Genomic DNA, 119,234 nt, shown 5'->3' with positions numbered 1-119,234 from the left:
TTGTGCACCGGTTATTGTTTGCACACTTGTATAGTTACGCGCACTTAATTTTGTATTCACCCTATTATGTGATAACAGATTTTGATAACAATTGTTACTATTTCGATTTTAATGAAGAATCTATTGTATTCCCAAACAGTTTTAGCTAAATAACCATGCATGAATATTTTGGGTTCAGTCCATAGTTTTCTTTATTCACAGAATTCTTAGGGTGGAACATAACATTTCTATTGCTTGGAGAATTGTCTGTGTGGTATACATTCAGGAAATTGTAAGAATGGCAATGTCTTGCCGCTGGAGCTTTGCGCCAATAACCAACGCCATCTAGGTGGCGTTGAAATTACTCACTACTTTTCCCAACGAGTTTAATTTGGCAATGTTAAATCTGCGCTTGCAAAGAGTTTCAGAAGTTGGCGAAGTACACGTGCGAGACGTGCATTACCACTGTGTTATTTAGTTGTGTATATCGACCATATGCTTAAAATGGCTTTGGCGTTTAGTGTTGTCAGTCACTCTTGTGTGTCGAACATTGTGTCAGCTGTGAACGTGTCTCTGTTGGAGTCTGTCAGTTCATTGTTTGATTATAAAGAAATGAATAATAAACTTCTGTCAAACAGAACACACTTATAGTGATTTATTCATACGATTATTGATTTCACCGGATGGAGTTAATTTTTCGTGCCGTCTAGTGTCTTATTATTGGTCGTATGGCATAAATGATGTAATATTTTGCACTTATAATATTTAGGTAGTTAGCCATGGCTACAAGACGCTGTAGGATAAAAGCAGTTGCTAATGTGTCGGTTTCAAGGGGACGTTGTGGCGAAAAGCCCCGAGAAAACGAAAAAACAGATGAGAAAACTTCGAGTAAATCCTCAGCCACGCCAGATTATCATGAAGTTAGCCCGAGAGAAACAATATTACCCGAAAGTGCAAGCGAGTTTACTGTAGTTGGGAAGCTGCATAATGACAGTTCATTAAACGAAACGTTAGAAAACGCTCCAGTTTGCCACTTAGTACAAAATCCTGAAAACGTCAGTGAGTCGACCTGTTTGGAAGGAAGTGGCAGTAGCTGTTCTAGTCCTATGGATGCACCAAATGTAGTTAGCTCTAAATTGATACAACAGGGATATGTTGACAGTGTACAAACAGGTAATTGTGATGGCAAAGAGGTATCTCTGTGTAATAGACCAGATGAACGTATTACAGATTCAGCTGGAGAACACAGTTTTAAAACTGAGGACATTAGTGATTCAGTAAGGCCAGGTGATTCCTGTGTTACAGGCGCTCAGAAAATTGACATAACAGAAAAGAAGATACCGTCAGCACCTTTAAGACTATCGCGAAAACGTATGAAACCAACAGTTTCCCTTTCCGTAGTAAACAGGAAACCGAAAGAAAATTCTACACTAGAAATAACAGATCAATGTAGTTCGTTAAAAGAGACGTTAGAAAACACTTCGGTTGGTCACTTAGATCAAAATTCTAGAAATTTTAATGAGCTGACCCATTTGGAAGCAAATAGCAGTGATCGTTCTACTCATGAGGATACCTTAAGTATAGTTGACTGTCATTTGGCACAACACACTGGATATGCTGATGTTCAACATTCAGATAATTCTGATAGCAATGATGTATCTTTTTGTAATAGAACAGATGAGAAAATTGCAGCTTCAACTGATGAACATAGCTTTAAAATTGAAGAGAGTATTAATTCTGTGGGGTCGGGGGAGTCCGGTGCCAAAAGTGTTCATGAAACTGACACAATGGAAGTCAAGACCTCAACTGCACCCACAAGACTATCACGAAAACGTATGAAACCAACAGTTTCTCTTTCTTTATTAAGTAAGAAAGCAAAAGAGGACCCGACAGTAGAAAACTCTCCAGTTTGTAACATAGTTGAAAATGCTGCACATGTCAGTGAGACAACCTGTTGGGAAGCAAGTGGTGGTGGTACTAATCCTGTGGATGCACAAAGTGTAGTTGACTGTCACTTGACACAACACACTGGATATGCTGACATTCAGCAATCTGATAACTGTGCTAGTGAAGATGTGTCACTTTGTAAAAGAACAGAGGAGGGTGGTACAGCTCCAACCAATGAACACAATTTAAGAACTCAAGAGAGTATAGATTGTGCAAGGGTGGGGGATTCCTGTGCAAGTGCTCAGAAAATAGATGTAACAGAAACCAAGATATCGTCTGCACCATTAAGACTACCACGAAAACGTGTGAAACCAACAGTTTCTCTTTCCTCAGTAAACAAGAAAGCAAAAGACAATCCTCTAATAGAGAATGCGTCAGTTCATCACTTTGTTGAAAATTTGGCAAATGTGAGCGAGCAGACCTGTTCAGAAGCAAACAGTGGTGGTTTTTCTACTCCTTTGGATGCTCAGAGTGTAGTTGACTGCCACTTGACACAACATCAGTCTGTCAATAGTGCTAACAAAGATGCATCTCTTTGTGAAAGAACAGATGAGGATGTTACGACTTCAGCTGATGAACACCATTTAAAGACGCAAAAGAGTATTGATTGTGAAGGGTTGAGGGATTCCAGTGCCGCAAGTGCTCAGGAAATAGATGTGAAAGAGAGCAAGGTATCGTCTGCACCTGTAAGACTACAACGAAAACGTATGAAACCAACAGTTTCTCTTTCCTTAGTAAACAGGAAAGCTAAAGAAGATTCTATACTAGAAATAACTCAGCAGTGTGATCCAGTAAGTGTGACATTAGAAAACACTTCAGTTGGTCATTTAGTCCAAAATTCTGCAAGTGTCAGTGAGGCGACCTATTTGGAAGCAAATGGCAGCGATCGTTCCACTCCTGAGGGTATGCCAAGTATAGTTGACTGCCATTTGGCACAACACCCTGGATATGCTGATGCTCAGCATTCAGATAATTGTGATAGCAATGATGTATCTCTTTGTAATAGAACAGATGAAAAAATTACAGCTTCAACTGACAAACACAGTTTCAAAAGTGAAGAGAGTACAAATTCTGTGAGGTCAGGAGAATCGTGCGCCACAAGTGTTCATAAAGCTGACACATTGGAAGTTCAGAAATCATCTGCACTCACAAGACTACCACGTAAACGTATGAAACCAGTAGTTTCCCTTTCCTTAGTAAACAAGAAAGTGAAAGAGAATCATACAGCAGAAGTAATTCAACATTGTAGTGCCAGTAAAGCTGATGATCATTCTACTGCTCAGGCTCCTAAAAAGTTGCAGACCTTTGTCACAAGCTCTAATCTGCACCAGGATGTAGAAGCAGGTGGTTCTGGGAGAACTATTCCAGCTGTTGGCTGTGAAACTGGAAGTTCTAGTGTATCACACGAAGTTAATAGAAAAATTAGTCCTGAATTTCTTTCACAGGCCTCTGTATGTAACACAGAAAGAAAAAATAAAGTTGCACCTGATGTTGTATCTGTGGACACACCTGTTGGAGAACAGCGTACTAGTGCTGTTGTTAACACATCCACTTATGAAAGTCCTCCAGTGAGTGATTCTGCATCAGCAGAAAAGGACAAAGGGACTTCATCTTCAGTAAAATGTTCTGTTAGTCAGTCAGGAAAAGATTGTAGTCAGTTGAATTCATTTAGGTCGAGGTTTATCAGGCCAAAGCCACTCCTTGAATCAGCAGCAAGGCGCAACAGAACTGGTAGTATTGGAAGTGCTAGTGAATCAGACAGTGAAAAGAAATCTTTGTCATCAGCAACGACTGTAAGTCCTCCATGGAAACCAAGAATTAAAACATCTAGAACTAAGTTAACCCATGTGCAATCCAGGAAGAATGACAAGCTGGCTAATGCTTCAGGTGTGAGTACTGATGAGTCGGAGGATGAACATAGTTCAATTTCTAGGGCAGCAACAATATCACCACCAAAGAAAATAGCAAGATTAGATAGGTATGTCAATTTTGTGTGTTCCAAAGTGGGAGTAGATAGAATACATTTTTAGTATTCATGTGCGAAAATAATCTGAAGTATATGTAATAACATCCATTTTTTGTTTAAGTTACAGTGGAAGTGATACTTCACATAGTGAATTTTCTCAAGAGGTATCAGAGGAAAGTTCATCGCCCATAAAGAAACCTTATGCTAAGGCAGAGCGGGTAACCAAAAGGAAAGAATACCTGAGACGTATCATAGAGATAAAAAAAGAGATTTCACATAAAGTGAGTGATGGCAAAGTGAATAGGAGTCGCCTCACAATGTTTGATCTAATTTATTACAATCCAGTCACAAATCCAATGAAGTAAGTAGTCACATATGAAATACATTTTATGTTATGTTCAGTGGTATTAACATTTTTTGTCTGCATACTTTTATGTCCTGAAGTTCTTCGGACTGATTTGGCTAAAAATAACACAATATTAACAAGGGAAAAGTTCGATACCATGCCAAGAATTTATTAAATGCAAAAGACAGTCATTATTTTTTCACTTAAAGAAGTGTAAAATTGTGTTCTTTCAAGGGTGCCAGAGTAAACTATGGTGTGGGACTAGCATTTAAAATCCGATTAATGCAAATGTCAGACAGCACTAGATCAACCAGTCAAGGTTGGGGTAACACAGCATGACCAGATCTGAGGAGCTCTCTCTGTATTTGTATTAAAGTAATTAGCCTACAGTATAATTATTAGGATTTCAAACTCTTGTGCACTGAATACCACCCCGTTGTCGTCATCAGTTTGTCACCTATTGGTGCAGGGAAGTTTGTGATTATACATATTCCATTGGTCTTTTGAAATATTAGAAAATCTGGAAATGCACAGTACCAGCAGTTGAATTTTACCCGTGATGCAATCATGATGGCAGGTAACACTGTTCCATCCTAATGCAAAATGGAGGGCGTAACATCACACATTCGTGAAGTGAACAGATGAAGACAATCTCGTTATACAAAATATAATCAAAGTAATTCATTACCTGTTTTAACAAAACAATGTAACAAAGTTTTAAAGATATAATGGTGCACAAGTTACCCATGCCTGGTTTTTCATGTCCCTCATCTAGTATTTACCGTAGCTATAATGAGTCAGAACCTGTAGCATGTAACTAAATTATTTCCTTATATGACCATCCTGCCGAAAGATTTCTGTAAGCTAGTTTCTTTTCTAGGAAATACTTTATTCCTTCCTTGACGAAGGACACAGTGCATTACTTTCAACTCTGCTCTTGTGTCATTTTGTAGGTTGACTCCTCATGGTGTGACAACATTTTAGGCTCTTTTATCCACATTTATTTCTTTTAATAGTGTGAGTGAGTGAGTGAGTGAGAGGGAGAGAGAGAGAGAGAGAGAGAGAGAGAGAGAGACCGAGAGAGAGAGAGAGAGCTCTCTTCTGTTCTCAATATCTCTCTCGAGCCCTGCTGATAATTTCTCCTTCCTTTCCTGTGAAAGCGGCTTCCCATGTTTAGGGACTCTAGGGGTCCAAGACACTACCACAGCATAAAATTTGAAACGATCTACCTCAAAATCAGAGATCCTAGCCGAATCCAATGAGATGATCTTCTTGGTAAGCCTATTGTTGTTCATTCGTTGTAGGTGCCCAATATGATAATGTTTGTCTTTTGTTATTGTTATATTGACTCATTTCAAAATTCCTGAAAGTTGTTCTTTTTGATGGTATATATAAAACACATAACAATTGAAAGTGTCATCTGTGGATTAATAACTATTATTGCTGATATTTTATATTAATTTTTAGGTCCCATGCATCAGTGTAGATAATTTGGTTAATACAGTATGAAACCTTCCAATGGGCTGATAAACATTTTTACAATCTCTCGTCAGTTACTGTTGTCATTCAGGTTCTCACTGCAATGATTGATCCACAATGCAATAGCTTTCATTTATTTACTTTCCTTCATTAGTTTCAAAAGAGGGTGGTTGTACCATTATTTTGTTGCTATTAAGCTATTATCGGCCATTTTCTCTTGCTGATACTGCTCGGTGACATTTGCGCTGAAGATGAGCTGTTAACCCTTTCTAGTGGTTTTACTAAATATTAGCCATAGGACTATGTTAGAATATTTTGGTATAACGTGTTGTTTACCAGCTACAAATGATTTGTGAACCGGGTGTTTCATCGTGGTCAGAAGAATGTGAAGCACACATTTCTTGTCAGTTTCAGCTGTTGGTAATGAGTAGTTTCAGCAGATAAGCTGTAATGAAATAGAGGAGTAGTAAATTGTTGAAATTATACTAAAGAGATTTATGTAATTGAGTTCTGATGAAACCAGCTATAGTTAAAGTATGCAATCGTCCTTAATCTTTCTTTGTGAATATAAAGACGATTTTCACAAGATGTGTGTGCATTTATTTCTTAAGTCATTTTTAATGAAGTTTGTGCCTGACCTAATACTGAACTGTAATAAGTGCTATTTTACAAAGTAGCAAATGACACACTCCAGGCTGATGGCATCATCAACGTAGTGAAAATATAGTCACAGGAATTCACCAATGGATCATGTCACCAACAAAATGAGACATTAACATAACAAAAATTGGCAAACTAAAGGGAGCTCCCAGAAAAAACACACACACACACACACACACAGAAATAAGATACATAAATAGAAAATGAATGAAAAACACTTTCAGAAATCAACAAAAAGATTTTATATGTATTTCTGTTGCCACTAAATCTATATGGATAGAGTTAACAACACGGTCCAAGTTAATGAATCACTGCCCTCATTTGATGTCTGTAGGATGATCCAAGCATTCTGCCCCCCTCAGTAACCTTCCTCTGAATCTGTTTCTAGAGTAGTGGCATGAGGAAATGTGTGACAGCCTAGTATAAAAATAAGAGAAGTCGTATGTATACTGTAAAAATGACTCCCTGCTAAGCTACAGGAGTGACAAGCACACATGGGCAGTCAACTGGTCACACTGTTGATGCCCTAGTTTGTCCCTGTATCTGGGCTCCTACATTGATTATTAATTTTAGTCCATGCATTATTTTCAGTGTTAACTAAATATAATGATCCAACACCTTAAGTATAAATGGCACCAGATCACCACACAATGCCCATCCACTTTTACTACTGCTACAGAAAATTCGGGTGGGTACCATTTGCCAGGTCTTCACATGTCAATCTAAGTGTCATATTGCATACTGTCATACATTTCTCGGTGAAACCTTTTTCCAGTGCTCCGCAGACCAATTGTTTGTACCACTCCAAATGTGACCATCAGTATGGTGTACTGATCAGTGACTTCTGGGTTTCAGGAAGCTCTTGGAAACACAAATAGGCCCAATTGCCTCTCAGTATATACCTCTGTTATTAACCTCAGTGCTAGAGGCAAATGAACAGATTGAGAAAGATTTCTTCCTAGTCATTAAGACTGTACACTTAGAGGTCAATAACCCCATCATTCATTTTCTTGAGACCATTATAGTGATGACTGACATTTCTTTACAGAAGACTGTTAACTAAAAACTAAAACTAAACTCTATCAGGCCCTGGTGATACACAATGTTAATAGTGGACTTAATGTAATTCCTACAGCTGTGTCCTGTTCATACTCTCATAATTTTCTCTGTTACTTTTTCTGATAGGAAAGAAAAGTGTGTACAGTGTGACAAAATTTCAATTGTATGTAGCCAATGTGATGATAGTTTTAGGTAACCACAGAGAAGTAAAGAAAGAACGATGTATTTTGGGTGCAGAAAATGAAAAATTTAATATAAATTCTCACACCCTAGGGCCATGGCACAGCAACTGTGATATATTTTCAGTAGGAAAAATATGGTCTATTTTACAAAAACAGCAATAAGCTTTACTGATGTGCTACACCTTTCTGAGGCATCTTCAGAAGTTGTATAGGAACTGTGAGCAACACATTAGTTATAAGTAGTCAAAATTTTGGTGTGCACCTTCAACAAAGACATGCATCTATGCTTAGATAGGTGAGCACTGTCATAGTTCTTCTCGTAAAGATTAATATATTTTATATTTGCCATATGGGAATTTTTGTACATTTTGTCTGTTTGTAAACAAGCTCTTATGTCCATGTATTTCTTACAGACTTTGTGTCCTTACATTTGACACTGAGAGAGTGCCATGTTTTAGATACTTTATCTCTTTTTTAATGTTTTTACATCTCTTTTACATTAATCACCTGTGTTAAATCTATTTTTCATTTGTATGGATGTTAATTGTCACTAAATGTTCCGTTTCATTCTTGGTTATTATATTTTCAAACTTGTGACCACCATCTAGCAGAGCTTCTATGTGCTGTGTCAGCAGTGTCGTGTTTGCCAGTTTCATATATAGCGTGCACACATGCAGTGATGTATTCATGGCCACTGCCATTTGTACATCAATATTTGTGTCAAGATGGAAGTATGGCCTATCTAAGCATAGCTGTATGTGCACACCAAAATTTCGACTACTTATGCCTAATCCATTACCTGCAGTTCCTATACAAGTTCTGAAGACGTCTCAGAAAGGTGAAACACATCAATAAAGCTTACATCATTTTTGCAACATAGAGCATATTTTTCCTATTGACATTATATCACAGTTGCTGTGCCATGGCCTTAGAGTGGGGGGATTTATATAACCAATTGCCTCCTCGGGCTTATGAAGATATTTATGAACAGTAATTTCAACAGTCAGTGTATTACTGAAAATCTTGTCCCTGTATACTTACATAAATTTCTTAAAATTCATAAGTACCAACCTGTGGACAAATCACTGCTGAAATGTGCCAGATTTCTTAAGAATAACAAACTCGGGCATTTTCACAGTGAGAAAGAGGTGGCCTATGATGTTTACATGTCTCTCACTATCTTTCTCAGCCACTCAGAATTAGACAATTTTATGATAGAGTTGAACTACATGGTTTGGGAGAGCAGTCACCCAGTTATTCTAAGGCATTACTCTAAGATCAAAAAATTGCAATAAGTCTTCTGGAAAACCATTTGCAGGACTAATCATAGTAAGAGTAATTTGCTTCCATTTGGTGAATGCATGGTCAACTTAACATCTATTTCCTTTATTGTTCAGCAAGAGGTTTATAAACAAAGTTCTTAAACATAACCTGCAACCCCGATTAGATGATAAAATGGTTCCTAACCTTGTAGCTCACTTGAGATTGGCATTTGATAACATGGATGACAGTACAATGGATAAAGTAAAGTTGACTTGTAAAGCCAGTGACAGTATAGAGAATGCAGTTCAAACTGAGACGCCAAATAGAGATCTTAAGCAATTTTGATTCCATAGGAACCATTGTGCACAGTGACTGTAGACTAGAAGGAAGGAGAGGCACACAACAGTAAGTCCCAATAGCATTAGTTTTTATTATTTTTGCAAATCTAGATTTCAGCTCTAAATAACCAAATTTTCTTACAAGTGTATCTGTAAGAATGTACAGCATGACATGAACTGCTTTGATTCTGTTGAATTGTAACACAAATGCACTGGACATGGTATTTATAGCCAAAATCTAGATTTACAAGAATAATAAAAACCAATGGGATTGCAACTGATTGATATGTGCCTCTCCTTCCAATAAAGATCTGTCTGTGATGGAGTCACTTAACAAAAAACTTAAAGATACCGAAGCTTTGTCAGGGTAGACAAGGGTAGCACAGCTGTTGTCATCTATAACGCAAATTGATCAGATCTGACTAACACTTACATTAGGGACCTTAGCACATCTCTTCTTGAGTGTAGCCGTATTCTCAGTCCTGAGAATTTGTACAGAACAAAAGTAATAAGCCCTAGAGCACGAGCACTTTGCACACAGATTAAGACCCATGAACAGGACCTTCCAGTCGGCCCAGTGATGTTTTTGCTGAAAATATACAGAGTGTTCATTTACAGAACAGGGTTTTTCTATTTCAAATAGGAAAGAATTAATCCAAAAACTGCAAGGAAAGGTTTTTACATCATCCTGTTGTCTAGCTTCTCTTGATATAAAGAATTTGTAGGCTAACATTCCTATTTATGAGATGATCGATATTATCCAAACAAACCTGTCTCGTAACAGTCAATTTAGTACTGAAAAGATTCGAGAACTAACTTTAAGTCTTAAATTGGTAACATCCCATAATTACTTTTCTTTCAGGTAATTGTATGTACAAGAAAGCTGATGAACTGCCGTGGGCAGTTGTCTTGCTGGCTGGCTGGCAGATATTTCTGTGACCAGTCTAGAATGTAAATACTTTCAGCAATCTTCTGATCTTTGCATCCGAGCAGGGTAGTGCAGTGCATAGCACACTGGACTTACATTCTGGAGGACGATGGTTCAAACCCACGTTTGTCCATCCTGATTTAGGTTTTCTGTGATTTCCCAAAATAATGTAAGATAAATGCCAGGATGGTTCCTTCGAAAAGGGCATGGCTGCTTTCCTTCTTCAGCCTTCTCTAATCTAAGCTTGTGCTCCATCTCTAATGAAATCTTTCTCAATGGGAAGTTAAACACTAATCTCCTCCTCTGATCCCTGCAAAAAATGAGTGTTTTATTGCTGTTATGTTGACATGTTCATTTTTTTATGGCTATATGGATGATATATCTTTAACAAAAGATGAATTTAACACTTTGCATTCTGAAATCTCAAAAAGAAGATCGACAGGAAGTGCAAAATGGCTAAGCAGGGATGGCTAGAGGACAAATCTAAGTATGTAGAGGCTTATCTCACGAGGGGTAAGATAGATACTACAGGAAAATTATAGAGACCTTTGGAGAAAAGAGAACCACTTGCATGAATATCAAGAGCTCAGATGGAAACCCAGTTCTAGGCAAAGAAGGGAAAGCAGAAAGGTGGAAGGAGTATATAGAAGGTCTATACAGGGGTGATGTTCTTGAGGACAATATTATGGAAATGGAAGAGGATGTAGATGAAGACGAAATGGGAGATAAGATACTGAGTGAAGAGTTTAACAGAGCACTGAAAGACCTGAGTCGAAACAAGGCCCCGGGAGTAGACAACATTCCATTACAACTACTGACGGCCTTGGGAGAGCCAGTCATGACAAAACTCTACCAGCTGGTGAGCAAGATGTATGAGACAGGCGAAATACCTTCAGACTTCAAGAAGAATATAATAATTCTAATTCCAAAGAAAGCAGGTGTTGACAGATGTGAAAATTACCGAACTATCAGTTTAATAATCCACAGCTGCAAAATACTAATGCGAATTCTGTACAGATGAAAGGAAAAACTGGTAGAAGTCGACCTCTGGGAAAATCAGTATGGATTCCGTAGAAATGTTGGAACATGTGAGGCAACACTGTCCTTACGACTTATCTTAGAAGAAAGATTAAGGAAAGGCAAACCTACATTTCTAGCATTTGTAGACTTAAAGAAAGCTTTTCACAATGTTGATTGGAATACTCTCTTTCAAATTCTAAAGGTGGCAGGGGTAAAATACAGGGAGCGAAAGGCTATTTACAATTTGTACAGAAAGCAGGTGCCAGTTATGAGTTTCGAGGGACATGAAAGGAAAGCAGTGGTTGGGAAGAGAGTGATACAGGGTTGTAGTCTCTCCCCGATGCTATTCAATCTTTATATTGAGCCAGCAGTAAAGGAAACAAAAGAAAAGTTTAGAGTAGGTATTAAAATCCATGGAGAATAAATGAAAACTTTGAGGTTCGCCGATGACATCGTAATTCTGTCAAAGACAGCAAAGGACTTAGAAGAGCAGTTGAACGGAATGGACAGTGTCTTGAAAGGAGGGTATAAGATGAACATCAACAAAAGCAAAATGAGGATAATGGAATGTAGTCGAATTAAGTTGGGTGATGCTGAGGGAATTAGATTAGGAAATGAAACACTTAAAGTAGTTTTCCTATTTGGGGAGCAAAATAACTGATGATGGTCAAAGTAGAGAGGATATAAAATGTAGACCGTCAATGGCAAGGAAAGTCTTTCTGAAGAAGAGACACTTGTTAACTTAGAGTATAGATTTAAGCATCAGGAAGTCGTTTCTGAAAGTATTTGTAAGGAATGTGGCTATGTATGGAAGTGAAACGTGGACGATAAATAGTTTAGATAAGAGGAGAATAGAAGCTTTCGAAATGTGGTGCTACAGAAGAATGCTGAAGATTAGATGGGTAGATCACTTAACTAATGAGGAGGTATTGAATAGAATTGGGGAGAAGAGGAGTTTGTGGCACAACTTGACAAGAAGAAGTGATCAGTTGGTAGGACATGTTCTGAGGCATCAAGGGATCAGCAATTTAGTACTGGAGGGCAGGGTGGAGGGTAAAAATCATAGAGGGAGACCAAGAGATAAATACACTAAGCAGATTCAGAAGGATGTAGGTTGCAGTAGGTACTGGGAGATGAAGAAGCTTGCACAGGATAGAGTAGCATGGAGAGCTGTGTCAAACCAGTCTCAGGACTGAAGACCACAACACACAACATTCTAAAATCTCTGTCACTTATGAAGTAAGGGGTCCAGACAAAGTGTTTGATTAATTGGATGTAAAACTTCCGCTCAGCAGTAATGGAATTAATTTTGAAACCTATCACAAGCCAATCACCAGCAACTCAATAATACGTGCATCATCATGGTATCCATATCAGTACAAAATGAATTTCTTCAGAGCCATGGTAGATCACCTATGTGAACTTCCTTTAACCCCAGCTACTGTTGATGGTGAACTAATCAATTTACAGGTAGTAGTTAGTAGCAATTGATGTGACCCGAACATTGTTGATAAGTTGTACAAATGAAAAGTAAAAGAAAGTGGTAGTTAAACAGATGATAATTTTGTAATTCCAAAAGCAAAAGCTATTGTCCTACTGGTCTTGGGTAGCTGTCAGCTCACTAGGCTGTTCAGGAGCTATAATGTTAAAGTAGCTTATTCCATTCATGATAAAATTCAGTATCCCTTTATATGTAATGAGCAGCTATGTATAGAAAGATTCTCTCATTCCAGCGGTTAAAACTTATGTGCTCAGTGTCCTATGTCTTACAAAGAGGCAGACTGGCCAGATGTTCAGAATAATATTTCAGGAGCATATGCTCACTAAAAAGGTACACTTAAAAATAATTCTTCAGTCACTGAGCGTTTAAATGCTAGTGAATATGCAGAACCTGTACTAGAATTGCTCCAGGCTTTGTATCGTGTGCCAAGAGTAAGAATTTGATTTTGCTGGAGGTTTTGGAGATTGTGGAACACTCTTATGTAGCTAAAAACGTAATCCTTTATGAACAACCAAGAATCAGACATTTTATGATTCGATGATGACAATTTTGCAAAGAGTATTACTGTGAATTGGCATAATTCTCTTCATGAAGATGTTAATTTATTTCTATATCCTACGTTTTATGCTCGACTTATGTAATTTTTTTATTTTCTGTAAACAAGCTGTTATGTCTATATATTTCTTAAGGAAGTCTTGTCCTTACATTTGACACCAACAGAAGGCGCTATCTTTTAAATACTTTATCTCTTATTTACACTGAGATGACAAAAGTCATGGAATACCACCTAATATTGTTTCTGACCTCCTTTTGCCCGACATAGTGCTGCAACTCGATGTGGCATGGACTCAACAAGTTGTTGGAAGTTACCTGCAGAAATATTGAACTGTGATGCCTCTGTAGCCATCCATAAGTGTGGAAGTGTTGCTGCTGGAGGATTTTGTCCACGAACTGACCTCTCAATTATGTTCCACAAACGTTTAGAGGGATGCATGTTGGATGATCTTGGTGGCCTCGCTCGAACTGTCTAGAATATTCTTCAGACAAATCACAAAAAATTGTGACATGGCGCTTTATCATCCATAAAAATTCCGTAGTTGTTTGGGAACATGAAGTCCATGAATGGCTGCAGTTGGTCTCAAAGTAGCTGTACATCCAGAGGGCCCAGTCCATTCCATGTAAACGCAGCCCACACCATTATGAAGCTGCCACCAGCTTGCGCCGTGCCCCGTTGAAGCTTCAGTCTATGGCTTTGTGAGCTATGTGCCACACTTGAACTGTACCATCAGATGTTACCAACTGAAATCGGGACTCATCTGGCCAGGTCATGGTTTTCCAGTCATCTCGGGTCCAACCAGTATGATCACAAGTGCAGGAGAGGTGCTGCAGATGGTGTCGAGCTGTTAGCAGAAGCAATCGCATTGGTCATCTGTTGTCATAGCCCATGAATACCAAATTTTGCTTTACTGTATTACATTTTATTTCCTACATTGATTTCTGCATTTATTTCATGCAGTGTTGCTTGTTTAATAGCACTGACAACACTATGCAAACACTACAGATCTCACTCTTCAAGCTTTCCTGGCAGAAATGTTGTAAATAGTCTTCGCGGGTTTGCTGATGGATCATGTTGTGTAAATTCCATAATATTTCCTCAGAGCAACTGGCGACATCTTCAGGTGGTTCAACCTTGCTGGTGGCTAGGTATGACTGACGGTATCTGCACGTTGACACCCCATATCTAGAACACGTACGCGAAGAATGTGCAGGAGTGGAAATGATTTGCAGATAGATGGTGCCATATTCAAACACCCTCTGCTGAAAATCGCACAGCAGCTCTCCTGCGTGTGCGCTGTACGCTGTGTTTACTAACGGTGCGGCCAGATGTTACTCCCAAAGACTGTGCTAGACCAATGTTATTTCAGATCTGTTATCGAAAATCTTGATTTTTCACTTCATGATTTAATAGCGGCCAATGCAAGGTTTCAAGCTGTGTTCAGTTAAAATCCCGCATCCCGGTTGATGAGAGTATTGGCTGTACAGATATGTATTGCTTCCATAATGACGCAATCCCAGAAAGATTATGCTGAGTATAAAACTTCGGTCTTTTCATAAACCGTGCGATGTCCTGTATCCAGACAGTGTTCAACAATTGCTGACTTTTCTGGTTGATGAAGGTGTGTACGATGCTGATGTTCTTCGCATTTGAAACTCAACGCATTTCATATGCAAAGTGTCCACCCCAATACTACCCATTCAAATCGGGGCTCTCCCCTTAGGCGTCAACCAGCCACAGGAAGGGCCACCTGAACACAGTGGCCATTGTTGCGAATTCCAATGCTCCTGAAAGACAAGCAACCACTCCTAGGTATACAATGGATGGTAGCAGTTCAGGTATCTGAGGCATCAACCCTTTGTCATCAGGGGGTTCAACCAAACGAGTACATAATGAATCCATCACACGGACTGGCTACTGTGTCTGGCTGTATAGCATTAAACGGCAATGGTGTCAAAGAAAGATAGAAGAGGTGCTGAGTCACATGGCGAATATGCATGGACACAGACATGGGAAGGAGGCAGCAGAGGAGGAGGAGTGAGGACAGACAGGGAGGGGAACGGGAAATGGGGGACGCTGCCTGGGATGGAAGAAATGGGCACAAAAGCTCAGAGACCCTTGTGTGCCACACCCCAACTCATGAAAGAGAGGTGAGCCTCTTGGGACGAGGGGGGGGGGGGGGGGAAGAGGTTTGTACCGTCCTTGTAATCTAGGTCCTTGTGACACACAACGTTTCACTGCTACCTTTTCTCGTGGTATCATATTCACTGACTTTGCCAACTAACAACCTAAAATACTTTTTTTTCTTTGTGTGTGTGTGTGTGTGTGTGTGTGTGTGTGTGTGTGTGTGTGTGTGTGTGTGTGTGTGTGTGTCAGCTGTAAGGATGGAAAATTTAACCAACATTTTATTAGCCAAAATAACCATGTACAAATTGTGAATAATGTTGCAAAAACAGCATAAGTTTTATTGATACATGCCTCTTTGAGTACTCGTCCAAATTCGTACAGGAACTGTTAGCAATGCATTAGTCATATGCAGTCAAAATTTGGTACTAACAGGGCAAAGCAGGTGGAACTTCTTAGAAGTTGGAGAAATTGGGTGACAATGACATAATTGTTGAGTTGCATAACTCCCTCATATTAAGCAAGGGTGTGGTCACATGCCATGATTTTATGAACGTAGCTATCCCAAAACTCAAACAAGAGTGGACAGCATGGAGATGGAAGATAGTGGATATGGAGTAAAGGACACAAAGGAATAATAGAGAAGTTGAGAATTCAATTCTCCAGCACTGCCTGAACACATTATGTAAGGATTCCTTTGATTTAAGGTTAGGCCTTACATTCCTAACCCTGTTAGGTGCTATAAATGCCAGTGATTTGGCCATACAATGCTGAGGTGTGGAGGTGAAGTGATCTGTGGAAGTGTGGAAAGGCAGCCCATGAATCTGAGACTGACTGCCCACCACCACCAGTAGGCATTAACTGCTCTGGGAGCCACCAAGTCTGGAACTGAGACTACCCTGTTTTTGTTGAGAATGCAAAATTCAGGAGACGGAAGTGACCGAGAAGATCCCCTATGCAGAAGCCAAAATAGAATATAAGGCAACAAAGACCTTATGTATTGCATTTCATATCTGTCCATGGTGCAGATACCTGTTATCAAGCTGGACACTTCGATGCAGATGACATCCAGCATGCCTTTATCCACCACCACCACCACCACCACCACCACCACCACCACCACCATCCAGGTCTGGGTGGATCACATTACAGCCATGATCCACAACGCCACTGATGCATCTAACACGAAGTCAGTGGTAACGTCTAGGAGGCAGCTTATCCGCTAGCGGAATGATGAATGTCATTCTGCAGTCAGGGACCAGAGGGCAGCTATGCAAAGATTCAATTGATGCCTTACAGATGTGAATCTTGGAACCTTTCGAATGATATGGGCAAAGACAAGAATAAGAAGAGGTCTTGGCAAGAGTTCCTGAACTACATCAACAGGTCCACATTTGAAAGTAATGTATGGGAAGCCATCGGGAGGATCTCATGATGTAACTTGTGACCACCAATAGCAGCTTTACGAGAGTAGGGGTATCTCCAAACATCACTGCGACACATTGCTCAAACAGTGGCTCAGTTGTACAAGACCATTACAACTGATCCTGTTCCGGATCCAGCTTTCGTTGTTATCGGGAGACACAGGAGAGGTTTGGTTATAATGGCCAACATTGAGGAATACAACAAGCCTTTCTCTTGGTGGGAGTTGGATTCTGTATTATCAGTAGCTTGGGATACTATGCCCAGTCATAATATGATAACGTACAACATGTTGAAACAGTTGGATCCACCATCAAATGTGGTCCTTCTTCAGTTTTTTAATGAAATTTGGATAACAGGAGACTTCATAACTGGTGGAAAGAACCTATTTAAATTCTGTTGCTTTTTTTTTAAATCACGGAAGAATCAGACTAACCTTGGTAGATTTCGTAGCATTAGTGTCATAAGTTGCATGGGAAAGACACTGGAGCATACACTGAAGAGCCAAAGGAAGTGGTACACCTACATCATGTAGGGCCCTCATGGGCACTCAGAAGTACCGCAACACGATGTGGCATGGACTCAATTAGTGTCTGAAGTAGTGCTGGAGGGAAATGATACCATGAATCCTGCAGGACTATCCATAAATCTGTAAGAGTATGAGAGTTTGGAGATCTTTTCTGAACACCACGTTGCAAGGCATATGAGATGTGCTCTATAATGTTCATGTCTGGGGAGTTTGGTGGCTAGTGGAAATGTTTAAACACAGAAGAGTGTTTCTGGAGCCACTCTAGCAATCCTGAATGTGTGGGGTGTCACATTGTCCTGCTGGAATTGCTGAAGTCCATTGGAAAGCACAATGGACATGAATCGATGTAGATGATCAGACAGGATGTTTACGTACATGTCACCTGTCGAAGACATGTCTAGATGTATCATTACAGAGCCTCCACCAGCTTGAACAACCCCTGCTGACATGCAGAGTCCACGGATTCATGAGGTTGTCTCCGTACCCGACACATTCATCCACTCAATACAATTTGAAACAAGACTCGTCCTCCTAGGCACGTGTTTCCAGTCATCAACAGTCCAATGGCGGTGTTGACTGGCCCAGGTGAGGCTTAAAGCTTTGTGTCGTGCAGTCATCAAGAGTACATGAGTCGGCCTTCGGCTGTGGAAGCACATATCAGTGATGTTTCATTGAATGGTTCGCATACTGACACTTGTTGATGATCCTGCATTGAAATCTGCAGCAAGTTGTGGAAGGGTGGCACTTCTGTCACGCTGAACGGTTCTCTTCAGTCATCATTGGTCCCATTCTTGCAGAATCTTTTTCCAGTCACAACGATGTCGGAGATCTGATGTTTTGCCGAATTCCTCATATTCACGGTACACTCATGAAATGGTCATAAGGAAAAATTCCCACTTCATTGCAATCTCGGAGATGCTGTGTCTCATCACTCATGTGCAGACTACAACACCACATTCAAACTCACTTAAATCTTGATAACCTGCCATTGTAGCAGCAGTAACCAATCTAACAACTGCGCCAAATACTTGTTGTCTTACATTCCTGACATGCCTGTACCAGTTCCTTTGGTGCATCAGTGTATTGTTAAGTGGCACCTAGTATGGGTCCTCCAAACCAGGTCCCTGCTAAGTCGCTCCCATCCCAATTTCAGGAGGTATCGCTCCACTGTCAGTAATCTGACCCTACTTGAAGCAACAATTTGACATAATTTTCTGCTTGAGCAACACCTTATTGGTGGCGTCTTCAATTTGGAAAGGGCATACACAATACTACCTGGAGGCATAATTTTTGTTGCAGCTCTATCAGTGGGTGTTCCTGGACGGCTACACACTGTCATACAGACCTGTGTCTCCCACAGGACCTGCCATCTATTTTAACTGATAATGAATCAAGTGTGGTTCGTGTTTTAAGATTTCGTGTGTTATGCAGAATTTTCCCAATTGGTTGTGAAAGTGGCATGATCACCCATTATTTTGAAGTAGTCATCCCTCATTTTGTCTTAATATTTTGCTGTGTTCCGTGTGACTTTTACTGAGGGCTTTTTTGACGCTCACAAAAAGACTCGTGTGTGTGTGTGTGTGTGTGTGTGTGTGTGTGTGTGTGTGTGTGTAAATGCAATATGGTTTTCCAATTTTATTATTTTTTAATAGATTTTCACCATACTCATCTGTATTCGATTCATGCAAGGGCGCAGATGACCTTGCTGTTTAGTGCCCTCACCCATGGATCATCAACATCATTGGAGCTTTTCTACAGTTGCTGATGTCATGAGAGAAAGCTTGACTAAAGTTACTGGGTGTTTCAAATAGTACTTTCATCTTTATATTAGCCCCATGAACAATGGACCTTTCTGTTGGTGGGGGTGGCATACATGCCTCAGCGATACAGATAGCCATACAGGTGCGGCCACAATGAAGGGGTATCTTTTGAGAGGCGAGACACATGAATGGTTCCTGAAGAGGGAGAGGAGCCTTTCCAGTAGTTGCAGGGGCAATAGTCTGGGTAGCAGACTGATCTGGCAGACTAATCTGGCTTTGTAACATCAGCCAAAATAGCCTTGCTGTGCTGGTACTGCAAATGGCTAACAGAAAGGGGAAACTGTAGCCATAATTTTTTCTACTGGGTGTGCATTTCTAAACTTAAATGATGACTGCCTCCTCTTGGGTAAAATATTCCAGAGGTAAAATAGTCCCCATTCAGATCTCCAGGTGGAGGCTGCTCAGGAAGATGATGTAATCAGGAGAAACAAAAGTGGCATTCTATGGACCAAAACATGGAATTCTAGGTCCCATGATTGGGCAGAATTGAGCAGGTGTGTTAGAAAATTTAAAGAGAGAAATGGATTTGTTGAAGTTAGATATAATGGGAATTAGTGAAGTTTAGTGGCATGAGGAACAGTATGTCTGTTCAGTTGAGTACAGGGGTATAAATACAAAATTAAGTAGGGATAATGGATGAATGGGTTTGATAATGAATAAGAATGCAGGTAAGCCACTATTTACAGCATAGTGAATGCATTATTGTAGCCAAAATAGCCATGAAGCCCATACCTAACACAGTAGTAAAAGTTTGTATGTCAACTAGCTCCACTGATCATTAAGAGATTGAAGAAATGTGAGAGGAGATAAAAGAAATTATTCAGAAATTTAAGGGAGACAAAAATTTAATTCCGATTGGTGACTGGAATTCGATAGTAGGAAAAGGGAGAGAAGGAAAAATAGTAAGTGAATATGGACTGTGGGAAAGGAATGAAAGAGGAAGCTGCCTGGTAGAATTTGGCACAGAGTATAATTTAATCATCACTACCACTTGGTTTAAGAATCATGAGAGGTTGTGTACTTGGATGAGACTTGGAGACACCACCCAGTTTCAGATGCTTATATAATAGTAAGACAGATTTCGGAGCCAGATTTTATATTGTAAGACATTTCCAGGAGCAGATGTGGACCCTGACCACAATTTATCGGTTATGAACTGTAGATTAAAACTGAATAAATTTGCAAAAAGGGAGGACCTGGATAGTTTGAACAAACCAGAAGTTGTTGAGAGTTTCAAAGGGAGCATTTGACAAAGATTGACTAGAACAGGAAAAAGGAATACAGAAGAAGAGTAGATAGCTGTGAGATATGAAATAGTGAAAGAAGCAGAGGATCAAAGAGGTAAGAAGACAAGACTTACTAGAAATCCTTGGAGACCAAAGGAGATATTGAATTTAATTTATGAAAGGAGAAAACATAAAAATGCAACAAACAAAGCAGGAGAAAGGGAATACAAATCTCTAAAAAATGAGACTGACAGGAACAAGCATTATTGTAGAAATGGAAGAGGACATTGATGTAGATGAGATTGGAGATATGATACTGTGTGAAGAATTTGACAGGGCAGTCTAAGTCAACACAAGTAGTGCACAACATTCTGTCAGAGCTGCTGACAGCCTTGGAAGAGCCAACCATCACAACACTCTTCCATGTGGGGTGCAAGATGTATGAGATGGGCCAAATACACTCACATTTAAATAAGAATGTCATAATTCAAATTCCAAAGAAAGCAGCTGCTGACAGGTGGAATTTTACCGAACTATCAGTTTAATAATACATGATTGCAAAATACTAACACAAATTCTTTACAGAAGGATGTAAAGACTGGTAGAAGCCGACCTTGGGGGGGATCAGTTTTAATTCCAGAAAAATGTAGAAACACATATCAGTCACATCTGACTGTATGACTGATCTTAGAAGATACGTTAAAGAAGGCAAAACATTTGTGAACTTGGAGAAAGCTTTTGACAGTGTTGAATGGAATACTCTCTTTGAAATTCTGAAGCGAAGGTAGCAGCGGTGAAATACGGGGAGTGAAAGGCTACTTGCAACTTGTACAGAAAGCAGATGACAATTATAAGGGTTGAGGGGCATGAAAGAAAAGCAGTGGTTGAGGAGGATGTGAGACAGGGTTGCAGTCTATCAACAGTGTTATGCAATCTGTACTTTGAGCCAGCAATAAATGAAACAAAAGACAAACTTCGAGTAGGAATTAAAGTTCAGGGCGAAGAAATAAAAACTTTGAGGCTTGACAATGACATTGCAGTTCTGTCAGAAACAGTACAGGACTCGGAAGAGCAGTTGAATGGGATAGACAGTGTCTTGAAAGGAGGATATAACATGAACATCAACAAAAAAAGAACAAGGATAATGGAAGGTAGTCAAATTAAATCAGGTGATGCTGAGGAAATTAGATTAGAAAATGACACTTAATAGTAGTTCATGGGTTTCCTATTGGGGCACAAAATAACTGATGATAGCCGAATTAGAGAGGATATAAAATGTAGACTGGCAGTGGTAAGAAAAGTCTTTCTGAAGAAAAGATTTTTTTTTCCAATTGAATATAGATTTGTGTGTTAGGGAGTCTTTTCTGAAAGAATTTGCATGAGTGTAGCCCTTTATGGAAGCAAAACATAGATAATAAACAGTATAGACAAGAAGAGAATAGAAGCTTTAGAAATGTGGTGTGACAGGAGAATGCTGAAGATTAGATGAGTGGATCAAATAACTAATGAGATAGTACTGAATAGAATGGGGGAGAAAAGAAATGTGTGGCATATCCTGACTACAAAAGGATATTGGTTTATAGGACACATTCTGAGATGTCAAGGGATCACTGATTTCATATTGGAAGGATGCGTAGGGCATAAAAATTGTAGTTGAGATAAAAAGGTGAAAACAGTAAGCAGATTCAGGAGGATGTGAATTGCTGAAGTTATTCAAAGATGAAGAGGGTTGCACAAGATAGAGTAGCAGGGAGAGTTGCATCAAACGAGTCTTTGGACTGAAGACAACAATTATAACAACAACAACAACAACAACAACAACAACAGGTGCCACAAAACTTCTTACTGCTGTTAGTATCTTGCAAACTTTTTAGGTTACAATTACTGGTTTGGGAATGCATTACACATTTAATGGTTATAATCAAGGCACTCCCTCTTGCATTCCTATTGTACCTCACTGTGAGCACAGCAAGCATTGCTCTGCAAATCACAAAAGGCAAGGCACTGTCCCTGTTATGGGCTTTTATTGAGACAAATTTACCACGTAATATAGTATATCTTGATACTTTGAAGACCGACCACTTAGAAGAATGTTGGGCCTAGAAAACAAGCCATTTATGCTATTATTTAAAGTGTTCCTGGCACATATGTAATTGATATATCTTCAAGAGCAATACATACTAAAAAGAGATCGGGCATCAAGATTTATTTTTCTTATTCACTTTAGTTCTTTGCTAGATTACAAGTTTTAGAATAACAATAACAGAAAATATAATTATCCTTCCAGAAAAAGTGTGAGGTGAATTATTGAGCAATTTCTTTTTCTTGAGCTTCTAAAATCTCTTGCTCACTCAACAGTGTGACATATTTGTAGTAAAATTATAGGAAACTGCAGAACCTAATGAGTACTCGCACAAAATTATGCAAACACAATCACGTATTGGCTCAGCCATTCATACCAACAGCTGTTTTGTTTACAAATGTTTTTTTTTAAAAAAGTAATTCTAGAAATTGATGACTGAGGGCAGCATATATCAAGGGACGGGTAGTGAGGTGTGTGTGAACATTGTTCTCATATGAAATGAGTCCAGTTTTTGAGCAATAAGTAGCTCGTGCATCGAGAAAATCACAGCCCGAGCTATACTTGGGCATTGTCTCTTGAACACAGAGTTGTAGTCTGAGCTATGCTCTGGCTTGATCACCAAGGTGTTAAGAAACGTGGCTGTCAAAATAAAAATACAACTTTATTCAACAGTATTCTTAAAGATAATCATGTACATTGAGCAAGTCTTATATGTATACATGATGAGACAATGAAATCCTCATTTTGTAATCGATTAATGATGATACAATGTTTAACTACTTATATAATCTACAGAGTGGCCCACAAGAAGTACTACATTTTCATTTGGTTATTATGATGTTTAGCATATATTTACAGCAATATAATGTACAGATAACTGTTATACACTTATTGCCATTATTGTAAAGCCAAACACAAGTTTGTTTCTTAAAAATAACAGCACACAAGTAGCTTCATAAAAATGACAACACACAGATAGCTTCTACCTTTGGTGATGCATTGCTGAAGCTCCTCACTACATTCTCAATCATTTCTTGCAGAATCAGTGGCCAATTTCCATACTGAACTAAACGACACACTTTGAGATTCTGATTAGACATAATAAATGGTGTGAGCACATCTTCATCTTGGCAGGGTTACAATTGAAAATATACTATTCACAAAAATTCTGCCACATTAATGCTGCTACAGGAACTATTATGTTTATGCTTATATTCCTGGTTGGAATTTAAAAATTCTGGAAAGCACATCTTTTACAAAACAATGTTAGTATGAGGAAAAAGTTCTAAATTAGGGATACTGTGGGTATAAAGACATTGAGGCGGCAAGATTTATTTTAAAATATTTCCATGTAATGATGGGAGTCAAATCATTTTGTGTGCTGCTTTTTTGTGGAAATAGTGAACTTGGCAACTAAAGTACAAGGAGGGAAAGAATTGCACACAGAGTGGTGAAGAGTAATAAACATGCAAGTGTGTAAGGACTAATGTCATAAGAGAAGTGGTAAACCATTCTAATGATGTAAGCCAAAGGCTTTGTCTGTGGGTTTGCTGTATTAAATGTTTTCGTTACACTTGTGTTGTTAATTCTGTATGAAGATCAGTTGCTTTCCTGATGGAGTCAATGGTTGAGATTGTCAAAATCTCTGATTGTCATAGAGAATTTATACAATACAGGCAGCAAGAAAATTTTGTCAATTCTAACGATTGATTACAAAAATAGGTGGTTTTTAACTGTACAGCCACGGGCAAATGGAAGTCGGGAAAGCTGCTACACATTTATGGCAGTATTTTGAGGAAATAAAGAAAACTTTTTTTATTTGTAATTATGAGGTTAAATATACGGAAATGTAGAGGCAGATGAAAGTGTTGCCATTATTTACAAACATCAGTAGAAAATTAATTAATAGACAATGTTGAATGTCCCACATCACTAGTGAGTCTACACAGGAAAGAAAGTGAAACAAAAATCTTGAACCTTTCAGAATGGCATACTTTCAGGGTAGCTGTTAATCAGAATAAATTGCTTGGAAACCATAGTGCTAGGAAAACTACTTATGAAAATTGATGTCACTTAATTGTCACAAAGAAATCTTTCACATTTTTATTAAAAAAAGCTTTATTTGGATTTAAGAAGTAAGGTACTGTGTGAGTGAAGTAATCTCACTACTGACTTCATCCAAATAAAAACTTTAGGAGATTTAATCTTTTCCCTGGATTTTAGTATGAGTGGGAAATAATTAGAGAAGAAGAGTTTTAATTTACACAATACTTGCACAGAAGGTGGTGAAGTGGGGACTGATTAAGGGTAAAAAGAATAGACCAGTATCTGTAACATTGGTTTCGTATAGAATTTTTTTACCTACTCTGAGTTTGAATTCAATTTCCTTGGACAGAAAAGCTTCTGTCCACAAATCAGCCTGGATTTTGAAAGAATCACTCATGTGAAACTCAGCTTTCTGTTTCCTCACATGATATCTTGCAAACCCTGGATATTGGGCAATGTGTAGATTCAGTGTTACTTGATTTTTGTAATGCGTTTGACACAGTGCCCCACTGCAGACTGTTAACAGAGATCTGAGGACATGGGATAAGTTTCAGATATGTGATTGGCTCAAAGACTTCTAAGTTATAGAACACAGTATGTTGTGATCGATGGAAAGTGTTCATCAGGGATAAGAGCAGCATCGGGAGTGCCTCAGGAAAGTGTGGTAGGACTGCTCTTACTCTCTGTATACAAAAGTGATCTGGTGCACAGGGTGAGTAGCAATTTGCAGCTGTTTTCTGATGAAACTGTGGTATGTGGAAAGGTGTTGTCACTAAGTAACTGTAGGAGGACACAAGACGACTTGGACAAAACTTCTAATTGGTTTGACAAATTGCAGCCTCCTTTAAATGGATAAAAATGTAAGTTAATGCAGATGAGGAGTAAAAACAAACCTGTAATGTTCAAACGCTACATAGTAGCGTGCTGCTTGACACAGTCACACTGATGAAATATTGAGGTGTAACGTTGCAAATCGATTCTGAATTGAACAAGCCTGAACAGATGGTAGTAGGGAAGGTGATTGGCTGACTTCCATATATTGGGAGAATATCCGAAAATTTAGCTCATCTATAATTGATACTGCATGTAGAACACTAGTGCAACCGGTTCTTGAGCACTGCATGAGAGTGTGGGAGCCCCACCAGGTCTGATTAAAGGAAGATATAAGCAGGTCATATGCGTGCTGATAGATATGTCACCAGTAGGTTTGATTGGCACACAAGTATTGTGGAGATGTATCATGAACTCAAATGTGAATCCCTGGAGGGAAGGCAACATTCTTTTTGCAAGGCACTCTTAAGAAAATTTAGAGAACCGGCATTTGCAGCTGATTGCAGACTGATTCCACTGCCACCAACAAGCATTTTGTGCAAGGACAGTGCAGGTAAGAGAAATTAGGGCTTTTACACAGGCATATAGACAGTTGTTTTTCCCTTGTTCCATTTGTGAGTAAAACAGGAAAGAAAATGACTAGTAGTGGTACAAGGTACCTTTACCATGTACCATGCTGCAGCATGCAGAGAGAGTGCATGTAGATGTAAAAGATGCCCCAGGCATAAGTTCTTCTGTGTTTAGTAGTAGTGTTAAAAGTGTGGAGTTGAATATATTGAAATTGTAGATGTGGCTTTAATTATCATATTGAAGTAGGAAAAAAGAAAATGGGGAAAGTAGATGAAAAGAAGCTGGAAGCATTACATATATAGTACCCTGTAAGATTTTAACAATGAACTGGAATAACAGAATATGAAAAAGTAGATATTGGATAAGACAGTGGTGTAAGAAAGATCTGGCAAAGTAAAACAAAGAAAAAGGCATTAGCTGAATAAGCACTAGACTTGGGACTGTGGGACATTATCAGAATATGACAAAATGTAGTTTCATAATTGATATGTTTGGAAATTTTATTATTTCATAATTAGTATGTTTGGAAATTTCATTGATGCTCACAGTTACATAACTAGAATAGAATATTTGAACAAAATATAACAACAAGAGGAGAAAGTAGGCAGAACTGTTCATCGTAATGCTCCTTGTACTTAGTACTCACTGCCTCACATTAGCAAAATGGAAAAGGAGACAACTTATCTACATTTTCCAATTCCCTTAAATAGAGTAAAGCTGTCCTCAGTACCAAAGTTCTTTATTACAGTGCAGTATTGTACACGAGTCTCCTGTAGGCAGTTGTATGCACTTGCTTTCTTCTGGCCTTTTAACTTAGTTTTACACAACTGTTTATTGGGAAACCTGCATTTTAACATGGACTCTGGATTGCAGTGTAACATGGTATTTTCATATTAACAAATCATTGTCAGTGCAAAAGAAACTGTGACAAATAATCCCAGGTTTGACTGGGTGTTGGATCATTAGACTTGTAATCTGGTGCTTATTCATTAAGCCACATCCAGTTTTCTTATATGTATTATTTCTCAGATCTGGACACTGTATTTTGGATTTTTATATTTTGGGTATGTTGCTAGTAGTTATGAACCTCACTGATTTGCTGACTTCTGCCTTTGTCTCTTCTTTCTATGATTAGATATTAGCACCACACACTCATTTTCTGTCATTTGCTGGAATTTTTGACCTGAGCAAGATGACACAACTGCTAATCCACTTGCTATGTGTTTAGGAGATTAATGGTCAGGTATCTGTCTTTTAATTGCAATTTAAGGCATTTGCAGTTTTGCTAAATAATATTAAGTGATTGAATGAGTCCTTAATCATGTTTACATCTATACTTCTGCAAATGAACTAGTGCTCCATCACTAGTTGCCTAAGTGGTGATGGTACGCTAAACTGGAAATTTCCTTCCTTAAATATTGTACAGCATTTGTTACTCCTAATAATTTGTCAAATTTATACAGCCTGTTTGTTGGTTGTGAATTCGTGAATTCATATGAAAGTTCGGCTGTGAATTACCTTTCTTAGAAGTGCAGATTGTTGATTTCTTTCTTTTACACATTTCTCAAAAGCATGCATAGAAACAGTGCGTATTTTAAAAGAACTTTTTTTACACATCCCTTGTTAATTTCCAATTCTTGTGCCTTTAGGATCCTCTGTCATCAGAAAACAGATACCAGAATGCAGTCCTTATAGAACTTGCTGGTGCTTAGGTCACTGTGACATTTGTCAGCATTTAAATGATGCAATAAGAGCCCTGTTAATTGTGTTAATTATGAGGAATAATGCCTCATTATATGATAGCTGTATGAACTTTGTGCTTACTGCCTTTCCATAAAACAAAATAGTGTAAATATTTAGTAGACTTTTCTGTTCTATCATGTTATATCACTGTGAAGTAACTCAGGTGTTTGGAAGTCTTATGCTGTCAAATGAAATTTTTTAGGTCTGTACAAGAACCAGATGTGAGAAATCCTGGACCTGCCCCAACAAATGCAACTGAAAAGTATGTATTTTGTTCTTGTTTAACATGTGTAATTCATTTTAATGCCTTGCAGTTTGCATGTTCCTTCTGTCTTGTTATTTGTAGTAGCAATCTTAAATATGAATAGTGAGCAGAGTTGCAATTCTTAATACTAGATAAGGTATAACTTAAGCGCTTCTGTTTATCTAGACATTCTCTGATGTAGTGAAATTTGGGAAAATAAAAATGTTAATAAAATTGATAGTATGAGACATTCTTAATTCAAACTACCTATGATATCATTAATTAATGACTTAAGATGATACTCTGTGTAAGGAATGCAATTTTATGACAAGTGGGGTCTTTTCTTCTTTTAGTGTTCAACCCTGAGGTTGGTTTGCAGCAGAGCGCCATTCCTCTCTTCTGTCTGCTTTCCTCTTCATTTCCACATATGTGCTACATCCAACGTCATTCATGATCTGTTGCATGTATGATATCCTTGGTCGCCCCCGCCGATTCCTTCCCTCAATAACTCCTTCTGCTATTGTTCCAATGATATTGTTGTGTCGTAGGATGTGCCCTACAAGTTTGTCTCTTCTTGTTTGGATGTGCCTCCACAGAGATCTGGTTTCCTGTACTCTTCTAAGCACCTCTTCATTTGTTACTTTGTCTGTCCAGCTGATCTTCATCATCCTTCTATAGCACCACATCTCCAGGGCCTCTAGCCGTCTTCTCTCTGCTCTTCCAACTGTCCAAGTTTCACATCCATATAGGGCCACACTCCAAACGAAACCTTTCATGATGCGTTTCCTTATTTTCAGACTGATGTTGTTGCTGGTGAGTAAGTTCCTTCTCCGATTAAATGCAATTTTGGCCTTTTGTATTCTGGTCGCAATTTCTTTCCGGCTTCTACCATCCCTTGTGATTTTGCTTCCCAGGTAAGTAAATTCCTGTATCACTTCCAGCTCCTCTCTTCCAATTCTAATTCTCGGAGGTTCATATTCTGCTCCTGTACTGCATACCATCACTTTAGTCTTTTTCTTGTTTATTCTCATTCCATACTGATTGTATAGAATTTTTTCCGTTGTTCTGAGGACTTCCTCTAGATCTTCTTCTGTCTCCGTGACTATAGCAATATCATCTGCATAACGTACCATGTCTATCTTCTGCCCATTAATTTTGATTCCCACCTCAGTAGTTTCTCGAACTTGGTCTATAGCTTCCTGGATGTAAGCATTGAATATAAGAGGAGAGAGAGCACATCCTTGTCTTACCCCTTTTCTAATATTCGCTTGTTGTTCCTGGTGACAGTTCCTAATCACTGCCACCTCATTCTTATAGAAACTGAGTATCACGCGGATGTCTTTGTACTTTATTCCAATTTTCCTCAGCACTCTGAACATCTCTTGCCAGATAACGTTATCAAATGCCTTTTCCATGTCTATAAAGGCAATATAAGTTGGTTTATTTTTCTGTAATTGCTTTTCGATAATGAGTCTTAGTGCCAGAATCGCCTCTCTTGTTCCCAATCCCCTTCTGAAACCAAACTGATCTTCACTCAGCATATCCTCCACCTCCTCTTCAATTCTCTTCAGAACTATTTTTATGAGAATTTTTGATGCATGTGATATTAGGCTAAGAGTTCGGTGCTGTTCACATTTTGTAGCTGCTGCCTTCTTTGGTATAGGAACAATGATACATTTCTGGAAGTCTGTCGGTATCTCTCCTGTGTTATAGATGGACCTAATAAGTTTAAGCAGCATCATTTTCATGCCATCACCAGCATTCTTTATTAGTTCTGCAGGGATGTCATCAATACCCGTTGCTTTGTTGTCCTGTAGTTCTTTTAGAGCTCTGTCAAATTCTTCTTGCAGAATGTCATCTCCCTTGTCATCTTCGTCTACTTCCTCTTCTCTTCCTATTACTTCCTCCGAAAGAGGTGTTCCAGCATACAACTCCTCTATGTATTCTTTCCATCTCTTCAGCATGTCTTCACCAAACAGCATTTTCCCCTCTTTATTTTCTATTGTGCCTGAGAGTACTGTTTTACGTTTGTTAAAAAAAAAAAAATTGATTTGCTGTTCTGTAGGCTAAATCAGTTCTTCCGTTTTGCGTATTTTCTTCTACTTTCCTGCACATTCCTCCAAGAAAATTTTCTTTTGCTTTCCTAGCTTCTCTATTAACTAAATTCCTTAGTCTTCTGTATTCAGCTTTTCCTTGTTCCTCAGTTGCATTTTTGTATAATCTTCTGTTTTCTATAAGCTCAATAATATCTGCTGTAATCCATTTCCTCTTGTTTTTGGGTTCAGTTCTTCCAACTATCTTTTCTGCTGCTTTGTATATACCAGATTTAATCTGATTCCAGTCTTCATTTACTCCACCATGTTGAAAATTTTTAATTAGGTTGTCTGTTTCGTGAGCATAGTGCTTTGCCAGTCCCTCAGTTTTCAGTTTTTCTAGTTCCCATTTAAGTTTTACTGGCTTCTTCTTCAAACGTTTGAATCTCAGTGAACTTTTCATCATGACCAGGTTATGATCACTGCCTATGTCTACAGATGGATAGCTCCTGCAATCTTTTATCTGGTTCCTAAAACGTGCTTTCACTAGAATGTAGTCAATCTGTTGTCTCCTCAGGTCTCAGGGGCCTTCCATGTATATCTTCTTCGTTTGTGGTGTTGGAAAAGTGTGTTTGCAACAACTAATTGGTGCTTTGAGCAGAACTCGATCAGTCGATCACCTCTTTCATTTCTTCTTCCAAGTCCATATTTGCCAACAATTCCTTCCTCCGGGTCTTCACCCACAATCGCGTTCCAGTCCCCCATGGCAATCAGGTTTTCATCTCCCTTAACATTTCTCATCGCATCACTTATTTCTTCGTATATTTTGTCAATGACTGCATCTTCTTCTTCTTTACCCCAAGTGGGTTAAGGTGTATAAATCTGACTCGCTAACGTGTCAGTTGGAGAACCAAAGCCTTATTTTGCAGCTGTAGTATTTTGGCAACATGTCTAGATATAGTGCATATTCAGTAATACTAATAACTGACTTGCTACGTACATAGAAGCGGTGGATTGTGGAATTATGCAATCTGCTACAGATGAGACAGGTAAATAAAAATTTAAAAAAATGTCCACACGTTTGACGTTTGTAAATTGTTGAGTGTAGGTATGTACAAGGTGTGCATAAAGTCTGGGAACACTTTCAATTATTTATTGCTCAAGAACCAAACATTGTACACATATCATACATATGTCATTTTGAAGAGAAACTCTGAAAGTTTTTTTTCATGTATACTGCCACAACATAGTTCGATAATTTGCCGATAGTCAGCACTAGTCGCAAACATTGCGAGTCCAGATGCGGAGAGAGCTTTCTGTGTGTTGGAGTTTGATGAAAATAAGTGTGCTACAGCTGTTCAACGGATGTTTCGAACCAAGTACGGTAAGAAGCCACCAACAAGGATGACCATTTACCACTGACACAACAAATTTGTTATGATGGGTTGCTTGTGCCCAGCAAAGAGAAGCGGACGTCCCAGTGTGAGTGAAGTGAATGTGGAGCGCGTACGAGACACATTCATAAGGAGTTCAAAGAAATTAGTGTATCATACATCTCGTGAACTCGAAATGGGTCCAATGATAGTGTGGGAAGTGGGAAGCAGAAGCTGTCTTATCAAACCATTCAAATTGGAGCTAGTGCAGAAGCTCAATGACAACGACAAAGACAAGAATTTTGAGTTTTGTTCACGGTTGCAACAATTGAATGAGGATGATGGGGATGGCATTGTTGATTGCTTAATTTTTAGCAACGAAACCATTTTTCAAACTAGTGGGAAAGTGAACCGGTGCATTGAATTTGAGTGTGATTTCCCAAAGGTGTGTGTGCGCAGGGGGGGGGGGGGGGGGGGGGGGGGAAGGATGACACATTAAATATCTGGTGTATGTACTGCCTCTACCACGTGATGTAGCAGAGCTCTGGGAGAGAATACGGGAAGCGACTGCCACAGTCGACGATGCCATGCTGGGATGGGTATGGCAAGAATTTGATTACTGTATTGACATCTGCTGGGTGACTCGTGGTTCACATACTGAATGTTTGTAAAAAATTCTTTCAAAGTTTCTGTTCAAAATGCAATATTTATGACATCTGTACAATGTTTAGTTCGTGTGCAATAAATAATTGAAAGTGTTCCTGGAATTTATGTACACTCTGTATTTGATGAATTTTGCTCTATCATATAAATGAAAAGTATTTCACATTCAACCATTTAGATTACATTCATCCATGTAATGCTTGACTGAATTTTAAGCACTAAATTCTTCATTGTCTGTTGTCATAGTAGGCATCGAGTCAAGGTGAATGTTTATGTCTTAAATGTTCTGTATCAGCACCTGGGGAAGAAGTACGTGTTTATCAAAATGTTTGTTGAAAGGTATGGATCCAGAAGTCCACGAATCATTGTGATCATTAGGGAATTAAATATACAGCTCAGTGCTTTGTGTGTGAAGTGCTACTCCAAATGATTCATGCCACTGTAGTGTAATGGTAGCAGAAACATAATGAAATGGTTTCAGATTGCATTCTCACTTGTTTGTCATAGCAAAACATTCTTCTAAGCTCATATCATTTATTTAATTTTCACGCAGTAGTTTTTATGTCTAACAGTTTTTGGTATTTGTGCTCAGGATGATGGTTGTGACTTGTTTTTCAAGTTATATGAAGTGTAATTGTAGCTTATCTGTTAAAAATTTGGTATGTGATGGATTAAGTGCCTCAAAAGATTAGTGTCGTCCAGTTTCACAATAATAAATACCACTGAGTCTTGAAAATGTGCTTGGCAACTTACACTCCACACCCAAAAAACTACCAATGTAGCATGATTAGTTACGGGTATGTAAGTTCTATTGTTTCTTTTAGCCACTGACCTTACTCGAGTTATTTTTCTTTCAATAACATTTTTGGAAGGTGACTATTAACAGCTGTCAAATAATGTACGAAATGCATGTCTGACCATTAGCTGCCTTTTTATTTAAAACCCAAATATCAACTGGCTTCAGGTACAGAGTACTGACCTGCTTGTTATTAGTATGTTTGCTCTAACAACTCCTGTATTGTATACTGGAATTCATGATATGCTCTGCACTTGAGACATTGCCATTATTTAAGTAATGATATATGTGATATGTTTTAACCCTAATCTGCAAATATGGTCTGTGACTGAAACTGCTCAATATTTGGGTTTTGAATATAAAAGCAGCTGACAGTCAAACATGCATTTTATACCCAACTTTCAGTGAAAGTAGGAACAGATTTGTATAGATACCAGTGCACTACTTATATGTATTTACTGTTTATAGTGTAGAGTTTAGTTTAGTTTTTTTGGAACCCTTTGTTGTACACCTACTTTTAATTTCCGGCCATTTTAGAGGCTGAGAAACATTATGTGCATGTAAATACCATGTAGCTTGAGGATCAGAACATTTCATAGTGAGTTCACTCTTTTAATTTCCCTTGCCACTCTGTTATAAGTCAATATCAATATTTATCATCCCTCCCTCCCTCTTCTCCCTCCCCCCCCCCCCCCCAATTTTCTTTTTCTCATTCTTTCTTGTGGAGTCATATTTATGCACTCAATATTTGCCATGCTAAGAGGCCTTTGAAACGTTCCATTCTATATAGATGCTTTCAGTTTATTATGTTAAAATTTCATAACTGTGGCTTCTTTGTCTTCTCTAAAACTCTACATGTTCGTGATGTAAGAGCTGTTTCATCATTTGAAGCATTCCTTCAGCAATATTGTTCAAGTACTACTGAAGGAAATGCATAGTTTTGGATATTTGATGTATCCTTTTTAGGATTTAATGAGAAATTGGGAGGAGTAGGAGGGTGCAGGCAAAACAATCACTGCTTTAACTCACACTGTAGTTTAGTGCACTTGGAGCTGTGATAATGGGGAGGTCCTGCCACTTCTCATATTCCTGAATTTTTTCTTAATTGTGATTGTTTCAATGTGAATTATTCTGTAATAGTTTTTTAATTGGAGGGGGGGGGGGACTAAAACCTGTTGGCACTTGTAATGAAATTTGTGGTGCATATCAATTAAATATGATCAATGGTTTTGTGTGTCAGTGAAATTATTTCTTTAACATTGAACTGTAGGTCCATTGTCCAGGGTTATTACATTACAGTATTCTGTGATACACTGCCTAGCAAACATAAAAATTGTTGCTAGTTCAAATACAACACATCTGAATAGCTGCCCTGTACCAAAGACTGTTCTATGTGATTTCTATCTTTTCATATATATGAAGAGGTGGCTTTATTCCCTGCACTTATCCTCTGTCAGAGTTTCCAGATACTCTCATGGGTGATTATGATCTTTGGTGACAGGATTTTATCCAGAGGTTATAAGGTATCTTGAACAGAGTGACCTTCTCCATACTGACCAGCACGGATTCCGAAAACATCGATCTTGTGAAACTCAACTTGTGCTTTCTTATATGACACACTGAATCAACAAAACCAGGTAGATGCAGTATTCCTTGACTTTCAAAAAGCATTAGACTTGGTACCACACTAATGATCATTCACAAAAGTATGATTACATTTAACAGATTTTATGACAGGGTTGAGGACTGCTTGGTAGGCAGGATGCAGCTTGTTATCTTGTATGGATAACCATTGATAGAACGGTCGCTGATAACCGCGCAGTTGAGCTCCCCAAAACGCAAACATCATCATCGTCACCATTGCAGAAGTGAATGCAGGTGTCACTCATGGAAGTATGTTGGGACCCTTGTTGTTCATGTTGTATTTTTAATGACTTGGCAGACAATATTAATAGCAAACTAATACTTTTAATAGATGGTGCAGTTATCCATAATGGAGTACTGTCTGAAAAAGCTGCAGAAATAGTCAGTTACATCTTGCTAAGATTTCAACACAGTTCAGAGATTGGCAGCTTGCCTTAAACATAGGAATATTGAGGTATTGAATGTGTACAAAGAAATGTAACAAAAATAGTCAGATTTGTTCCACTAATGGGAGAGTGCCTTGGAAATGTTGAAAAACATGACTTGGCAGACTCTTGAAAGCAAATGCAAATTATCCTATGAGACATTACTTAAATAATTTAAAGGATCCCTTATTAAGTGAAGAATATAAGGATATTCTTCATCCCCCTACATATCATTTCTGTAAGGACTGTGAAGACAAGGCTAGACAATGTTCATATTTGCCATGTTAACTAATTACAGAATGCTCAGAGGCATTTAAACAATCACTCTTCCCATGCTCCATATGTATTGGGGATGAGAAGAGATGCCAATATGAGGTACCGACTAGGTACCCTCTGCGATACACTTCAAAGTGGTTTGCAGAGAGTGTATGTATGTGCAATTAATTTGTCAGCAGATTTAAGAGCTTTGAGGTTATTTTCCAGATAGCTCTCTCTCTCTCTCTCTCTCTCTCTCTCTCTCTCTCTCTCTCTCTCTCTCTCTCTCTCTCTCTCTCTCTCTCTGGGCCACTTTCAAAGTTCTAGTAGATCACTTATGCACTAGTCATCCCTGTTACGAAATGATAGATAACTATCAAGAAATTGTGAGTTATGGTGAGGGCATCAAAATAGGATGGATGTTGATGGTAATATACAATCAATGTGGTTTTTAATTTTTATTTCCTTGAATATCATTGGTGCATTGGAATAATGCCACTAACATGACTGTCGTGTGAGTGGGAGAGGACGACAATCCTTGCAAAAGTGGTAGCATCACATACATTGCTGGCCTGATGCTGACGGCTTTCTGTCACTGTCTGCTAGGATACCAGTAGTCATTACCTTAGTTGATGCAAATGCCAATAAACTATTTTCAGATTTCAATTGAAATGACATTATCTCTTGCACGACTGCTCCTTGGCCAGTGTTGTAAAATGTTCCTGACATTAAGCTGTGACCAAAATTCCAAACATGAATTATTTTCTTTCGCTCAATATTTGATTTGAAAATTCAGTTTCAGACTTTCCCAAAGTAGTGACCAACATAAGTGCATATCCAGGAAAATTGTGAACGAAGATGACTAGAAACAACTTAGTGTAATGTAAGTTTCTCGTCTTGTTTCACCAGAGCAGAGATCTATTCAGTTCATTCAGGTGTCTCTCTAATGTAATGCACATGTACATTTCCCAATAACGTAAGAAACTTCGGAATCTTTTTGTTAATGTGTTGCATTGTGTAGTACTGATAGTTAATCTTAAAATAGAAGTATGTTTTTCATGAAGCTCTGTGGAGAACTGCTTCATATAAATGTATCTGTCACATGCATTAAAAAATTCTAGCATAGGTACTGAAGGAATTTGTTAGAAATAAACCTGTGTGATTTTTTTGTAACACTGATGTCGTGTAACGAATCCATCCATATCGCAAATGATTTTTCATCACATCTGATAGAACCCCTCCTTTCAGAGAGAATTTTAATGCAGTCGCGTCTTAGATTACATAATTGCTGTGGAAACTAAAGAACAAAGCCCTTCTGCCCATATAACTCCTGAATTGCATGAAACATCATCTCATTTTAATAACAGCCATTCCACTAGTAAACTTAAATATTTGTGGCATAGGGAGCTTTGATTATCCACTGCTTTCTCATATATGCTATTGTTTCGTCAGCTTGCTACAACCAAGTGGTTTATCTTTTTATTCAGTTGCAAATATTGATGAACTGAATAAATTTTCCAAGAAGGCATTCCCACTGCATGGATTATGCAAGAATATAAATTTCTTATGCCTAGGGTGAGACACTATTAAAAATGTAATTTGTGAGGTGAACACAGACCTATCCTCAGGTACACTTAGAATGTAGCTGTAATTTTTTAAATTCACAATGCACTTATTTTAGTCTGAAGAAACAGACAGACCAAACAACTCTTTACACTGGAGGAGCATCCTGAATTTGTATTCAAACAGGTTTATGAAATGACAAATAGTTGTACAGAATGGAAGTGTTAAGAACACATTGTGATGTCATTCAAATGATCAAATTTCTGATCCTACTTTTGACAGAAAGATACATTTTGTGAGTCAGCTTATTAAAGTGTGTCCCAATAGACCATTGACAGTAGGTAGCCAAGAGAAGAGCCATCTGTGATCAAATCTGTATTATCAGCTCAGATGTCAGTACTTTGTAAATTTCTCCATTAGGATAATAGCTAATGATGCTCTCCATTACCACAGCCAAATGATGGTCTCAACAAGACTGATACTAACACCTCACTCAACATCCTTTTGGACAACTTGTTGCTTAGCACATGGGAAAGAAAACTGTCATGTTTTATCCACAAATGTTTTGGCAGTTCCTTGGATACTAATTTTAAAAATAATTTCATTTTTGTGTATACCCAATAACAGTCATGTCTTACATTAAATTTCATTGTTCTGTTTAGCAGAGGATAGTACCATAATGAAACTACACATAACAACTTGCACTTTTTGGTAATAATATAGCTCGTGTCAAATGTAAAGTTAAGAAGTATTTTAAATAAAAAAGAACTGCTGTTTTTCTAGAAGAACAGGTGACACAGGTGGAACAATTGCTGATGCCCCTTGCTTAACTGAACGTCATCTGAGAACAACAGATATTAACCAGATGCGTTTTGGTAGTTACAGAATCTGTTTTTACTACTGTAGTACCAACTTAAGACATGGTGTGGTGGCAATTTACATGCACAGTACCCTTAGGTCACAAGTCATAGAAGTACTGTATTGAACAACATTTTGAATGCTATGCTGTCAGATTGGAACTGGAAACTCAGTCCCTCATAATAACAACAGTTTATGGGGCACATGTGAAAAGCATTCGAAAGTTCCTTTGTCAGCTACACTCAGTTCTTATAAAATTGTATAGGAATATCAGAAACATTATACACTAAAGAGCCAAAAAACAGGTACACCTGGCTAAATCATGTAGGGCCCCCCACGAGCATACAGAAGTGCTGCAACACCATGTGGCGTGGACTCGACTAATGCCTGAATTAGTGCTGGAGGGAACTGATTCCATGAATACTGTAGTGCTGTCCATAAATCCATAAGAGTACAAGAGGGTGGAGATCTCTTGTGAACAGCACATGGGAAGGCATCCCAGATATGCTCAGTAATGTTCACATCGGTGGAGTTTGGTGGCCAGCAGAAGGTTTAAACCCAGAAGAGTGTTTCTGGAGCCACTCTGTAGCAATTCTGGACGTGTGGAATGTCCCATTGTCCTGCTGGAATTGCTGAAATCTGTTGGAGTGCACAATTGACATGAATGGATGCAAGTGATCGGACAGGATGTTTACCCTCGTGTCACCTATCAGAGTTGTATCTATACGTACAAGGGTCCCATATCATTCCAACTACACACACCTCACACCATTACAGAGCCTCCACCAGCTTGAACAGTCCCCTGTTGACATGCAGGGTCCATGGATTGTTGAGGTTGTCTCCAATCCCATATACGTCCATCAGCTCGATACAATTAGAAACGAGACTCATCCATCCAGGCAATATGTTTCAAATCACCACCAGTCAATTGTCGGTGTTGACAGACCCAGATGAGGCGTAAAGCTTTGTGGCGTGCCGTCATCAAAGGCTCACAAGTGGGCCTTCGGCTGCAAAAACCCATATCAATCATGTTTCATTGAATGGTCCGCATGCTGACACTTGCTGATGACCCGACATTGAAATCTGTAGCATGTTGTGGGAGGGTGACACTTCTGGCACACTGAACGATTCTCTTCAGTCGTTGTTGGGCCCATTCTTCCAGAATCTTTTTCCTGCCACAGCAATGTTAGAGATTTGATGTTTTACCAGATTCCTGATGCTCACGGTACACTCTTGAAATGGTCGTATGGGAAAATCCCCACTTCATCAACACCTAAGAGATGCTGTGTCCCATCGCTCATGTGCTAACTACAACACCATGTTGTAACTCACTTAAATCTTGATAATCTGCCATTGTAGGAGCAATAACCAATCTAACATTTGCACCAGACACTTGCTGTCTTATATAACCATTGCCGAGCACAATGCCATATTCTGCCTGTTTACATATCTCTGTATTTGAATATGCATGTACTTCAGTGTACTATGTGCTGGTTTTAACATTAATTTTCTTTCAAATTATTACAGTTATAAACAGTTAGAATCATTATTGTGTACTTTCAAGGTACTCACTATCATCTCATTCCCAAAAAGAGTATATGGACATAGACTGAGCGAGGTTGCGCTGTGGTTAGCACAATGGACCGGCATTCAGGACGATGATGGTTCATAGCCGCACCCGGCCATCCAGACTTAGTTTTTCCGTGATTTCCCTAAATTAACTCCAAGCAGATGCTGGAATGGTTTGTTTGAAAGGACACAGCTAATCTCCTTCCCCATCCTTGACACAGTCTGATCTTGTGCTCCATCTCTGATGACCTCAATGTCAATAGGACGTTAAACCAAGTCCTCTTTCCTTCCTTCAGTATATGGACACAGCAAGACCATGATTCATAATCTGTTCCTGGACCCCATAAATTACAGTGAAGTAAAAAGTCTGGCTGCAGTAGATGGTCTGCTGATCATTATGGTTAAATGATAACCTTAAAATCAGAAAAACAGGATATGGTCACATCCAAGTTAACCATGTTAGAACAATAAATACTGAATATGCTAGCTTGTTTAGAAGTTGTTTTCATGATAAACAAAGTGAGGATGTACAGTGGGCACACACAGTAAATGAGAAATTCAGTTCATTCCTGGACTCTATTTCTCCCACATTTTAAAGCCTGCTTCTCCCCAAAGACATATTAAAATCAAACCAACCTATAGTGAAATGAAAGGTTGTTTAACAACTGGCATTGAAATATATGCTAAGAAGAGGGAGGTAATTTTCTGTGCATAATGAATGTGTTTGGCCTTCCTGATTACACAATTGGGAAGGCCAAACACATGAATTATGCCCAGAAAATTAGCAAGTCAGACAATAAAATAAGAACTATATCCCAATATAGAACCTCATACAAAATAAGACAAATAGGAACATAAAATCAGAACAAGGTGAGGTACCACAGTTCTCTGGTAATGGTACAAACAAGAATAATTGAACCATTGCAGTCTTAGAATTCAAGAAATTTTTTCTGACCATAGTGAAAACACGGGGACCATAATAAACAATCTCCGAAAGAAGCCATAGAGCTACTTAATCACATACAAATCACACCAAATGTGGCACTTCATTCAAAAGCACAACTCCTAAAGAAATTGAAAAAAAAAATTAAGTTACTTAAAAGCTCTGAGTTCTCTTGATATGATGGTGTATAAAGCAGGATTTTAAAATCATGTGCAGAATTTGTAAGTCAAATATTGTGCTATTGGTATATCCAATAACTGAAAACTGAGGTATTCGTGAATAGACTAAAACATGTTATAGTGATGCTAATCGACAACAGTGGAGTGAGGAATGTAATATCCACTATCATCCCATCTCTCTGCTACCTGTGTTCTCAAAGCTATTTAAGAGAATAGTATCTGAGAGGATTTATAGCCACACTATACACCAATGGCACACTGACACATAAACAGTTTGGCTTTTGTAAGGGTTTTTCCACACTGAGAGCAATGTTTTGCCTAACAGATGAAATTCTAAGTGAACTACATTTTAGGAGGTATCTTTTGTGTTCTTGCTAAGGCATTTGGCTTTGTAAATCGTATCATCTTGCTAAAAAAGGTTCCACACTATGGCATCAAAAACAAACCTTCGACCTGGTGAGAATCTCACTTATATAACATCAAACAAAGTTCTCTTTTAGAGCCAGTTGTAAAAGTAATTCCCCAGTTTAGACTGGGAAAATGTAAAATACAAAGTCTCCCAGGACTTGATCCTTGGGCCACTGATTTTCTTTGTTTGCATTAATGATCTACCAATTATAATTAATGACAGAGCAGAAATTATCATGTTTGATGATAATACAAGCATGCTGCGGGATATGGCTCTGACAATCACTAATGATATACACAAATAGTTCACAGACAATAACCTAACCATATTTTTTTTTAAACACTAATGTGATACAGTTTCAGACAGCAAATAAAAACACTTCAAGTTCCTGAACTGGATATTAACAACAAGAAAATTTATGAAACCACGCATATACAAGGATAATCCCATATACATTTTTTTATAAGTACATAGACCTGTTTATTTCTATAATGGTTTACATAAGTTTACAGCTTGAACACTCAGCTATTTTTCGACACAATCACCATTTCTGTTGATGCATTTTTGTAGACACTGTGGTAGTTTTTGTATGCCCATGTCATACCAGCTCGCAGCCATGCTGTTCAAATGTTATGAACCTCTTCCTTTACCTCGTCGTTGGAGCTGGATCACTGGGACCGCAATTAATGCTGACGGGTACTGTGATACTCTGAAAACACTCAAACGGGCAATTCAGAACTGGAGAAGAGGTATGTTGAGCAAGGGCGTACGTATTCTCCATGACAATGCTCGCCCACACATCACTCGGCAAACCCTTGCTCTCCTGCAACAGTTTCAGTGGAGCGTAATCACCCATCCTCCCTATAGTCCTGACTTGGTGCCCAGTGACTATCACCTGTTCCCTAGGTTAAAAGAACATTTGACTGGAAAGCGATTCAGCTCCAATGACAAGGTGAAAGAAGAGGTTCATAACTTTCCGAACAGCATGGCGGCAAGCTGGTATGACATGGGCAAACAAAAACTGCCACAGCGTCTACAAAAATGCATCGACAGAAATGTTGATTATGTAAAAAAATAGCTAAATGTTAAAGCTGTAAACCGATGTAAACCATTGTAGAAATAAACAAGTCTATCTACTTATAAAAAAATAGGAGACCTTACTTTCGGGCTTACCCTCGTAATTCCTAGGCATCGAGATAGTCAGCTAAGATAGAAAATCAAATTAATCATCTGGTCAAGAAATATAGTTCAGCGTGATTCACACTAAGAGCCATTTCTCACTTTCAGTCTCATTCAGTCCATTCTGTACTCTCCTATGATATAGTCTGCTGGGGAAATGCTGCCCTCTTTGTGATTGGGATTATTATATTCTTCTTGAAGTTTGAGGGTATTTCACCCGTTTCATACATCTCACTCACCAGATGGTAGTTTTGTCAGGGCTGGCTCTCCCAAGGCTATCAGTAGTTCTAATGGAATGTTGTCTACTCCTGGGGCCTTGTTTCAACTCAGGTCTTTCAGTGCTCTGTCAAACTTGTCACCCAGTATCCTATCTCCCATTTCATCTTCATCTACATCCTCTTCCAATTTCCATAATATTCCCCTGCATTACATCACCCTTTTACAGACTCTCTATATACTCCTTCCACCTCTGTGCTTTCTCTTCTTTGCTTAGACCTGGTTTTCCATCTGAGCTCTTGATATTCATACAATTGGTCCTCTTTTCTCCAAATGTCTCTTTAATTTTCCTGTAGGCAGTATCTATCTTACCCCCTAGTGATATATGCCTCTACATCCTTACATTTGCTTAGCCATTTTGCACTTCTGTTCATCTTATTTTTGAGGATTTTTACTAGCCCTCGTCTTTTTACCTACTGGTTCCTCTGCTGCCTCCACTATTTCATCTCTTAAAGCTACCCATTCTTCTTCTACTGTATTCCTTTCCCCTGTTCTTGTCAGTTCCTCCCTAACGCTCCCTCTGAAACTATCCAGAACCTCTGGTTCTTTCAGTTTATCCAGCTCCCATCCTAAATTTGTACCTTTTTGCAGTTTCTTCAGTTTTAATCTACAGTTCATAACCAATAAGTTGTGGTCAGAGTCCACATCTGCCCCTGGAAATGTCTTACAATTTAAAACCTGGTTCCTAAACTTCTGTTTTCCTTTATACAATCTATCTGAAACCTTCCAGAGTCTCCAGGCCTGTTCCACATATACAACCTTCTTTCATGATTCTTAATCCAAGTATTGGCTATGATTAAGTTAAGCTCTGTACAAAATTCTACCAGGCGGCTTCCGCTTTCATTCCTTACCCCCATTTCATATTAACCTACTACTTTCCCTTCTCATCCTTTTCATACTATCGAATTCCAGTCCCCGATGACTATTAAATTTTCGCCTCCCCTCACTATCTGAATGAATGTTTCCTTTTATCTCATTATATATTTCTTCAATCCCTTCATCGTCTGTGTCTGTGGAGCTACTTGGCATGTAAACTTGTACTACTGTGGTACGCATGGGCTTCTAGCCCTTCTTGGCTACAGTAATGCTTTCACTATGCTGATCGTAGTAGCTTACCCACACTCCTATTTTTTATTCATTATTAGACCCACTCCTGCATTACCCCTGTTTGATTTTGTATTTATAACCTTGTATTCACCTGATCAAAAGTCTTGTTCCTCCTGCCACCGAACTTCACTAATTCCCACTATATCTAACCTATCTATTTCCCTTTTTAAATTTTCTAACCTACCTGCCCGATTAAGGGATCTGACATTCCATGCTCCGATCCATAGAACACTAGTTTTGTTTCTCCTGATAACATCTTTCTGATAAGAGGACTTGTCAGCCCAGGTGTGTCAGCATGACCTGTTGAGAATCGATTTTTAGCAGTGGGACTATGGGCATGCACACATCTAGCCCATCTTCCACTAGAGCCACAGTGTCGATTTGCATGGCTCGACTGCCATCAGAGGATCACTTCAGAGATGGTATGGTTCAGCAGGGTCTTCAGCAATGAAAGCAGATTCTGCTTGCATGCAAGTTTACACACACAACGTAGGCCTGGTGAGTGCTGTCGCACAGAGTGCATTCATCCAAGGCACACTGGCCTCATCCAGGCCTTATGGTCTGGGATACAACAATAAGCTACAGCTCTGTCACCTTTGGTGTTTCTGCAGGGGATGCGAACCAGTGCTTGGTTTGCTCAGAATAGTGTTAGACCTATTCTTTTGCCATTCTTGCAACAGGAAGGTGCTGTGTTGTTCTAACAAGATGCTGCTCCCCCACACACTGCCTGTGAAACTCAGCATGCAGCAACTTCCTTGGGCAGCACGATCTCCAGACTCATCTCAAGCCAAGCACGTGTGGGATATGATGGGACAAAAAGTTACTCTGTGACTTATTGGTCAACAAGTCGTACAGAACTACGTGAACAGGTCGAGCAGGCATGACATAATGTACCCCAGAACAGTATTCCTCATCTATACAATTGGCTGGATGCCAGAGTCAGTGCCTGCACGGCCACTCATGGAGGCTACTCCACGTACTAATATGGGTTGATACATGGTACCTGAGAACTGCTCGTGATATTCATGTGAAAATGTTATCATATCATGTGCTCCATATGCACTGTTGCAACAGTGAATCTTGAGTGAATTGGAAACCTCTAAAGGGGTGTACTAATTTTTTTCTTCCAGCAATGTAAGTAAAATAGTATATGTGTTCTGGCGGTTTCCGGTGAGTAAGGTTGGCAGTTTGGTACTGGTGTGCAAGACTCACACTCCCCCTTTGCCTATCAAACTTAATTGGAGCTGCTTCACCAATCTTCTTTTCAGGATTGCCGGCTACTTTTAAAATAACTCTGTACACTTGAGAATACTTTGAACTCAATCTCACTGTATTTTCATTACACACAACAGTTTTCATACAACTAAAACATTTTTCGCAAGCTCGCCACCTTCCGGCCTGTCAGAAACTATCACATTTATTTTTCCATAAGTACAGTCTACAAATCTCTCGCAAGTTTAACAAGACAACTGTCCGGACTTTACAAAAGTAAGAAAATGAATGAATAAGTAATTGTCTCTTCTCTTTTATCAACAACATTCAAATGTTCACCCAGTAATGTTTAACATTGCATGGAGTACGGCACGTTTATTCCTTGAGCTGGACATGTAACTTCTTAGGCAGGCTCGCAACTACTTGCCTGTACTGGTCATCCGTTCGATACATGTCTATCCTGCACACACACACACACATTTGTGGTTCAGAAGACACAGTTCTACTTTATCACACTCGTCTCTAAAATAATGCGTTTTTGAGGTGGTGGAAATACAAGAGTCTCTAGAATTTACCTCGAAATTCTCGAGACACTACATATCCTTTCCCTTAGCTTGAACACACAATATTTTGTACATGGTCATTACGTACATCAATATTGTATTCATATAATATTACTTTACATTTCCATCAATTTATATAACCTTTTTCTAGCCATTGGTTACTTCATATATAGCTCTCTTTTCTTTTCCATATTAATACCATTATAATCATGGACCGTTTGATCAATGTAAACTGTGTTAGGACAAGAATCTTTCTGTTCCCTTTCCAATCATAAATTCCAAGTGTGCATTACCCAAGGGTATGCGGTTATTTGCCCTTACTTCGCGTACTACGTTTTCTAACTATGGATCTATTCAATACCTTTTACAATCTGGAGGAACTCTGGATAAATAAAGGTGTTCTTTTCAACACATGTAACTTCACCGAAACATAATAATTTGAGTAGAAATGAGAGTTCAAACTTACCAGAATAACCTCTACAAAATGTGTGACTTTTGTCGTGATATTCCTTTTAGGCACAGTACCTATACCTTACATAAGGGCTGATACTATGGAAGCACTTCCTCCTTCCATTTTGGTACACTGTGGTACAGGTCAAATCCCCTTCTTGGTGTCTCTGCCCGCACAGTATAGGTCAGCCTTTCTTGGGTGTGCCTACCTGCCTTTTTCCATCCAATCAATGCTGAGTGTGCCCTCCTCCTCCTTCCCAAGTAGGCTTCATAGTCCATTGCCCTAGCATACACCTTTATGTACCCTAGAATTCGAATACCTCGTAGAGAAATTAACATCTTACTTCACTCCTTAGACTCACTTCTCAATACTTTCTTTAACCCTTTAGAGTCCTCCATTACTCTTCCAGTTCTATATTCCCAATAGACTCCACACTTGGAAAGAATATAAACACACACACACACACACACACACACACACACACACACACCTACTTATACTCTGTTTATCCCATTATCCTACCATTCGTCAGAATAATTGTTAGACTGACTCCAGTTCTGTCCACTTAAGTATACGATGTAGCGTAACGATACACAATATTTTCCTCCTCCTCTCATGTACACATACTAGTGTAATACCATCATCATAACCATAAATACTCCTAGCTCTTACATATATAAATATATCCCTGTACATACCTTTATGTCATGTGGAACAGTCACCTCACATAACCAGGTGTGCATACCTATCACTATGTGCACAATTTTCTCCCTCCAACACATGATGGTTCCCATATTACCTTAAACTGTACTCTTCCTGTTTGTGTCTTTGTGTTTCATTGTGTGTATGTGTATGGGTAGTTGTGCAGCCCGATTCTTCGGCCAGCTTATGGAAAATAAGTTGAAGGTTATAGAAAACCACGGAAATTGAGGACGACTTCAGCAATAGAAGAGTATGTATATGAACTGAGGAAAAGGTAGACTGGTACTCAAAAGATAAGTAAGAAAGAAAAAAGTAGAAATAGTTGCTAAGATCAAAGAAGAGAAAGAAGATAGCCCCAAAGACAGGAACAACCCCCCCCCCCCCCCCCCCCCCCCGCCCCCTTCACAGGATCCCCACTTTGCTGGTACTTCAGAGAGAAGGTGGAGGAGGTATGATGTTACACGTCTCTTGTAGAATGGGCATTCTCACATTCACCTTTGAAGTCCCCGAAGAATGATCTTAACAACTCCTGTGGAATGGCAGTGGTGAAGAATCAGTCACACTTGACTGCGATGGTCATTTGAAAGGTGTGTGTGTGTGTGTGTGTGTGTGTGTGTGTGTGTGTGTGTGTGTGTCTGTGTCTGTGTCTGTGTCTGTGTCTGTATAGTGTTAGTGTCATGTTTGTACCTACACTACCCACCCCTTTGAAAATCGATACTAACCCTCCCCATTCATATGATATCTCACCAAAAGGTACAAAATATTCTATAAACATAGAAAATTATACACGATAATGAAATAGTTGTTCAGCTAGTCACTTCACACTATACCATTCTTAAATATACTACTGTTATTCATTTTATGTCATCGAGATAGCACTCTGCTTACCACCAGATTGTTATTCTATTTGATCCATATAATGTCTAGAGATCACTGGTTATTCATGATTCCCTAAATTAGTCATAATCCTGTAGTCATGTCCAGTCACTTAAATACTAATATGATAGGATAGTTTAAGAAGTTATGAATAGATTACAGAATAGTGGAAGATTTGAAGGGAATTTGGTGTAGGAAAACTAATGTGGAAGTAATAGTGAACCCAGCTCGAGAACCAACGGTTGCCACTCCGCCCATTGACACAGAATGTTAACATCCCTGGGGTATAATGTGACTCCGCCCGGATCCCATGGATCTACTCTTAACCTCACGTGAGCAAGTGTAGACCAGCACTTCTCATTACATTTTATGTGAAAATCTCCCCTCAACAAAACAGTTACCACTTTACTAGTCAACACTACACTCTGTGAACCTACCGCTTTCTCTGCCTTATTCTGGATGAGTTTAAACTCCTTCCACAAATCATCTATGCCTTTTTTAGTAACATTAGGTTCTGATGCTAAATGTGATGGAATGTTGTCTGTTTTCACCCTCTCAGCAGCTTTCTGGTCGATTAATTCCTCTACTGTTCCTCCAGACTGCTCATATTTATGGTATCGGAGGTTGTTAGCTTTTCATTAAAATTTCTCTCTACAACGTGTACATGAGTGCTGACCCCTGCAATTTTTGATTGGACAATGGGGATCAGTTTGTCCTTCCTTTCAATGATATCTTTTAAGGGATGTAATCTTTGTTTCACTGAGTCGAATGTAGTTACACACACACACTCTGAAACGACCCTAACTTCTCATTAAAATCAGATTCTATATTGTTACACTTATCCTCAATATCAAATTCTAATTTATGGGTCAACTTCTGAAATTAATCATCCTGCTTTTGGTTTAAGTCTGTTAACATTTGATTCATTTGTACAGTTAAAGAATTACTTAATTAATTCTTTAAATCTATTTGTAAATTTTCCACTTTATCATTTAACACCTCAAATTTAGGATTTAAAGCTTCACCCTGTGCTTCTAGTTTTTCACTTATTTTGTTCCTCAAAGAGGAAATTTGAGCAGTGGCAGCTACACTTTGCCCATCTATTTTTTTACTTAATGGAGCATTCTGAGCATCTTATTAGTCCTTTAATTAAATTAGCTACATCAGTCCAGTCTGGCGTGACCTTGCTCACTTTCATTGCCATAGCTGGTTCTACAGTTTCTGTAGGTCGTTGTTCCTTCTCCACAGTCCTAATTTTCTTTGATCTTGTGATCATTAAAAAAAATCGCCTCTGTGAATAATGACCAACCTAGTCTACATTCAAATAGTTACCATCTTGAGCTCACCCGGCATAGGTTTGTAGCCTGCGTCGGTGAGGTGTAGAAATGGCACCGGTGAACCGCACGGGCGCTGGCAGCGTCAAATGTTAAGACAAATTTTTTCGTCTTGTTGTTATATGTTGCTATGGCAACTCTCAACCTTTCTCATCTCAATCTTCTTCAAAAACTTCCTCCTTTTTGTGTGCTGCTCACTTCTGTCGCCACGTTCTGGTGGTTTCCAGTGAATAAGGGTGGCAATGTGGTGCTGGTGTGCAAGACTCACATTCCCCCTTTGGCTATTGAACTCACTTGGAGTTGCTTCGCCGATCTTCTTTTCAGGATCGCCGGCTGCGTAGAGGAATTTTTTATACTTTTAAAATAACTCCGTGCACTCAAGAATACTTTGAACTCAATCTCATTGTATTTTCATCAGACACAACAGTTTTCATACAACTAAAACATTTTTCGTAAGCACGACACCTTCTGGTTCATCAGAAACTATCACATTCATTTATCCATAAATACAGTCTACAAATCTCGTCAAGTTTAACAAGACAACTGTCCGGACCTTACGAAAGTAAGAGAATGAATGAATAATAATTGTCTCTTCTCTTCTTTCAACAACATTCAAATGTTCACCCAGTAATGTTTGACGTCACACGGAGTACGGCGCGTTTATTCCTTGAGCTGTAACTTCTTAGGGGGGCTCGGTGGCTACCTGCCCGTACTGATCATCTGTCCAATACACGTCCATCCTGTGCACACACAATTGTGGTGCAGTAGACACAGTTCTACTTTACCACACTCATCTCTAAAATAACGCGTGTTCGAGGCGATGGAAATATGAGAGCCTCTAGACTTTACCCCTAAATTCTTGAGGCAAAATGTAAGAAACAGGACCAAACAAAAAATCAAATCAAGTAATTGGCATCGAATAGAACAAGTTATGAATGATTGTACAATCAGATTTTCATAAAAATAAGGGACTATATACATTCATACAAAGATGGAAATCCTGGATGCAATACAAATAATAGAAGAAATAAAGGCAACAGCTCTCCATAAGTTTAGATATTGAACTTTCAATAAGCACATCAACAAAATTGCTGAGCATTTGGACCATGTCCTTCAGAGATACCTAATACAGAAAACAAGCATGTGTTTCCACACATGCGCATAGGCGCCCACACATGGCAGCTATATTTTTCAGGCTAACAACATTGGACCATCTCTGTGCAGCTCAGCTGGTATAAGGGTTTGTGTTGGATGAAATGAGTAAGAAGGAAAAAAATGTGAGGGGTTGGAGGGATGTGTGGCTGATAGCTTGGAGGGAGAGGCAGCAACAAAATGGGAAAGGAATGTGGTTCTGATGATCTTAGCATGTGAAGGTGTTGGGAGTTGCATATGGCACATAATGATGTGAAAGAGTGGAGATAGAACAGAGGAGGTGGAAGACTGTGGAAATGAGTGCAGGAGTGCAGGAGTGTAGAGTGAAAGAGTGAACATGGGTGCATGGGGAGAAAATGGGGGGATGAGTGTTGGGCGAGGGACATTGGGGATTGAGGCCTAGAGGATTGAGAGATTGGTGTGTATGTAGTAAGGCCAATTCTGTTCTATTCAATTATGAGATATCAGACTTCAGATGATAGCGGTTGTGAAGCAGCCATTTAAGTGATGCATATTGTGCTCAGCAGCATGTTCTGCTACTGGGTGGTTAGCTTTGGCCTTGCCATTCTGGGAGATGGTTGGTGATCATGCTCACAAACAGGGCAGTGTAAAAGTTTCAGCAAAGTAAGTGTATGATGTGGCTGCTTTCATAGGCAACTCTTCCCTTGATGTGTGAGGTTAGTATACAGAGGTCTTGCAGTTGGGTTTTCAACAGAGATGTGACCAATGTGGCAAGAAGTTGAAAATAGGTGTGGCAAAAGGATGGACCAGGGCATTTCGTAGATTGGGTGTGTGGCAAAATAACAGTTTGGGAGAGGTCAGAAGGATTATGGGTACATTGTTCCTCATTGATCACCACAAAGTATTAAGATCAGAGTTGACCAGCCTGACAGGCACTGTGCCATCTGGATTCCCCGTCCCAATCCATCTTCTCTACATCATGTAGTTAGGAATTTCCTTATAACACACATCAGTTCAGCTGTCCTTCTGGCCCCAATCTTCAATATTCCCTGTCTCACTTCCACCTTCATTGTGTTATCGTTTCCCTTATTTCACTCATTCTACACTCTAGAGGCAAAAATTGACACACATCTGAGATGGAAAGGTCTTTTACTGAAACTAAAGAGTGCAAAAACTTGCCAACAGATGACACTGCACAGTGAGGTGTTGCTTTTCAAACTGTCATTATGACGGTTGTGAGGTATGTTGATACATTACAGAATTGCATCATTTGTATCCTGGCTGGTAAACACCTGCTGGAAGCCATGACTTTTACGCAGGATGGCATTTCAGCCCATATTGCTAGAAGTTTAAAAGATCTCTTATGCACATCATTTAGTGAGGATCACAAGTTGAGCCGCCACTTCCATCATGCTTGACCTCCGAACGTCAATCTATGTGATTATTGTTTGTGGGGTTATCTGAAGTCACAAGGCTACTGTGATTGTCCGATCTCATTTGAGGTGCTAAAAGACATCATCTGATGCTAATTTCTTACTGTACCTACTGATATGCTGTACAGTGCTGTACACTGTCCCTCATCTACAGTATTATAAATGACGGTTGACAGATTGAGCATTTGCTATAAAGAACATTGTCTTGCAAAAAATCAATTGTTCTGCTAATTGCTGCTTTTGTATTGTATGAAGTGATCTGTCGGTCATTTTGGGCAATTATTTTGGGTTTCAATAAGATGCCATATCATTTCAAGCATGGGGGGTCAGTGTTTACCTCTCTACCTACATTATTCCTTAAAGTATTGAATTTTTAAATGTTAATAGACTTTGGGTCATGCTGTACATTCTTTTATGTAAACAATGAAACTGTGAAAAGTATGTCTTTGTTATGAGTAATGCTGGAGTATTAAGTCCTCTGCATTTACTGACTGTTTCTTTCAAAATTAGTTCATTAGTTGCCTGGACATTCATTATCCAGCAACCTTTGGTAATACTTTAACTTTGAATGGAACATGCATGCTTTGTCATTTTATTAATCAAGTCAGTGCGTTACAAGGGAAAAGTGTGAAGTTTGTCAACATCAAAAGAAAACCAACATGTTAATCTTTTTATACGAGGGTCAGTCAAAAAGTAATGCCTCCTTTTTTTTTTTTTTTTCTACGTTTAATTGTCAGGAAATTTAAATGCAATTACATAGGTTGAAAACCACAACATTGAGGATCATTTTGTCATTTTTCAATGTAATCTCCGCCCATCTCTACAGTTTTGGTCCATCTTTGAACAAGGGCATGTATCCCAGCACGGTAAAAATCACAGCTCTGCTTCCTAAGCCATTGACGCACGGATGTTTTGACGGCCTCCTCATCTTCAAAATGAATCCCACGATGAGCTTCTTTTAGTGGCCCGAACAGATGGAAGTCTGATGGTGCCAGGTCAGGGCTGTATGGGGGATGAGGCAAAACTTCCCATCCAATTTTGACAATCTCGTCAGAGGTGTGACGACTGGTGTGTGGTCTTGCATTGTCATGCAAAAGAAGAACATCTGCCATTGATTTTGTTGGGCGAACTCGCTGAAGACGTGCTTTAAGTTTTTTGAGGGTTGTGACGTATTGAACAGAATTTATTGTGCATCCCTGCTCCAAAAAATCAACCAGAATCACACCCTCTGCATCCCAGAAAACTGTTGCCATAACTTTCCCTGCCGATCGCACAGTTTTGAATTTTTTCTTCCTCGGCGAGCTTGTGTGACGCCACTCCATTGACTGCCTCTTTGGTTCGGGTTCAAAAAAATGCACCCATGTTTCGTCCCCGGTCACAATTTTTTTCAGAAACTCATCTCCCTCCAAACAGAAGCGCTGCAAGTGTTGGGAGGCTATTGTTTTCCTTGCCTCTTTATTCTGATCGGTTAACATTCTTGGAACCCACAGTGCACAAACTTTTGAGTACCCCAATTGTTTAATAATCGTGATCACACTGCCTTTACTAAGAGAAATAATGCGACACACTTCATCTGCAGTCACCCGACGGTCACCACGAATGATGTCATCAACTTGCTGAATGTTGTGTGGAGTCACTGCACTCACCGGCCTGCCGCTCCGCTTTTCGTCAGTCAACGGTGTTTGCCCTTCAGCTTCCTTACGACGACGAACCCATCGTCTAACAGTGCTGACATCCACTGTCACAACACCATACACCTTCTTCAGTCTTTCATGAATGCGTATGGGCGTTTCACCTTCTGCATTCAAGAATTCAATCACACAACGCTGTCTCAAACGAACATCGATGTCGGCCATCTTACAAACTTCTGCTGTGCTGCCACCTGTTGACACAGAAAGTTACTACTGCAGTGGATTGCAGAAGAAGGTTTGAGGAATGGCGCCAAATTCGAATTTTTCACTTAACTTAATTTTTTTAAGTAGAAAAAAAATGGGAGGCATTACTTTTTGACCGACCCTCGTACAAAATAAGACGTAAGATAGTGTCACTCTTAACATATGAATTTTTTATTTGATAGTAAAGAACTTTATTTTACGTATTCTTAAGTGAGAATCGTCTGGCTGAAGAATCTGTCGATGAACCAGAAGCACTAGAAGATGAAGAACAAAGTTCCACAGTGCCAGTGCCTCAAGTAAAAGTTGGACCAAATGGAGAAATTATCCTTGATGAGCAAAGCTTGGTGAGTACTGTAATGAAGTTAGTATATTGCTGTCTTGGGAAATATTCACCACTCTGCTGAGATGTCTTGCCTATTAAAGTTATGAAAATATCGTCGCAGAACAAGCTGAGTAACACTGTGGTCTAGTGGTTATAATAATAAACTGTTGCATGGAGGGTCTTGAGTTCAAAACTCGCCTGGATTGTACAGTTTTAATTTCTATATTCGGTTCAAGTACATTCTAGAAGTATCCATGAATGTGAAGAATCATTGGACAGGAATGTTCTGTAGCTGTATATATACTGTATGTGTTCTGGCCGGAGGCAGTTCGCTCCTCACTTTTTTATGGACAAGTGCTGAATAAACCTTTGTTAAATGAAGTTAGTCTTCGCCATTCATGTAATTACACTTTCTTCTACGTGACATTATTCTGATGGAGACGCTGGAAATTGGAACTTGTGATAGTGCACATTATCGATTACACAGTGGCTCCTATCAGGCCATAACAGAGCTGCCTTTTACGTGGCGAGAAACCAGAGTTCGAGCCATATTAAGCAGATCGCAATCTATTGGAGACAGAAGAAGGAGAGGAAGTTACGATGACAGCAACTGTGTGCCACCACATGAGTCATCCTTCCGGGTTCTCTGGTGATGATGGCCAAGATCCAAACAACTGGCTGAAGTTATATGAGCGTACAGCCAAATTTAACAAATGGGATTACACAGTGTGTTTGGCTAAAGTATTTTTCTACTTGGAGGACACTGCCAAGCAATGGTATGAGAACAATGAGGAGAAGTTCACAAGCTGGGAAGTATTCCAGACGGAACTGCGCCAGTATTTTGGCGACACATGACAACAGAAGTGCTAGGCTAAAGATAAATTGAAGTGCAGGGCACAGCGTCCAGGAGAAACTCCAGCATCCAACATTAAAGGTCTATTGTTGTTGTTGTTGTTGTTGTTGTTGTTGTGGTCTTCAGTCCTGAGACTGGTTTGATGCAGCTCTCCATGCTACTCTGTCCTGTGCAAGCTTCTTCATCTCACAGTACCTACTGCAACCTACATCCTTCTGAATCTGCTTAGTGTATTCATCTCTTGGTCTTCCTCTACGATTTTTACCCTCCACGCTGCCCTCCAATACTAAATTTGTGATCCCTTGATGCCTCAAAACATGTCCTACCAACTGATCCCTTCTTCTGGTCAAGTTGTGCCACAAACTTCTCTTCTCCCCAATCCTATTCCATTCCGCCTCACTAGTTACGTGATCTATCCACCTTATCTTCAGCATTCTTCTGTAGCACCATATTTCTCTTCTTGTCCAAACTAGTTATTGTCCATGTTTCACTTCCATACATGGCTACACTCCATACAAATACGTTCAGAAACGACTTCGTGATACATAAATCTATACTCGATGTTAACAAATTTCTCTTCTTCAGAAACGCTTTCCTTGTCATTGCCAGTCTACATTTTATAGCCTCTCTACTTCGACCATCATCAGTTATTTTGCTCCCCAAATAGCAAAACTCCTTTACTACTTTAAGTGTCTCATTTCCTAATCTAATTCCCTCAGCATCACCCAACTTAATTTGACTACATTCCATTATCCTCGTTTTGCTTTTGTTGATGTTCATCTTATATCCTCCTTTCAAAACACTGTTCATTCCGTTCAACTGCTCTTCCAGGTCCTTTGCTGTCTCTGACGGAATTACGATGTCATCGGTGAACCTCAAAGTTTTTACTACTTCTCCATGAATTTTAATACCTACTCCGAATTTTTTCTTTTGTTTCCGTTACTGCTTGCTCAATATACAGATTGAATAACATCAGGGAGAGGCTACAACCCTGTCTCACTCCTTTCCCAACCACTGCTTCCCTTTCATGCCCCTTGACTCTTATGACTGCCATCTGGTTTCTGTACAAATTGTAAATAGCTTTTCACTCCCTGTATTTTACCCCTGACACCTTCAGAATTTGAAAGAGAGTATTCCAGTCAACATTGTCAAAAGCTTTCTCCAAAACAAGTCTACAAATGCTAGAAACATAGGTTTGCCTTTTCTTAATCTTTTTTCTAAGATAAGTCGTAAGGTCAGTATTGCCTCACGTGTTCCAACATTTCTACGGAATACAAACTGATCCTCCCCGAGGTCCGCATCTACCAGTTTTTCCATTCATCTGTAAAGAATTTGTGTTAGTATATTGCAGCTATGACTTATTAAACTGATAGTTCGGCAATTTTCACATATGTCAGCACCTGCTTTCTTTGGGATTGGAATTATTATATTCTTCTTGAAGTCTGAAGGTATTTCGCCTTTCTCATACATCTTGCTCACCAGTTGGTAGAGTTTTGTCACGACTGGCTCTCCCAAGGCCATCAGTAGTTCTAATGGAATGTTGTCTACTCCCGGGTCCTTGTTTCGATTCAGGTCTTTCAGTGCTCTGTCAAACTCTTCATGCAGTATCTTATCTCCCATTTCGTCTTCATCTACATCCTCTTCCATTTCCATAATATTATCCTCAAGTACATCGCCCTTGTATAAACCCTCTATATACTCCTTTCACCATTCTGCCTTCCCGTCTTTGCTTAGAACTGGGTTTCCATCAAAGCTCTTAAATTCATGCAAGTGGTTCTCCTTTCTCCAAAGGTCTCTTTAATTTTCCTGTAGGCAGTATCTATCTTACCCCTAGTGAGATAAGCTTCTACATCCTTACATTTGTCCTCTAGCCATCCCTGCTTAGCCATTTTGCACTTCCTGTCGATCTCATTTTTGAGACGTTTGTATTCCTTTTTGCCTGCTTCATTTATTGCATTTTTATATTTTCTCCTTTCATCAATTAAATTCAATATTTCTTCTGTTGCCCAATGATTTCTACTAGCACTCGTCTTTTTACCTACTTTATCCTCTGCTGCCTTATCTACTTCATCCCTCAGAGCTACCCATTCTTCTTCTTCTACTGTGTTTCTTTCCCCCAGTCCTGTCAATTGTTCCCTTATGCTCTCCTTGAAACTCTGTACCACCTCTGGTTCTTTCAGCTTATCCAGATCCCATGTCCTTAAATTCCCACCTTTTTGCAGTTTCTTCAGTTTTAATCTACAGGTCACATAACCAATAGATTGTGGTCAAAATCCACATCTGCCCCTGGAAATGTCCTACAATTTAAAACCTGATTCCTAAATCTGTCTTACCATTATATAATTTATCTGATACCTTTTAGTATCTCCAGGATTCTTCCATGTATACAACCTTCTTTTATGATTCTTGAACCAAGTGTTACCTATGTTATGCTCTGTGCAAAATTCTACCAGACGGCTTCCTCTTTCATTTCTTAGCCCCAATCCATATTCACCCACTATGTTTCCTTCTCTCCCTTTTCCTACTGACGAATTCCAGTCACCCATGACTATTAAATTTTCGTCACCCTTCACTACCTGAATAATTTCTTTTATCTCATCATACATTTCATCAATTTCATCATCATCTGCAGAGCTAGTTGGCATATAAACTTGTACTACTGTAGTAGGCATGTGCTTTGTGTCTATCTTCGCCACAATAATGCGTTCACTATGCTGTTTGTAGTAGCTTACCCGCACTCCTATTTTTTTTATTCATTATTAAACCTACTCCTCCATTACCCCTATTTGATTTTGTATTTATAACCCTGTATTCACCTGAGCAAAAGTCTTGTTCCTCCTGCCACCGAACTTCACTAATTCCCACTATATCTAACTTTAACCTACCCATTTCCCTTTTTTAAATTTTCTAACCTACCTTCCTGCTTAAGGGATCTGACATCCCATGCTCTGATTCATAGAACGCCAGTTTACTTTCTCCTGATTACGACATCCTCTTGAGTAGTCCCTGCGCGGAGATCCGAATGGGGCACTATTTTACCTCCGGAATATTTTACCCAAGAGGGCGCCATCATAATTTAATCATACAGTAAAGCTGCATGTCCTCGGGAAAAATTACGGCTGTAGTTTCCCCTTGCTTTCAGCCGTTTGCAGTACCAGCACAGCCAGGCCGTTTTGGTTAATGTTGCAAGGCCAGGTCAGTCAGTCATCCAGACTGTGGCCCCTGCAACTACTGAAAAGGCTGCTGCCCCTCTTCAGGAACGACATTTGTCTGGTCTCTCAACAGATACCCCTCCATTGTGATTGCACCTACGGTACGGCCATCTGTATCGCTGAGGCACGCAAGCCTGCCCACCAATGGCAAGGTCCATGGTTCATGGGGGGGGGGGGGGGGGGGGGGTCAAGATGTATTAGAGCTGTGTAAAATAGTGGATCCTAGAATGAAAGAGGAAGATAAGGTTGCACATCTCATGAAGAGTGTTGCTGAGGACATGTATCAAGCCCTACTCCTGAAGCAGGTTTTGATAGCAGACAACTTCATAAAATGGTGCCAGTATATTGAGACAATGCATCAAAGAAGAATTACATGCAAGAAGTCTGAACGGCTTCCAAACGTCATATCAATGTCTGTGATGAAGGAAACAACTGATTTCACAAGTGTTCCTTGCCAGATAGTGACAGAGGAAGCTCAGAAGGCACTTGGATTGCAAAAAACCGAGACGCATAAAGAGATCATAAGAGAGGAAATGGAATGGACATTGAACCCAATATCTCATCCTTCATATCCCTTTAAAATGGTGAAATCGTTGAGACCCAGACGAAGTTACGTTCGTACAATGCCGCATGAGGAACCTGTTTGGGCATCAAGGAAGACTGACATCTGGAGGATCCAGGATAACCAACCAGTATGTTTCCACTGTGGACGATCAGGACATGTGGTGCACTATTGTCAAGAAAAGCGGTGGATATTTGATGAGGCCCGCACCAGAAGACAGCAGACCGATCTTAGCCGATGCCAACTCCAGGACGATGAAGATGTACAAGAAGATGTGGGTGCAGAACGAAGTAGTTCACCATCGCCGCAAGCTATCTGCTGGAGAGGATGCTCCCCAACATACCAATCAAGGTCTCCATCACCGTTTAGAAGCTCCAGCCAATCACCTAGCTGCCGCAACTTGGAAAACTAAAGGGTGCGACCTTCCTTGGAGGTGAGGCAGCCGAAGAGAAAAATCCTCCGCCGTCAATCACTACAAAAATAATAGGAAACTACATTGATGTCCTCATGGATGGCCAACCAGCTCAAGCTCCTGTGGACTCCGGAGCATCATACTCGGTCATTTCGGAGAAGTACCACCGCCAGTTGCAAAAAGTCATATTCGTCGACAACAAAACATTTCTGCTGAACATGGCTAATGGGAAATATGTAAAACTTACAGGAAGATGTACAATTCATGTGGGTATAAGTAGCCATACACAGCCCTTAGAATTCATCATCTTACAAGAGTGTAGTCATGACGTCATTCTTGGATGGGACTTTTTGAAAGCTTCTCAGACAATTATAGATTGTGGTCGCTTGAAGGTTATGCTAGACAAGATGAGATACTGTGGACAGAGAGATGCGCATCCACGTGCGTGGAGACTGTGTGTGCCGGGTGAAGTGATCATCCCTGCAGTCAGTGCTAGAAAGGTAACTGTCATGCCGTGCATCAACCCATGGATCTTGCAGTGGAATGTAAGAGAAGCATAGCACTGAAGACTAACTCGGTCGTTCCAGCCTCTGTCGTTTCATTTGAGAACAGATTCGGTGAATTGTGGATAGTTAACTGTCGCAGAGAGCCGCAGCTCCTTCCAAGACTTGTGTGCGTAGGAAACACTGAGCTGTTAATTGAAGAACAGCTGAATGTCATAGAAACCTTTCATGCCGAGTCTGTGGGCGAAATTAGCACTACCATTGCGAGACAAGATCTTCTAGTTTGACTGTCACCAGATCTCACTAAGTAATGATAGAAGAAGCTATTTGCCATTCTTCAAGAGTTACCTGAAAGCTTCAATCCACAGGTGAAGAGCAGATTAGACAAATTGACAGTGAAGCACTGGATTTGCACTGGAGACCATCAACCAATAAGCCAGAGAGCATACTGTGTGTCAGCAAAGGAACATCGTATAATTCGCGACGAGGTACAGAAAATGATGAAGAATGGCATCATTCAGCCTTTGCAGAGCCCATGGTTGTCGCTAGTGGTCCTCATCAGGAAGAAGGATGGCAGTTTGCACTTTTGGGTTGATTACAGGAAGCTTAAAGATAACTAAAAAGGACATTTACCCTCTTCCATGAATTGTCGATACACTAGATTGTCTGAAGGGGGCTTTTTCTCAACCATGGACATGTACTTGGGATACTGGTAAATCAAAGTAGCTGAGGCTGATCGTGAGAGAACTGCATTCATCACCCCTGTCCGCAGCTTGTGGTCTTGCGGTAGCATTCTCGCTTCCTGTGCACGGGGCCCCGGGTTCGATTCCTGGCGGGGTCAGAGATTTTCTCTACCTCGTGATGACTGGGTGTTGTGTGTTCATTATCATTTCATCATCATTGACTCGCAAGTCGCCGAACTGGCATCAGCTAAAAAGGACTTGCAATACAGCGGCCGAACTTCCCCGCATGGGGCCTCCCAGCCAACAGTGCCATACGATCATTTCATTTCATCACCCCTGAGGGCCTGTATGAGTTTAAGGTATTGCCATTTGGTTTGTGTAATGCACCAGCAACTTTTGAACAGATGATGGGTAATCTTCTAAGGCACCAGAAATGGATGATATGTCTTTGTTATCTTTGTTATTTAGATGACATTATAGTGTTCTCAGAGACATTTGATGAACAAATAAAAAGACTGAGGGCCATTCTTAAGTGTCTCCAACAAGGCGGACTGAAACTTAATTCAAGAAAGTGTCTCTTTGGAGCAAAAGACATCAAAATACTTGGACACCTTGTGTCAAACGAAGATGTGTTGCTAGACCCATAAAAGGTAAGATCTGTAATGGAATTTCCTATTCCTAAAAGCGTTAGAGATGTGAGAAGCTTCCTCAAATTATGTTCTTATTACTCTCTTTTTATCAAATACTTTTGTATCAATGCCAGGCCACTCTAAAAGTTGTTAAAAGCTAATGCTAAATTTATCTGGGGTGGTGCTCAACAAGATTCTTTCGATGTGCTGTGAAAAGATCTGACAACTGACCCACTACTTGGTGTGTATGATGAGAGACAACCTACAGAACTACACACAGATGCCAGTGGGTATGGGATCTGTTGCTGTTCTGTTGCAAATTTTGGATGGAAAAGATAAGGTTATAGCCTATGCTTCTAAGACACTTACAAAAGCTGAGAGAAACTTCTCAACTACAGAAAGAGAATGTCTTGCTGTGATCTGGGCCATGTGCAAATTTCGACAGTATCTCTATGGAAGGCCATTCACAGTTGTTACAGACCATCATTCACTTTGTTGGTTGACAGGTCTTAAGGATCCAGCATGCGACAGGGTGGTAAATAAAGAAGTGCAGTTGAAGCATTTTCACATGAAATGTGCATTTGTTATAGTGTTTGAATTAATTATTCAATCAGACATAATTACAGTTTATTCTAGGGAACAAGAATTAGGCGATTATTATACTAAAATCAGTTTTTCACGACACCGTTCAATCACTATTTATTGGCGTTGTTCTTTTCCTTCACCCAATGAAATTAGCACTGGTGAGACAGTTTACAGTTTTACTTTAATAAAAAATTGACTCCGAGCCCCCAATAGCAGTAATGTAGACTGCTATAAACGAAAATTACTCAGTCAATTCAAACAGACCACAACTCCCACTGTCCTCTTTGTTCTAACAGTTTTGGCGCAAAATCACAGTTCACCACATGTTCATTTGTGACTATGTATACCTTGTAAATCGTACTCACACAAATAATCGTAGCGCTTCCAGTTCACCAAATATATGCTTGCACACTTGCACTATTAAACAATACTCTTTGTCGAAATAAATCGGTGTGAAAAAGAATTCTCAAACGACCACATGGGCCACCCTCAAGTGGGGCTTGCTCGCCACCCACCCTCCAAGACGACTGACCCCTGGCCAAGATGGCCATTCTCTTATATAGGCTCGGACGTCAACCCTCCCCCTTCCCCTGGTTATGCAAGTACCAGTCTTACCAGTTAAGGGCACAAATTTTGATACACACATCTCTCGACAGAAATAAGTACACCATCGGAACCGCGCTAAAAAGTACATCTTATTTATATGTTACATTAATTTCTAGGATTATTCTATCTCCCGTAAATCAAGTTCTAGTTTTTGCAAAATTTTGCCACTTAGCACAAATTTGTTTGTTGACAGCTGTGCTGCAAAGTTTTAACGTAGGACTGCATATAGCACCGTTTTTAGATGTAATCTATAGCAATCCACACATTGTGGTGCTCAAAATATTCATATCTATAATAATTAATTAATTTTGGGTGATAAATGTTAATAATAATTTGCAAAGAATGAAAACTATTGCAAGTTAAGTGTATAGTATAACTTAACTAGTTTAAAATACATGTGATGCCACCCAAAATATTATATAGTGCCGTTCTTTACGTCATGAATTTTCTATTGAATTTTATAAACAATTTTCCCACAAACTTTGTTTATTGCTCTTTAAGGGCTTAATTATTTATTAATCTTAACATATGACTACGGCACTCGATCCGCTATGACAAAACGTTTTTAATGAGAGCTCTCTCATCCCTGTAAGTTGGTATTTACTATTTTTATTAATCTTTCAGTATTCGTGATATTTACCGATTTTGAGGTTACTATAACTTTTGCGTCTCATGACTTGAAATAAAGATCGGTCTTTCAGAAGGTGCATACTGCTGATCGCAATCCATTGCCGCATCGCTCTTCACCGTGAGTTACATAGTTTTCGCGTAATGTGCGAAAAACCAAACAATGCCCCAAGCTGCAGGCCACGTGGCTGCCTGGCAGCAGAGACCATCCCACTGACCGTTGCAAATCTCACGCAGGTATGCCACGCGTTTCCGCAAATCACGCACCATGTAGCGCACTCACTCTCCACAAAGCTATCCTTGCATCCTAGAAATATCCATCTAGTAACGGGGGTTTGTACTGTCACAAACAGGATGACTCGCCGGATGGGCACTACATCTTCAAGAGTATGACATTACCCTAGTGTACAAAAGTGGAAGAAAACACCAAGAAGCTGACTGTCTCTCAAGAAACCCTGCACAAGACAGTCAAGACTTGGATGAAGATAGTCACTGTCTTGCTGCACTCCAGGATCTCTCTGCTGAGCAGGAGGAGGATGCCAAGATATCTCAAATTATGCTTGCATTAAATCGGTCAGAGGATGTAAAAGGACAATTTAAGATAGTTAATGGATGACTTTGCAAGAAAAACTTTGATCTGTTTGGAAAGAGGTGGCTACCAGTGATTCCTAAACACATGTGCTGAGATGTTCTAAAGAAATTCCATGACACACCTGAGGCCGGACATTTAGGATTTATTAAGACATACGATAGAATCCGCAAGAGATTTTTCTGGCCAGGTTTATTTAGGTGTGTCCGTCAATATGTGTCGCACTGTTGAGAGTATCAGAAGAGAAAGGCAGTTGCTCAGAAACCACCTGGCCGACTCATACCAATTCCACCAGCCAATTTCCAACATCGGGTAGTGGCAATAGATGGATTATTGTTTGCACTGATTATCTGACAAGCTATGCCATTACAAAAGCCGTGAAAACAGCTGAAGCATTCGAGGTATCCAAATTCATCGTGGAAGACATTGTATTAAAACACTGTTTCCCAAGGTCATTAATTACAGATCGAGGGAAAGTTTTTCAATCGAATCTTGTGACAGAGCTAAACTGTCGGAGCAACATTACTCATCACATGATGACTGCCTACCATCCTCAAACTAACAGGCTTACTGAATGCCTTAATAAGACCTTAGCCGACATACTATCATTGTTCGTCAATGTTGAGCAGAGCAACTGGGATGAAGTGCTACCTTTCGTGACGTTTGCCTACAACACTGCCAAACAAGATACCACAGGATTTATGTCATTTCTCCTGGTGCATGGGCGTGAGGACACTGTGTTTCCATTACATCCTGATGACGTGGACGACGACTGCATCAGCCTGGTGTTAACCAGAGCTGAGGAAGCTTGGCAGTTAGTTTGACACCCTGCAGGCTCAAGAAAACGATCGCCGAAGGTATGATGCGAGCCACCACTCTGTTGTCTACCAGCCTGGTGACCTCGTCTGGATCTTCACTCTTGTTTGGAAAGTTGGTCTCTCGGAGAAGCTCCTCAGGTGCTACTTTGGACCATATAAGGTTGTAAGACAGTAGTCTAATGTTACTTATGAAGTTTGAAGATTTCAACCATGACGCAAGAGGATGAAAGATCAGAGATACGGTCCATGCCCTTCGAATGAATCCCTGTGAGGATCCTGCAACCCAGGGTAAATTTGAACCCCCAGCAACAGGCGACAAGCAGAAAGGTGACGAAGAGCGTAGCAGCAAAAGAAGTTCTAAGGAGATGAGCACCAGGCCGAGAATCAGTCATCGGGAGTCATAGTATGCAGGACCAATTACTTGTTCCCGGACTAGGAGGCCGCAACTCTGAGATGAGATGCTGTTCTCCTAAGGAGGGAGCAATGTCGCAGAAGCAGCTGAGTAGCACCGTGGTGTAGTGGTTACTATACTAAACTGTTGCCTGGAGGGTTGTGAGTTCAAAATTCACCTGGGCTGTACAATTTTTAATTTCTATATTCGGTTTGAGTACATTCTAGAAGTATCCACAAATGTGAAGAATCATTGTACTGGAATGTTCTGGAGCTGTATGTTTTCAGGCCAGAGGCAGCGCACTCCACGTTCTTGTATAGGCAGGTGCTGAATCAACCTCGGTTAACTGAATTTAACGTTTGTCATTCATCTAATTACACCTTCTTCTATGTGACATCATTGTAACAGATTCAAACAGGAACAGACTATAGGATTCCCAGGCACCACAATAACAAGCTATTTCAATGAAACTATTGCAGCAGGAATTATAAGAGTGCTCTTATTGTATGGAAACTATATTAAAGAAATGTTTATATGTTCTGATAATGTAAATCAGATTGTGCATACGTTTCAAGGTGGGTCGCAGTAGTAAGAGTAGCTTGTTGTTGCCATCTCAACACTATTGCATGCCAGCCACATACTTTGATCTAGGTAGTCTAGAAGACACAGAAAATCAAAGTTATTGAAGTAAATTTTTTGTGATTAATTACTGTCTCTTGAGGATGGTGACTGATTCATTTATTCATGTGGACAATTTAATGTTGGCTGTAATAATGTAATAGGCGTGGGATGCACTAGTGAGTAAAGAGAACACAAAGAGTTCTTTCATAGGTGACTTTTCTTATTCTTCCCATCTTTTTAGAACTGATCACAATTTTCAGCTTCAGTGACTACTAATATCTTCATTTGTGAATATGTCAGTCAGGATTGTAATTTTCTTGTATTTATGTGTAGGTTATTGAGACAACAGATGCCAAAAAGAATTGGAATGATCTTCAGAACTCTGAAGTTATTATGGATTATGGTACTGGCACTACAACTTTCAATGCTTACAGTAAAAAAAGAAAAAGCAAGACAAAAGATTGGAACAGGGAAGGTGAGTATATGGCTATGAAAAAAGAATGTTAATTTTCATTAATTTAAGAAGTTGAACCAAAAGGTGTTGCATGATCATATAAGAGCACCATTGAGATGATATGCAGAATGAAGAAAGTAGGCAGTAATGTTAATCATTATAGTCAGTTTTGAACTAATATTGGTTATCTAACAAAAGCTGATGAGCAACATGGGAGAAGAATCACCAGGTAGTAAAATCAGAACTCCATATCAATTATTCATACTTAAATCCCATTGCAGAATAGTAAAAAGTATTGCATGTAAATGCTTTTTGTTTCAGCCCCGAGATTACTTCATCTCCATGATTTTGATAAAATCACTTTTTTGTTGAGATGTATAGGCTCAAACTAATTGTTCATACAATGTTTGGTGACCCTCATAACGCACATTTGTAAATCCTGTACATCTTTCCATATAAAGTGAGGACCCAGCAATATAGTGCCAAGAGATCTTTGTTTTTTAAATGATTTTAAGATTATGAGAAACTTAAAAAAAAAATTCGTTATGGGTTGATGCTCTGAAAGTTAAATACTTGCATTAATTCTGAGGCCCTAACATAAAATTCAAGATTAAGATAAATTTTTTCACTACACATTCACTTCTGTGGTGTATCAAAAGTATGGCTTTAAATAGTCTCCTGTTGTAGTAAATAATTGTGAATACCTGGAAACATGCAGTGGGTTTTGAACATTTAGTAAATGAGAATATAGCGATAGTGATAACATGTGTGGCAATTTTTGCTGCCGAAGTCCACTGTCACTTGGGTCCAGCTTAGAGGAGAAAGCTCTGCTCATACATTGCAATTTATTGTATGTAATAAAATCCTTCCCATTATGATATCAACTACTGATAATATAGCCATCTAAAAACAAGGACTATTAACAAAGTAACTTCTGTTTATTTAAAAAATTGGTTTACTATTCTGTGAAAGTGCACACTAATTTATTTTTGAACATAGTTTCCAGCCAGATTGAGATATGTTGTAGTGTTTAATGAGCTTTGAAATTCCACTTTCATAGAATTCTGCTGTCTGTGGCTGAGACCAACCTACAATGCTGGTTTTCAACTCACCTTTGTATGGAAGAGTATGAATAATCTGTGAAAAATACAAAGCTCCATGAGGGCGACTCTGCAGTTTTCTTTAACCATTTCATAAACCAAACAAATGAGATCTGCATTCATGATAATTGGTTGACAACCTTCCCCGCTCACGAGTATTGTGAATGCAAATTTGATTTGTCTGGTTGATGAAAAACCCGCAGATTCACATCAGGGAGCTTTGTGTTCATTTTCCACATATTATTTGTACTATTCTGGGCAAAGGAGAGTTGAAAACCAGCTTTGTAGGTTGGCTACAGTTTCAGGTGGCAGAATTCTAGGAATGAGGAATTTCAAAGCTCTGCCTGGAAGCAAAGTGGAAAAATAAATTAGTGTGTGTTCTTTCATAGTATTGTAAAACAAATTCTGTAACTTCATTAACTTCTTTTTTAAAAATAATTGGAGGCTACTTTACGAATAGCCCTTGTATAAGGAGTCATGCACACATTGCAGATTAATTTCTGACTAAAGGAATGGAGGCTGTCCTTGAAATGTTGAGCTTAAATTAATAATGTCTGTAACTTGGATACCCATACCGAATAAGGTAATACAAACGACGCACTGGACTAGTTTGGTGGTAGTAGTGTTCAAATAATTATCTAGTTAACCCTATTTAGAGTTCTTTATTTTTAGTTGGAGGGTACAGGTTGTTTCTTCAGTGATGCCACAACTGATTTCTTGTTTCTCCCTTTCCACCTGAGTTTGTGCTCTATTTTAATGACCTCATTGCCAATGGAACGTAACAATCAAAATGTCCTTCTCTGCTCCTTTGAAAGCCTTCAGTCACCACACTGCTGCAGTAGATGCAAATATTACTTTATCTCTAAAAAGCCAGAGTTGTAGTGACTCTTCACACATGATAATAAATACTACATGGTGTTCTTTCAGATGTTATACTGAGTGTGTTACAGGGCATAGACACTCTTTGATTGTGATGCTGTTGGAAGTGCCAGTTATGTTCTTTTTGAACTTGTTTTTTATACGTGGCTTGTTTAATACTCTTTCTATTTTAAATTTTCTCACGGATAAAAATTACAAATATTGAAGCCTGGAAAAATTTGCTTTGCCAATACCCATATTCGCTGCTTGTTCTTCAGGAAGGAACAATGTGTGTATATAATCTTCATGTACAGTCACACACACATCATAATGAAACTTCCTGGCAGATTAAAACTGTGTGGTGGACCTAGACTTGAACTGGGACCTTTGCCTTTCATGGGCAAGTGCTCTACCATGTTTTCATCTGCCAGGAAGTTTCAGATCAGCGCACACTCTGCTGCAGAGTGAAAATTTCATTCTGGAAACTTATCATAATAGTTGAAACATTGCAAGCTTGAACTATCAGAATGTTCGCACCACTTATTATTCTAAACTGTAGTACTACATTTTATTTAAGGTATTATGTGGATGTGTAAGTATTAATATTTCACCACAAAATTGTTGATACAAAAGATATGAGTGCATTGGTGGGGTACCAATGACTCTATAAACAAGAAAGTGTTGTGACCTACATGGAAAGAGCTGCAGGTAGAAATTATTGTGGCTATGATCTAGAACAAGCAGGCAGGACATAGCTAAAATGTAGATCATCGCGTCACTTAGACAGCTACATGAATGATTTGATTCAGGTTGGTAACATGTAGAGCAGCTATGGTTCAGGTTCAAACAAACCAAGCTCTAGAAAGATGTATACCTAGCAGACTAATTAAAGTTTATAGAGATCCCACTTGGTGTTTATATAATATCAGGAAGCATCTTAAGTAAAAGTGTTCAGTGATAATAGGTTCAAAACAAAGCATAAATCAACATATAGGTAGCTGTTAATTGAAATGTTTTTAGTTACCAGGAGTGTAGCAGAATATGACAGGACTTGTCTCAAAACTTCAAGCACAGTTTGACATATGCTTAAGTTGTCAGTAGTGCACAAATCAGTGCCCAAACACTTATATGTGGGACAAGAACTGAAGTAGAAAATAACAAAGGAAAATTGAGGAATATTGCCATCATTCAGTGGCTACATTGCTGCTAAGACAAGTAATATAGTTATCAGGTCTGAGTGCCATTATTATGAAAAGGATAGAGTGCTACTCACCATATAGTGGAGCTGCGAACTGGCATAACAGAAAGAATGCTAAACAAGTGACCTTTCAGCCAAAAGATCTTCTGAAGTAGACAAATGCACCCACAAGTGCAATTCACCCCCCCCCCCCCCCCCCCCACACACACACACACACACACACGCAAGACCACTGTCTCTGGTCACCGAGGGCAAACTGCGAGCAGTTGTGCACCTGAATGCTGTTGAGTGTGTGCCAAATTCTACACAGAATTTTCTAGTGAATTAGCACCACACACACACACATATATATATATATAAAGATTCCAAGACTTACCAAGCGGGAAAGCGCCTGTCTGCTTGTGTCTGTGTATGTGCGGATGGATATGTGTGTGTGTGTGTGTGTGTGTGTGTGTGTGTGTGTGTGTGTGTGTGTGTGTGTGTGTGCGAGTGTACACCTGTCCTTTTTTTCCCCTAAGGGAAGTCTTTCCGCTCCCGGGATTGGAATGACTCCTTACCCTCTCCCTTAAAACCCACATCCTTTCATTTTTCCCTCTCCTTCCCTCTTTCCTGACGAAGCAACTGCCAGTTGCAAAAGCTCGTAATTCTGTGTGTGTGTTTGTGTGTTTTGTTCATGTGCCTGTCTGCCGGTGCTTTCCCGCTTGGTAAGTCTTGGAATATTTGTTTTTAATATATTTTTCCCATGTGGAAGTTTCTTTCTGGATGTGGGTTTTAAGGGAGAGGGTAAGGAGTCATTCCAATCCCGGGAGCGGAAAGACTTACCTTAGGGGGGAAAAAGGACAGGTGTACACTTGCGCACACACACACACATATCCATCCGCACATACACAGACACAAGCAGACATATTTAAAGGCAAAGAGTAAGGGCAGAGATGTCAGTCGAGGCGGAAGTACAGAGGCAAAGAAGTTGTTGAAAGACAGGTGAGGTATGAGCGGCGGCAACTTGAAATTAGCGGAGGTTGAGGCCTGGCGGATATCGGGAAGAGAGGATATACTGAAGGGCGAGTTCCCATCTCCGGAGTTCGGATAGGTTGGTGTTGGTGGGAAGTATCCAGATAACTCGGACGGTGTAACACTGTGCCAAGATGTGCTGGCCGTGCATCAAGGCATGTTTAGCCACAGGGTGATCCTCATTACCAACAAACACTGTCTGCCTGTGTCCATTCATGCGAATGGACAGTTTGTTGCTGGTCATTCCCACATAGAAAGCGTCACAGTTCAGGCAGGTCAGTTGGTAAATCACGTGGGTGCTTTCACACGTGGCTCTCCCTTTGATCGTGTACACCTTCCGGGTTACAGGACTGGAGTAGGTGGTGGTGGGAGGGTGCATAGGACAGGTTTTACACTGGGGGCGGTTGCAAGGGTAGGAGCCAGAGGGTAGGGAAGGTGGTTTGGGGATTTCATAGGGATGAACCAAGAGGTTACGAAGGTTAGGTGGACGGCGGAAAGACACTCTTGGTGGAGTGGGGAGGATTTCATGAAGGATGGATCTCATTTCGGGGCAGGATTTTAGGAAGTCGTATCCCTGCTGGAGAGCCACATTCAAGGTCTGATCCAGTCCCGGGAAGTATTCTGTCACAAGTGGGGCACTTTTGAGGTTCTTCTGTGAGAGGTTCTGGGTTTGAGGGGATGAGGGGATGAGGAAGTGGCTCTGGTTATCTGCTTCTGTACCAGGTTGGGAGGGTAGTTGCGGGATGCGAAAGCTGTTTTCAGGTTGTTGGTGTAATGGTCGAGGGATTCAGGACTGGAGCAGATTCGTTTGCCACGAAGGCCTAGGCTGTAGGGAAGGGACCGTTTGATATGGAATGGGTGGCAGCTGTCATAATGGAGGTACTGTTGCTTGTTGGTGGGTTTGATGTGGGCGGATGTGTGCAGCTGGCCATTGGACAGATGGAGGTCAACGTCTAGGAAAGTGGCATGGGATTTGGAGTAGGACCAGGTGAATCTGATGGAACCAAAGGAGTTGAGGTTGCGATAGGTAGTAATTCTGTGTGTGTGTATGTGTGTTTCGTTCATGTGCCTGTCTGCCGGCACTTTACCGCTTGGTAAGTCTTGGAATCTTTGTTTTTAATATATATATATATATTGCTATGATTTACTGCAAATTCCTCGAGCAGAGGTATGTTTCCCATGTTTGAAAAAGAGAAAAAAGTCACACCATTCTATATCCCATGATTAGTTAAGAGCACAAGTCACAACAGTCTCCAACAGAGAAATATAACCTATCAGTACAATTGCCTTCATATATCACTCACATCTATTTGTAGTGGAGTTCTAGAATTCATTCTTGGTTCAAACATTATGATATACATTTAGTAAAATAATAATCTACATGGAAATTTGGATGGGTTCTAGAAACATCAAGAATGCAAAACCCAACTCGTGCTCTTCACACATGCTATCCCCAGTCCAGTGGATAAACTAAAGCCAGTTTCTTCACGTTTTCTGAACTTCATAAACCCTTTCTTTCAGTATTCCATTAGTGCCTTTTAAAGAAAATGTGTCCCATGGCATATCTAATCAGTTTTGGAACTGATCAAAAATTTGCTAAAATACATCTACATCTACATCCATACTCCGCAAGCCACCTGACGGTGTGTGATGGAGGGTACCCTGAGTACCTCTACCGGTTCTCCCTTCTATTCCAGTCTCGTATTGTTCGTGGAAAGAAGGATTGTCGGTATGCTTCTGTGTGGGCTCTAATCTCTCTGATTTTATCCTCATGGTCTCTTCGCGAGATATATGTAGGAGGGAGCAATATACTGCTTGACTCTTCAGTGAAGGTATGTTCTCTAAACTTTAACAAAAGCCTGTACCGAGCTACTGAGTGTCTCTCCTGCGGAGTCTTCCACTGGAGTTTATTTATCATCTCCGTAACGCTTTCGCGATTACTAAATGATCCTGCAACGAAGCGCACTGCTCTCCGTTGGATCTTCTCTATCTCTTCTATCAACCGTATCTGGTACGGATCCTACACTGTTGAGCAGTATTCAAGCAATGGGCGAACAAGCGTACTGTAACCTACTTCCTTTGTTTTCGGATTGCATTTCCTTAGGATTCTTCCAATGAATCTCAGTCTGGCATCTGCTTTACCAACGATCAACTTAATATGATCATTCCATTTTAAATCACTCCGAATGCGTACTCCCAGATAATTTATGGAATTAACTGCTTCCTGTTGCTGACCTGCTATTTTGTAGCTAAATGATGAGGGATCTATCTTTCTATGTATTCGCAGCACATTACACTTGTCTACATTGAGATTCAATTGCCATTCCCTGCACCATGTGTCAATTCGCTGCAGATCCTCCTGCATTTCAGTACAATTTTTCATTGTTGCAACCTCTCGATACACCGCAGCATCATCTGCAAAACGCCAAGACAGCATGTTTTCCACAGTCATGTATAGAGACTGAAGTAATGAATTAATGCCTTGATTGATATCAGATATGCCACAGGGAAGTGTAATAGGACTATTGCCATTTTTATTATACATTGATGACTGAGCAGATAGCATTAGTTTCGAGCTCAAGCTTTTCTCAATCAGTGGAGTTATTTGTGAGGAAATTTCATAAGGTAAAAATTGTAGTAATGCCCAGTTAGATAGACGCTACGTACAAAATATCAGCCTGATGCAAGGCCTGGGAACTAACTTGTAACCTGGAGAGTTTCAGAGTTGTGCATTTCACTAAATGTAAAAATATGGTGTACTTTGACAGGTAGTTTAGCGAGTCCCATATAGTGTCAATAACGGCGTACTTTTATTTGGGAATAACAACATGTATAGGTATGAAGTGAAACTAACAAATAGGCTCAGTTGTGGGTGAAGCAAATGGCAGCCTGTATTTCTTTGATAGAATACTGTGGAAATGCATTTTGTTTTCAAAAGGGAGCACTTGTAGAGCTTGTATTGAATACTGCTTAAAAAGTGTATGTTTCTCACACAGGTTGGACTAAGAGGGCAAATCAGATAAAATGTGAGTGATTCAAGTTAGTCTGATTGGCAAGAAAGTGTAATAGAAATGTTGAGAAGTTGTAATTGAATTGTTGAGAAATTGTAATTGATAGACATGGTAAGGAGCAGTTTGGGAGGGAAAGACAGAAGATGCATGGGCATTGGGGCCAGGGGGGTTGTGCAGTGTATGAGGGCAATGACATGGAGGTGTGAGTTGGGGGGAAGTAACATGACAGAGGAACAGGAATCTGTTGAGTTGAGGGTGAATGTGAACATGGTTAGCGAAGAGGCCAGGAGGATTATGGGAGCAAAGGGTATATTGTGAGGAGAACTCCATCTGTGCAGTTCAGTGTAGCTCGTGCTGGAGGCAAGGATCCAAATGGCAGGGGTTTCGAAGTAGACCTGGAAGTTGAACACATTGTGTTAGCTAGCTAGTTACTTACTCATGTATTTACTTACTTTCATGTTCCATGGTTCAGTTGTATGATACAATGTAATGATGTGGGACAAGTCATGTTACATTCGCTTCACAGTTAATTTGTAAATATGGATACGTGCTGAACATTTATAAGACTGTGTTGTTGTTGGTCTACCCCCTCACCACCCTCTCTCTCTCTCTCTCTCTCTCTCTCTCTCTCTCTCTCTCTCTCTCTCTCTCTCTTGCATGCCCACACACACAAAACAACCACCACAACTGTGTGGTCAACTCTGCTCGCAACCAGTTTGGCAGCGGCCAATCATTTATCTCTTCTCATTGGTAGGAAAAAATTCAGAATGTAGAGTTGGCCATATAGACAAAACCCCAGACAGTCTTGACAGTCAGATTTTCGTAGTACATTGAAATGCTGCTACATTCGAAGATGAACAATACGGAATTTGTATTTACTTCGTTGGATAATGTATGAAAATGCAGTGGTCGAAACTCGGGGCGGAGGAAAAAGCTCGTCTTCCATATATATTTATTTATTTATTTATTTATTTTTTATATAATTTGTTTACTGCCGCAAAGGTTTTGGCGCTAGTATTTATCTTTGTGCCTGCAAAACAAGCCTGTGTAGCGCTACATATATTTGACGGCAGAAGTTAGTTGTGGCAGCACCTACCAACATTTTTCAGAACTTCCACTTACTTTGCACTCGATTCTAAGCCGCAGGCGGTTTTTTGGATTTAAAAAAACTGGAAAAAAAGTGCACCTTACATTCGAGTAAATACGGTATATACTAAAGACAGCTGCCTTTATCTTCTGAAAGTAATACTATTCTGTAATGTATGTATCACAGCCCCTAACATTGCTACTCCCGCAGTAAAATCTTTGATTGTTATGTGTTAAGTCCTAGCAAATCCTTAAAACCAATAATGCATTTACATTTAAAATTTGTGCATCCAAAAAGAATGAGCAACAGAAAACATTTAAACTTATGCATACACTACAACCATAAGTAAGAGGATTAGACTGTTACTTAGCAACTAATTGTAGAAGGATAATGTAGCAGGATTTTTCAATGTCTGACTTTTATCAGCAACATTAAAAACTATAAAGTAGCTTTTGTTTCCTTACTGAAAAGAAAATTTTACATTCACCACGTAGATATACAATGGGAGCTGAGATAGCATTTGGTAGTTCCCAAAGCTTTGCTTGTATTCATGGCTGGTGGATTAATTTTGAGAGATACTGAGAAGCATGCAGAGAAGTAGTGCATCTGAAGATATTGTTAGCTCCTTTTCTGTCTATCTTAGAATCTAGTCAGTCATGGTGGTGACCACTGGGATTTGTTAATGGAAACAGGACTTTTTTAGTTTGTTAATATAATTAATCAATAATATTGTGGAGATGCTGAGTCGCAGATGGATAGATGTTACATTCCATCTCGGATTTTCCGTTTTTAATATAATTAATCTTTTAGTATAGCATAGTTCAGTTGATGAGCTTTACAATTGAATGTTGGGTTAAGCAAAAAGGATGTAATGTGTCAAGATTGTATATTATTAATTCGATTTAAATAAATAAATAGTGTGTTAAAAAAAAGCATTTATGCTTTCTGCATCATTGCCCAACCTGTGTTTATAGGACAGTGATAGGTAGTGGTCATCAGCCCATAGTGAAATGTCCCCTTGTTATTGAGCTATATGCTGCAACAGATATTCTAGTGGTGTGAAAACATCCTGAAATTGAAGTTTCAGGTGGTGTTCTAGCACATACTTTATTAATTACAATCCTGCAAACATGTCCTAGGGAGAAGGAGAATATATAAAATGTGACGAATACTGTCCAACTGATGCCTGTTCCTTAGAAAATCAATTGTTCATTCTGGAATTATTTGTTCATTATGCATGTATGCCCCTTAGATTTTTGTATGCTTTCTCTTGTGAAGAAAACAGGTACATAATAAAGTATAAGAAAGGCTGCATGAATAGAACTGCCAGTTTCCTTCCAATACAACATAGCACAGAGTTATCCTAATCTATGGGCACACACTTTGCTGGATCTATTGGGATATTTTGATTGGGTTATTTATATGTTTTGATTTGTGGTTCAAAGAATTAATTGTTGAAAACTGTTTTTCAAACTGATGGTTTTTTTCTGTAATATTTTCTTTTCACAGATAATTACAAGAATTCTTATATAATTTTATAGTTACTGTTAATCATTTTCCCATGTCCTTTTCTGTTTAATCAGAAACATTAAGATTTTACCGGGCTCTTCACACTGTGGGAACAGACTTCCTTGTGATGCAATCACTGTTTCCCAAATTCACTCGCAAGGATCTAAAGGACAGGTATAAAAAAGAAGAGAAAATTAATAGGGAATTAGTGGAAAAAGCTCTACGAAATCCACTTACTTTTGATTTGACAGAACTGCAGAAGGAATTTGGTAAGTGTTTACAAAATCCATTACTTTTCCCCTCACATCATTAATGTCTGATGTGTTCCACATGGGTGAAAGCTACTCTTTCATATTTGTTAATTAACTTTTCTCTTGAAATTGTATACCTCTTATAGTAAATCAAAGCAATGTAAAGGATAATGTTATTTGCAGAATATAATTAGTGTGTGTGTGTGTGTGTGTGTGTGTGTGTGTAAAACAGTGCTGTTAAAGGTGATAGTTTTGCTACTTAAATATTCTTCCTGTTTTACAGTTTAACCACTCTTAATCTATTCAGGGTGTATGCGACCCGGGACAACCGGAAAAAACCCGGGAATTTTTTCATCTGGGAGAAAACCAAGGAAAACTCAGGATTTTTTTAGAATTCTGGGAATTTTTCATTGTTTTAGTTTTCAGTTAAATTTTTGTAATTTTTACTGGTAAGAACCAATACTCAAACAAAGGATATTACTGTATCCCGCTATTGCAGAATAATACTGCAGCATTAAAACATGAACGAGAGAAAAAAATGAAAATAAAATTAAATTGCAAAGGAAATGTGCCATATAAAATAACACAGTGCTCGTACAAGTGTCTAGTGACAGAAAAATGTGTAAAAGGCTTTCAGAAGACTATGCAATGCTTCACAACAACAAATTGCCTCCGATGAGCATGACGTCACAACTGCTTACATTAGACTCATTTAATCAGTTGCGAGTGGGCTCATGCTCACATGCAGTTGAATTGCGTATGAGTTGTACCTTCTCCTGCTTCTGGCTACAGAAATGTGGCTGTTGGCTGTGTAAGCAGCAGTAGCAGCAACCAGCTGCCAGATTAATGCTTGCGCAGCAGGCCCAGATCTAGTGGGGGGTGGGGGCAAACCGGGGTATCTGCACCGGGCAGCAATTTCAGAGGGAGCGGGCAAATTCATATTCTTGAGGAAACAAACCTTGTTTCCAGCTCACGTTGGTCTATCAATTATTCATGTTGTTGTTGTTGTTGTTGTTGGGTTATTGTTGTTGTTGTGGTCTTCAGTCCAGAGACTGGTTTGATGCAGCTCTCCATGCTACTCTATCCTGTGCAAGCTTCTTCATCTCCCAGTACCTACTGCAGCCTACATCCTTCTGAATCTGTTTAGTGTATTCATCTCCTGGTCTCCCTCTAAGATTTTTACCCTCTACGCTGCCCTCCAATACTAAATTGGTGATATCTTGATGCCTCAGAATATGCCCTATCAACCGATCCCTTCTTCTAGTCAAGATGCGCCACAAATTTCTCTTCTCCCCAATTCTATTCAATACTTCCTCATTAATTATGTGATCTACCCATCTAATCTTCAGCATTCTTCTGTAGCACCACATTTCTCTTCTTGTCCAAACTATTTATTGTCCACGTTTCACTTCCATACATGGCTACACTCCATACAAATACTTTCAGAAACGACTTCCTGACACTTAAATCTAAACTCGATGTTAACAAATTTCTCTTCTTCATAAACGCTTTCCTTGCTGTTGCCAGTCTACATTTTATATCCTCTCTACTTTGACCATCATCAGTTATTTTGCTCCCCAAATAGCAAAACTCCTTTACTACTTTAAGTGTCTCATTTCCTAATCTAATTCCCTCAGCATCACCCGATTTAATTCGACTACAGATCATTATCCTCGCTTTGCTTTTTTTGTTGTTCATGTTATATCCTCCTTTGAAGACATTGTCAATTCCGTTTAGCTGCTCTTCCGGGTCCTTTGCTGTCTCTGACAGAATTACAATATCATTGCGAACCTCAAAGTTTTTATTTCTTCTCCATGGATTTTAATTCCTATTCCGAATTTTTCTGTCGTTTCCTTTATTGCTTGCTCAGTTATTCATATGAATTTGAAACGCACCCCTGCTGTTTTTTGAACACATTCTAAGTTGATTTCTGAATGAATTATAATTTGATTTTTGAATGCGTGCATATGTAGGTGCTGTCTCTGCCAGGGGAATCTTCGTCACATCTAGAAATAAACTTTCCTGCAGACAGAACGGGACGGGGCTATACGAGCTGAGCGGAATGAAACCAAACCGGTGAATGCTAACTGCTGCTTGTTTATGTGGTTGATTCAGTTTGTGAATGTTCATTATTATAATTACTAGTGAAATCCATAGATTCAGACTACCAGAGTGGAAATAAATGACTAACAGGAATAATAAGTAAGAAATATTAGTATTATCTTCTAGGGGTATCCAAGAAAGTGAAATTTTGACAAAAAATTTTTGGCCCGATAGCTGCACTGGACAGGGCCAGTTGTAGTCTGCTTAAGTTCCATTCTGGTAGTAGTGCGGGAAACACATTATACAAACTCATAATAACGCCGAACCAGAGAATAATTGCTGGACAACTAAACCGGTGATTGTGGCAGGGATAGTAAAGTTAACCGGAGAATGAGTTTTGACAGTGCTAGGAATAGTTACAGAATTAGTGACGACAAGACTGTTTGTTAGAACGAGGAAGGAGAAGAAATGGGGACATCACACAAATTATGGAAGAATATGACAATTCCAAATTTATACGAAAATTTCGTTCTACAACTTTTCGGTCTCGTGCATGAGAAACTGGGGCGTATGAATGAAATGTGAAACTATTTCCTAACACAAAGCTTTTTGCTTTTAGTAGGCCAAATAGGTATTTCGTATTGGTACTTCACAAATTATATATTCTGTCATATTATAAAAATGGTCATTATTGCCAAAACAGTCTTCCTTATTTGTGTGTGTTAAAATTGCCGCAATATTAGAAAGGCCTCTTTTGTTTTATCCAGCACACAGTGACAAAATAGACGTAATCAAATCAAGAAACCACACCAGTCTTGGGTACAGTTTGTATTAACAGCTTTTTCAGTATTAGACAATGACGTTTCCATTTTTCATGTAGCAAAATGTTTGACGAACTTTGATGAGGTAATAATTCTTTCACAGAAAGGAAAGCACGCCGTGTCAAGCTGCAGCAAGATTAGAGAGAAAAATCGCTAGGACGTAAGGACTGAAGAAATGTATACTGTCTTTACTGGTTTTAGGTATCCTATATGTAATTTTATGTCACACAGAAGAGCAAGTTATTAGTTAATACGCAATAAAGAGTCCAGATTTTCTGAAGAGTTCTTGTTCTCTTGGTTACAAATAACCCTATCCAGTATTAATTGCGAGAGGTTATATATGAAGAGGGGGCAGGATGTCAAATCGGCCGACTGGGAGCAGGAGAGGTACTGGAGAACATTTTAATTTCCACTGTCCTGAAATAGTTGGCTGGCGTCCATTACAAAATATACACGTTTGAGTTCCACAGATCGAAATACAGTGACGTGCGGTATAAGAATGTTGTTTGAAGAGGTGTGGCACTGCACTGCACACTTGCGACTAAATAACATGTTCTAACAATACCACCACTTGCAAAGTAGGTTATAAATCGGATTAATAATGTTGCTCACGCAGCATATGTTCGCTTTATCGGGCAACAACAAAGTTATTGACTGTGGATGGTATCATCAGAATGGAAATGATGAAATCAGTGTAAACAATTCATTAATTTTGGCACTTATCTTGAATGGATTCCCATGTAGATTTCGTCGAAGTTGTTATGGCTCATCATGTTGATTGTAGGGTGATTCCACTTTGACTGCCAGAAGGTCCAAATCTGTGTTTTAGCAATATTTGAAGACCTACCAAATGCGTTTTTCAGGAAATTTTTAATGATAAAACAATCACAGATCAGAGCAATGGTATGGTAGAAATAATTTTTGACTTGGTGTTCACGATCCAAATTTTTATTAAACTTCTTGTAAATTCACATATACTACTTCTTAATTGTCACATTATCAAGAAAACAGTTTTGTATCAATCTTCATATATTTAATTTCAACTTTAACCAAACACAAGACTTGACTATTCTTTTACAAAGTGAAATAACAACTTAACTTCTGCAAAGTGAAACAAAGACTGCCCTGTGTGCATTCGCTTGAAAACGGTTACAAGTAAATAAAAGATTATGACAGTCTCACAGAAATGAATACACACCATATCACTGTAATATATTGATACATCGGAGTACCTATACATTAATAAAACCAAATGTGAATATTGTCACAAAAATATGTCTGTTACTTCGCAGAAAAGTAGTAAGATATTACTGGTATCGAGAACTGGGGTTGGAGTGCTGTAATGGTCATGTAAATAAAGAACCATTACAGTGTCTTACATTTCCTTGAAGATATACATTTTACGGATCAGACTATTCAGGAAGATGTGCGCTACAAAATGAACTTATTTATGAAAAGTCATTTTTTGACATTCTGATGCGCAGAGCAGTCTGAGTTACAGTGCTGGGGGGAGGGAGAGGTAGCCTCCATGTGACCCATGTTTACATTTAATGATTTTTCTGTTTCCTCTTCATTTACCAGTATCACGTCAGATAAAAACAAGACGGATTTATGTGGCTGGGAGCTATCAAGTGAATTGAAATACATTCATATAATTAAGGAACACTAATATATGTTACTAGTTTCAGATTTTCTGTTATTTCCATCTGTCTGACAGTCGAGCATTAATCGCCTTGCAGACCAATAAAGTTATTTTTGTCAGTTTGCTAAAGAAATTTGGCTTTTATTAAACTTTCCTGCTGGCACAGTCAATTTATTTGAAACGAATGGTTTAATTCCACACTATTGGCTAGTTTCAACTGTTTACTGAGTTTCAAGTGCACAACTTCATCTTCTAGCATGTATGGCACTATGCCATAACAAAGAACCAAACATGGGATAAGGCAGTACTGGTACTACAAGAAAATTTACCTCCCGAAAACCACACTGAAAAGCTTCATATCAGGTTGAGGTCTACGTCATTGGGAATCTCGACATACAAATGCACACTGTAAGGGAAACTATGCATTATAGTATGGTTCACGAAATTCCGACACTCTAGGAGTATCCTCTGATGTTGTTTCTTTTATGACATAATGTAAGATCTTTTAATGTTTTACACATACAAACATACGAGCTTCCTACGTCACCATAGCTGCGCAAGCATGGTGATGCCTCTTAAATCTGGTGCTCTCTGGCAACTGCTGAAATGAATCTATTTCTAACAGGTCGCGGGGAAAATATTGTGAATTGTTGTTCGAAAAGCGTTATTTTCAAAGTAAATATTCTTATATGCAAAATGAACTATGTGCGAGAATGTACGAAGAATTTCCTAAATCACAGTGTGTTTGCTCTCTTTTAAAAATCAACTCTTTTGTCACGGGCCATTTAGAAGAATTTCGAGCCCAGACAATCAGAGATTTATGGCGGTAATAAAAAATTTTACTGGCGTGTTTGTGTGATGTATCTTAAAGTGTAACATGCACTAAACAGATCAACATTATATGTGAAAGCTTAGCTTTTGATGTAACTTACTAATCTTCGAGACAAATATTATATGAGAAAGCTTTTCTTTTCTTGTAGCAACACTATGTATATTAATTTAAAATTTACCTGTTGGTGGAATTCGAATGTATACTTTGATAATACAAAAAAATGCAGCGCACACATTGCTGCACATCAAAGATCTTTCCAAGACACTTTTTTTCCACTGAGTTTAGTTTTCTAAAGTGCCGGGAAATTCTACGCAGCTGTATAACGCCATAGCCATTCAAAGGATTGATAACTTTTACAGTTTTGAGGGAAAGTATACTGTCACTTAACATGTAAAAAGTGTATTTTCACCTGGGAGAAAATGTATTTTTAACCGGAAGATCCGGGAATTTTTTTTCCCTTGTCTGCGTATACACCCTTCTATTATACTTACAAAACCAGAGCAGTGATTCTGCATTTGTTGCCTTTGGCAACTGAAAAAAAAGTCAGAGCTTCCAAGTAGCATAATGGCCTGTTCCAAGATTGCAATCAAAGAAGGCGTTATAGGTTTATGACATGTTTTCTACTCACAATATAGCAGATATGCGGGGTAGCAGATAGTTTGTACCTATCCGCGACTCAGCATCTCCCCTATATGGTGAGTAGCAACTTTCCTTTTCGTAATATTATTACATTACATCCTGGATTTTCCACTGTTTGATTTATGAGCTGTTTATTGGACATTATGTTGATCACAGAGATTTGTAGTTCACAATAGACTTCATTTAAAATACTTTTAATAACAAAGAAGCATTTAACGGTCTTTCTCAAAAAATGGTCAAAAAATCATCTGCTCCCTTAAGAAACCTAACTAATAGCAGCCAGTACTGAACTACAAATTTGGTATATAAAAACCAAATGTGAGGAAGAATATGTGCAATACCTCAGGTGACCAACTTTAGTAACTCACTGCAGCAAAATAGTTCAGTAACTAGTTTGAGATATTAGGAGAGATAAACCATACCCCAGGATTAAATCGTGAAGCTTCTAATGAGAGAACATACGAATATAAGACAGTAGAATTGTTGGGTACAGTTCCCACAAAAATTGACAAGGTAGAATTCAAAACTACCAGTAGTGTAGTGTTGCCTGAAGCATTACAAGCATTGGAAAGCTCGATTTTTGGTGGCAGATTTTTATTTGAAGATTTGCTAAAAAACATTTTTGACCTAGTTTACATCAAGGGAATCTCTGGGTGAAAAGAAAATCTCATAAATTATATAAACATTTGAAGAAAATCTGCACTAATTCAATATTAACCTTTTCCAATCCACTGTCAAACAATGTCCGACATTACAATTTTCTGCTTCAGCTCCAATGGCAGATGATGTGTGACATGTTTCCATTATTGTGCTTTTTGTCTGCTCCATTGTTAAATTTGCTAGCACTTAGTACAAAGACCTGACAAATCAAAGCGTGTCATATTCACACATTTATAGTATGATAATGGCTAGTAAAATACACACAAATGGCAACAATATTGGCAGGTAGCTTTTCGAAGACATTGAGCACGAAGGAGAATTTAGTGATGTAAGTGACTGGGAAGAATCAAAATCTACGGATGTAGTGGAAGTGACGAAGACACACAAACTGTAACAAATACCTAGAAAGTTAATCGTGACGGTGACAGTGTACTCGTGAAGTTTCCTTTTTGTGTTGCACATTAAAGTTTCACCATTCCTTGTGGTGATTGACCAAAAAGCCAAACTCGAATATTTTCAACTTTTCTTCACTTAGTACATAATATTGAAAATGCGTATGCTACAAGTATGTACACTAAAGAAAAGACACAGAAAGTCACTCCACTTACAAAACCCTTAATGTGGCTTTTGTGGAGGGATATTTCATTAGAAGAACTGAAGGCTTTCGTGGTGTAACATTGAATATGGCCTTTAATTTGAAGCAGAATTAGATGACTATTTTACAGAAGACTGGCTATAATGAACTCCGTTTTTCAAGGAGGTTGTTGTTGTTGTTGTTGTTGTTGTTGTGTGTGTGTGTGTGTGTGTGTGTGTGTGTGTGTGTGTGTGTGTGTGTGTGTGTGTGTGGTGTTTCTCAAAAATTTTGGATGCTGCATTTAGTTCCACCTGTCACAATACCTCAGGAATATCAGTGTATCTAAGGGAGCAAGGTGAAGAACATCAGTGAGTATGTTGACAGTAAATGCAAATATCTTTATGTTCTGAAAAGAAATGTGGCCATAGATGGGAGCACAGTAGGATTCAAAGGAAGAATTCAATTAAAGTGCTGGAACCCAGAGAAGCTTATGAAGTGGAGTTTTCAAGGTTTCTGTGTGATTCAGGAAATGGTTATGTTTTTTCTCACATTCGGAATTATGGAAAGACAATGACAAAAGGTCTTAATTCACCCTGATTTACACTTTGCAGTCCGAATAGTGATTCATTTGGCATAGCAATTACTAGCTTGTGCAGTTGGTTCAGGCCATCCATTACTAGCTTGTGACCGAGCGAGGTGGCGCAGTGGTTAGCACACTGGACTCGCATTCAGGAGGACGACGGTTCAATCCCGTCTCCGGCCATCCTGATTAGGCTTTCCGTGATTTCCCTAAATCGTTTCAGGCAAATGCCAGGATGGTTCCTTTGAAAGGGCACGGCCGATTTCTTTCCCAATTCTTCCCAAACCCGAGCTTGCGCTCCGTCTCTAATGACCTCGTTGTGGACGGGACGTTAAACACTAACCACCACCACCAATTACTAGCTTGTGCAGTTGGTTCAGGCCATCACATTTTACTGATAGGTTCTACACAATCTCTCAACTTGCTCGGGAGCTTCACGAAATGAAATTTTGTCTAACAGATATGGCTATGCCTTCTGGGAAGGATTTTCCATGCAATTTGAAGAAGATAAAACTTGCTGAATGTGAGCTGTGTGCCTATCAAAGTAGGATGAAAGTTACGTTCATTCCATGACAAGAGGTTACTGACTACATTGAGTACAGTTTTTGGTCCTCAAAGCCAGTTGATCACTGGGTGTAGTAAGAAACAGCCTGTGCAGTTCCTGAAATCCACTGTTATTTTGGAGTATACTAAGTTAATAGGAGGAGTGGACAGGGCTTATCAGTACTGTGGTTGCTATGGTTTTACAAGGTGGTTGTACAAGTGGTGGAAAAAATTATTCTTCTCACTGATTGAAATTGCTGTTGTGGCCAGTTATATTCTTTACCCAATTGACAAAAACGAATGTGGAGAACTGCAGATTCACCTTTCGTACAAAGAAATCTAATCAGACATCTGGTCTGCCAGTTAAGAAATACAAATTCAAAGAAAAGAGAAAGACAATCATCTGACATTGTGGAGAGACTAAATAGAAAGACTCATTTAATAATGCTGAATCAAAAGAAGAAAAAAAATTAATGAATGTTTGCAGCAAACACTAGGAAAAATGAGGAAAAAGAGAACCAATGTTTTTCTGTGAAACATGCAAGAGGAAGCCTGGAGTTCATCCAAAAGAATATTTTAGGAAGTATAATGTAGAAAAATTACAAACAACCATAAACAGACACCAATGTGTAGTTTGAAAACTAGTGTGAAAAATAGAGTAATTGTCAAGTGGTCTCATATTGCATTTTTTTTGTAAACAATAACCGGTAATGCCTTACATCCTTACATTCATAAAATAAAGAAGAGTTGGGGATGCATAAAATGATTAAGGGGGCAGTTACTCTCAGAAATATGGTCCTTATGTGAAGAAGAATAATAATAAAAATAAGGAAAACTGAACCACTATGATCAGCCACAAATCCCATGTGCAAAGAACTTGGATGTATTACTAGTTCTCAGTATCTGTATTCTAGAAACTGTCTATTGTTAAGAAAAAAAAAACCCTTGATATTTTCATAACAAGTGGAGAAAAGGACAACCATAACACATAAACCAAGGCAAAGATTCTTCTGGTTAGCTAAAGATTAAGCAGAACTCATGATGGAATGAGAAATACGGGCAGCCTACTCTTTCACATACTAGAAATTAAAGCAATACTCTTAAGAAGAATGTAAAGGAATTGCAACATACTTTTTATTCTGTTGGATAGTACTGGAAGGCAAACTTGTGTTATTTATGTGACCCCATCCTCTCCCCCTCATAATTTAAATCTCAAGAAAACTATCTTCTCAAAATACTATGTACACAGTGGTCAACAGTTCAATTAATTTCATTTTGTATTTGTATCTTGTTGTAATCATTAGTGTTGTAGTTGTCCTATACTGTGTACAGCCATATATTATAAGATGCATAGAACAAATAAATAAAACTGTATGTGTGTTATATTCTGTAGATGTATTAGTATGTAGTTTTTGCATATCATTATAAACATGGTGTGTTTCATCTTTCAATATTTCATAGCTACTGCCATTTTCGGCACAATATTTATGCAGGATTGTTATGTTTACTTTTATTTATGAGTTGCTTAAGGTTACTAGTACTTTTTATTGTTGCAACTACTGATTACATTTTGTTGTTGGAAGTGCACTGTCTTCTTATATAAACTTTTTACTGTGTATTTACCTTCTTATCATCTGTCTCATATTTTTGTGGAAACACAGTATATGGTTTGTGGGTTCAGTAAATGATACTTAGTAAACCCTGCTCTGGAAAAGATAGGAGTGTGTGGGGAGAAAAGAAAGGAAGGAAATCACCTAAATAAGCTTATCTTGTACTGTAGGATATATTAGTGAAAAAAACATGGTATAAGTGTTTACAGAGATAAGAACTCTGTGAAAAAACATAACAAGAGAGAAGACGAAAAAAATTAATAGATAGTGTGATCCAATAAATACATGTATAGTGGTTTGTGTAACGCACACGTAACTGGATAACTCTGTCCCCCCACCCCCACCCCCCCTCCAAATCCCCCTCTTTCCCAACTATCCCTCTACCTCTCTTCCAAGAGCAAAAATTGAATTCCACTCAAGTTCATTTTTCTCAAAAAATAAAATGAGTTTTTGTCATGAAATGTAACAGATTTACTGTTCGTAAACATTGTTAAACTACTTAAAACAAGAAGAGTGTGTCTAATAATAAAATGTTAATAGTTGGCTTATAGTTATTATCTTGACACCATTAAAATATTTCCATATAAATTACAGAGGTGGAACGATTGGAGGAAGAGCAACATAAGAAGGCAGAAAAGCCAAAAAGGAAAGGAAGTGCTCGCCGAAGTTGTAAGTATTTCTAGACATATACCTATCTCTCTCTCTCACTCTCTCTCTCTCTCTCTCTCTCTCTCTCTCTCTCTCTCTCTCACTCTCTCTCTCTCTCTCTCTCTCTCTCTCTCTCTCTCTCTCTCTCTCTCTCACACACACACACACACACACACACACACACACACACACAGTGATTATTTAGGAATAAAGTGTGTGTGATAGGAACAAAGTACGTGTGTTGCAGATGGAATACGTACATGATTTTGTACTAAAATAAGGGCCTAGGTTCTATTATAGTAAAGTTTATTGAAATGCAAAACATGAGACTCTTTTGGGGTAAAGACAGTCTCATCAGGAGTTAAGAGCATAGTGATTGACCTCTTACAGTAATGAGAGCTTATCAAGTAATTGATATTTCCACTGATTTTTGTTTATCTGACCTTTTAATGTTGGGTATTGATACTTCATAAAGAGATGTGGGCTAAGATAACTTGAGCAATTACTAATCCCTGCTCTCTTTTTTTTTTTTATTTGTCCAATATTTAAGTGTTAATGGTGACTGAAGATAAACTGTGTACTTCAGTAACATGGACTGATGAGATAGATATTCCAGATGTTGGCTTCAGTGAATAATGAGAAATAAATTATTGTGTGTCAGAGAGATCATAAATAAACAAAAGTCAGTGGAGGAAAGTAGCAAAATTATTTGCAAGTACCTCCAGGGGTTTGTAAGATAGCTGCATGTAAAATACAAGATATACAGAAGTGTGTAACTCATTTCTAAGATGCTCAGTATGGACACCATTTGCAACACAACAAACATCGATATGATGATCAGATTCTTGTCATACATCTCCCAACATCAGCAAATGCATTATCTATCATTTATGGAACACTTCTTATTAACCCCTCAGGGCTGGTCAAGAGTCTTTTGTGGGTATGTGCATGGCAAACATGGAACCACAAGTAATTGCAACACCAACATTCTTTTGATGTGCTGCAGCCTTTCATCTCTGGCTATTCTACCTTGTCTTACTCTCTTCCTCACAATGGCAGCCTTTGATGTAGGTTAGGCTATTCCCTAGGTTTTCGTTTCATTTCTCTGAATATTCATTCATTCATCAGCTTTTGGCTGAAATAACTGTTTGTGCCCTTCTGGTTTTGACTTTCGTTCTCCAAATTTTTTTCTGTAGTGTTCACTGATGGCGGAAAAACACCTTAAATAGTGCCTACTGCGTGCAATGTTTAAGATCATCTGTGCACAATACCAGTGTAAGCTCACATATTCATTTCAAAACCAACATGGTAGCCAAACTGATGTGGTGTGTTAATTATGTACCCTTTCAGTTCAGCTGTCTGACAACAAAGGCATCTTATTGCTGATGTCAGAGCTGCTGGCTCCCCGCACCTGCCAAGTAGAAGATGCCCATCTTCCTGGGACATCTGGACTCCCAGCAACAACCAGTGTGCTAGATGCCCTTTGTGTGTGCGTGTGTGCGTGTGTGTGTGTGTGTGTGTCATTTGTGAGGAGAGCTCTCGATTGCAGTAGGTGGCATTAGACCTGACATTTTGTACATGAAACATATTAAATTACACCGAAACAATGGCTGTTCTAATCCAGTCATCTTGTTAGATGGATATAAAAATTTCTGTGCAGTTGTAACCCAACTACTTTCCCTATCCTGGATGCCAAATGGGTGGGAGTGAAACAATTTATCCAATACTTAGTATGTACTTGAACTGATGGGGATACTTTGACTGCAACACAGTCATTATCATTTGTGTAACACACTGAAAATAAATCGGGAAAACTTGAGCCATTGGGAAATATGTGCAATGTATCACTATTGATTAAAGCTTCGTTTGCTGCACAATCTACAGCTCTCAAGTCCTTTGAATGTCTGGGTAACATAACAATGACAATTGTCCCGTACAAAGTTGTTAATTTTTATTTTTAGATGACTGGTTTTGATCTTCTAAAGGATCATCATCAGATCTACATTCTGTGACGACAGTAGGAATCACTTGTATGGAGAACATGCCTGGGCAGACGGACTTGCTCCACGCCAGCAAAACCTAGTGCCATCAAAGAATGTAGATTTGATGATGGTCTCTTAGAAGATTGAAACAGGTCATCCAAAAATAAAAATTAACAACTTAAATGTGATAATGAGTGTGTTCATTGAATATGTTATAAAATTAATAGATAGCTGTTTGTCCTGGAACAACGTAATAAAAAATTTAAAAAACCTTTATCTTAGCCTTTGAAGGACTAGTCCTCCTGGAAAAAGTCATCGTGTACAGTGCTGATGTGAAACCTTAGGTCCCACCACCTATGAGGTACTTTCAATGCTTACACTTTGGTTGTATGATGTCACACTGCATAGAGTACCCAAAATTTGGAACTGCTGAGGATCATTCCATGAAGGTAATCTTTGTGAACAACCACCATGCTCTGCTTTCACTAGTTTGCCCAGTTTTCAAGAAAGAAAAGAAAATAAAGAAAAAAATGACTACATACTGTTTATACGATGACTGTTTGTGTGAAAATCTGTTGTCACTTGTACTGTGTCATGGTGAGATCCTACGCTAATCTGTGAATAAGACTCCAGCACTGCCTTTACAATTAGCAACACCTCATTTCCAGTACAAGTAGAAAGTTAAATTTTAATCCAGGATGATTTATTGCATTTACATCCTCATTGCTGCATGCAATTAATGCATCTGCGGTGGCAATACAGGAGGACCAGGTGTAAACAATCAGTACGTGCATAAAATGTCAAACTGCTATGACTGCAATTAACTGTTACTGTCAGTAAAATTAAGGTGCATTGGTAATGGTAAATTGGTATTATGTGTTGGAACTAGTATATTCTCTGACAATAAATATTGATTAAATAAACCCCATGCCCCTGCCATTTCTTAATTATGAACTCTAACTCATTTATACAGGATGTTGGTATGGTAATCGGTACATCAGCAAATCATATAGGAATTATTTTCATGCAATATTATGCAAACTATTAAAGTATCAAATAGGACAACTGAAGTTTCCAATACATTAAGCTTTTTCTTTGCTTCTCTGTGCAAGATAACTTCAGCAACTGTTGGTCTCTTATCACAAACAAATGCCATTGATTGGTGAGATACTCTACACAGATCATGTCAAATTAACATCAGCTCACACTTGTATCGTAAATTAAATTAAATTATAAAGCAAAACTCGGCCTCTTCAGGTGTTTGACACGTGTTCCCAGTAACAGTCCGTATTTGAAATGTCTCTCTTCACCCTAACACGCAATGGAATATCGTCAGCTTTTGAGTTTATTGGGTGCGCTAGGTTACTAAACTATCCACACTATTTACAATCACATATTCGTGGGAAACAATAGCTGTATTCTCTCAAAGTAAACACTGTGCAAATTCTGGTTTGTGGCTGTTATCAATCACCAATTGAGACTATTTCTCATTGGCATATACCCAATATATGTTACACCATTAACCAAGTAGTTCATATTAAAACCTCAGCAATAACAAGTACAAAATGCTCATTTACCTTTGAGTGTGTGTCATGTACCAGCTACAAAATTATTGTACAGACTCAATTGCCTTAGATTCTGCATAACTAAAACCACCAAAAATAGGCATGAAGACTATTAGTGTTACGTGTGCACCAGCATAACCACAAATCACAACTAATAGTCCAGTTTCATGACTGATTACAACTCCTGTAAGCATCCAACTTTCTGAAACATGGAACACTGCATCTAAAATTCCTGCATCAACTTTTGCCCAAATACCGGGACCCCTAACACGTAATAATCATGCCTTCATAGTGATAACTTGGACATCTACCACATGAAGTGTTGTAGCTAAACTTTTCAAAAACTTATGACCAGAAAATCTAAAACTGACTACCTTCACAATGTACCCTGATCTATTGTAGGCAGACACACTGCAAAACTTGTATTCAATAACCCATCAGATTAACTAACTGATCAAAATTCCCAACAACATCGAAATCGATATCTCGGATCAAACCAGTTCATCGACAATATTCCCTACAAATTAACTCTTCGTGAACTCGGCTAAATCACCGATCATCCATCTCTCTCAGGTGACTGTTACACGCGATGTCTAAATGGTGACTTTCCTCTACACCATCTCAAACAGAATTGACTGTTTATCCCATATTGACCATAGGGGGACCAATTTTTTAACAGTTCTATTACAATTCCATTGCTTTTAAACAATTAAATATATATTCTTCTGCAGCCTCCACTGTGCCATGTAGTGGCCAGCTAGATGAGATGGAATCTGTGGAGCAGTAACGTGTTGGCTTCTGCTGCCTGTGCACAGAGTGTCTTTGCCGCAACTTGCTCGTACTTTTAAGCATGGAATTTGTTCACTTTTCAACAACATATTGACAAAAATGACATTGTTACATAACATTAATAAAGTTACAACAATCTTCATAGTTTTAACATCTTTCCAACTTATAAATTAATATGTTGAAATGACAAAGGATAGGCCTGTGCAAGAAACCCAGGCTGTCGAGGAGGAGGAGGAGAATCGGGACAAGGCTACTTCGGTGACCCTGGAAGTACCAGATCTCCCATGCCAGCGTATTCTGAACTGATACTTATTAATGTGTTTCCGTCCCAAACAGCAATAGGCAGTGATCCTGGAACATGACTGGCCCTTCTGGCGCCTTTACACCTAACCTGAACACCCGTAAGATGATAATTCAGTCGAACTGTAATTGCTCTGATTGTCACCTGCTGGAACTACAACACATTATTTCCTCTTCTTATGCAGCTTGCATTGCTATAGAAGGAACATGCTTCACAGATGACCATTCTCCATTGCTCTGTGGCTATTGTGCATTCTGTCAGAACCATGCTTGCCCTGAGAGGTCATCTGGAGAGTTCTTTATATTAGTTCGCACAGATCTCATCAGTGAATGGATTCCCCTTCATACCATATTGGAATCAATAGCAGTGCGGGTGCAAATGATCATCATATGCAACTTTTACTTACCTCCAAGCAAGTCACTTGCTTACATTGAGTTGACCACTTTAATTCAAAAACTCCCCCCCCCCCCCCTTTTCTCCTGCACATGTACTGCAGTGTGCAGCAGCCCTTGTGGGGGAGTATCACTACATCTGTTACGGGCCTTCTACTTGACCACCTGTATTTCCTTAGTGATGGTAATACTTTCTACTTCAGTGCCACTCATAGTTCCTTTTCAGCTATTGATCTAATAATCTCTTTCCCCCAGTCTTTGCTACATTGTCGCCAGATCAACTACCTCTTTGTCAGATTGCATCGACGAGGCTGTGCAAAGTGTCTCTGATGTGATCACCTATGCCACGGGAACTGCTATTCCCCTTTCTATGTGTCCCCTCTATCACAGGCTGATACCATAGAGGACCAAAGACATTGCATCAGCTGTTCAGGATTGCCATAGAGTCCTGCAGTGCTTCAGGTGACACTCTTCGTAGACCAACCTTACCACTTTTAATTGACTTCATGATAATGCTCGCTATCTAATTGAGTGAAATAAGAAAGAATGCTGAGTGTGCTATGTCACCTCTCTGGGAATGTACGCCTCTGCATCCGAGGTATGGGCCGAGCTCTGTAGTCTTCTGGGCTGTCAAAGATCCACAACTGTACCTGGTCTCTTCCTTCATTATGGTCTCTGTTCTGGCTCTTTCACTTTTGCTGAACATCTTGCGATCCATATTGGGATGGATTGGCGTCCTGTTCTTACGTCATTTCAACATATTAAGTAATAAATTGGAAAGAGTTTAAAGACTGCCGAATTATATAATGAGCTTTACACTGATTGGAAACTGCTTCAGGTTCTTACCGCATCTCAAAATATGGCCCTCAGCCCTTATGCCATTCACAACCAGGTGATACAACATCCGACTGTTACCCAATAGCTCTGTCTCCTGAAGGTCAGGTTGATTTGGCTGTGTCTTCCCTTCACAATGGAGAGGTAGTATCACTGTTTCAGTCATTAAGCTGGAGAGTTACCTGCTGATTAGGTTGTCAGCATGCTCTACAAACTGCTTGAAAGGATGGTTGCCCACCAATTACATTGGGTTCTCGAATCTCTGAGCCTTTTGTCCCACTATCAATGTGATTTCTGAGAGGGATGATCCACACCCTACCATTTGGTTAAGTTAGAAACTGTGGAAGTTAACCAATTTGTGGTCATTGGGTCCCCCCAGGTGATATGACGTGAGCTCAGGGGCCGTGGCCTCTTTCCAAATCACTTCTTGCTAAGACAGCTCATAGACTGCAGTGCCACTGGTGGTGAGGGCTGGAGATAGGGATCAATCTCCAACAGCTCCAGCTCACTGTCAGAGTCTGTTACTACAGAAAAGGCAATCCAACAGGCTTTTTCTAAATTCCAGTACCTCGTTGCAGTCGTTTTTGATGTACATAAGGCAGACAACATTGCCTAGCACCCTCATATTTTACTTATCCTTCATGACTGGGGCTGTAAAGGCTTTCTACCAATATTTATTCCTCAGTTTTTACCCCACTGATTCTTCCGGATTAGAGTTGGTACTTCAAACAGCTCTTCAAGGGTCCAAGAGAACGACATCCTGCAGGGCTCCATGCTGAATGTCACACACTTCCTCATTGCGATAAATGGGCTAGTGACACTGTCATGCCACTGGTCAATCCTGTGCCATGTCAGTGACTTCTGGGTTTGGTGCAGCTTCAACTCTGTTGCCTTGGCTGCATGCCAGCTCTAAGCAGCCATCAGTGGGCTTCTGCTTGGACTCTATCCCACTGTTTCCAATTCTCTCCTGCAAAAATGTCTATGTATTTTTGTTGTAGTACCAAGGCCCATCCTGATCCAGAACTCTACTTGGGTACCCAGTGCTGGAATGTTGTTAGACTGTCCTGATATTGGGGATTCCTCTTTGACAAGAAGCCGACTTGGCTCTCCCATATTCATCAACTAAATACTAGCTGTATGTGAAACCTTAACACTCTCTCCTTCATTGTCTACACCTCTTGGGGTGCAGTTGTACTATTTTCCTTCATATTGACTGGGATCAGATCCGATCCCATTTGGACCATAATTGCCATAGTTCGTGGCTCAGTTAGGTCTGACCCAGTCCAGTTCTACAGGCCACTGGTGTCTTCCTGACTATTCCTTTCGACAGTGTCCTTGCTGGAGCAAGGATCTTTCCTCTTCAGTTCTGATAATACCAACTCTTGCTCACCTATGCAATTTCCATTTCACAATTTCATTATCACCCAAGCTATCCTATTCTTTTTGCATTCAAGGGGCATCGACTCGGACTCTCGCTCTTGTTGGGATTACTAGTTGGGATGCACGTCGCGGCCCTCTGCCAGGACCGCCACCTATCCTCCTTAGATTGCACTCCTTGGAATTTCTCGCACATGTCACCTTGGTTGGTATCCATGCCATGAATTAGAAACAGCCTATTTCAAGGACCTAAAGTTTCACTTGTCCCCACATCTTTTCAGTGTCTGTTCCTTTCAGTTCTTTAGGAGTATCAGTGTGCCACCATCTTTTACACTGATGGCTCTAAAACCAGGGATAGGACGGGTTGTGCTTTCACACCGTCCAGCAGTCAGGAACTCCAATCGTTGCCAGCAACATGACGTGTTTTTACGGTAGAACTAATGGCCATTAACTGCATATTAATATTTGATTCAGTGAGCAGTCTCCAGGCCACTGACTGATGTTACTCGTGTCACCCTTTGATTTTTGCTAAACTGTCTAAAATTAATCATGCCCTGAGTCCCGTCGGTCTCCCAGGGAATGAAATGGCCAACCATTGGGATATAGAATTGGTTAATTGACCCTCTCAGTTCTCTTTGACGATCCTATGCAAGCATTTACAGGTGCAACTAAGGCCTCTGCTCACTCTGAGATGGAACAATATCTGATGGGCTACTGTGTCCTCTAACAAATTCTGCACTGTCAAGGAAACTAATGCTGCCTGGCACTCCTCTTCCTGTTCCTCTCAGAAAAAAATCCACCTTAGTGTATCATCTTTGCATCAGTCACACCAGACTGACCCATAGTTTTATTTTTTGTAACGAGCCATCCCCAGATTGTGGTTGTGGAGCCTTGCTGATAGTTACTCATGATCTAGTGGAATGCCCACTCCTTCTGGCTCTCCATACTTCCAAATTCTTTGCATGTCATGTTGGTGGACAACTCATGGACAGTTGTATGTTGGTGTATGGCCATTGAACTGGTTCTCTGTTTTCTCCATGACTGTAGTTTTTATTCTCAGATGCAATGTTTTAAACTACCTTTGGGACAGGGGAGTGAGGGGCAGGGGGGGGGGGGGGGGGGGGGGGCATGGTGCGGCATGGTGCGGCATCTCATGCCACATGCTGGGTCAGGAGGACCATTGATTCTGCCTCCTTTGCCTGCTCCTCACCATAGTTCCTTCCCTCTGTCTTAATTATTTTTAAGGGGTTTGGCTCTTTTTCTCCTGCACCCTGTTTCCCATTTTTTAATGTTTAGCCTATAATGGGTTGGGACAGCTGTGGGGGGGGGGGGGGGGGGGGGTTGCACCAATTGGATTCAGAACTCCCACCCGCGTGCGGCCCTAACTGTTTCTCTCACCTTGTTGTATTATTAATGGTCCAGCTGATGACCATTACATTTTAACCTTTTCCTTTTTACTGTTCTGCATCTCTTGACTAGGAAGCAATCTTTACCCTGTAATTGTCTTCATCCTTAATCAGGTTGGCAGCAGTCAGTTGCAAGAGGGGTTTCTCTCGGCATGACCGAGCCCTGGAAGACCACTTGTCTGTTCTAACCTTCATACCAATTCAATCCATATACGTTTACTACTCCTTAATTTGTTTTTCAGCTCTGGCATCAGTATTGCTTTTAGTGCTTCACTTTTACCACTCCTATGTACTAATCCGAGTACACAAGTGGTGTACTCCAGATGAACAAACCCATAACTAAAGGATTCATGACCTTGTTGTTTAGTCCCTTGCCTCCAGACAAGCAACAAACCAACCAACCATCTTCTAAATTAAGTGGTAGTGGAGACAGGAACACAAGACCTTTAACGTAACCCCATAAGAAAAAAATCAAGTGCAGTTACGTGAGGTGACTGTGGGGGGTACAGAAAAAGGTGAGAGCCGCTATAGGAAGCACAGCAATCTGGTGCAGAGGCAGGTCAGCATTGAGGTAACCATGAAAGGCTGGAAGAAAGTATGTTGGAACATAGTCTTGTTTTAAATTAAAGTCTCTACAGTATTGCTGTAATTGTGGCATAAGTCAGCTTTGGGAGGTAAATGAAACTAGCTATAGTTCCCTCCTTTTTGTCTATAAACTTTTGAAGAGGACATAGCACAGGAGACATTAACTTTAAGTGAATCTTGAATTGTTCCACAATATCGTGCGGATGTTCCGTTCCCGAGACATGTACATTGTGAAGATTCACCTTTTCAAACACATGAAATGTGACTTCAACACTGACAGTCTACTTCTGTGAAAAACCATCTTCCTTTAATAGCTGCTGCAAGCCATTGTTCATTGTTCCAATTAGTCAGCACATGTAACAACTGCAGCTGGCATGACTTTACATATAGACATTTGCAAAAAAAATGCACCAGACATTTGACTGTGATATGTGCAGTCCTGTGATTGCAAGTGTCATCAATTTTTTGGACTCATGACAGATGGTACCTGCACACACACCACCTTCTCTGCTGGTGGTCCTGGCCGACCTGTTTTCTTCGCACCACATAAGCAGCCAGACTTGTGAAGTGTGTTGTAGCACCTCTATGGACTGTTGTGTCTGCTGGAGCTTACGCCTGAGATTTGGTATTAAACTCTCACTGAACCAAGAAAATTAACTCACATTTAGTGGGCTCAAGAGGACATAACACACACGTCACCCCATTGTATGCTGTGTTCCCATGTGGTGTGCTCTGCAGTTACACCACAGCATGAAATACAAAACAAAACTTGGAGAGATACTCTTTCCACTGGTGTGTGTCATTTTTCTGTATGCCTTGCAGTTTTTGCATATTCATCTCCCGTGTGTAATTCAGTAGACTGTTGTAGTTTAGAGTGTATTCTAGTATTTACTTTTTTAAGTATGTGAACTTTGCTTATTTTTTTATATTTGACTCACACTTTGTACTTATTTTTCTCATTTTCTTTCATTTCTGTATATACAGGTTCATTATTTGCAGTGCTTGACTCAACAGATAGAGGAGAGGTGAGATCTGAAGGAAAGAATCTTGTAAAGAGGAAAATTAAAGAGAAACCAGTCAAAAGGAAGTCTGATAAGCCTAAAGACTCAGAAGAAACTCACCATAAGAAAAAGAGAAAAGCTGACACTAAAAAGGCTGCTCCTGAGTATACACTTGAAAGTGATGTTAATAATTCGAAGAGAAGAACAGATGACAAAGGGACAACTTCGGAGTGCAAGCCTGATAGTGGCGATAGTAATCCAGTGAATGGACATGTTGACAGTGAGAGTAATGTACCTGAGGCCACCTGTTTAATGAATCGAGTCAAACCGACGAGGTCTGGCAGAATACCAAGGCCACGGATTTTCGAGGATTTCATGACTGAAGACATGGAAGAAATGTATGAGGAGACTGAGATTACTGAAATCTGTGATCGTACTGAGATTACTGAAATCTGTGATCGTACTGAGATTACTGAAATCTGTGATCGTACTGAGATTACTGAAATCTATGATCGTGTGACTGTGGAGGATATATGCGATTCTGAACCTGTAGGAGATGATAATCCAAATGATCATGAGGAATTGGTAGAGTCAGAGAATGCCATGGTTAATGAAGATTCAGTGGCCTCATATGAAAGTGAAAATGAGCAAAACTTTGTGATTGCTGAAGATGGATTGACTGTGGAGCAGAATCAGGTGAATTTGGGTAGTGTTTATTCCAATGTGAAACCTGGAACATTAATTGTTTTGGCTACAGAATCGCCAGACAATCCAGGACATCAGATATATAGGGTGTTCATGGTATCAAATAATAGTCAAACAATGCCAGTGTCTGTTCCAAATAACCAGGCTTCACCTGCCGATACTACTAATTCTATAGAAACAGGCACCTCGACACACTCAGTTGTTCCAGAGAGAAGTACAAATGACTGCAACAGTCTACAAGTGAATGCTGAGAGTAACAGCTAGTCTTTATATATCTGTTTGATATTCTGTTGAATGTAATGTTTTTATGCATTATAGCTGTTTTTGTTGTTATGGTATATTGTATATGTTTGTTTATACATATGATCTGAGACAGTATTGTAATATTTATGCTGAGATATTTGTTGAACAATGAAAAGAATATATATATATATATATTATTTGACTATCATGCTCTCCTTTCCTTCTTTCATTTGTTTAAGAAATAATATATGAATACAGTGTCCTGTGACATCAAACACGATCATGTACGATGTGCATGTGATTTGCAATCTGAAACAAGTCTCTTATACTGATTCATGGTAGTCATCTTAAAAATAAATATAAGTTTTACTGCTTTGAGACCATATAGTAATGTTACTGAGAAGTCACACACAGTTAAATGAGGATTATGTTTGTTTCACATTTACAAAGATATTTCCAGATTGGTGGTCTATTACATGTTAGTAATTGCTGCAAACACACATGGTTTTCTAACATTAAAATACAGAGATGTGGGATATTATATTTTAATTGTTAAAATTTATCTCGGCAGTTGTTGCTCTAAGAGAATTTCTATGGTTCTTGTTTGAATGGAGGGACTGAATTAGTTACCAAAGGTTGCATGTGTCTACACATCCCTTAGTGCCTTAGGGATGCTCGTTGGAAAACTATTGTTATAGTATCACAAACTGTGCAATTAAGTGTCAGTGGAATTGTGCATTAAGCAAATTCTGAATCATGCCCAAAATGTAATATTTGATTTGTAAATCTCCAAAATGATGTAACATACAAACAAAATACTGTTATTAAATGTTAGATGTCTGTCTGTCATACATGAATGCAAGACACTGTAAGTTACTAGCTGAATTACTGTATTTAATTAAGACGTAATACTTGCAAAAACAAAAACAAAAAAATAATAAATTTAAAAAAAGTAAAAGGTGCCCATCAGCAGCACTTAACAGGTGTGTGTGTGTGTGTGTGTGTGTGTGTGTGTGTGTGTGTCTATTAGTTCTGTGCCCCCCTCAGTTTAACATATATTTATGATAGTTTTTCTGTATTATAAAGAATAATTATTAATCAGTTTTGGCTTAGCCCAAGGAAAAAAAATTGCAGCAGTGTCAGTACATTTGTACAACACACTTTTCAACTGACATAAGTCATTATTTCTGCTAATAGTGCTTTACTGTTTCAGTAATTTGAAAACAATTTTTAGTCTTATAATATTCTAAATTTAAATTTTTGTCCATGTTGTAAATTATAAAGGTAGCACTTTATTCTTTATGATGTAACTTCGCTACATATTGATTCCCTGCCAGGATGGAAATTTTCTCTGGCCGGAGACTGGGTGTTTGTGTTATCATCATCATTCGTGACAGTGGTTAAATTGGACTGTGTAAAAATTTGGACTTTGTGTAGGCGTTGATGACCAGGCAGTTGAGCCCCCCAAAAACCACAGATTTGGAGTTATTATCTATTCTACTTTTAGGACTGTAATTCCATATTTACTGTTCTAATGCATTTCATACTTTGCCACAGAAAAGTTCTGTTTTTTTCCATTGTAAATGCAATAGCTTGCACATCAGTTTGTGTTGATTATGTAAAATATAATTAAATATAAAAATTGGTAGCCATTTCACATACTATTCCAACAATTCAAGTGTGTTGACACTTAAGGATGGTCACATTTGTCATGTTCAACATTGTGCAGGCATTAAGCATACACTGCCAGCTGTGTTTGTAATATAATACACTACAAAAAAGCTAGATATTCCACACCATGTTTCAGGAACATTTGAAACCTATGAATTGCTTTATTTGCATAGTATGTTATGTGATGACCTTGCTTCAAACCAACACTAAGAACTTAATATAGAGATTTTAACAGCATGTACAGTTACAGGTCACACAACTTCGCCGTTATAAGTTATCTGTATAGAGATGTTGCAGTGTCTCACTTTCACCTCATCTTGTTCCTCATTAACATCATTGTAACATTTAATACACAGACAGTTGTAATTAAAGTTGATCTTCCCTTTCCACAGCTCTGCTGGTGTATTGTGCTACCCATCAAAACCACTAATAGCAAGGGTGCCCAAACCCAGGGGGCAAGAAAAAAAATTTTGTGTAGTCATGTATTCTTCTTACAAGAAAATGATTTTTTTAAGTTGGTATTATTCAGGTCTTTAACAGTGTAGGAACTGGAACTTTTTTTTCTACGGCTACTTAAAAGTTGCCGTTCATCTTCCAAAATATTAAGAATACTCCATACACCTGGGTCTAGGCTGTCCCCTGCAAATTATCACCATCTGGCCCTTGACTGATAGCCAGTAACATCTCTGGCACACCAATTCATGTTGCATAGGTTGTTTTGACAACGCTGCAGAAGTTTTGCTTGGAAGCCCTTACACTTCCTCCGTACAGTTCCATTCTTTCCCCATGTGATTTCCATATTTTTGGAGAAGTAAGGCACTCATGGATTTGAAGTGGTGCATGCCCAAGTACACACACATTTTTCCATGAAGATATCGATTATCGTGTCTCGTAGTGGTATAAATGTGTTAGCAGTTATAGTGATTACTTTCAAAATAGTAAACAGCACAGTTACTTTTTATCCATCTGTCTTGCTTTTGTTTGGCTGCCCCCTTATACAAGTGCGTTACCACAGTGAATATGCCTTCTGCACACAGAGTTTGAAAGGAGACGCTGTCGCATGATAATTGTGACATGTAGAGAATAAAAGTCAAAGCACTGCTCATCAAAAACGACACTTGGGGATAGGTATCTGCAAATGTGACACAACCTATAGAGGTTGATCAAGGTTAAGTGCTCGCTGTTGCAAAAGCTGCATACATATCGTGGCTAGTACCAGACAGAAAAGCAAAAGCAGAGTTGATTTCATCCATCACTCACACCATGCTGCAGCTAGTAAGGAACTGCACTACACCATGTCAGGTGTGGCTTAAGCTTGAATCAATCTGTGCATCTAAAGGACCTATCGCAAAGCAGTTCTGCTCAAATGCCTCATGCTTCACAAAATGTATGGTGTGACACATCATGGACAAGTTAGATGTCAACATAAGTGGTCGTTTATTGGCAACAATGTTGCTATACTGTCATTCACATAGCTATGACAATTTTAGATAACAGTCTATGAGATATTGAGATGCTAAAAGTAAGATTCTGAGAAGAACACTACGTAAGGATTCAGAAAGACAGTGAAGTGTGAATGCTGCAATTTTTTGTTAAATCAGGTAAACATTTCATGAACAGGCCAAAAAGTGCTCCGACAGTGACAAATCGGAACAAAAATCGAAACGGACAGAATGGGCTAAAATCCATGTACAAATGCAGCTTTCGTAACAAGAAGGGACACGCACAAGATGAGTGCTTTTCAAGAAGGAACAAAGTGCGCAAGCTGCAGACAATGTTGGCAAAGCTCACTGCTGTTCTTCTGTGATTGAGCCTTCTTTGGAGTTTCCAACATTTTTTGGCACATAGACAGTGGTCGTACATTGCACATGTGCTGGAATCCAAAAGTGCTCACTCATGTCAAAACACAAGAGAATTTAATGCTGGTAGACCACAGTGCTAGGCTAGTAACAGCTAAAGGTGACGTACATTTCACATCCATGGCCAGTCGCATCATCTCCATAACTCTGAAAAACACTTCCTACACGCTCAAACTCGGCACCAACCCCATTCCAGTCGTGAAGGTTGTGGACTACAATCACAAACAGGGTCGCCACCAAACCCTGAAAACTGGGAAAAAGCATTAAAAAAAATTTAAAAAATCCTGGAAAAGACCTCAAATTTCCATGAGAAACCAAGATTTTTATAATGATATTCGTCAATTCATTTTCGTACATTAACACATTTTTAAATCAATTTATGGTTGTTTTAAGAAGCATTCAAATAATAGACCATATATTTCTACATTATCTGAGTATTTCCACTTTTATACCAATGTCTTCTTCCATACGACTCGATGTAATTTCTTTTTCAATGGTGGCCCTCTATTCAAGAGACGCCATGTCATCGGAGTGTGCGTCTGTGCGAAATCGCAGCCTGAATGAAAGGCTTTATCTACACTAAATTCTATTATTTGATAAATGACCCCCCCCCCCCCCCCCCACACACACACACACACACACACACACACACACACACACACTTATTATAGACACCTCCCCAGTATGAGATCTGTTCATCACAGGTAAGGTTTTTTTTGTGTTGGAAAGTCTTTTCCTTTGAGGACTTTGATAATTAAAACTTAGTACAATTTAGTACTAATGTTTTGTTAGTAATAATGATAGTTTCTGTGGATGACCTTACACTGGCAGTGTTAACTGTAAACGCAAATTCGTGTAGTCTTGGTAGCCATTTTTAACTGTAGGCCAAAAAACGATGTGAGCATAACCTAGACTGTGGTATAACTGGTTGGTGTATGGGCCTATGCAGTGAGAGAGAGCCAGCCAGAATCTACACGGAAAATTGGTATCTAGCACTGCCAGATTCACTCATGCACATATTGGAGTGGGGTACACTTCACATGATTTGTGTTTGTTTGTGGCGCGTTTTTCAATTGTTGCGAATCTATTGCAGTTCCCGCGTTCGGCTTTTTTAGCTTCAAAGTAGCTGTCTGGCTACTGTCTGCTTAACACCGAAAACCAGCTCCAACAAACAAAAGCGTACAACAGTTTCAAACTCTCATTAACACACATTTGACATTTTTATTTTTCATTGCAGAAAAGCAATTTAAATGGATTCTGACTCTGAAGTTTGTCATTTGTTATGGTGGAAGATGATGTTTTGCTCTTTCAGAGTACATGATGAAACTATACGCAGGATGGCAAGAGAAAGGCAGACAGGAAGGAATGTTTAACTACCGAATATCTCGCGCTAGAATTGTGGAGAATTTTTTGGAATATTGTAAACAGTTTTTCGGTGTCTTAGAACAACTATGCAGTTACGTCCTGAAAAATCAACATTAGGGACTTCTGCAGACTGTGTATTTGCATAGTTTTCTTAGAAGAGAGAAAGAAAGTGGCACAGTTTACTTTCCACCTGGCAGTTTGATGTGGAAGATCCAGAAACAGGCAGAGTTTCGGATGGCAGTTGGAGGATATCTCCGCAAAATAAATGTCTTCAGAGAAAGTGAGGCAACACAGGAAGAACCGCAAGGAATATAAGGGATGAATTTGCAATCTATTTTGTATCGGATGTCGGTAAAGTGAAATGGCAAGCGGAATATGAATAAATAAATATTGAGTGAAAAGACAAATGTAATTAAAAATTGCGAACAAAGCCCTTACAGCTTTGGTAATTAACAATGTAAACCATTGGTTCATGGTTTGGGTTCCTGTAGTCATGTCCTAGTTCATGAACCCAAGGCAATGTATGAGTGGCCAAGTAAGTGGTCCGACAGTCGGGATACCAGTTACTTTGGAATAAGGCTGGGCATCTTGGACATATTCTCAGTCGTGGTCACCTTTGTGCTCATACGGCAAAGACTGCCAAATCCACTGGTTACTCCCTCAACTGTTAGGGGTAAAACCCAATGGGACTCGGGGCAAGTAAGGCTAGCAACCTGCTTCCCTGGTACTTTAAATATGATGCTGGCAACAATCAGAGCAAAATGCCTCGGACCTTTGGAGGTGACGGAGTCCCACCTCTAACTGACAAACCAGGGACTCCTAAGACACGACTTGGCAAACAAATGGTAATGAGAGGGGGAGCTATTAATATCAATGGAGGCTACTCTGGGAAGAAGGTAGAGCTGGCAGAGGCTGCAAGTAAGATGGGGCTGGATGTTTTAGCTGTTAGTGACATTCGGCTAAGGGGTGAGAAAGAAGAAGAAGTGGGAGAATACAAGGTCTACCTGTCAGGAGTCAAAGCAGGAATAGCACAATGGGGCGTAGGGCTTTACATCAGGAAAGAAATGGAACCCGTAGCTGCAATAAGGTATGTAAATGAACGACTGATGTGGATAGATTTGACAGTGTCTAACAAGAAAATTAGGATTGTGTCAGTATATTCGCATTGTGAAGGGACAGATCAAGATAAGGTAGATGAGGCACTCAATGGTGTAGAGTAAAGGACAAGGACAGTGTTTTGCTCAAGGGTGATTTTAACGCCAGGATTGGAAATCGAACAGAAGGGTATGAAAAGGTTATGGGTAAATTTGGAGAGGATATGGAGGCCAACAGGAACGGGAAACAACTCTTGGATATCTGTGCCAGTATGGGCTTAGTAATCACAAACTCCTTTTTTTTTTAAACATAAGAACATTCACCGGTATACTTGGATAGGAAGGTGAACCAGATCTGTCATTGACTATATAATAACAGATGAGTAATTCAGGAAGGTTGTGAGGGGGACACATGTATTCAGGGGATTCTTTGATGACACTGATCATTATTTAATCTGCAGTGAAATTGGGATGGTGAGGCCGAAAGTGCAGGAGGTCAGGTCCATATGTAGGAGGATAAGAGTGGAGAAACTTCAGGATAAGGAAATAAGCACAAGTACATAACAGTGATCTCAGAAAGGTACCAGTTAGTTGAATGTAGTCAATTACAGTCATTGGAAAAGGAATGGACAAGGTACAGGGACACAGTACTAGAAGTGGCTAAAGAATGTCTTGGAACAGTAGTGTGTAAAGGTAGGATGAAGCAAACAGCATGGTGGAATGACACAGTCAAGGCAGCCTGTAAAACGAAAAAGAAGGCGTATCAAAAATGGCTACATACTAGAACCCAGGTAGACAGAGAAAGTTGTGTTGAAGAAAGAAACAAAGCCAAACAGATAACTGCAGCATCCAAGAAGAAATCTTGGGAAGACTTTGGAAACAGGTTGGAGACTATGGGTCAAGCTGCTGGAAAACCATTCTGGAGTGTAATTAGCAGTCTTCAAAAGGCAGGTAAGAAGGAAATGACAAGTATTTTGGACAGCTCAGGAAAACTGCTGGTGAATCCTGTGGATGCCTTGGGCAGATGGAGGGAATACTTTGAAGTGTTACTCAATGTAGGTGAAAGTACGATCAGTAATGTTTCAGATTTCGAGGTAGAATGGGATAGGAATGATGATGGAAATAGGATCACCTTTGAGGAAGTGGAGAAAATGGTCAATAGATTGCAATGCAATAAAGCAGCTGGGGTGGATGAAATTAAGTCGGAACTCTTCAAATGCAGTGGAATGTCAGGTCTTAAATGGCTACACAGGATAATTGAAATGGCCTGGGAGGTGGGACAGGTTCCATCAGACTGGACAAAAGCAGTAATCACACCAATCTTTAAACATGGAAACAGAAAAGATTGTAACAACTACAGAGGTATCTCTTTAATCAGCATTGTGGGTAAAATCTTCTCAGGTATTGTTGTAAGGAAAGCGCGAGTATTAGTTGAGGACCAATTGGATGAAAATGAGTGCGGGTTTAGGCCTCTTAGAGGTTGTCAGGACCATATCTTTAGCTTTCGGCAAATAATGTAGAAGTGTTATGAGTGGAACATGGAATTGTATCTATGCTTTATAGATCTAGAAAAGGCATATGACCGGGCTCCTAGGAGGAAGTTATTGTCTGTTCTACGAGATTATGGAATAGGAGGCAAACTTTTGCAAGCGATTAAAGGTCTTTACATGGATAGTCAGGCAGCAGTTAGTTGACGGTAAATTGAGCTCATGGTTCAGAGTAGTTTCAGGGGTAAGACAAGGCTGCAACCTGTCTCCACTGTTGTTCATATTATTTATGGATCATGTGTTGAAAACAATAGACAGGCTGGGTGAGATTAAGATATGTGAACACAAAATAAGCAGTCTTGCATATGCGGATGACTTAGTTGTGATGGCAGATTCGATTGAAAGTTTGCAAAGTAATATTTCAGAGCTGGATCGGAAATGTAAGGACTGTGGTATGAAAATTAGCATCTACAAAACGAAAGTAATGTCCGTGGGAAAGAAATATAAACGGATTGAGTGCCAAATAGGAGGAACAAATTTAGAACAGGTGGACGGTTTCAAGTACTTAGAATGCATATTCTCACAGGATGGCAATATAATTGAAGAACTGGAAGCTAGGTGTAGCAAAGCTAATGTAGTGAGCAGTCAGCTACGATCTACTCTCTTCTGCAAGAAGGAAGTCAGTACCAGAACTATGTTATCTGTGCACCGTTCAATCTTTCGACCAACTTTGTTGTATGGGAGCGAAAGCTGGGTGGATGCAGGTTACCTTATCAACAAGGTTGAGGTTACGGATATGAAAGTAGCTAGGATGATTGCAGGTACTAGTAGATGGGAACAATGGCAGGAAGGTGTCCACAATGAGGAAATCAAAGAAAACTGGGAATGAACTCTATAGATGTAGCAGTCAGGGCGAACAGACTTAGATGGTGGGGTCATGTTACACACATGGGAGAAGCAAGGTTACCCAAGAGACTCATGGGTTCAGCAGTAGAGGGTAGGAGGAGTCGAGGCAGACCAAGGAGACGGTACCTGGATTCGGTTAAGAATGATTTTGAAGTAACAGGTTTAACATCAGAAGAGGCACCAATGTTAGCACTAAATAGGGGATCGTGGAGAAATATCAGAATTATGTTCGTGATAGTATTTCAAGTACTGAAAGGCTTTTAGTTACTTTCAAGTAAATTCATTTAAAAAAGTAAAACATACACTGTAATTTAGAAAATGTGATTTTATTTTGTTATTTATTTGAACATTTATTTGAATTTTATGAACTGGAAGTTAGATGCATGTTATGACAGAGTCATGCCATCATTGCATTCTTCACTGTCTATTATGTGTAATTCAGTTTTCATTTCTGGTTCCTGTTGTTATTGTTGTTGTTGAACTGCTTCTTCCTCTTTTGCTATTGCTTGCAGGAATTTCATCTTAACATTCAATTTCTGTCTGTGATTGAGTCTTCTAAGGGATGGCACGAGGGAAAGTAGTAGGTGCCTGTCCTCATACACCACCTCTATGGCCTTTGTTTCTAAAAATTTGAGAATGTGTTCCTCATAAAAGTCTTTCCCTTTTTTTCTTTGATTGAGGCTGTTCAGAAGTTGCTTGCAGGGCTTGAACTGCAAGTATCTGTATTCATATTGGTTTCCGTACATATATCTGCATCTGTATTCCGTGGTATTTCCGAAGTTTCGAATGCCGGAATGCAAATTGTATCTGAGGCATCAGATTCTTCCATGTTGCTGCTGGTTTGGCATTTGCTAAGCGTCGAAGCAAGAACAATAGCTGGTCGAAGTACTCATACTTCTTCCTTTTTTTTTTGCCTGACTTACCATTTCTTTGCATGTTATATTCTTTTTTGAAAGAGGTACGCAGATTTTGCCACCTGCTTTGCACTTTGTTCACTGAAAAAAAAAAAAAAACATATTGTCTTCAACTGAACACAGTTTCGACACATTTGGAAATTATTCATACGATATTTTCATTTTTTCACGGATATTTGTCAGCAGGCAGCTTCCTGTCATTACACTTCGAATATTTACTTGGTGCTACGACTGTCAGAGAAATAGTGAGCGACACATGTGATAAGTTACGGAAATACCTCCAACCTATTTATATGCCAGAAAAGACTACTGAAGACTGGCTAAATGTAGCACGAGGATTTTATGAAGGAACGCATTTCCCAAATTGTTTGGCAGCCATTGACGGAAAACACATATGTTTAAAGAAATCAAACGTCAGTGGTTCACTGTATTATAATTATAAACAATTTTGTTCAATGATACTAATTACAATTGTGGACAGGAATTATTGTTTCTCCACGGTCGACATAGGAGTTTATGGCAGTTGCAGTGACTCCCAAATATTTAAAAATACGACTTTTTGGAGACGAATTTCTAATAAGAACTTAAATATTCCAGAAACAACTTAGTTACCAGACGACACAAATGGAACAGCAATGCCATATGTCTTTGTTGCTGCTGAGGCATTTACATCGTCAGAATACGCGTTAAGGCCGTATGCAAAAAGAAATTTGACACATCTGAAGCGAATCTTTAATTATAGACTATGTACAGCTCGGAGAATGGTAGAGAGTGCTTTTGGTATTCTCTCAAATAAGTGGAGGATATTACATCGACTTCGACACTAATTCTGAGTTTTGTGAAAGCATTTAAAAACATGTTGTGTACTTCATAATTTTGTCAGGCAGCATGATGGCAAACAAACTGAAGACAAGGATAATATTCCTGCAGATTACTATTTTTTGGATATTTCAGCAACAAATGAACGTGCTACACAAGTGGCGAAAGATAATCGGAAATATTTTTCTGAATATTTCATTTCGCCAGCATGATCTGTTCTTTGGCAGTATGATCACCAATAGAAAATTTTCTCTGTTGTGTTTTCATTTTGAAAGATTGAAATGTCAAATTAAAATTGTGTGTCCATTTATAATAAATAAAATGATTTGTCAAAATCCTTCGTACATGTATTTCATTCGTGTATATTACTGATATAAAGGCACTCACCAGTTTGCATATTTTTGCTGGAGGTTACTTTGCTCCAGACTGGTGTCAAACTTTTGCAAACTTCTGTCCACAATTTTTTTTTTTTTTACCTGACGGTTACTGTATTTTTTTTATTTTTTATCATACACCACTGGACACACTCTACTACAGAAATAAATTCTTCCATATTTATCTTAATGCTTCGTTTCCCATTTTTTCCGCTCAACAGATGATCGCAAATCAGCCAACCAGAAACGAGAACACGGGAGCGCACCAAACAAAACGGAATGCGTAGCTCCCTCTGCCGATACGGATCGGCCGATAGTTTTGTGTCTCGCTACAGATTTTTCTATCGGCCATGCCCGTACTTCCATATATCATCATTGATGTGATTGGCCGATCGAAAAATCGTCGATTGTGCCTAGCATTAGTGTATGCCATTTTGTGTTTATTTGTTGAGTGGAAGCCATTGAAGAGAAGTATTATTTATTAAACTGAAAAATGCGTTTGAAAAAATTGTCTCTACGGTACATAATTTTATTACTGGAAGGGTAAGTATAGGACCATGTGTTGTAGAATTTAATGCTGAATTAAAATTTAATTCGCCTGATAATGCTGTTGTGTTTGTTTTTCTCTTATTCAAAAATAAATAAGTGAGGTTACATTTTCAACAATGGTTGGGCTACTTTGCATCACTTATAAAATGGAGTTAACCCCACTCATTTCTGCGAAATGTATTTTAGTCATGTTTCTGTATTATTTCTCAAAGATATGGTTCATAAAGAAAAATAAAAATAAAAACAGGGCCATGTGGATACATCGATTATTCACCCCAACAGCTGGAACAATGCCTGGAAAGTATCAGGAATGGTACATTTTCCCACAAGAAGTACGATTTTAAACTGAAAACAAAAACATCTGAATACCCCAGGAATGAAGTCTGTTCTTCATGTAGTGAGGAGAATGCGTCTGCATTGTATATAGAAATGAGAGTGATTATTTTTGTAGTAAAATTTTATCTGGGTGGAAGGGGGAGTAATGTGAAACAACTTTCGAACTACACTCCTGGAAATTGAAATAAGAACACCGTGAATTCATTGTCCCAGGAAGGGGAAACTTTATTGACACATTCCTGGGGTCAGATACATCACATGATCACACTGACAGAACCACGGGCACATAGACACAGGCAACAGAGCATGCACAATGTCGGCACTAGTACAGTGTATATCCACCTTTCGCAGCAATGCAGGCTGCTATTCTCCCATGGAGACGATCGTAGAGATGCTGGATGTAGTCCTGTGGAACGGCTTGCCATGCCATTTCCACCTGGTGCCTCAGTTGGACCAGCGTTCGTGCAGGACGTGCAGACCGCGTGAGACGACGCTTCATCCAGTCCCAAACATGCTCAATGGGGGACAGATCCGGAGATCTTGCTGGCCAGGGTAGTTGACTTACACCTTCTAGAGCACGTTGGGTGCCACGGGATACTTGCGGATGTGCATTGTCCTGTTGGAACAGCAAGTTCCCTTGCCGGTCTAGGAATGGTAGAACGATGGGTTCGATGACGGTTTGGATGTACCGTGCACTATTCAGTGTCCCCTCGACGATCACCAGAGGTGTACGGCCAGTGTAGGAGATCGCTCCCCACACCATGATGCCGGGTGTTGGCCCTGTGTGCCTCGGTCGTATGCAGTCCTGATTGTGGCGCTCACCTGCACGGCGCCAAACACGCATACGACCATCATTGGCACCAAGGCAGAAGCGACTCTCATCGCTGAAGACGACACGTCTCCATTCGTCCCTCCATTCACACCTGTCGCGACACCACTGGAGGCGGGCTGCACGATGTTGGGGCGTGAGCGGAAGACGGCCTAACGGTGTGCGGGACCGTAGCCCAGCTTAATGGAGACGGTTGCGAATGGTCCTCGCCGATACCCCAGGAGCAACAGTGTCCCTAATTTGCTGGGAAGTGGCGGTGCGGTCCCCTACGGCACTGCGTAGGATCCTACAGTCTTGGCGTGCATCCGTGCGTCGCTGCAGTCTGGTCCCAGGTCGACGGGCACGTGCACCTACCGCCGACCACTGGCGACAACATCGATGTACTGTGGAGACCACACGCCCCACGTGTTGAGCAATTCGGCGGTACGTCCACCCAGCCTCCCGCATGCCCACTATACGCCCTCGCTCAAAGTCCGTCAACTGCACATACGGTTCACGTCCACGCTGTCGCGGCATGCTAGCAGTGTTAAAGACTGCGATGGAGCTCCATATGCCACGGCAAACTTGCTGACACTGACGGCGGCGGTGCACAAATGCTGCGCAGCTAGCGCCATTCGACGGCCAACACCGCGGTTCCTGGTGTGTTCGCTGTGCCGTGCGTGTGATCATTGCTTGTACAGCCCTCTCGCAGTGTCCAGAGCAAGTATGGTGGGTCTGACACACCGGTGTCAATGTGTTCTTTTTTCCATTTCCAGGAGTGTATATACCATGGAAATATTGGACATAAGGTTTTCTTCAGTGACATCCTCAATTGACTGATCAAAGGCGACAGGGCAGCTACTGATGAAACCCTGAAAATCTGACCAATGTAACGAGAGATGTAACACCATCACATATCTGGAATGTAGAATGGACAAATCTCAGAGATGATCCTGGTAAAAATAGAGTTATCTGTCACCAAGGTGTGAAATACTCAGAAAGGATTTGTAACTTTTCTAACTCTAGTTGCTCCATTATGATGTGTGGCAGTGCAGCACGGGAACTTTTGCCACCCATGTGCCGTCTGTGTCTGGGCTGCTGTGGAACACATGGAGGAGGGAGGTCCAAAGGGATGCAGGTACATTCTCATTCAGGATGGTTTAACGCAGTGACCTACAGTGACTGATTTGAGGCCATAGTTCTGACAAAACTGAAGAACCTGGAAGGAAAAATGTTGTGATTGATGACAATTTCTCTACACATTTTAACATCCAAATTTTCCAGGCGCGCAGAGAAAATGACATCGACTTTGTGTGTCTCCCACCAAACTCGATTCATGTCACTCAAACTTAAGATGTTGCTTCTTTCATCCCATGAAAGTTACATGGAAGCAAACACTTGAAGGATTGACGTGTGCTCTTCTTCCTAAACACGAGTTTTCTGCCCTGCTGAAAATGGCTCTTGATGTGATGCAACCAACCTTGAAATTGGTTTTAGGAAGTGTGGGATATTTCCCTGTAATGTTGAACCATTGCTTGAATGCATCGGACACAGAGAGGTGCAACAAGATGATCTGAATAAATCGTTTCTGCTCATTCTTCAAAGAGAGGAAACTCTCAACATTCCTGGGGATAAAGGTCACATGAAAAGTAGAAAGATTCCAGTCTCAACTGGAAGAAGTGTCTCCCATGCAACTACTACCAGTAGCAGACTAGAGGAGAATGTAGGTGTTACAGCAGAAACCACTTCACAAACACCTACACACCAATCAGGAAAACGTAAAAGAAAACAAATTTGATATTCTGAGAGAAGTGAAGGTCTTTATACACAAGACTTTTCTGGTGAAGAATTCTGGGAGTCTCATAGGAAGAGATGTCTTCTGGAAGTAGAGTATGAAGAAGATAAGGAAAACTTACAAAACTCTCAAGAACCACAAATTAAACCAGTGAAGAGAGGAGTTGGTGGTTTTCTGATCTTTCATTATGATGATCATCTGTATCCATGTGCTATTCAAAATTTTAATGAGACTGGTGCTACGACTAAGGCAAAAAAGTCATGGAAATGGCCATCAAAACCAGATTAACTCTTTTATGAATGGAAAGATATTGTAGGAGGCATAGATCCACAAGATGTGGTGAAAAAAAGAGGCTTTTTCCAAATTCCTGAACTGAATGGTGTTGAGTGACAATGCTGAATTGTATGGTAATTAGGTTACGGTGCCTAGATTATATAAAGATGATGTATTTTTAGTGAATATGGTATATCTGAGAAAATCTAAGAATAATTTTGTAACTTTGAAAAATAAATACTGTATTTTTATATGTGGATTTTTTTCTGTTTAATAGATGTAAAAATTGAACTTTACTATGTGTCTAACTTTACTATGTGTCTAACATTGTGCTCCATACAATTTGTCAATTAGAATTAAATTGATTTTGAAAGTGCAGCAAAGTAACCAGCCCATATGAGAAACTGTGCCCCATTTTTAAAAATTGTGTAACTCATTATAAAATGAAAATCCAAAGACCTCTTCACTCAGACATTATTCCTTTGTGCTTTAGTTAACTGCTTGGAAATTATCAAATCTATTTGTTAACGTTAATGTAGGTATTTTCAAGCATCGGTACAAAGTGTCTAAATATTGGAGCAAAGTATCCCCAATTTATGGTAGATAGAATAAGTAAACAGAATATAAGTTATTTGTTTGTGAAACTTGTTATTTATAGAGCCAAAAGCAAAATTTGTTTAAGTTCATAAAATGTAGTTAGATGTGCATATATGTTAAGTGACTTCATACAATATTATTAAAATTAGTAAAAAGAAAATAATGTAAAGTTACACAAGTATAGCAAACTCGCAGTAATGTGGTTTGCAGATTATCTGTGTGTATTTCAGTGTCTTTTTAGAACTGTAAGGACAAAAAGATGAAGCATCATAATTAGAACAAAACAATTTTTCCATTTGAAATGCACTATTGAGCATTTACTGGTAACGGATGTATTACTGCCAGACACTCTGTGAGAACGAATCATCCATGTCCCCTGTTCCTGAAATGTTTTTTTTTTCCATTTGCCACTTCATCTCCTCTGAATTCCAGAACTATTAAAATTCATTGATGTTGTGCTAGAGTTTTGCAGGACTAAACTTGTTTGATATACGGATGTTTTAAAACCATCATTGGGAAAAATATAAAAGAAACATTGAAACAAAAAATAGTTGTTCATTTACTGAAAGTACAGTACTTCATACAAAATGCAGACAACAGTAGCTCAAAAGTAATCCTTGCACTGATCTGTCACTTATTGCATAGTGTAGGTGTTGTGACTCGTCGATCATTCAAAGTGCCACCACACAATTACACGCGTCCTCTACATGCGGCGCTGTCTGCCAGCCATGCAGCAGCCGCACCATCTGAGCGGCCAGCCAGCCAGTGGACGCTAGACTTGGACTCAGTGCTCATTCGAATGTTACCATGTTCATATGTCTCGCTTATCAAACTTGCTCTGTGACTTATACGTGTCGTGTCATTTTGAAATATATGTGTTCAACTTGACGTCATAACAACTGGCGACGAGGATGGGATTTTTCCTTTTCATTGTTGACCCACAGGTTTCCATGGCTACGGTCAAGCAACTGTTGCAAGGTCTCATTGAGCAGCAAACGCTTCTGACATCAGCGATTGGCAATTTTGTCACGGCGTCAAATGCGGGGTGCTTCTCGTCGTTGGCTATACCTCCTTTTCCTCCTTACGACGAGACGGCGGAAGACTGGTCTGATTATGAAAAATGTCTTTGACAGCACTTCTTGGCATTTCATGTCATGCATGAACAACCATATAAGTCTCTGTTCCTTTCCTGGATTTCACCTCAAATGTACCGGTTGCTGTCGTAATTGCCTCCTTTGAAAGATCCTGCGTCTTTGTCCTTTGCGGAAATGTGCTCACTTCTGTCTGTCTATTTTCAAAGGCAAATGCATGTGGTAGCCTCTTGTGTTGCCTTTTATTGTTGTCAAATACAACCGCATCAATCCTATTGCGCTTGGGCTGCTGAACTTCACGGCCTCAGTCGAAAGTGTCAATTTGTTACTGACGTTCACAAAGAATCCTATGCCGATTCCATGGTACAGGATGCTATTATATGGTCGGCGCCCGACAAAGAAGTTCGGCAACGTGCCCTTCAGTTGGCAAATCCGACTCTAGATGAAGTCCTCTCCATCGCGCAGTCTTTTGAAATTTCTCGCGCCACTGGGGTGTAAATAGAGGCATGGGGCGACGTCAGGGAAATATATCCTCTGTGTGATGTTGACGAAGTGTGTGGCATGTCCCTGCCGGCCTACGTGGCGACAGTGCACTCCCACACGCAGCCTCGGCCTAACCGTAAACAACCCGCTAAGAAACTGCAGCAAAACCTCTGGCAACTTCCTTCATGTCCGCGGTGTTTTACATAACATTCACGCAAGGATTGTACCAATGTTGGGCTGTGTGTCACAATTGCAAAAAGAAATTTCATGTGTCTTCCGTTTGGAAATCCGACCGCATACATGATGTTCATGAACATGACGCTGATTCTGTTATCTGTTAATTGCACTTCTTCCCTTTCAGGGAAGTTATTCCTCACTGTCCAAATCCTTGATCAGAATGTTCGCATGGAGGTGGATACCAGTTGTGCTGCCACTATAATTAATTCTCAGATGTATCTTCAGTTGGGTTCTCCACTCCTGTCACCTGTCACTCGGCAATTACAGATGTACAATAAACAGAAGATTTCTCTCTTGGGACAATTTAATGCTGGGGTATCTTACAAATTCGTCGTTCGCACTGTTTCCATATTTGTGGTTGACCAGAGTAACACAGGAAATCTTTTTGGTTTCGATGCCTTTCGCGTTTTTGGGTTCTCCATAGATGACTCTATCAATATTGTCTCTAATGCTATTCCTTATGCTCAACTGGATTCTTTTCAACGACATTTTGGTCCCTTTCTTCTCCTGGTTTAGGCCGTGCAAACGACTTTGAAGCTCATATCAGACTCAAACAAACTGCTCGCCCTAAGTTTTTTCGGGCTCAGCCCATTCCTGTGGCCCTTCATGATCGGGTAAAACGGAATCTGGATCATCTCACTACTTCAGGGGTCTTGCTTCCTGTCACTTCCAATGAGTGGTCCTCTCCTGTCATTGTCGTTGCTAAGCCAAATGGTGATATTCGTTTCTGTGGCGATTTCAAAGCCACAGTAAATGCTCAAAGCCTCATCGACACTAACCCTATGCCCCGACCTGAAAACTGTTCACTAAACTTGCTGGAGGCCAGTATTTTTCTAAACTCGACCTGTCAGAAGCTTATCATCAACTTCCTCTCGACACTGCTTCCCGGCAGTTAACACGCCTTTTGGCCTCTATCAATACCAACACTTGCCATTTGGGGTTGCTAGCATCACTGCTCTCTTTCAGCGCTTCTTGGAGCTATTATTGCTCCCTGACCCCGGGTGTATCAATTACATGGACGACATTGTTGTCACTGGCTCCATCACTGAAGACCATCTTCAAAATCTCCGCACACTTTTTCATATCTTACAGACTGCCGGTCTTAAGTGTAATCTTCAGAAATCACAATTTTTTTAGGCCTCTATCACATACTTGGGGTTTAAACTGTCTCGGGATGGTATTCGTCCGCTTCAGCAAACTGTCGCTGCGATCGGTGCCCTTCCTTGACCTACATCCGTTAAGGAACTGCAGACCTGCCCGGGGAAAATAGCATACTATCACAAGTTCTTACTGTCTGCTGCTTCAGTGGCTCAGCCGTTGCATTGCCTGTTACATAAAGAGTATCTTTTCACTGCAGCTTTCCAGAAATTGAAGACTATGCTGAAACAGGCTCCATGCCTGGCTACTTATCAACCTGTCCAACATCTTGTTCTTGCCACGGATGCCTCTCAATATGGGTTTGGTGCAGTCCTTGCTCACCGTTTTTCTGACGGCTCTGAACAACCCATTACTTATGCCTCCAAAATGCTCACGGATGCCCAACAAAAATATTCTCAAATTGAAAAAGAAGCTTTGGCCATTATTTATGCTCTTCATAAGTTTGGTGTTTTTCTCTATCGATCTAAAATTCTCCTTGTTACGGATCACAAACTGCTTGTTTCCTTGTCTCATCCATCATCATCACTTCCCGACAAGGTTGCACACCACCTCCAGCATTGGGGTCTTTACTTGTCTCTTTTCAATTATGAGATTCATTTCTGGCTGACGGCTCAACATGCGAATGCTGATGCACTGTCTCGCCTTCCCATGGGTCCTGATCTGGCATTCAATAAGGACGAGCTTTTGTGTTTCTATCTGGATGTTGCTGAGCAGCGGGTTCTGGACAGATTCTCCATCACAGGGGACCGGCTGGCGGCGGCTACGGGCTCTGACCCTACCCTCTCCCGGGTTTTACACTGTATTCAGAAGGTTTGGTCAGATCGTCTGTCTGCTAAGACTTCTGACCTGTTGTGAAACTACTATGCCTTGCGCTACCGCCTCACCACTAGGGATGGTGTTATTCTCCTTTCCACCGACAATGCTTCACCGCGTGTTGTGATACCTGCGTCTTTGCGTGCTTCGGTCTTGCGCCTCCTTCACCAAGGGCACTGGGGTGTGTCTCGCACAAAATCTCTGGCGCGCTGTCATGTGTACTGGCCTGGCATCGACTCTGAAACAGCACACATGGTCGCTGCCTGTGGCCCTTGTGCTGCCCCAAAGTCATCTTTGTCACCGTGGCCTTCACCTGAGACGCCCTGGGAGCGCATTCATGCTGACTTCGTGGGACCTTTTTTAGGTACTTATTGGCTCCTTGTAATTGATGCAAGCTCTTAACTTTCCTTTCACTGTCCATTGCACGTCGCCAACCACAATTGCTCTCGCCCGCGTGTTTTCTTTGGAATGCCTTCCCTCTACTCTTGTTACTGATAATGGTCCGCAATTTGACTCTTCTGAGTTTGTGGATTTTTGTGCTTGTCATTGTGTTATGTATGTCACAGCCCCTCCGTTCCATCCACAATCAAACGGTGAGGCTGAACGACTGGTCCGCACATTTAAGGCTCAGATGCAGAAACTCCTAACTTCTTCTGCTTCTGCTGATGCACTTCTCCAGTTTCTGGCTTCTTACCGTTTCACCCCCATGAGCGACCACAGCCCGGCTGAGCTCTTACATGGCCGACAACCCCGCATGCTACTTCATCTTCTGCGGCCTTCCACCTCACGGCCGCGGGTGCCTTCGCGTGGCCGGTTCACCACCGCCGACATTGTCTGGGTATAGGGATATGGCAGGTGGCCAAAATGGAGTCCGGGCCGCATCTTACGACACCGTGGCCGACGCCTGTATGAAATCCAGATGGACGCGGGTGTTGCAGTGCGTCATTCGGACCAGGTTCGGCCTCGTGTGCCGGCAACGCCTGTTCTGAATGCTGCTATTCCACCTTCAACTCTACCTGACGCTCGGGATCTTGGTATATCTCATTACTCACAACATAGCCCTCTCACCGTCATCTCGGTGCCAATACCAGAATGAACGCCACCAGCAGACGTGCCCATGCAGGAACCGGATGACCATCATCTGTCAGAGCCAATCTACTTGCCTCCTTCTCCTACGGATGCCGACACATCGCCCACATCACCTGTTATATCAACTGGACTTGCCGCAATGGGCAGATTGGTGCATGGGGCCCTAGCAGATTCGACCCCTACAGCTCGACCTGTTATCATCAGGGACACTTCTGTCTGTATGGGAAGCCTCCTCCTCGAGACTTTACGGCCAATCAAACAACACTTATGGACATTAGCAATCTACATGCCACCTCCATCAAGACCAGTGAAAAAATTTCAAAGGGAGGGGTGGGGGGGGGGGGGGGGGGAAGTGTTGAGATTCGCCGATCATTCAAAGTGCCACCGAGCAATTACGCGCATCCTCTACATGCGGCGCTGTCTGCCAGCCATGCAGCAGCCACTCCACCTATGCAGCCAGCCAGCCAGCGGCCGCTAGACTTGGTCTCAGTGCTCATTCGAATGTTACCGTGTTCATATGTCTTGCTTATCAACTTGCTCTGTGACATATATGTGTTGTGCCTTTTAAATATACTGGGTGTTACAAAAAGGTATGGCCAAACTTTCAGGAAACATTCCTCACACACAAAGAAAGAAAATACGTTATGTGGACATGTGTCCAGAAACGCTTACTTTCCATGTTAGAGCTCATTTTATTACTCCTCTTCAAATCACATTAACCTTGGAATTGAAACACACACCAACAGAACGTACCAGCGTGACTTCAAACACTTTGTTACAGGAAATGTTCAAAATATCCTTTGTTAGCGAGGATACATGCATCCACCCTCCGTCGCATGGAATCCCTGATGCGCTGATGCAGCCCTGGAGAATGGCATACTGCATCACAGCTGTCCACAATACGAGCATGAACAGTCTCTACATTTGGTACCGGGGTTGCGTAGACAAGAGCTTTTAAATGCCCCCATAAATGAAAGTCAAGAGGGTTGAGGTCAGGAGAGCGTGGAGGCCATGGAATTAGTCCGGCTCTACCAATCCATCAGTCACCGAATCTGTTGTTGAGAAGCGTACGAACACTTCGACTGAAATATGCAGGAGCTCCATCGTGCATCAACCACATGTGTCGTACTTGCAAAGGCACATGTTCTAGCAGCACAGGTAGAGTATCCAGTATGAAATCATGATAATGTGATCCATTGAGCACAGGTGGAAGAACATGGAGCCCAATCAAGACATCACCAACAATGCCTGCCCAAAAGTTCACAGAAAATCTGTGTTGATGACGTGATTGTACAATTGTGTGCAGATTTTCGTCAGCCCACACATGTTGAGTGTGAAAATTTGATCACATTGGAATGAAGCCTCATCTGTAAAGTGAACATTTGCACTGAAATTAGGATTGACACGTTGGATGAACCACTCGCAGAAGTTTACCCATGGAGGCCAATCTGCTGCTCATAATGCCTGCACTATTTATGGTACGGAAACAACTGGTTCTCCCGTAGCACTCTCCATACAGTGATGTAGTCATCATTACCTTGTACATTAGCAACTTCTCTGACGCTGACATTAGGCTTATCGTCAACTGCACGAAGAATTGCCTCATACATTGCAGGTGTCCTTGACGTTCTAGGTCTTCCCCAGTTGCGAGTCATAGGCTGGAATGTTCCGTGCTCCCTAAGACGCTGATCAATAGCTTTGAACGTCTTCCTGTCGGGACACCTTCATTCTGGAAATCTGTCTTGATACGAACATACCACGCCCGTGCTATTCCTTACATTAAATGGGCATCTGCCAACTCCGCATTTGTAAACATTGCACTGACTGCAGAATCACGTTCGTGATGAACACTAACCTGTTGATGCTACGTACTGATGTTCTTGATGCTAGTACTGTAGAGCAATGAGTCGCATCTCAACACAAGCACTGAAGTCAACATTACCTTCCTTCAATTGGGCCAACTGGCGGTGAATCGAGGAAGTACAGTACATACTGACGAAACTAAAGTGAGCTCTAACATGGAAATTAAGCGCTTCCGGACACATGTCCACATACCATCTTTTCTTTATTTGTGTGAGGAATGTTTCCTGAAAGTTTGGCCGTACCTTTTTTGTAACACCCTGTATATGTTCAACTTGACGTTATAACAGTAGGCATGTAGACAAGTTGAGAAAAACAGTATGTGTGACATACAAATTATTGCAAAGTATTAGATACAGGATCATGCAATTATTTTTTTTTTTTTTTTTTTTTTTTGCAAAGAAACCCATTTTAGGTTATTGTTGCCTTGAAAAACTTCAATGAGGAAGTTCTTGCAACAGCCACTAGTTCATGAGAAATTCGATTACAATCATATCGCATTATAATGTGCAGTATCATGCAACCGTTAAAACTCGACTTTGACCGTTACACTATAGGCTATGAATTGTACATCATAACATGACATGGTTCAGCTTGTATGAAGTTGTTATTGTTGTTGTGGTATTCAGTCCAGAGACTAGTTTGATGCAGCTCTCCATGCTACTGTCTCCTGTGCGAGCTTCTTCATCTCTGAGTAACTACTGCAACCAACATCCTTCTCAATCTGTTTAGTGTATTCATGCCTTAGTCTCCCTCTACAATTTTTACCCTCCACACTTCCCTCCAATACAAAATTGGTGATCCCTTGATGGCTCAGAATATGTCCTACCAACCAATCCCTTCTTTTAGTCAGGTTGTGCCACAAATTCCTCTTCTCCCCAATTCTATTCAGTACCTCCTCATTAGTTATGTGATCTACCCATCTAATCTTCAGCATTCTTCTGTAGCACTACATTTCGAAAGCTTCCATTCTCTTCTTCTCTAAACTATTTATCGCCTATGTTTCACTTCCTTACATGGTTACACTCCATATCTTTCAGAAAAGACTTAATGACACTTAAATCTATACTCAATGTTAACAGATTTCTCTTCTTCAGAAATGCTTTCCTTGACGTAGCCAGTCTTCATTTTATATCCTGTCTACTTTGACAATCATCAGTTATTTTGATCCCCAAATAGGAAAACTAATTTACTACTTTAAGTGTCTCCATAATTCCCTCAGCATCACCTGATTTAATTCTACTACATTCCATTTTCCTCACTTTGCTTTTGTTGATAT

The 119,234-nt window shown here is 39.8% G+C and overlaps 1 protein-coding gene across 2 annotated transcripts; it reads left to right on the top strand.

Moving 5' to 3' along the window:
* The first annotated feature begins 325 nt into the window (after positions 1-325).
* Positions 326-96,566, top strand: LOC126356051 (titin homolog). Of its 2 annotated transcripts, none has more exons than XM_050006734.1 (8): positions 326-3,904; positions 4,020-4,253; positions 27,821-27,880; positions 52,925-53,057; positions 64,460-64,601; positions 74,429-74,623; positions 85,144-85,218; positions 95,413-96,566. In XM_050006734.1, exons 1-8 carry the CDS (start codon positions 759-761, stop codon positions 96,396-96,398), a joined length of 4,971 nt encoding a protein of 1,656 aa, XP_049862691.1. In that variant the 5' UTR covers positions 326-758; the 3' UTR covers positions 96,399-96,566. The 2 variants fall into 2 exon arrangements, with proteins under 2 accessions (XP_049862691.1, XP_049862690.1); XM_050006733.1 differs by having other exon boundaries at positions 4,014-4,253.
* Positions 96,567-119,234: the final 22,668 nt, after the last annotated feature.

This window comes from Schistocerca gregaria, chromosome 3, assembly GCF_023897955.1.
Source record: "Schistocerca gregaria isolate iqSchGreg1 chromosome 3, iqSchGreg1.2, whole genome shotgun sequence".
NCBI classification, from domain to species: Eukaryota; Metazoa; Arthropoda; class Insecta; order Orthoptera; family Acrididae; genus Schistocerca; species Schistocerca gregaria.
Note: the sequence above shows the minus strand (reverse complement) of the source record. Positions and strands in the feature narration are given on the sequence as shown.

What these genes read in the sequence shown, in the direction of transcription:
- LOC126356051 (XM_050006733.1), top strand. Translation starts at nt 759, where the DNA reads ATGGCTACAAGACGCTGTAGGATAAAAGCAGTTGCTAATGTGTCGGTT. An exon ending in AAAATAGCAAGATTAGATAG is followed by an intron (nt 3,905 to 4,013) that starts GTATGTCAATTT and finishes TTTTTGTTTAAG; the next exon opens with TTACAGTGGAAGTGATACTT. An exon ending in CCAACAAATGCAACTGAAAA is followed by an intron (nt 27,881 to 52,924) that starts GTATGTATTTTG and finishes CGTATTCTTAAG; the next exon opens with TGAGAATCGTCTGGCTGAAG.